General features: G+C 47.4%; 1 protein-coding gene across 5 annotated transcripts; it reads left to right on the forward strand.

Annotated features, from left to right (window-relative positions):
- Window positions 1-7,873: 7,873 nt before the first annotated feature.
- On the forward strand, window positions 7,874-89,029 carry TEAD4 (TEA domain transcription factor 4). Of its 5 annotated transcripts, XM_089770673.1 has the most exons (13): window positions 7,874-8,004; window positions 8,401-8,484; window positions 27,745-27,999; window positions 53,219-53,283; window positions 55,816-55,878; window positions 60,964-61,098; window positions 63,333-63,376; window positions 63,798-63,853; window positions 65,407-65,537; window positions 67,116-67,289; window positions 82,579-82,719; window positions 84,246-84,398; window positions 88,802-89,029. In XM_089770673.1, the coding sequence occupies exons 3-13, from the start codon at window positions 27,993-27,995 to the stop codon at window positions 88,913-88,915; spliced, it is 1,083 nt and encodes a 360-aa protein (XP_089626799.1). In that variant the 5' UTR covers window positions 7,874-8,004; window positions 8,401-8,484; window positions 27,745-27,992; the 3' UTR covers window positions 88,916-89,029. The 5 variants fall into 5 exon arrangements, with proteins under 5 accessions (XP_089626799.1, XP_075756502.1, XP_089626807.1 ...); XM_075900387.2 differs by lacking the exon at window positions 27,745-27,999 and having other exon boundaries at window positions 7,876-8,004; XM_089770681.1 differs by lacking the exon at window positions 8,401-8,484 and having other exon boundaries at window positions 7,914-8,004.
- Window positions 89,030-102,175: the final 13,146 nt, after the last annotated feature.

The following is a 102,175-nucleotide window of genomic DNA, read 5'->3' on the forward strand; positions in this document are numbered from 1 at the left end:
GAGGCAGCGGTGGTGCTAGTAGCAGCCTGGGGTCCGGCGCAGCTTCCTAGTCGCGTGGCGGGGAGCCCGGCACCTGCTCACCGCGGCCCGCAGGAGAGGGGAGCCCCCAGCGTAGCCCCATAGTGCGGCAGGTAGTGGGGTGAAACTTTTGGGGTGGGCGGTGGGGTTGTTGCCCCCTGCAGCACCTGCAGCCCCAGGCACGAACTGGGCCGCCCCACCTACCGTAGGTCCTGTGCTCGCCCCCTCCCGCCCCTCACACGGGGCACCCCGGGCAGGACCCCACCGCCTGTCCCGAGCAACGCTGGGTAACTCCAGCTAGTCATGGGATAAGAGGGAAGGTCCTGTCATGGGCTGATAACTGGTTAAAAGACAGGAAACAAAGGGTAGGAATAAATGGTCAATTTTCAGAATGGAAAGAGGTAACTAGTTTTATATATTGGAGGCTTCAGTGCCCTGCCTCCATTATATTAGTGTTCTTCACTCACTTTGTTGCTGCTCTGAGTGCCCAAGGTCCACCTAGATGACTGAGGGGCTGGCTTTGTGTGCTCCCTGCTGCTTCCAAGCTTGTTTTGCTCTGCAGAAATGTCCAGTGGTTTTTAGTCAAGTATTGTTCTACATGAATTATATTTATAACTTTTGTACTCTAAGAAAAATAAAGTAATTTATAAAAAACAAAACAATCAAAAAACCCACTCAACTCTGAATTGGTCTTGTTCTCTAGGACTTTTGCTGCATATGGTGTTTGTTGTTGGCTCTGATCTCTCTGCTTCTTCTGCTTTGGCTACTGTTCTTTTTTTCCCTGTCTCCCTCCACTCCATCTCTCTTCTTTCTGTATCATTTTCTTCTCATTTGTCTCTTACACTCCTCCTCAGTGTCGCTTTTACATATTTTTAGAAGTGTGACAATTGCCTTGGAGACACAAGTACCACAAGTTTCCCTTCTGCACCACTAGGAACTGCTTGAAGTCTTATTTGTTCATTTTGCTTCCCCTTTATTCTCCTGCTGCTCATACCCCTTCTCTCTCAAGTGTTGTGGCTGCTTTTCCTCGCCTCATGTCTGGGCTGCTGAAGGGGTGTATCTTAAGCACTGGAAATATTTACCCAGCCATGGTCACTTGTTCCAAGCCCCTCCTGCTGTCCAAGTTTCATATGATGCAATTCTGGAACAAGGTTGAAATAGTGTGAGGTAAAGAGGGGCAGTTCAGAGCTAAAGGTGAAAAGAAATGTCTTCCTCACTCAGGGGAAATGTCCATTGATCCATTGGTTTAAAAAACTTGACGTAAGGGAGATCTAACTTTGCAGACCTCTGTTCTGAATGCAGGTTGAACAATCACCCATTTACCTCCAGCTCAGCCAGAAGTGATACAAGATGCAGGGATTTTCTGCTCTCTGTGTTCGTCTCTCAGATCTGCAGCAGGCAGTTTCTATCTCTAAAGCACCGTGATAGAGGCCATGCTCTCACTCCCACATCAAACACACCATCCATAAAACTCCAAGAATAGGCTGAATATAGGAAGCAAATGCTACAATTCAATGTGAATCCTCCAAGATGCTATGAGCTTTTCAGCTTATGTACATCAGAAATGGGGGAATATTAATTTCTTGCTCTTTTTGGCTCAATCCTCCTTGCATTGAAATGTTGATATCAATAGGACTAGGCTCAAAGTCTGTTACTTAAAAGTATAGCTCAGTGATAAAGCACACACCACCCAACAAGCTCTTTTATTTCCTTATATTAATACTTTATGGCTACGTCTAGACTGGCATGATTTTCCGGAAATGCTTTTAATGGAAAAGTTTTCCGTTAAAAGCATTTTCGGAAAAGCGCTTCTAGATTGGCAGGACACTTTTCCGCAAAAGCACTTTTTGGGGAAAAGCGTCCGTGGCCAATCTAGATGCGCTTTTCCGCAAAAAAGCTCCGATCGCCATTTTCGCAATTGGGGCTTTTTTGTGGAAAACAAATCTGTGCTGTCTACACTGGCCCTTTTGCGCAAAAGTTTTGTGCAAAAGGCCTTTTGCCCAAACGGGAGCAGCATAGTATTTCCGCAAGAACACTGACAATCTTACTTGAGATTGTCAGTGCTTTTGCAGAAATTCAAGCAGCCAGTGTAGACAGCTGGCAAGTTTTTCCGGAAAAGCGGCTGATTTTCCAGAAAAACTGGCCAGTCTAGACACAGCCTATGTATATCATAGCTATTGTTACTTAAAAAAATTTCCTTATCCCATTCAAAGAGGTAAGCAACTATTCCTTTATCCCAGTGGTTCCCAAACTTTTTGGCTTCATGCCCCCTTTTTGAAACACACACACACACACACACACACACACACACACACACACTGAGGAAAAAAAGGAACTGATGGGGGGGTTGCCTTGCGCCTCCCCTGGAATTTCTTCATGTCCCCTCCAGGAGGGCATGACCCCCAGTTTGGGAACCCATGCTCTACCCCATCCTTTTCATATATGGGGAGCTGGGAGTTTGCATGAGCTCACTGTATTGAGAAATGGGGATACAGTTTTGTCGAAAAGAGCACACCCAAGAGTCATCCACGCTACTTTTCAGAAGGAATGTGTCAAATCTATGAGCTCTAGTCCTGTCTGTAACCACTACATCCTACTGCCTTCCAGAGCTACAAATAAGAACTGGGCATGGTGAGTGTGAGCTACTGGTGAAGTGTTGTATCCCTTTCTAGTGGCTTGACCACAGAGATGATAATAGCCTTACTATTACTATCAATTTCTTATTTAGCTCAATTAATAAGAGATCAGTTTTACATGAAAGGAGGTGAGGACAGGCTAAATGTCAGAGGTTTCTCAAGAGTTTTTGTCCTTGTATCCTTCAGTCTACAGCCTTGTCTCCCCATTTTGTTCCCTTTCCCATTCTCAGTGGAGTTCTTGTTACCCTGCTGGGGCTCACAAGTCACTTTTCTGTTTCATTTTGGGTAAACCTTTTCACACCTAGATAAGCTCTGTGCCCAGAAAAAGGTCATCCTTTTTATGTCAAGGTAAAAACTATTATCATTGTACATAGATGATTTAGCATTTAATTGTCAGTTGATATATATGAATGAATGTTGTTTCCACTAGACTTGAAGGTAGAATCTGATCTCATTTGCTTTGATAAAAGTAAAGTGATGGTTTAAGAAGAAAGAATCACTGCACTATGCTACAATGAAGCAGTGAGCTTAAAATATAGAAGTGAACAAAGAAAAATCCTTAACTTGAATTGAGATCCCCTTTCCTGGTGAGACACTATGCACACAATAACATAATTGTGACTGGAATTTGGTGAGCAATTCTGTGGATGATTCACAGAAAGGAATAAAATCTAGCTCCCTCTCTGAGCTGTGTATATTAGCCCCAAAGTCAGCAGATCTGACCTCCCAATACACACAAGCAGATGTAATGATTGATAAGATGCCATTTTTACAAAGTCATTTTTCACGGTAGTACTTTTAAACATTCACTTTTAGTCTTCATGTGGTTTAGCAGAGACACACAGAGGCTAAATGGGTTCATTACAGGTACATCATCATGGCTTGGCTTCGCGAACGAAGATCTAGGAAGGAAATCCACGTCTTCTGCAGGCACGCTGGTGGCTGACGAGGCCTATACAGGACAGACAGGTCCTGCCACAACAGCTGCAAATATAGGTCTGATCCGGGATAGGTGCTGAGGGGTCACGGTTCTTCTTCCTTCTCCTTTTGTCCTCCATACAGGCCCTGCGGGTATCTTCGAAGAAGGAGGTGGCCTGGTGGACTGTGTGCCGCCAGGAGTTGCGATCAGCTGCTTGTGTTGCCCACTGACGGTGGGCAATACAGGTACATATTTAAAGGAAAACAGCAACATGTGTGGGTTTACTGTGTATAGAATAACACCATAGATAATTACATGGTTTCTTTTAAATATCCAGTCATATTTTAATGCTCATGTATGTTACTTAAAATTGTATGACTTAAAAATTGATGGGGGCTCTCTACATTCTAGGAGAAAATTAAAACAAAAAATGTAATGGCATTTAACTACAGAGAAAAGTAACATATATATATATATATTGCAACTAGGGACATTTTCAAGTTCTTCTCCGCAAATATGAGATGTAGGAGCTTACTTTGAAAGAAAGAAAGAAAGAAAGAAAGAAAGAAAGAAAGAAAGAAAGAAAGAAAGAAAGAAAGCTGAGCTACTCACATAGTCATGTGACCCCACAAGGTGGACTATCACTGGAATCTGCAATGCTGCTGAGAAATTTTAACCGTCTCAGGCCTTGGTAGTCTGTATTGTTATTCTGATACAGCTGCACTGGCAAAACACTCTATTGTGGATTTAGTTATAATAATATAAAATATGTTGGTTTGAGGAACCTGAGAATTACAACGCTTTAGTTTAACTGAAGTCACCAATCTCTGTGTATGAGTATTTGGGTGAAATATACAGCTTGTGTTATATAGCAGGTAGAGATGTGAAAGCCCCCACGGACAGGGGGCTGCTCCAGTCCCACAGGGTCCACTGCAGACAGGGGTGCTCCAGCCTGGCTGGAGCAGCCCCTGTCCACAGTGAGCCCAGGCACACCACAGGCAGTGGGATCTCAGGTCATGCCCATGGTGGTGGTCCCTGCCTGCTCTCCCTTTAATTGGTTAACCAGTTAAACATTATATTTAACTAGCTAACCAATTAAATGGGATTTTACATCCCTATTAGGAGATCAGACTAGAGGATCCAATGGTGCCTTCTGGCCTTAAATGCTATGCTCTGTGAAACCAGCATATGCAATACCAGTATATACACAGCTACACTGTATAACTGTCTGCAGCAGGACTTTTTACTGGCATGGCTATATTGGTTAAAAAAAATTACCTCCCTAAAGCCATGTCTACACCACAGAGAAGATTGAAGCAGGCTCAGTTGATCTTCCAGAGTTCGAATTAGTGGGTCTAGTGAATACACACTAATTCGAACTGAGAGGGGCACTCCCAGTGGTGTCAGTAGTCCTGCTTCCATGAAGAGAAAGGAAAGTTGAAGGGAGAATGTGCTCCCTTTGACTTCCCGCAGTGTGAATGGTGCCAAAAGTTAAGATACTTTGACTTCAGCTACGCAATTAAACTTCAGACAATTAATGTAGCTGAAGTTGCGTATCTTAATTCGAATTTATCCTGTAGTGTTGACAAGGTCCCAGTGACATAGTAATGGTCGTGAAAGTTTTAAGTGTAGACCAGACTTTAATTTCCCCAGTTGTAAAGGAGAAATGGGTCATCTCAGCACATAAGAATATATATCACTGGTCATAGGTTCAAAGAGTCAGTAAAGTTGTTCTGCCCTGCATTTGCCTTCCTAGTTAAACTCTTAACAATACTGACTAACCTACTTTGTAGGCTTTTTTGAGAGGGTTAGGTAAATATTTGTCAAGTGTGCTGAATGTGAAAATGTGCACAAGGGCTAAGTATTGTAAAATGAGACTGAAAGAATTGGCTGTGCTGCAGAGTGTGGTGTGAGTGACTCACGAAGGCTGTGTCCAGACTCAGGGGTTTTTTCGGGAAAAGTAGCCTTTTCCCGAAAAAACTTCCCCTGCGTCCAGACTCAAGCCGCGTTCTTTCCAAATTATTTCGAAAGAACGCGGCTTTTCTTTCGATGGCGGTAAACCTCGTTTCACGAGGAAGAACGCCTTCTTTCGAAAGTTCCTCTTTCGAAAGAAGGCGTTCTTCAATGTAAATAGGGCTTCCTCGAAAGAGAGCATCCAGACTCGCTGGGTGCTCTCTTTCGAAAAAGCGGATTGCTCTTTCGAAAGATCCGCCTGCAGTCTAGACGCGATCTTTCGAAAGAGGCTCTTTCGAAAGAAGCCTGCAGTCTAGACATAGCCTAAGAGAGGGATTCTTCCTTCTTAGTCCTGAGCCCAATGTCTCCCCTTCTGGCACTACAGGGTGTTATGCTGCAGAGCCTAAGCTTGAGGAGAGGTGCTGCATCCCCGACTCAGTGCCAACCACAGTATTCCAGCATGGGATAGGAGATGCTGGAAGTACCATCTTTGGGGTCACTGAAGTTATTTTAGCCTCTGTCCCGTTGCAAGAGATTGGGCCACTGCTTATGCACCCAAGGGATGGAGAGTTTAGAAAGTATTGAAAAATCAAATGCTTGTGGAAAGGGAATATTTTATTGACCTTTCTTTTTCCACTCTTTCATGGGAATGAGGCCTACTAAAAAGGAGCACGCAGCAGAGATGGATGCCAACCTCCCCCTCAGAGGGAGGTGGGAGCTGCTCCTTCCTGCATTGGAGGTGGTCTTAAAATGGCCTGGGAAGGGGAGGGGGATTATCATAATCCCAGTTGTCATGGACTTGACACTATTTGTAATTTTATGTCGATATTTATTTAGCTCATGCTACTATTTATACCTCCTTCCTGTCACTGTTTTTCAATGAGCAGGGAGTGATACACCAGCATTCCCTGAGACCTGCAAATAGCAGCAATGTTTTAAATGTTAACTCTTTATCCTTTGCTAGTGTAACCCACACACCTACTGGGTGTATTTCACTGTCCCATGTAGTGGCACTTAGACCACTTACAGAGAGAGAATGAGTGTGCTCTACAGCTTGTGCTAAAAGCCAGTTGGCTCTCAGTTTAGGCTGTTGAGGTCACTCATTCTCTCTCTGGTCTAAGTGCCACTACATGGGACAGTGAACCACACCCAGTAGGTGTAGTGACTGTTCCAGGTAACAATCCCCTGACCTTTCCAAAGGTCACCAAGTTTTACAGTGTGCGCCCACCTCTGCATGAGTTACAAATCACCCTGAACCAATGTGCAGGTAGCTCTGCCAGTCTCTGCTACTCTGCCCCCTGTGCACACTGCCCGGTAGGGGTGGCTTGCTTGTGTCCCAGTGTAAGTGAAAGCAGCTGCCACAGAGAGTGGGGACAATCGCATCCTCTTTGCCTCCCAGTGTTGCCACTTTGGATGGAGGCAGGGCAGAACCTCCCCCTTCCACAGGCCCTATCCACTCCTTTCCCCAAGCTCTGCCCCTGCTTTGCTCCATTGCACTCCTTGCCCAAAACACCCTCCCCCAAGCAACAGAGCCAGGGGATTACTGAGGCCCTGGCATGGGACACTCCCCTCTCCCAATTACTGCAGTGGCAGCAACAGAGCATCCTAAGCCACAGCTGGGGTTGGGCCGGTGTAGCGGTGAGGCAGAGTGAAGCGGGCTGGGAGCTGAGTGGCGGGGGTGGAACTGCGTAGCTCCTGGTGCCGGGGTGGGGGTGTGATCCCTGCGTGTGTCCCCCCCCCCAGGTAATCCCCACGCCGCCGTGGGCCCCATGGGCTGGCTGCATTCCTGGAGGTTTCCTCACAGACATACTCTTCGGTTCCAGCAAAATGCAGGGCAATGTAGCACTTTAAAGACTAACAAGATGGTTTATTAGGTGATGAGCTTTCGTGGGCCAGACCCACTTCCTCAGGTCTGGCCCACGAAAGCTCATCATCTAATAAACCATCTTGTTAGTCTTTAAAGTGCTACATTGTCCTGCATTTTGCTTCAGCTACCCCAGACTAACACGGCTACATTTCTATCACTATTCTTCGGTTCCAGGCTACTCTGTGATTCCCGGGGCTGCAGGGCAATCCTGGCGGGAGGCGACTCCTTCGCGGCAGTGATTTCCGCAGCCTTCTCCGCTTGGCCCTGCGGCTCGGCCATGCCCAGCTAACTCCTTCCCCTGCGCCTGCCGGGAGTTTCCTCTCGCCTCCGCCTAGTTGGAGGGCCAATTCCCCCCCCCCCCCCTCAGCCCCCAGTCTCCTCCCCCCGGGCCTGAGGCGAGTCCTGGTCACTCCGGTTCCCAGCTCCGCCTCAGCCCCTCGCACACCCCCGAGGGGCCGGCCAGCCTCCTGCCTCGCTCCCTTCCCGGCCGCGTTCACTTCATACCAGCCCCGCATTCCTCGCATTCCTCCCTCGCTCCCGCCCGCCGCGGCTGGGAGCGCCCCCCGCCCGGTGCCTCCAGCGCCCGCCCGCCCGCCCGCTCCGCTCGCCAGGTGGGTGCCATCCGCGGGGGGGGGGGGTGCAGCCCTTTGGCCCCGGGCTCCGGCCGCTTCCCTCCCTCCCCGCCCGCCAGCTGCATTTCCCGCCCCCCCCCCCCCATCCATCCCAACTTCCTGCGCTTGCTCGGGGAGCTGGGAAAGGAGCCCCCCGAGCGCAGGGCGGAGCCGCTCCCAGGAGCGCGGCGGGGGCCGCCCGTAACTTTCTGCCGGACTCGGCGCGGGCTGCGCTCGCCAGCTCCCCGCCCGGCCGCCCTCTGCGGCGCTAGGACACACGCGCACCCCCCACCCTCCCAGCCCCAACTCCCACCGCCGCGGCCAGGGGGTGGGGAGCAGGAAAGAGCGAGGCTGAGCCGCTCGGCAGGAATGAGCCTGCTCTGTTCCCCTTGGCAGCGAGTCCCGGAGCAGGCGGCGGAAAAGGGGAAGCGGATTGGAAGCCGGTTCCTCTGCGTGTAGGGAACAAGCGCCACTCTCCAGGTCAGGAAACGCTCTTTCACCGCCTGCTTTTCCTCGCGGCGGACGGGTGCGTGGGGCGAGGAGGGGGGAGGAGAACGGCACAAATGTACAAAGAGATCGGGAAACGGATGGAGGCTGCTGGCTGCCTCCCCCTTTCTCTTCCCAAACTGTTGGAACTTGTTGCTGTAGAAGAAACCAACAGCCCCCTGGAGAAGCCCTTGAGAAATCGGTGCAGTGAGCACCTTGTATTGATTTTGTTTGTACTGTTCTTACACCGGGGGTGGGAGTCTCCATTTACATTTAAATTCCACGCCCCCCCCCCCCAGCCCTACAGGAAAGTGATGAGCCCCCGTGGGACTTTTCCCTGCGGCGGAGAACGCGCTCTGGGGGCCTCAGTTATTAAAAAATGGAGCAGGGGGAGGGAGTGTTTCCTGGCCCTTTCTCGTGTGTGGCTGTTCCCCCTCCAAGCCTCTCCTGTGCTTCCCCCGGAGGTTAAGTACCCTGCAGCCAGCAGGGAAGGGGCCCTGTGTATCTTGAAAGTGGGGAAGCCCTGTGGGCTCTTTGGGGGGGGGTGTGTGTGAAAAGGGCAATATATGGTGGGTTGTGGTTTTTGGTTTTTTTTTTACGGAAACTTGACTCGAATGATTGTTAGTTTTTGCAAGCTGAAATCAGTGGGACTCCTCCACAAACACACACCACCAAGTTCTTTTTATGCATAGAGTGGAAGGAGGCTGATTTTGTTCCTGTTGCCTGTCGCCTGGGAAAGATTGCCGAGAGGCTGCCCCCAGACGTGGGCAGTCATGACTGTCCGTGCGCAACATCGCAGGGAACATGTATCCACCTGTCCGTCTGCCTGTCCATCTGTCGGTGTAGATGTCAGAGGCTTCATTGTCTCTGCTCTGGAGGGAAGCAGGCAGCAGGACAGGGCGTTGGGCGATGGGGAGGAGCGAGAGGGCCAGAATAAGGGGTAGAGAAGCAGTACAAGTAGGACTGGACCCGATTGGAAAGGCTGCTGCGCTGCTTGGTGATTTTTCTCACGCTAGAGAAGAGTCTGGACTCGGCTGTAATTAATATAACAGCGGATTCGTTATTGAGGCTGCTGGGCACAGAGAAACTGTAGTTCTCACTGGCTCTGTTGCCTCCTAGACTTACCAAAGGCAGCCTGTTGCTGCACAGTGCCACCTTACAGGGTTTCCCCTAAATCCTGGCCTGGACTGTACAGTCACTCACTGGACTATGCACTGTATGTACTTGTCTAAGACCACTGGACAAAAAGGGACTTTCAGTGGAAATTGCCAGCTGATGGTTTTGTTTTTCAGAAAAATTCAGAGTTCAACCAGAATACAATACATTAAAAAGTGTCAAATTTCCTGTCAATATGATGTGAGAGAAATCTCTTCCACCCCTTTTCACTTTCTTGAATGTGCTTTTCTATTTTGAAGTCCTTCAATTTTTTAAACAGTTAAAGTAATAGTTTAAAATAAAAAAACCTAGTGTAGAACTTTCATAGAAACCCATATCACAGCAGCACTGCAGTCTGTTCTTGTGAGTCACATGACTGAGAAGAGGATCTGGGAGAAACAAGTTTAGAACAAACAATTGTAAGAATATCCTCCGGAATCTCTCTAAGTCACTTGACTTCAGTGTGAAGACTGGGATGGTGTAGATAGAGGACTGGGATGGTTGTTGAATAGTAAAGTAACTAGTGCACAAGACATACTCTGTTCTGAGTGATTGTTACAGTTGTTTTCACAGCTTCTGCCCACAGTTTTGTGTAAATTTTTACATCTAAAATTCAGGTGTGCCATTGATAAGGCTGTCTCTCTGAATTCTTGGTTCAATAGCAACTGAGCTCAGTCAGCCTCTGGGGGAGTTCAGAAAGTTAACTCTGACCAGGCCATTAGGTTATTTCAGAGAGAAGCAGAAATTCATTTTTATTTGTTCGTAGAAATTAAAGACTGATTACATTATCCAACTCATCATGCATCTCTTGGCAGGTGGGATGCAATGCAGAATTTTTCCCTAAATCCCATTTGATAGTGCTTTGTCCAGTCAGGTTTTTTAAATGCCAACTGATAGAACTTCCACCGCTTCTCATGTGAGGCTGTCCCACACCCTGATACAAGTCACTAAGGGTATGTCTACACTACAAAGTTAATTCGAACTAACAGACGTTAGTTCGAATTAACTTTCATAGGCGCTACACATACAAACCGCTAGTTCGAACTTAATTCGAACTAGCGGAGCGCTTAATTCAAACTAGGTAAACCTCATTCCACGAGGACTAACGCCTAGTTCGAATTAAGTAGTTCAAATTAAGGGCTGTGTAGCCACTTAATTCGAACTAGTGGGAGGCTAGCCCTTCCCAGCTTGCCCTGGTGGCCACTCTGGGCACCACCAGGGAAACTCGTCTGCCCCCCTCCCAACCCCGGAGCCCTTAAAGGGGCATGGTCTGGCTACGGTGCCCGTGCCAGGTGCAAGCCTGCCAGCACCCAGCCAGCAGACCCTGCACCTGGCACGACACGAGCCAGCCACCCGCTGACACCCAGCCCTCCGCCTCTTCCTGGGACCAGGCTAGCGGCTCCCAAGAGCCTGCCCGGGGCTGCAAGAGGCAGGCGCCTGCCTGGTCTAGTGTGGACATCGTGGACCTCATCCACGACCTCCGCACTAGGCACAGGAAAGTGGCCGGCTAGGGCAGGATAGCTGCCAGCCTGGCCACCCAGGAGCAGGTGTGCATGAAAATCAAGGTGGTCCAGTGAGACCTCCAACCCTGAGCCCTGAGCTTCGAACATAAAAACATAAGAACGGCCATACTGGGTCAGACCAAAGGTCCATCTAGCCCAGTAGCCTGTCTGCCGACAGCGGCCCATACTAGGTACCCTGGAGGAGATGGACCGAAGACAATGACCAAGCCATTTGTCTCGTGCCATCCATCTTCAGCCTTCCACGAACAGAGGCCAGGGACACCATTTCTACCCCCTGGCTAATAGCACTCCATGGACCCAACCTCCATGACTGTATCTAACTTCTCTTTAAACTCTGTTATAGTTCTAGCCTTCACAGCCTCCTGCAGCAAGGAGTTCCACAGGCTGACTATTTGCTTTGTGAAGAAGAACTTCTGTTATTAGTTTGAAGCCTGCTACCCATTCATTTTATTTGGTGTCCTCTAGTCCTTCTATTATGGGAACTAATGAAGAGCTTTTCTTTATGCACCCTCTCCACACCACTCATGATTTTATAGACCTCTATCATTTCCCCCCCCGTCTCGTCTTTTCTAAGGTCCCTTTAAGCACAGCCCGCTCGGCTAGCCTGAGACAGCAGCTCCACGCTCTAAGTCCTAATCTGATGCCCTGTCGGCACTGCTTCTGGCCATCCTTAACCTCGGTTCAGGGTCCACTCAATGTGGACATGCTAGTTCGAATTAGCAAAATGCTAATTTGAACTAGTTTTTAGGTCTAGATGCACTAGTTCGAATTAGCTTAGTTCGAATTAACTAATTCGAATTAAGTTAGTTAGTGCTGTAGTGTAGACATACCCTAACAGAGAAGTTTTCCCTATATTCAGCTAATTTTACTTTTCTTAACATTTCATTACTTCTGTTTATGCCTCAGTATACCATACTAGGTAATTCATCACTTTCTCTCCAGTACCTTCTAAGTACTTGTGAAGTGTTAGGACCCTCAGCCTTTTCATAATGAGTCTATATTTTCAAACTTTCCTCATAAATTAGTTCTTCTAGACTTCTGATAGTTTGTGCTACTCTCTCTGAACTCTCCAGTTTGTCATCATCCTTATGGAGATGTAGGTTCCAGGATAAGATGCACTATTTCAGGAGAGGACAAACTTGTCTTTGAGTAAAGTGATGTCTGACAAAATGACACTAATAATTTATGCAGTCATAGTGCCTTGTAAATTCATATCCAATTTGTTCTGTATGCCCACTGTAGGGTGTCGTTAAGCCGTGCTGTTTCCAAGGTTTTCCCCTCATGTTGTATATCATGCCGTTTTCCCCTAACTGTACTGGCTTTACATTTTCCACATAGCATCTTATTTTCTAACCTCTCTTGGCCCCAGTAAATCATCTCTGTTCACTGGTGTTTGTAACTCTGATTCCGCATCATCTGCAAAATTCATTAACATGACATTTATTTAGTCTTCCAAATAATTAATTAAGATGTTAAATAAAACTTAACTAACACTGATCTTTGCAACTCCATAACAGACATCCCTGCCTCCTTGATACATTGTTATCTATCTTTCCCCTTTGCTTCGCAACCTTTGTGCTCATTTTCCATCTATGTCAGTGTTGCTATCTGAATCAATTTGAATTACTTTTCCAGGTATGATTTCCTGGAAGAGAAACAAATGCTTTCCTAAATCTCAACTTACTACATCATCGACATTCCTCTCATTTGCTAACTTTGTAACTCTGTCCCCATTCAGAAAGTAATTGAGTTTGTCAAGATTTACAGTGGACTTTAAAAACTCATATTGCTTTGTTCCTGCTTCACTGCCATCGATCTAGGCGTCACTGCTATGCTCATCACCATGGTAAATGAGCACCTACTAGGTTACCCTTGGAGCCCAGCAAAGAGCATTATAAAAGCCCAAGAATTTGCCTGCATGGAACTCCTTGCAGGATCCTGAACAAGATAATTAGCTTGTCTCCCCCTCCTTATTTTTGTTCCCAACACTTATGATCAATCACTCTCCCAGTGTTTTGTTTTGTTTGTTTGTTTGTTCATATGTTTTCAGAAGTAGGCATTTTCCTGCTACGGAAGGGCACTTTTTCTAATTAGAGACACCTCAGATTCAGGCCAGGGACCTGTACTTTTAGTTCCCCTGTTCATATTTCATTTTTGATACTAACACCAGAAGCTTGGTATTGTATTCCATCTGCTGGGCTTCAGTGTACAAGATGGAGCTGAACATGTGTCTTTGGAGCTTCTTCTGGGCTGTTGTCTTAGAGAAAATAAATTAGCTTAGTCCTCACAGTGTTTCCCTTCAAACAGTATGGTAACCATTAATGACAGATGTCCAGTCAAAGTCTAATCCACAGTAACCAATGGCTGCAGGGTAATAACTAAGGGAGGAAAGGTCAGGAGAGCACAGAGAACGTGTAGAGTGTGAAGTGAGTGTGTGAGACAGCACAACTACGGATGGTGCAGAAATAGGGATGATGTGATGGTGAGTGTGTCAGCCTATCCGGGCTGAAAATATCCTGCTTCAGTTTTGCCCTTGGGTAGAAAACACTAATATTATACCTACTGCACTGGTGAACCTAGAACTGGCAGGGCTTAAAGGGGCACCCTCTACTTGGAGTTTGCTTGTTTAAAAAATGAAGCGAAAGTACTTTGAGATCCCTTGCCTATCTCTGAATCCCTCTGCCAATTTTTGTACATTTACAATATCATTTTCCCAATTTTTTGAAAAGATTTTTCTCTCTCCCCCTTATTGCTGTGTGAAGGACCCACACAAACAACAAGGGAAACTGACTATACAGAGGAAACAATGAAAATGGTCAGATCACATCGTTCAAGTAAGCTAACTGGAAAAACAAAGACAAATAACAGTTTGTCTCTAATCTCTCTCAATCACAGATGTTACATATAGCGATAGGTAAAAGAATTTCAGATAAAAATGTAAAGTTGACAGTGTCCCTTTAAGCAACTAGTTTTGCTTAGCAGGGGGCATCTGCAACTTAACCCTGCAGAAGGTATATAACTAGCTGATTTTCCCTGGGAGAGGGGCTGGGAGATTAGAGAGACAAACTAGTGCACCTGCAGGAGATACTGTCCCAGAATATGGGAGGAAAATTTAACCTGGATGTGGCCTTTTTCTTTCTCTTCAATTGGTGCTACATTTGTACCTCTGTGAAAGAGGCACCTGATTTGGGACTGAGCACAGAGTGATGTTTTATTTTTTCTTTCTGTGACAAACCTAATAACCCAACACCCTGGAAAATGGGGAGACAGCAGGGCCAATTTTTATCTCAGTTATCCTGGTATAAATTAGGAGTAGCTCTACTGACACCAGTGGAAAAACACTCATTAAACAGGAATGAGCCCAGAATCAGGGCCAGTATCTGCTTGTTCACATCCTGTTACAAAGGAATTAATCTGATAATATTCCATGAATCCTGGCTCTGTACTGCAATCCAGTTGTTTTCAAGTAACAATCTATAAACATTGAGCTGCTAATGGGGCCCAAATGGGCTATGGGGACATTTTCTGGCTCTTGCAAAGATTCCTGCCAGCCCTAGGTGTTACAGGTAGACTCTGTTATGTGATTTAGCTGTTTCCCAGGCATTCCTTGGCCAGTGGTTCTCAACCAGGGCCCTAGTTTCAGGAGATGCACCAAGCAGGGCCTGTGTTAGATTCACTGGGGCCCAGTACAGAAAGCTGGAACCCCATTGCCACTTGAGTTCTGCCACCAGGGGCTGAAGCCAAACCGGAGCAACTTAGCTTCCTAAGACTCCTGTGATGTGGGGCACCAAGCAGCTGTACTGCTTGCTAACCCCTACCACCGACTCTGGCTTTTATAAGCAGAAAATCCCTTGTTGTGGCACAGGTGTGCAGTGGAGTTTTCATACCACTTTTGGGAAGGCCTCAGAAAGCAAATGATGGAGAACCCCTGCCTTAGGCCTCAGTTCAGCATAGGGTTGCCAGGTGTCCAGTTTTGAACAGGACGGTCCAGTATTTGAGCTTTCTGTTTGGGAAACAAATTGAGAAAATAGAAATGTCTGGTATTTTCTAAATAAGATGTAATGTAGATTGTGATGTAATGTCAAGTATTTTTGTTGAAACCAGCTGGCAACCCTAGTTCAGCAAAGTATTTAATATCTTTCTTTAAGTGTGCTTAATTCCAACTGCAGTCAGGGGGAGTAAAGCACATGCCTAAGTGCTTCACTGAACTGAGGCCTTATTTTAGATGATTGGAGGGGCCAGAAGTAAAAACTTGCTTCTCTCTTAGGACCTCGGATAGGCAGTGACTGTGTTGGTGACAGCTGCAGTGCTAATGTTGAGCAAGGGGGCAGTCAGGTTGTCATCCAAGAAGGCACGCAGATGCTGTTGGATGATGGCCACATAATAAACCATATATACAATGGGAATACTGATGTTTTCACCGCCAATGTTAACTTTTGCTGGGATCTTCAAGAGCTTTAAATTTCAATGGATTTGGGTGTGTCACAGTCCTGTAGCCTCCTTTGTAATTCCCAGCCATCCGGGATAACATGAAGAATAATCTTGAATGACTTCCTGTTTTATTACAGTAGCTTTGCTCTAAAAAGACCGAAACTTTATATTGTGCATTTTAAATAGTGACTAATTCACTATTAGAATTACTAAATAAAATTCTACAACCTTGTTTACACTGGAGTGAACCATTACATTTCAACCTATGTAAATGAATTCGATGGATAATTCTAGTGCGGCTGAGGACATATTTATTTAGCTGACACTTGTTACTGCACTCACTCATTTTACATCACTATGGATCCTTCCACTTCAGGAGTGCCAGTCCTGATTTCCCCTGGCATAAGTGAGAGCTGAAGTAGGCCCTCAGTCTGCGTGTGCCCTTTTGAGTTGTGTGTGCTGTTCTCTCGTCATCACAGATGGCACTAACATTGGATCATGCCAAAGACCACGCATGCAGTCTTATCTCATTGCATCCTGTTTGACTACATAATCAGGGGCTGCACTGATGGAAATTCTCATGCTTTCTTGTTTTGATTTGGATTGCTGCGCTGGACAGTGCATCCTCTCTCTGGTACAGATCAGGCTGAGCTACTGTGATCATTTAAGACAGTTTTGTTTTGCTTTACTCAGGAATTCAGGTGCCATGTGCACAGCAGCTGCTGCAGGGAGAGTCAGTGTACTAAGTAGGGATGATAAAAAGCCCCCCCCCCCTTCCTCCCTCCCCAGTAAATGTGTAACCGCTGAAATTTTCAGTGGTTACACATTTACTCACAGGGGGAGAGGTGGCTCTCCGGGAGCTGATGCTTTCAGGGAGCCTGCATAAAAGCCAGCTCCTTGCAAGCACCGACTCTCGTCTGCTCCCCTTCCTTCCATGCTGCTGCCTCTGGTACACTGGTTAACCACTTAACCATATACGCTATCACATCCCTAGTACCAAGGAAACTGAGCGAGTTAAGCTCTGAGTGGGAACCCAGGCTTGCGAGTGACACAGTCTCAAAGCAGCAGTGCTATGAAGGACTTTTCCTTTACAAAACAGACTTGCCCTGTAGTGAGTCAGACAGCCATTGTGCTGCGTGGTCAGGCAGAGCAAGGACTCTATCCATTGGTCAGACATAGATTACAGAAATCTCTTCTCCTTTCCTCCCTGCCTGCCTTTGTGCTAGTCTGGCCTGTTGCTACGACCCAGTAGAGTCCATGCTTCACCTCTGTTACTTGCATTTGAAGCTTTTTACAAACCCAGATTTTCCCAAATATCATTCAAATGACTCGGCTCTTGAATATCACTCACATTTCAGCAAAGCATTATTACCCTTCCCTGTGCTAAAGCCCATCAAGATGCGTGGCAATGCCCTTTCCACCAAGAATACCAGAGTCAAAAACTCTCTCAGCAGCTGTGCCTGTTGAATGCTGGTAGTGCAGGACAGTGCGGTACAAGACACAGATGCATATCAAGACTGCCCCTGCTTCAAAGAGTTTATAATCCAAGGGAGCCAGATGCAGAATAGATTGCATATCCCTGGGAGTGACAAGGCTGTAATCATACATACTGTTCAGTTCCTGTGGACACTAGGGAAGAAAGGACTCTTCAGGAGGGATTTGCAGGAGGGAAGGAGGCTGCCTGGATTGGAATGGAAAGAGTTGCATGGAAGAGAGCACGGATACGAGAGAAATGGATCAATGGGGCATCATGCCAGGTATGACTGGGAGAGCAGAGTGGTCAGGGAAGAGACTAGGGGTACGTCTAGACTACAGGGTTTTGTCGACAGATACTGTCGACAAAGCTTCTGTCGACAAAGAGCGTCTAGACTACATTCAGTTCTGTCAACAAAGCAAGCTGCTTTGTCGACAAAACCCTGTAGTCTAGACACAACCCTACATGCAATAACACCTTCTGTCGACAGAACTCTGTCGACAGAAGGCGTTATGCCTCGTAAAATGAGGTTTACCAGCGTCGACAAAACTGCTGAGTTCTGTCGACGTTATGTCGACAGAACTCAGCGGTAGTGTAGACACAGGTATAGTTTTGTCGACAAAAGTCGACTTTTGTCGACAAAACTCTGTAGTCTAGACACACCCTAGGTTGGAGATGAAGGCCAACGCAAACTTCTGTAAGGACTCAAGAGCTAAGAAATGAATATAAACTTAGGTTCTGACTCAGCTCCCATTGACGTTAATAGAAAAACCCGCAGTGTGAAATGGAAGTCCATGGAAACACCCCCACTGATTTCAGAAAGTTCCTGCTCCAGAGAGATTGATTCCTATTGATGTTGGCTGTCCTTCTCTTTTCCCCTGCAAGCCTTAACTAACCCCACATACTCTTGTATATCTGACATCTTCTCCATTTCCCGGAGTTTTTTCATTTTAATGTATGTGCATCTCCTCCTGAAGACACATTTATTTATTGCATGAATTCTTCGTTTTCAGAGGAACTGAGCCATAATTAGTGTCCCTTGGGGTTTCCGAGCCTCCTTCCACTCTGGTGAGTTTCAATGCTCTTTCCTCTTGCACCTTAGTAGCTAGATTTCTTAATTCCCCAACATATGCCTTCCTCAGATCAAAAGCGCTGGTACTGCTGCATTGTGTGAATACGTTCCTTGCCATGCTGAATGCAAGGAACTGGTTGTTATTGCTTCCAAGTTCCCTATTATTCTCAGCCAGAGCCTCTCTCGGACTATGAAGCAGCTGTGGCGTGCCGTCTTCTCTGGCTCTGTGGGTTATTGGGAAGTTTTTTGTAGGTTTGGATGGTATTTGTTACCCAACAGACAGTTAGATACTGTAGTTACAATTCTTAGCAAGAATGGTGTTTCATGGCTTAGCATACCCCGAGAGTTCTCCCAAGGGTTTTTCATTATTTGATCAGAGTAACGCCTAGGGGGCCCCAGCCAAGATTAGAGTACCGTTGTCCTGGGCGCACCCTACAGATTCATAGCAAGTAATAGTCCCTGCCCTGGAGAGTCTACAATCCATATATATAGGATAGAGAAAGAGTGAGATGGGAAACAGGGACACGTGGTAAGTCAGTCGCAGAATCAGCACTGGAACCTTTGTCACCTGACTTCCAGTCCAGTGCCCTATCCACTAGCCCACACTGCCTCACGTTCCCATTCTGGTGTCCAAGACACATGTAGTGGGGGGGGGCTGTGCTTAACAAACCGTGCATGATACTGGATCCCTGGCGAGGAGAGTACTTACACAAAGCAGCTCTAAGAAAGCTGAACAACTGTAGCCAGCTGGCTGCAATTCTTCACAACCCCAGGAAAGTCTGATTTTTGTGTTGAGTGGAGCAGCTGTCACAAACACTTCGGAGGAAGCTGCTACCAACAGTAATAACCTGGAGGACGGATATTAGGAAGCAGATGTGTCAGATTATGGATGCCCTCCTTGTCAATGAGGCCTCTGCTGAAGGGCCCTTGGCAGCTGTCTGTCCCTGCAGGAACTCTGAATCTCAATGAGATGCCATGTGTGGGAGGGAAGAGAGCAAGCACTGATCTTACCAGTCCCGGGGAAAACAACTGAACTGAAGCTGCTGGATCTGTAAGGGTTTTGCCCTGTTATTCTCACGTTCCTTTCCCGCTGCCCACAGAGCTGATACATTAAAATGAAGCTGATACATTAAAATGAAGGACAGGCCACAGCAAAGGAAAAACACAGGCACCAAGAATGAAGGGAAAAAAATAGGAATTGAACAGAAGGAATTGTGGCAGCAGTAAAGGTAGTGGTGGTGTGAGGTATCAGCCTGTTCAAGCTCTGAAAATGTGGGTGGGACTCTTAAAACACAAGTAGCTACCTTTCTACAACAAATAAGGAGGGGAAGGGTGGCAGAAGCAAGGGTTAACTTGTGACAGAGAATGATAAAAGGGGGAAAAGGAGTAAAGGTCACTAACTCAGAATGAGGGCACTCCAAGAGGGACACCAAGAAGAGAATCCTGGACAACACCTACTGCTCTGAGAGAATCTAAGTAATCTGTGGACAGTGCCCAAAGGAACTCTACCTGGGTACGTGAGGTCAGAGTGAAAGGAAATAGGTAGAGCTGGGTAGAAAACAGATTTTCCATTGTGCAGGAAAGTCTCACATTTCAAAATTTGGTTTAATTCCACATCGGCAAGTAAACATTTTTCTGCAAAAATAGAAAGTCTAAGAAATATTTGTTTTGGAAATATCAGAATGTTTTGGTTTTGATTTCACCAAAATATCTTGTTTTGTTGTCAAATTGTTTGTTAGGTAATGTCAAAGCATGATAGTATAAAATATTTTGTATTTAATGCATTTCATATGACATATAATGTGATGGGATCCCAGAAGTGCAGCCTGGAACTGTGGGTCTGCCATGTCCCCTTCTGGGAAAATGGTGCGGAGAACCCTGGGTCAGCTGGGGACTCCCCAGCTGATCCTGGGTTCTGCTGAAATGCTGCGGGGAGCCCGGGATCAGTGGGAGAGTCCCCAGCTGACCCTGGCTCCACGTGGCATTTCAAATGGACAGCGCAGCATGGAGCCTGGGGACTCTGAGTCATGACTCTGCACCATGCTGCGCTGCGGCTTTGAAATGCACAAGAGCCCTCAACGGGCTCATTTCAAAGATGAATGCGGAAGTGCCTGTCGAGTAGCTGATGGAAATTCCATCGACTACTTGACTAGTCAATTAACTGCAATTTAACATCCTTACTCCAGGCAAGTCTGGTGGGCATTGCTGAGTCCCCAGGCAAGATTGAGCAGTTCCCCTGGCATGGCCTCATGAAGATGAGTCCTTGAATTCTAGTTCCCTTGCTAGATGGTGACTATTGAATTGATAGTTGTTTGACATCCATCCTGGGCATTGGTTACTCTCCTTGCTGTTGTCTTTTGGGAGCTAATATCTGGCTGATTGTCCAAATTTTAGTGTGTTTTAGTGACAACCACACAACGTGATTTCATAATTTCACAGTTACATTCAGATGAGGAATATGGTGGTTGGAGGGGGCTCCCCTAAGATATAGAGCATCCCATATAATATATGTAACATTTCTAATATATAAATCAAATAATCGTGTAATATAAAAATAGAGATGTATTGAAATTATAAAGTTGAAGTGGAACATTTTTACCTTATCTAAACGAAACATTTTGACTTCCTGCAAAATGTTTTAATTACAGCAAAGTTGCTTTTTCTTGTTCTGTTGAAATTTGTTTGACCAGCTCTAGAGGTAGGCCAGGCTACCAGAGAAGCCTCCATCATCCCGCCCCACACCATAATCCAGCTTTCTCCTCCTGCTGTGAGGAGTGGCTGTTTTGGCCAAGTGTAAAGGGCCAGACTTCGGTTTCCAGGAATGTCAGTCTCTGCTCAGGTGAAAGAGAGCAGGTACAGTGCAGGGAGCAGCAGCTCCGGCTCCTGTATTGCTGTAGCTCAGTCCTGACCTGAATGAATCACCATGAGTCCCTGATTCAGGAAATCCTGTAAGTCCATCGCTGTTTCAGAAGCACTTAAGCAAGCACTTAAAGTAGGGTTGCCAGACGGCTGAAACAAAAATACCGAACACCCCCTAACCCCCCCCCCCAAAAAAAAACACCTGGAAAAAGTTTTGTTGAAGGGGGGAAAAAAGGGGAAAAAAAAAAAAAAACCTCCAGGAACCTGAATCGCTGCTAGGGGTTACCAGGTAGTCATTAAAAAAAACCGAAAAAAAACCCAGACATGCTTCAGGGGGGGAGGGAGGGAGAAGGACCAGCCAGGAAGGGAGCGGTGCTGGCCGGGAAGGGAAGGGGAGGGGCAACGGGGATGGCCAGGGGAGATGGGGGGGCCAATGGGAAGCAGGGCTGGTCGTGGGGGGCAGGGTTAGGCGGAACAGGGCTGGCCGCGGGATATCGGGGGAGGGAGGAGGGCTGGCTGGGAGTAAGGGGGGGTGGGAAGCACAGCTGGGGGGATATCGGTGGCCGCGAGGGTGGCTGGGAGGAAGGGGAGCCGGGAAGCAGAGCTGGCGGGGGAGTGGGGAGGCTGCAGCAGCGCTGGCCTTGGAGATCAGAAACAGAAATGGGCCAGCAGGAAGCAGAGCTGAAGGGGGGTTGAGGGCCGCGGTGCTGGCCGGGAGGAAGGGGGAGTGGGAAGCTCAGCTGGTGGGGGAGGTGCAGCGGCGCTGGCTGGGAGGAAGGGGGGGCAGGAAGCAGAGCTGGGGGGCGTGTAGGGGGGCTGGCCGGGGAAGATCAGGAGAGGAAGTGGGGGAGAACCGGCTGGCCGGGAAGGGGGGGTGAGCAAATCAGCCAGCGGGGAGCGGGACTGACCTGGGCACTTGCTGCCTGTCCTGCGCAGGCTCCTGGCGATGCACAAGCGAGGAGGAGGCTTCCCCTCCTCCTCACACTCAACCGACTGAAGGCTCCCGGTGGCAATCGTGGCCCTGTCTCCCAGCTGGGACTCCCAGCTGCTCCCTCCGCCCCCGCCAGGCTTCCATCCTGTGTGCAGCTGGAAAAATCAGAAAATACCGACATTGCACATGTCCGGTATTTTCTGATGTTTTTTACCGGACAGAGCACACAAACACCAGAGTGTCTGGTACAATACCGGACACCTGGCAACCCTAGCTTAAAGTTAAGTACAGTACTTAGAAAGTCATAAGTCTTCATGGCCTAGTCCAGTGGGACCCAAAACTGTCTGTAAAGTCAACCATCAACTGCATTTTTTTGCAACCTACTTGTGGTCCAAATTTATGTGTGTGCGTGCGGGGGGTGCCATCCATCCACAGCAGCACCCTCCACCCAAGCACAGTAACCCTAATCCCAGCCTCGTGGAAAAAAACCCCTAGTATTGGGATGGGAACAATGGAGAGCCGAGCCCACTCTGCATTTATCCTGCAGCGATGGCAATTCGTCTGTGGAGCTGGACCCCAGAAGTTGCCTGATTTGAGTCTTGCAACCTGGCACATGGGGTCTCAGTACCACTTGGGTCTGGCCCGGCTGCCCCTCTGTCCAGCATGAGGGGCAGCTGAGCCAACCCTGAGCCATGCTGTGACTCTGTGCACCATGTCGATGTCTGGCGTGGAGTCCAGGTCCAGCCCCATAAGATAGTAGCTACTGCTGCAGGGAGAGTGGGGGGCAGGCTCGCTCTCAAACCCTCCCAAGCCTGCAACCCATTTACTACCTTCCTGCCCCCGTGGATTGGTTTAGTTCAAATAGTCTTAAAGGTGTTATCCAGTACCTACTTGGTGGGGTGGGAGGGTTGTAATTGTAGTCCTTCCCACACAGGAAAAACACACACATTTTGATTCATAAAGACCCTGCTTTCGCTAGGCAGTAGCCGCGTCTGTATTACTATAAAAGACATGTTTAACACCTTAGCTGACACAGGTTACAGTGCTAGACAACATGAGGCAAGTTGTAGTTTTAACATTTAAACAGGGTCAATCTTTAGGGCTGAACACGAGTTAAAAATAAAATGTACTTTGTGCCCACTTGGATTTGATCTTGTTAAAAACAGACCTTTTTATCCTAGTGTAGACAGAGTCCAGGCCCCAGGGAGCAAGGCGATTTCTAAGCGTGAGAAAAGAGGTGATAAAGAGGTGATTTGGGTTTTTACTTTTTCTGTTGCTGAATCTCCGCTGAGGAGACGTGACTCATTGCCCAGGAGCAGAATCTCTTGGATGTCTGAATAACCTTCTGCAGAGCACCTGCCAATGGAATAGGCCATTGGTGATTGACATCTGACTATTAGTTGTCCATTTTTCATTCTCTTAAAGGCATGGTGCCTGTTTTGGTTCAGTTCTCATTACAGTTCTGGTGTCATGTTGCTTAGGACTGAGTTTCAGTTATCTCAATGCCTTTATCTTCTTTCACATGTTTTATGTGGGGGTGTGAGCACACGGTTAGTGTCCATTTCCTTGGAGTTCAGTGGAAAACAAAGCAATCCCCCAGAATGGAGTTCTAATAATTATGCAGCCTGGCATCTTTCAGTCTCCATGCAACCACCAGATTAGTCATTTTGTGTATATTGTTATTATTATTTTATTATTACATTATTATACTGTTTTTTGTTTCAAAAGCTTTTGTGTCACCTGCGGTGACTGTTTAGGATTGAAATGGGTGTGGATATTACAAAATCTTCAGGAAACCAGTGTTGTCAACTCTCATAACTTTTTCATGAATCTTGCAATATTTGGGGGTTTATCCCTCTTAAAGCTCCAGCTTCTGGAATCATATGAATTCATGAGACTCTTGGGGAGAAGGGGTTTCCAGTAAAGTTCAAGCCCTCGGGGTGTAGAAGTGCTTGAAAAAACAAATCCAAAAGATTCCAAAACCAAAAAGAAAACGATAAAAGCCTAAAATTAATTATTTTAAGCCAGTCCGATGACATTGGGGGCCTTACTCCTGAATTTTGAATGCTTGGGATTGGCAGAACTGGGAAATCTTCCCAGCACAGGCCTTGCAAACAAAACAGCATCTCCAAGTCTGCGGAGTGTGGTGATTGCTGGTAGGAGCCCTAACCTACTCTTGGTCTCTTTCTCTGCACTTTCTCTTGCTCCTTTAGCCCCTTCAGTTCTGCTTTTCATTTTCATATCTTTCCCCCTCACCTTACCACACATTTTCATCCTTCCTTTTTACTCTGCTTCTTCTCAGTCTTCTTTTCCTTGGTGATCATTTTTCTTCTCTTTCAGTCAGTCTTTCTTCCTTCCTCCCACCCTGACTGATTAGGTTTTGTATTCTAGTGGCACCTACTTGTCCTCTCTGAGACAAGGGCCCTATTGTGCTAGGCCTTTCTATAGACAAGTCCTGGAGCAGAGATAGCTGCTGCCTCAGAGTGTTGGCAGTCTGTGTCAGACAAGACAGAGCATACGTCTCTCTTTTTCTTTTGTTCTCTCTTGTCTGTGTTTGTCTTTTTTCCTGTTCCTTTTCCTTTCCTTCCTCCTTATGTCTGGGTCTCTGTCTCTTTCTCTCGCCTTGCTTCTTCAGCTCTGCCTTCTTGTCTCCATCCTGCTTTTTTCTGGGTTTTCCTCCATCACTTTTCCCTCCTCCCTCTCTGCTTCCAGCTACAGTCTCATTGCTCTGTTTACTCCCTCTTCACTATCACTCTTTCTCTGCTCTGGGTTCTCTCACCCAGTTTGAGCCTCTTCTTTTCGCTGCCCATGGCCATGTCTGTGCTGCCACTTTCCTGCCCTGCAACTTTTTAGCTCAGGGGTGTGAAAAACCTGTGAAGCATGGATATAAATGGACTCCCACCCCTGTGAGCCATGCCCTTGGTTTGGTGATTGCATAGAGCGCTGGGAGAGATGTTCCAGCACTAATGCTGTGATTTACACTTTCATGCTATGGGGGCTTAGGCTTGATGGTTTTTTGCTCCCAGCGGAGATACACCCAGATAAGCACTGATTTTTCCCACCTCTTGGCTCAGGGGAGTGGCAAAGTGGGATTTTTCTGCTCTTTTGTTCTCTTTCACAGCACAGACTAGCTAGCTAGAGCAGCGGTTCCCAACCTTTTCCAGATGGAGACCCATTTTGACAATTCAGGAAGACTTGGTGACCCAAGGCAATTCAAAAATGGGAGGATGCAGGAGGGGGCAGAGCCACCTGGGGAGACACTTGGCGACCCATATTTCCCATAAGTTGGGAAACCCTGAGCTAGAGGCTCACAAACTGTGACTTGAGAATTACCCATCCACCCTAGTGGCTCATAGAGTGAAACATTTGGAGAACTAAGCAGTGAGGGACGGAGGTACTGGAAGGTGAGGTGGGTTTGTAGAAGAGATTTGCTTCTGTGGGCCAGCTGCCAGAGCTCTGGAGTACCTCTAGCTCAGTGGTTCCCAAACTTTTCAGCATCATGCCCGCTTTTTGATTTTTGAGAAACCCTCACGCGCCCCTCACCCCACACCAGCAACATTTTTTGGGGGGGGAGATTGATGGGGGAGAGCTGAGTCGCCTCGCGCCCCCCCCCCCCGAATTTCTTCACACACCCCAATTTGGGAACCCATGCTCTAGCTAGTACTCTGCCCTCCTCATCACATGGATTTATCCAGTATGCATCATTATGCATTATGTGTATCATTGTAGTGCCGTGAACTACACAAACACATAGTGAGAGTCCCTGCCCCAGAACACCTTGCAATCTAAATCGACAAGACAGGAAGGTGAAAAGATTTGCCTGAGGTCACCCCACAGATCTGTGGTAGAGCCAGGAATGGCACTTCAGTCTTGTGATTCGCAGCCCAGTGGCTCACCTACTAGCCTAGTGGTCTCCAACCTTTTTACACCCAAGATCACTTTTTAAATGACAGACCAAGCCAAGATCTACCACCCCGCCCCTTCCTTGAAGCCCCGCCCCTTCCTTGAAGCCCCGCCCCCTCTATTCTCCTCCTCTCCATCACTTGCTATCCCCAATCCTTATACTGCTGCTTATTTTTTTTTAATTCTTCTGTAGGAAGAGGTTTTTCCAACATTTGGCCTGTCTACACTGGACCAAATGTCAGAAAAAAACCCCTTCTTTTGGAAGCCACCTTATTCCTTGTGGAAAGAGGAATATAGGGGTGACCAAAAGAGCCTGTTTGCTCTTCCACTAAAAAAGCGGAAGAACAAACGCAACTCTGGATGCAGAAGAGTTTTTCTGGGATATCTCCAGAATCCTGAAAAACTCCTGCAGTCTAGCTGGACCCTTGCTGTGTTGAGACAGGATGTGTAGGCTCTGGGGTGGGAATGAGGGATTTGGGTGTGGGAAGGGGTGAGGTGTGCGTGCAAGCTCTGGGAGGAAATCTGGATGCAGGAGGAGGTGGAGAAGGGGACACTGGCTCGGGGAGGGGGCTCCAGGCTGGGCAGTGTTGGGATACTAAGCAAGCCACAGGCTTGCGGATGTAAGGGTGCAAGAATCTGGGTTGGGGTATGTGAGGGGCTGAGGGCACGAGGTTCCAGTGTTTGATAGGCTCAGATCTAGGTTCTGGGGAAGGGGGAGTGCAGGAGTGGTTGTGGCCAGATGGGGGCTTGGCCCCAATTGGGGGTTTGTTGGCCAGGATTCATTTTTAAATAGAATACTATGTTAAACACAAAAAGTTTCTGCATTGTCTTTATTTATGAGAATGGCAGGGAACCTGCCTTGAGTCAGGGGTCACTGACCCATAGAAAAGTCATTTGGGAGCAGGGGACACAGTACTGGGGAGGGGTTCTAGTGGGTTCTGGAGCAGGGAACAGGGTGCCAGTGGGGGCAGGGGAGAGGGGGCAGGGTGCCAGGACAGGTTTCTGCAGCAGAGGTCAGGGTGCTGGGGGGGACAGGTTTCTGCAGAGGGGAGCAGGGGGACAGGTTTCTGTAGTAGGAGACAGGGTGCCAGAAGGAACTGGTTTCTGCAGGGGGGGCAGGGTGCCGGGGGACAAGTTTCTGCAGGGGGGGCAGGTTTCTGCAGCGGGGTTGGGGGGGCAAGGGAGAAGGAACAGGGGGCCAGGAGGGCAGGAGACAAGTTGGGGCAGAGGAGAGGGAACAAGGTTGGGGACAGGGAGTTCCCTACACCAGCCACGGAGGGAAGCCTCCGACCCGCACTCCCTCCGGACTGACCGCAGGGCAGCTGGGCTGGAGCGAAGAAAAACGGCTGCCCGGCCAGCTGGCCATGGCGCTCAGCCAGGGTGCCACCAAGCTCCACGTGGGCAGGCACAGTTCCTTAAGCTGGAGGGATGACTAGATAATTCATTGTGGCTTTATTTTGAGGAGTGTCTTTCACATCGACTGAATCCCTGCATGCTTTGGAGAGTTAATACAGAGCTAGTGACCGCAGAGAGAGAGGGACATTAAGAGGCAGAGGCAAAGGCAAAGGGGAGGTGTGTTTTCAGATGAGAACTGATAATAGATGGAGAGTTAAAGACCAAAGAGACACAGGAAGCAGAAGCACCTATAGAGGAGAAGGCTCCCTCTTGAAGCAGTAGTGAGATTGCATGACAGGATCGTGACTGCTAAGACAAGGAAATTTCCTGGGTGTTTCTCCATGGTTTATTGCATTATCAGTAAAGGGTCTTAACAAACTACTCTTGTGAAAGCCAGGGTCCTCCGCTCAGCCAAAGACCAGGAAAGGAAGTGACCCTGAAATGGTTTTTACTTTACTGCGGTCTTCCTGGTGGGAGACATCAGGTACTGAGACTGTATTTGTCATTGAAGGTTCTGTGACTGCTTCTCCAAGTGGCGCTTTGGAGTTTCTAGCTGGCACCATTACCTCCAACGAGTGGAGCTCTCCCACCTCCCCTGAGGGGAGCAACGACTCGGGGGGCAGCGAGGCCTTGGACAAGCCCATCGACAATGATGCCGAGGGTGTGTGGAGTCCGGACATTGAGCAGAGCTTCCAGGAAGCGTTAGCCATCTACCCACCATGCGGGCGGCGGAAAATCATCCTGTCGGACGAGGGCAAGATGTATGGTAAGGAGAATGGAGGGAGCGTCCCACCATCTCAGGAGTGAGATCTGTGCAAACCCATTTATCCTGCCATGTATGATGGTAGGAGTGAAATCTTGCTCTCCTGGAGATGGCCCAGAACATGCAGCAGCTCAGATCCAATACATTTTAACAGATCAGAATTGCAAAAAGAAGTGAGGGAGGCTCAAAATTGGGTTTAAAAGAGGCTTTTTCAAGGAGACCCATTAAGTGCCAACCTGGAACTGGAATGTTGCTGATACAGGTTTTGGATAAGTACAAGCAGGGCTTGACAAAATGCGGCGAGATCTACTCGCCAGCCCCGCACCGCGCATGCGCCAGACTGGCACCGCACATGTGCGCAGCGCCGGTGAACAGGGTGAACGGCTGAAATCTACTCGCCACGGGCAAGTAGATACAGCGATTTGTCGAGCCCTGAGTATAACACAACCTGTGCCTGTCTGCCTTTGGTGGCATCCCCCACAACCATCTGTGGTTTGGTGCTGAAGGTTCCAGGTTCAGTCTTCACTGATGGCCTTGGTGTATGTGTCCAGGGTTTGTTACACTGCCTCGTTGTGTGGCCTTTGAGTGGGGAACTCTTTGAGAACAAGCTGGTATGAATTCTGCTCTCTACACTTCCTGGTGACAAAATTTTGTCTACTTCCAAGCCTGGTATGAATATTTTTCACATGTGGGCTGTTCTCAGGTGCCTTGCACAGTGCTCTTCTTTTCCTCTAAGGTCAGACTGATAGGGACAGTAGCTTCCTATGGTCAGGAATAAAGAGAGGTGTTGGCCTGCAGCAAAAGGGTAAAGTATCTGTGAAGAGCTGGTACAGAGTGTGTGCTGTAGTGGGAGTGGCCCCTCCAGGATTGTCTATACCGGAAAGGTGGTATCTATTTTGAGTTAAGTGGCAATCAGCTAATGCAAGGGCAGGGGGAGACCTTTACTGAAGACAATAGGTGTTAAGAGGAAAAATCCTAGTGCTTCTGTGGTACAACCAAATGAGGTGCTGAGATGGCACAAGCTGTGTTCAAAAGTCTCCGACTGATTGGCTTCTGATGGGCCCATCTAGAGGCCGTGCCTTCAGTTTGGCATGGGTGGAGTTTTTCAAAGCCCTTTTCTACAGAAGGAAGGTTTTACCAGTTACACTTGCATGGTGTTGCACTTACAGGAATGGTTCTCAACTAGGTCCACAGAGTATTTTCTATGGGGGTCCGCAAAATACTTAGATTGAAAACAGACAGAACAGAAGTCAGCTCTGTGTACAGAGAGGAGGTTGCCAAAGGCGTCTACACTTCCATTTAAAAATGTTTAGGGGCCCACCAGTGAAAAAAGTTTTAGAAACCTGACCTAGACGGTATTTCTTCACTGCAGAGTTGGCCTTGGCTCTAACCTATAAAACCCTCCCATAAAACCCTCTGAACTGAGTCTCGTGCTACTCTAAACCCAGACAGCCTGTCCCAGCTGGGACAGTAGGTTGCTAACCCTCCTATTTCACAATGAGGATGCTAAACCACTTGAGTACTCATGGTCCTCCTTTGTCTTCCCATGCCAGGAAGGACAGACAGGTTCTCCAACAATTCCCCAGGGAAGAATCATAGAGGATCACAATCACCTCAGGGAATGTGTGTGGCCTCACCAAGTCCTAGCAGCACACTTGGGCAAGTGTAGCACCAATGAGCAGACAGTAGCGTGGTTAGGACTTTGCAGTGTGGCTGTCGGCAACTGTGTTAGGCTGACCCAGGTCCTCACAAGTGGATGCCAAACCCCTGGTTTAGCTCTGCAGTGAAGACATAGTCATAGTTACCCTGGTATTATTGCTTGTATTAATATTGGAATAAGGGTGTCCACCCAGAGTATAATCTATATATGTATTTTTAGAGGTTCTGTCTATGAGTTCATTTGTTCAGAAACTCCTTCTCAAAGGTAAGTGCTAGGTTCACCAAATTTGTTATGCAGCTTCTTCTTCTCCTGAATTAAAGCATGGTCAGGGTTTGGCTGTACCAGAACAACCAGAAACCCTGGGAAAGGGACAGTTTTCCATAACAACCAAAGGGAGGGTCTGCTGTTTGGTAGGACACAATACTGATACTATCCACTGAGGGCAGCCATATCACCAAGGCTATGTCTAAACTATGAACCTCTTCCACAAAAGGAAATGCAAATAGAGCGCTCATTTGCATAGGTCACACTCTCATTTGCATTTCCTCCTCAGATCCCTTTTGCACAAGAGGTTTTTGCGCAAAAAAGCTGTGTAGACTCAAAAAGGAGCTGTCTATGCAGCACTTTTTGCACGAAAACCTCTTGCGCAAAAGGGATCTGAGAAGGAAATGCAAATGAGAGTGCAACCTATGTAGATGAGCGCTCCATTTGCATTTCGTCTTGTGGAAGAGGCTCGTAGTTTAGACGTAGCTCAAGGGAATGATCAGCAGGCCTGGAGTTCTACCATCTTGCCTGCCAATGCACTGGGTAAGTAGCCCCGCCCCAAACCCTTCACCCCTCTTGGCCCTGGGTTGCAGCGCTGGAGCGGGGAAAAATGGCCTCTGATGGCCGGAGGTGGGACTGGGGGAGAGAAAACACCCCGGCAGCTGGGGGTTGCAGGGGAGGGAGAAAATGCCCCCGGCGACCAGAGGGCTGCTGGGTAGGAGAGAAAACACCCCTGGTGGGTGGGGGGTGGGAGGCTGAGGAGAGAGAAAAGACCTGTGCTGGATGGGGCCTTCAGCCCCACATCACCCTTCCCACCCTCACTCTCCCACTTCCCTCCCACCCCAGCCTCCTGCACTGCCCCCTCCAACATTCACATAGCCCTGCTCTAGTTCTCTCTCTCTCTCTCTCTCTCTCTCTCTCTCTCTCTCTCTCTCACACACACACACACACACACACACACACACACACACACACACACACACACACACACACACACACACACACTTTTCACCAGCTCCCTGCCCCGAAGGACTCAAGCACTGGGTAAATCTTTTTTAAAATCACACCTTTATTTATAACTCAAAGTGTTCCAAGGCCTTATTTTAAAATTGACCTTGCTCATCTTCCTTGATTATGAAATGTAGATTATCAGCACACTTAACACCATCTGTAATTACTTCCATTAACATAAAAACATCCCAGTAAAACCAGGTTGTTTTGTTTGGGTGGGGTTTTTTTGGTTTGGTTTTAAACATTCTGTGCAGTATTTGTAAACAAAACATGGCGGTGATGTGACAGGCTGGGCATGAGACTCAGGAAGTGGAGCTGACAAGATGCAAGAGAATTCACTTAGGAAGAAAACGAGAACAGAAGGGAAACTGACAAGTAAACTAAGGGCCTGATCCAAAGTCTGTTGAAGTTTAATGAAAGGACTCCTGTTAATTTCACTGGGCTTTGGGTCAGGCCTTAGTTGAGCAAAAAGGTCAAAGTCAGTAATGCATCCTCACGGGCAAGGAGTAGACCAGACTTATGGGCGAAGAAGTGTGATTCACTACCCATGCTGGGATGGAACAATGTCCCTGGTTTCCTCGGTGCTCCTCTATCCAATGAGGATGGTGAGTTCAAGGCACCCCTGGCAGGCCCCCAGCCACTGATTTATACCCTTCTTGGCTCACATGTCTCTGGTGTCCATGCCACGGAAGAGGTGTCCAATGCGTGATCTATCGAAAGGTCTGACCACAAAGAGATGTAAATATAGTCCTGATGTCATCTTTGCAGTTTATAAGCTGGTGTGTTGAACAGGACAAACTGTGTGTGCAGCAGGCCCAGCCAGCAAGGGAAAATTATACAGTAAAACTCCGATGGTCTGGCATCTGATGGTCCGGCACCATCAGGAACCCGGAAGTGCTCCGGGCAGCCGGACCATTGGAGCTGCTCTGCCCCCGGCTTCCCCGATTCAGCTGCTGCTAAAACTGACCAGCGGCTGAATCGGGGAAGCTGGGGGGAAAGTAGCTGAAGTGCTGCCGGTAGGTCCCGTAGCGCTGCCCCTCGGGGCTGTGGGACCAACCCAGCAGCACCCCAGCTGTCCCCGATTCAGCCGCTGCTGAAACTGACCAGCGGCTGACTCCAGGAAGCCTGAGGCAGAGCTGCTCTGCCCCGGCTTCCTGGAATCAGCCCCTGATCGGTTTCAGCAGCAGCTGACTTGGGTACACCTGGGTCAGAGCATCTGGGGTGCTGCCTGGTTGGTCTCCGCAGCGCCGAGGTGCGGCGCTGCAGGGGACCAACCCCTCAGTGCCCCAGCTGCTCTGTCCCAGGCGTCCCGATTCAGTTGCTGTTGAGACTGACCAGCGGCTGACTCTAGGAAGCCTGGGGCAGAGCTGCTCTGCCCCGGCTTCCTGGAGTCAGCCGCTGGTCAGTATCAGCAGCGGCTGACTTGTGGACGCCTGGGACAGAGCAGCTGGGTGCTGCCAGAGTTGGTCCAGTAGCGCCGCTCCTCAGTGCTGTGGGACCAACCCGGCAGCCCCCCAGCTGCTCTGCCCCAGGCATCCTGATTCAGCCGCTGCTGAAACTGACCAGCGGCTGACTCCAGGAAGCCCGGGGCAGAGCAGCTCTGCCTGGGGCTTCCTGGAGTCAGCCGCTGATCAGTATCAGCAGCGGCTAACTCGGGGACACCTGGGGCAGAGAAGCTGGGGTGCTGCCGGGTTGGTCTCGCCGCGCCAAGGGTTGGCGCTACCGGACCAACCAGGCAGCACTCCAGCTGCTCTGCTGCAGGCGTCCCCGATTCAGCCGCTGCTGAAACTGACCAGCAGTGGCTGAATCAAGGACGCCTGGGGCAGAGCCGGACTATCGGAAGGGGGGGCTATGAGCGGTCTGGGGTGGCATCTTCCCCACCACACCCGACCCCACCCCAGACTCCTCATATCCCCCCCTTCCGATAGTCCGGCATATCTGATAATCCGGCACCCCCTGGGTCCTAAAGGTGCCGGATTATCGGAAGTTTACTGTACAATGTGTTTGATCTGCAAAGAATTCACTTACCTGGAGGCAGGAGAAGCTACAGAAAGTACATGCCCCTCTCCCAGAACTCTTCCACTGTCTCAAATCAGGAGGTGGCCTACACAGATTGACTTTTTCTGGCATGATAGCCCAGTTCTTTAGGGGTACATCTACACTGCAGGCTAACATCAAACTAAGCTAAGTAGCTTCAGCTATGTTAATTGCGGAGCTGAAGTTGAAGTACTTTAACTCGACTTTTGGCACTGTATACATTGCAGGAAGTCGAAGGGAGAACGCTCTTCCTTTGACTTCCTTTACACCTCGTGGAAGCAGGACTACCGGCATCGACCACAATTTCCCTCTCAGTTTGAATTAGCGTGTCTTCTCTACACCTGCTAATTCAAACCCTGAAAGATTGACAGCGGCAACTTCGATCTTCCTCTGCAGTGGAGATGGACCCTAGGGGTATGTCTAGACTACATGCCTTTGGTGACAGAGGCATGTAGATTAGGCTACCCGGCATAGGAAAATGAAGCGGCGATTTAAATAATTGCCGCTTCATTTAAATTTAAATGGCTGCCGCCCTGTACTGATCAGCTATTTGTCAGCTCAGCGCTCTAGTCTGGACGCTCCACAGTCGACATCAAAGGCATTTGTCGACCTCCCTGGTAAACCTCATCCCACGAGGTGTCCTGCCTTAAGAATGAAATTGCTTTTCACCGTGGTGGATAACACCTAAGCTGTTCAGAACTGGTTACCTTGGTTTAGTTTGTTCTTGTAAATGTATCGACCTAAGCCAGGGACGGTAGATGTGTATTTTCCAATAGTTTAATTGATTTAAAATCGCGCCTTTACTGAAACCGGTGTGCGTTTCAGAAGGAGGGTAAGGGGGGGGAGGTTAGTGTCTATGACATAATGATATTAGGGGTGGTAATTGGGGAAGCAGTCTTTGTAATGGGAAAGGTAGTTAGCATCCTTACAAAGATAGCTCACCCTCCCCCCTCCCGTTCTAAATTCTGATTTGTCAATTTTAGATGTGTTCACTTTTTTTGATTGTATCCCTTTGGTATATATGGTCGTGCCAATTTTCTTCCACAGTTTGATCTGAGGAAGTGGGTCTGGCCCAGGAAAGCTCATCACCTAATAAACCATCTTGTTAGTCTTTAAAGTGCTACATGGTCCTGTATTTTGTTTTTACATCCCTAGTGCTCTGGGGGGACCCTCCAGAGAATATCCGTGTAGGGCGAATTGCTTAGAGACCAAGCTACCATAGCTCAGGACAGAGATTCCTCCGCTATAAGGCACCAAACCTGTCACACAGAGAATTTCCGTTTCACCCCACTAGCTAGTACAAAGTCACACAAGCATTTCTCTCAGGCACTCCTGTTCCCATGTAGCCAGGGCCTTTTACAGCCTGTTTTTCATATCATGGAAAAGCACAGCAACAAGGTGGGGTTTGGAGTCACACGAGCAACTCACGTGTCCCATGCATGAGTCACTACTTTGCAGGTGGACAACATTGCTCCTCATGCTAGTCTGCACCTTCACAGGGAAGCTTATCCGATAAGGATTGGCACCTCCAGCGCCCATTGTCCGTCAGTTACTCCTATTCAACTTGAATGGTCCTGTCACAGCAGGCTGGCCAAATGTCTCACTCAAGGGACTACTCAAGATCAAACACACTGAAATACAAGCACAGAGCCAAATACAAACATGACACATGCGTAGACATAGCATAATCCTAACCAGCAAGTCATCAGCTATTCATAGATACCTCACCTTGGCTCACTGTGTACCAAATGTATTGCAATATGGAACAGTGGTTGCAACAGTGATCTATATCGTCCTGTTTTAATCCGATAATGTCACAGACCTGTATTTCTTACAGTAGTGGTAAGGCAGCTTTCAATAAGAATTGCATTGTAAAAGGTGCTTGTGATTGCCTGCTGCAATATCAGTGAGGGTTAGACAACAAATGGCTGCTGTTTTTCACCTTCTCAGACAATATTGTGCCCTTGGGGCAATGATATAAATGACTATGTGTCTGCTCGGGAAGCCGAGGTTGCCGCCAGGTTAACATCGTCCTTCAGGAGCTGGAAAGGTAGTACACCAGTGCCGTGTCCAGATGACCGTGACTAGAGGGGAATTGTACACACCAGGGAGGACAGAAAAATAACCAACGGGGAGACAGCAAGATTAGAAATAGAGCAAAAAAAAGAAAAAAACCCAGCCAGTGAGATTCAGCAAGAAAGAATGCAGCTCAGTCACCCAAGAGAAAGTCAATCCAAAGTGCAGCCATTCCAAGAGAAGGGGGGCACCAAGGAAGCAGTGATGCCAAGAGAGGGAGCCAAAGCTTGCATGTTCAGCGCGATGGGCTTACAGGTAAAAGGCTCGAGTGATTTTGGGCTGAGTGGTGAAAGTTGGCATGGCACAGAACAGTGCCTCTCACTGAGGTTCGCTTGTGAGTGCCCTTGTGGTGTTCATAAAATCATAGAAGGTTAGGTTGGAAGAGACCTCAAGAGATCAGCTAGTCCAGTGGGTCCCAACCTTTTTGATACCGGAGACCGGCAAACTCATTCACAAACTTTTGGCAGACCAGCAATGTTTTATTTGCATATTTGTGTATTCATTATGCATATATTGAATATGCAAATAAAATGTTGCGGGTCCGCCCAAAGCCCTAGTCCCCAGTGCCAGCCCTAACCCCTAGAGCCCTCCACCCCTCTGCTACCCCCAGCATCAGCCACTGACCCCAGAGTCCCCTGCACCCAACCCCCCCAGTGCCAGTCTCCCACCCCTTAGAGCCCCCACCACTAGACCCCCCCAGTGCTAGCCTTCTGTTTTCAGAGCCCTACTGCACCCAATTCCTTCAGAGCCCCACAGTGCCAGACCCCAATATTAGTCCCATCCCCACAGGCCCCCAGTACCAGTCCCCCACCTCTTAGAGCTCCCAAAGCCCCCAAGCACTAGCGCCACCTCAGAGCCCTCAGTGCCTGCCCCACTCCCCTCACCTAGTCCTGTGCCACTTCTCTGCCTGCATTGCTGTGGCTCTGGGAGCCAGGGCTGGGGAACACGGCCCAGCACCTCTCCTCCTGCTGTGGCTGTTGAGAGAGGCGTATCCTGCCCCACCTCTCAGCCAGACAGTGCCAGGCAGGGATGGGGTCTCCTCCCGGTCATGGAAGAGTGCTTCCTTGTGCGGCGGGAGGCCCACGCGGAGCCTGGCGCAGCAGCGTGTTGGGCTCCACACAGCCCTTTAGCTGCGCGGCAAACCACTCTTCCGCAGCCGGGAAGGGACCCCCACCCCTCCCTGGTGCTGTTTGGCTGAGAAGTGGGGCAGGATACGCCTCTCCCAACAGCCGCGGCCTCCAGCGTTGCCGCAGCCTGCTATCAGTCTGTGGACCAGCGTTGGGAACCACTGATCTAGTCCATCTCCCTGCTCAAAGCAGGTCAACGCCAACTATTGTATTTGTTTCTTGAGGGAGGGAGGTACCTTACCAGACTGGATTGGTATGGTTTTTCCCAGTCCAAAAAAGCCACCTGGGAAAACACTGAAAAACAAACACATCTGTTTTATGAAATGAAACACACAAAACACATCCTGTGTGATTCACTTCATAAGCACACATGTACCCAGGTAGAAGGCTCATATTGCCCAAAGGGAAAGCTTCAGTTGCATTCCCTGTCTACTAAAAAGCTAAACTTCTCACTCTCATATCTGCCCTTTCTAGCTGAGTTGCTGCAGTTTCAGCTAACCCAACAGGAATGTGCCAAAAACACACACTCCGTAATTGATTCTGAGCAAACTGGCCAGCCACTCAGCTTTGCAAACAACTGACAAAATCCGGAACACTGCTGTGTCTCACTGGTTTGTTATTTTGATCCAAAGAGCTTTAGCACAGCCTTCTGCGCGCACACGCACACGCATATATGGGATCCAAATTTGGATCTCTAGTTTTGAGTGCCAGCAGAAAAAGAAGAAAATCGGGTGGCTGTCCTGAAATCATTATCTTCTAGTTTGTCAAGTTCCTCCTTCAGCTGCTTTGCAAGTTCATTGTCTCTCAGTAGAGTTCCTTGTGTGAAAATGCATGTTATGATCAAAGACCAGTCCACCTAAGATGTTTTTTTTTCTGCTTAACTGTTGTTGTTTAAGCAAATGGCAAGACATACATATCATACATTATGTGCATTTTCAGCGATGTGGCACCATGCTCTGGGGGGTATAGACAGGCATAGAACAAAAAGCATCACATAGGGACATGCTTTCCAGAGTATGTGTGATCATAGCCATTATTAGATCTTTCCTCATATTCACAGAATCATAGAACCATAGAGCTGAAAGAGACCTCAGAAGGTCATCATGTCCAGCCCCCTGCCCAAGGCAGGACCAATCCCAACTAAATCAACCCAGCCAGAGCTTTGTCAAGCTGAGACTTAAATACCTCTAGGGATGGAGACTCCACTACTTCCCTAGGTAACCCATTCCAGTGCTTCACCACCCTCCTAGTGAAATAGTTTTTCCTAATATCCAATCTGGACCTCTCCCACCACAACTTGAGACCATTTTCCTGGTTCTGCCATCTGTCACTACTGAGAACAGCCTTTCTCCAGCCTCTTTGGAACCTCCCTTAAGGAAGTTGAAGGCTGCTATCAAATCACCCTCCCTCCCTTCTCTTCTGCAGACTAAATAGATCCAACTCCCTCAGCCTCTCCTCATAGGACATATGCTCCAGCCCCCTAATCATTTTGGGGGCTTTGCCCACGAAAGCTTATGCTCCAATACATCTGTTAGTCAATAAGGAGCCACAGGACTCCTTGTCGCTTTTGCAGATCCAGACTAACACGGCTACCCCTCTGATACTAATCATTTTGGTTGCCCTCTGCTGGACCCTCTCCAATGCATCCACATCCTTCCTGTAATTGGGGGCTCAGAACTGGACACCAAACTCCAGATGTGGCTTCACCAGAGCCGAATAAAGAGGAATAACCACATCTCTGGATCTACTGGCAATGTTCCTCTTAATGCAACCTATTATGCCATTAGCCTGCTTGGCTACAAGGGCACACTGTTGACTCATATCCAGCTCCTCATCCACTATAATCTCCAGGTCCTTTTCTGCAGAACTGATACTTAGCCAGTTGGTCCCCAGCTTGTAACAATGCTTGGGATTCTTCCGTCCCAAGTGCAGGACTCTACACTTGTCCTTGTTGAACCACATCAGATTTCTTGTGGCCCAATCCTCCAATTTGTCTAAGTCACTCTGGACTCTATCTCTGCCCTCCAGCATATCTACCTCTCCCCCTAGCTTAGTGTCATCAACAAACTTGCTGAGGGTGCAATCCATCCCCTCATTCAAGTCATTAATAAAGATGTTGAACAAAACTGGTCCCATAACTGAACCTTGGGGCACTCCGCTAGAAACCGACCGCCATCCTGACATTGAGCCATTGATTACTACCAACTGGGCCCGACCTTCCAGACAGCTTTCTATCCGTCTTACCGTTCATTTATCCAATCCACATTCCCTTAACTTGCTGGCAAGAATATTGTGGGAGACCACATCAAAAGCCTTGGTTAAGTTAAGGTATATCACATCCACTGGCTTTCCCATATCCACAGAGCCAGTTACCTCATCATAGAAGCTAATCAGATTGGTCAGGCACGACTTGCCCTTCATAAATCCATGCTGACTATTCCTGTTCACCTTCCCCTCTTACATGTGCTTCAAAATGGATTCCTTGAGGATCCCCCCCATGATTTTTCCAGGGACTGAGGTAAGACTGACCGGCCTATAGTTCTCTGGATCGTCCATCTTCCCTTTCTTAAAGATGGGCACTATAGTTTCCTTTTTCCAATCTCTCCCGATCTCCACGACTTTTCAAAGAGCATGGCCAAAGGCTCCTCAATGACATGTGCCAACTCCCTCAGTACCCTCAGATGTATTAAGTCCAGACCCATGGATTTATGTACGTTTAGCTTTTTTAAATAGTTCCTAACCTGTTCTTTCCCCACCAAGGGCTGTCCACCTTTGTCCAATATTGCGTCACTTAGTGCATTAGGCTGGGAGCTGACCTTGTCCGTGAATACAGAGGCAAAGAAAGCATTAAGTTCTTCAGCTTTCCCCACATCATCTATCACTAGGTTACCGTCCTCATCCAGTAGGGGCCCCACACCCTGTCTGATCACCTTCTTCTTGCTAATATGCCTATAGAAACCTTTCTTGTTATCCTTCACATCCCTTGCGAGATGCAATTCCAGTTGTGCTTTCGCCTTCCTGATAACTTCCCTACATTCTCGAGCTATACATTTATATCCCTCCCTAGTCATCTGTCCAAGTTTCCACTTTTTGTAAGCTCCCTTTTTGTGCTTAAGTTCACCAAGGATTTCCCCAGTAAGCCAATCCAGTCTCCTACCATATTTGCTTCTCTTGCTATGCATTGGAATGGTTTTTTTCTGTGCCTTCAATAAGGCTTCTTTAAAATACTGCCAGCTCTCCTGGGCTCCTTTCCCCTTCATGTTAGCATCCCAGGGGATTCTGCCCATCAGGTCTCTGAGGGAGTCAAAGTCTGCTTTTCTGAAGTCCAAGGTGTGTATTTTACTACTCTCTTTTCTTCCTTTGGTCAGGATCCTGAAATATACCATCTCATGATCACTGCTTCCCAGGTTGTCACCCACCTCTACTTCCCCTTTTAGTTCATCCTTGTTTGTGAGCAGCAGGTCAACCTGCACACGGCCCCTGGTCGGATTCTTCAGCACCCCAACACGCTCCAAAAACTTCCTGGATTGTCTGTGTACTGCCATATTGGTGTCCCAACAGATGTCAGGGTGATTAAAGTCCCCCGTGAGAACCTGGGCCTGCGATCTGGAAACTTCTTTCATCTATTCATCTAATCATCTTTTATTATTGTAATTGTTGATCCTTTCGGTCTTTCCTTTTCTGCCATTTCTAAACTTGCTGTATTTAGTAGACTGCAAGATGGAATCAGTTTGGCTTGGTTTTATCCAAGCCAAATTCTCAACCTATTTGTCATCACGGGCCACGTAAATTATTCCTGGGAGCATTGGGTGCCAAAAAATTAAACATTATTTGCACAGTATTTTAAAATTCTGCATATTTTATTTGTTAACGTAACACAATATAATCACAGCAGTTTCTGTTATTTTGGTAATTTATTTCAAAATACCCATCACCAAGAAATAATGCAGATACAAAATACCCATCATCTACAATAATGCAAACACAAAAAGATTTGACAAATAGATTCCTAACTAGGCATATTAATACAACATTTTGAGTAATTAATTTAAACTATAGTACAGAAGCGTGTTTCCCACACACTGTGGAAGCAGCGCAAAGGCTTGGGGGAGTCAGAGGTAACGGGAGCTAAGGAAGAGGGAACTTGGAGGATTCTTGGGTATGGGTAAGAGAAGAATGAAACAGGATTTTTGTGGGAAGAGGAGAGAGATTTTTAGGGAATTGAAGAGCCACCCCAATGCAGACCCTGGCTCAGGTTGACCCCACATGAACTTTGATGCTCTCCTTGCGTCCTTTTTAAATGTCTAGAACAATGATAACCTTCATTCATACGTGGAATTTGTTTTATTGAGGAACTTTTTTTCCTTTTCTTATCACTGTTTGTCTATTTAGGAAGCTTTAACAGGTTTAAAAATCTTGCCAAGTAAATATCAGAAACAAAACTAATAAATTACAACCATGAGATTTTTGTTTCAAGAAACAATACACCGGAATATAGACCTCAGATCTATATTTAACAAATTGTTACCCTATTGCAGAGTGAGCATTGTTACATCCATGACATGTCATTTATAGTGATTTTATAAAATTTGCGTGAAGTCTCTGATTTCACTTTTAACAGGCAAAGCATGTCTACCAAGTGTTAATTAAAACAAAGCAAAACAAAACAAAAAAACAGATTGTGTGTGTGTAAAATCATAAAGTCACAAAATCCTCTCTTCAATATAGTACAGGTTGGACCTCCGTGGTCCAGCACCCATGGGACCTGACTGGTCCTGGATTAGGGATTTTTCCAGACCCGGGAGGACATTTCAGGCCCCCACCAATGCCTCCTCTCCACTTCCTGGCTCTCCCCCCAGCCCAGCTGAGCCTCACACCAGCTCCCAGCCCCTCCCCAGCTCAGCTGAGCCAAGTGCCAGCTCCTGGCATTCCCCCACAGCCCAGCTGAGCCACAGACCCGCTTCCTGCCCTCCCCCACCCCCCAGTAGCCCAGCTGAGCCACGCACCGGCTCCCAGGCCTCCACTGCCCTGCAGCACGCCGGGACTCTCTGGTCCTGGAACTTCCGTGGTCATGCCGGACCATGGATGTTGCTGGACCAGAGAATCCCAAAGTTTAGAGGTGCAATCTGTACTAGGAATCTCAGTGTGGTAAAACTACAACTATTCAAAAAAATGATGAGTCCTGTGGCACCTTAAAGACTCACCGATTTATTTGGGCATAAGCTTTCGAGGGCAAAAACTACTTCATTGGATGCATCTGGTTTTTACCTAAAAAAGCTTATGTCCAAATAAATCTGTGAGTCTGTAAGGTGCCACAGGACTTCTCGTCGTTTTTGCAGATACAGACTAACACGGCTACCCTATGAGACTTACTACTATTTAGTAGTTCTAGGCAGTTGCTTGTGAGCCGCTCTGTAACAAGCCCTCTATTGTCTCTGTGAGATGAAGATCTATGGAATGAAACCAGGAAGACTCTGTGCAATTTATGCTCAGACAGATGACCTCCCACGCCTGTTGGTCACTGGCAGAACTAGCTCACCCTCCTAGTCCTGCTGCACCTGCTGCTGAAGGGTGTGCAGCCAGCGGCTGTTCCTTTTTAACTGTCACCTTGAACTTCTGACCTGTTTTCTGGTCTCCTGCAGACCGCACACACTCATCCATGGCACGCACAGTCTCCACAAGGGCTAGGGGACTCTGGAAACTGGTGATAATTGATTGAAACTGATCTACCTGAATGGCTTTTTTTGGCATTCACCATGTATTCCCCTGCAGTCCAAATTATATCACAAGCAATGTTCCCGCTAATCTTTCCCATCCATGTGCTGATTTTTTTCCATCTACATTTGGAATACATTTTATGTGCGCTGAGGCATGTGTGAATGTGCACCACCAGGAGAAACACAAATCTAGCTGTGGGCACTCTGCTGATCAGCTGGGCAGGATTGGAATGTGTCCGGAGGGGCCACACAAGCACACAGCTTACAGGGAGCACTGATCACAACTGCAGTCTCAACATCCCTTCTTTTCTCAGCATCCGATTTGAACCCTTAGACCAGCAGTGGGGAACCCACAGCCCAGGGGCCAGATGCAGCCCCCGGCTTGTCTGAGTCTGGTCCCCATGAGGCTCAGGGCTCCCCCTGAGCCCACGCTGGTGCTCTAGCCTTCCTACTGCCCCCCTGTTGGGTTGAAGCACACAAAATCTATTAGCCTGGGCCCACCTAGGCTCTGGTGTGTGAGGGGAATGTGGCGAGTGTCTTTCTCCTTCTCAGTCAGGGGCCACCTCAGTGATGGGTTTTTGTTGTTGTTGCTTCTCATCTGTATGTGGCCTCCAAATTATTTTTCTGTGGGTCAGTGGCCCCCAACCCAAAAAAGGTTCCCCACCCCTGCTTTAGACTGAAACACAGCAAAGGTGGCGTAACCTTGAGAGAGCCTCCTACCAAACGCAAACGATATTAGTTTGGTTAATTATTAGTGTCATTTACATAGCCCCATTACTGTGCACGGCACTTCATGAAAAGAAAAAAAAAGATTAAAGAACAAGCAAAGTCTGGGCCCGGAAGACCTGCCAGTCTAACAGCACGACCAGCTGCAGTACAGATAACCGAGAAAAGAGCCAGATTGAGTCTACAATTTCAGCCCATTGCCTTATTGATTCTCATATCTCAAGGGAGAGTTTGGCCAAAGAGTATTGCAGATGTGATCTTTTTGGCTTCCCAGGGCATTTGACTTTCTAAAGCAGCTTGAGAGCTACAGCTAAAAAGTGCCATGTAAGTGCTAAGTATTATTTCTGAAGGGAAATGTCGGAACCTCTCTTGAGTGCAGGGGAGGGGAACCTGTGGCCCCTGGCTTATCTGGATCTGGTCCTCCTGAAGCTCGGGGCTCCCCCTGAGCATTGGGGAACCTGTGCTGGTGCTCCAGCCTTCCTAATGCCCCACAGTTGGGTTGGAGCAAACAAAATCTAGCCTAGGCCTGCCTAGGCTCTGGTGTGTGTGAGGGGAACGTAGGACATGTCTTTCTCCTTAGTCAGGGGACATGTCAATGAGGGTTTTTGTTGTTGTTGTTGTTGCTTCTCACTTGTGTGTGGTCTCCAACTGATTTTTATGTGGGTCAGCGGCCCCTGACCCAAAAAAGGTTCCCCACTCCTGCCCTAGTGAGTTGGCAGTGGCCCAGTGTAACTAGAATGTCCTGCCTAATGGATAGCACCTACTCTTCTCTGCCGCGCCAGGGAAGTGAGGAGTGTAGCTCAGAGTCGCAGACTTTGTGTGAGCGAGAGAGGAAAGCACATTTGTAGCACTAATACTGAAGGTGCAGGTGGTCCTGAGCTCTCATCTGCTAAGTTACATGCCCTGCATCAAAACCAATGGGTTTCAAAGAAGTACCTGATCAGCTTGCTGAGGTGACTGTGGGCCTCAAACCATTATTGCTGGAATTGAATGAAGACAGGGAGTCAGTTCTTCTGTCCCAAGAGCAGTGAGCCCTTCTTGAGGAGGGTTAGAGATCAGTAGAGACATGCGAAGGAGCAGCCCAGAAGGGAATGATCCCAGAGATGGAATTCTGTCCTCATACCCACATATACAATTACCTGATAGTCTAGAACTTGTGTTTATATCAAAGGGGCTTACTCCAATTAGTTAGTGCTGTTCTGGTGGCATTCTTTGATGCCCCGCAGGGATCAGAGAGAGGTTTCTGGGATAGACTTGGGCAGGGGCCATGTATTTACAGTGAGATACAATCAAATGCAACATGTTTCCCATGGTGTGTCTCATACACAGTGATCCCAGGATGTGGACCATAATGGTGACTGAATTCATAAGTATGGACAGTGGGCTTGGCAGTGTAGATGGCACACAATAAAATAGTCTTTTCCTCTGCAGAACTCAATTTAATAGCAATTTACTGCAGTTTTCTTGACTTGCAGTATGGAAACCTATGCAGTATATACAAATGTTGTGAGAGTTCAGTAAATCGGGTCCCAGGCTACTGGGATTACCTTGGATTAACCATTAAGGCTTGAGATTTGTGTACAGAACCAGCAGATCTATTGAATGCACGTCATAGGCAGCCACATAACACTGACTACATTCCTAATTTGTGTCCCACTATGTACTGGGCTCAGTGTGAGACCATAGATGCATTCCTGGGGGTCAGACTTCCAAAAGCCTCGTTACAGAGGGGTCTCCCTGGGACACCACACACGCCTGCATAGCATGGAGTAGCCATGGAGGACATTGGGGTTCTTAAGCCCAGTTTCAAGGCTGAGGACTGAGGCTAGGAAAAGTGGGCTGCTAAGGCAGTGGTGTTTAATTCTTTTGTCAGTGAGAGGATTAGGTCAGGGAGGTAAGACTCACAGGAAGCTGGGGAACCAGCTTGACACAAAGAGACAGAGAAGCCTTTACAATGGCAGCTCTGAGCATCTATGAAGCTGACCCCCTCTTGTGGTTGGAAGAGAGAAGACGGGTATATATGGACAGGCAGCCAAGTCATGTGGAGTCTGAGGGCCAGGGCACCTACAGGAAAGGAAACCCCAAGCTCTACTGAGGCGAAGACATACCGTAGCTATGTAATTACGTTTCATCGTCTCCTCCTAAGTGTGTGCCTGGCTGTGGATTCAGCACTGACCGCGCGATGAGAAGAGAGGAACAATGCAGATTTTTGTGAGGTCTGAAACAAGTTGGATGTGTGTGAATTTCGGCCTTGTTAATGTCGTGTTTAGAGACTCAGACACTGCTGGTGAGAAGCCAGGTAAGGGAGTGTCCTCACTGCAGCGAGACACCTGCAACTGGCCCGTGCCATCTGACTAGGGCTTACGGGATTGTTAATGACAATATAGACATTTAGGCTCAGGCTGCAGTACAGTGTGTGAGAGCCCAAACAGTCGGTTAGTTGGAGCCCTGTGTGCCCGAGGCAGCCATGGGTGTCTAATGGCAGTGTAGACGTGCCTTGAGCGTGGCGGAACGTGAGAGCTGAATCACGGTCACCGTACCAGTGCTTTGGAACAAGGGCTTGTGGGAGAATTGTCATGGAGTCTGAGGGTGCTGAGTGACTGGACACTAGTGGTGCATGCATTGAGCCGAGGGAGGTTCTGTAAAAAGGAGGAGCTAATGAGATGAAACAGGCAGAAACGCTGATTTAGTGACTGGGTGAGAGAGCCATCTGTATAGGAAAGTGATAAGCAAGGTTAAATTTGGAAAGGAGATAGGCCAATGGGGAATAGTTAGAGGACAGGAGAGATGAGGCCAAGGGCTAAAACCTTAGTGGAGAAGTTCCTACCAAACAAAGGGGAGTTAGGAAAACAATAGAGCAGGGATTGGGAATGTTAAATTTTGATTAATCAACTAATTGAGTAGTCAATGGAATTTCCATCGACTACTCGATTAGTCAATGGGGTCATTCGCTAGCCCGCTGCACCTCTCCTTTGAAATGTACAAGAGCTGCCCGTGGCTCTTGTAGATTTCAAAGAGAGAGGTACAGCAGTAGGGACTCTGCCTCCTCTACCCCCCCCCCCCATGGAGACGGTGCTGGGGGGAACCGGCTTAAAAGAGGCAGCAAGTGGGGAGGGAGGGGCGACTAGTCGAGAGACCACTTAACTATCCGATAAGCTTCTGCTTATTGGGAAGTCGACTAGGGTATGTCTACACTACCCCGCTAGTTCGAACTAGCGGGGGTAATGTAGTCATCCGCACTTGCAAATGAAGCCCGCGATTTGAATTTCCGGGGCTTCATTTGCATAAAGCCGGCCGGCGCCATTTTTAAATGCCGGCTAGTTCGAGAGTAGCTAGTTCGGATTAGGCTTCTAATCCAAACTAGCCGTACTCCTCGTGGAATGAGGAGTACAGCTAGTTCGGATTAGGAAGCCTAATCCGAACTAGCTACTCCGTGCCGCGTGTAGCAGCGCGGCACGGGGTTCGTACTAGCCGGCATTTAAAAATGGCGCCGGCCGGCTTTATGCAAATGAAGCCCGGGAAATTCAAATCCCGGGCTTCATTTGCAATTGCGGATGACTACATTACCCCCGCTAGTTCGAACTAGCGGGGTAGTGTAGACATACCCCTAGTCACTTACATCCCTAGTAAGGATATGCTGGGTCATCAACAGAGAGGCCTCATGGGGAGGTAATATCAGACATTCAGGAGGGAGGGAGCTGGGGCCAGATGAGAGACCAAGATCATTGATTACTCAGAAAAGGCAGTTTCAGTGGTCTGAAAGGAGAAGAAGCAGGACTGGAAGCAGTAAAGGAGACTATGCTGGGAGATAGGAGGAGGAGAAAACTTTTCCCAGGACTTTGGTGGGAAATGGAAGGTGGAACCATAGCCAACAAACTTGAAAGAGGCTAACCATTACGGCAGTGAACTAAGTAGCAGGGAAGCTATCAGTGAGTGATTAATTGTTGCAGTTATCTTGCGGGAGAGGAAGGATCATACAGTAGAACAGGGCTCCTCAACACGTGTCCCCGTGGGCCGCATGCGGCCCATAGCCTGTTTGTTTGTGGCCAGCGGTGCGGTTTGGGTTTATGTGGGGCTCAACATGTGACCCATGGGTGGGATCCTTTGAACATGGCCTCCACTGGGAACATGCTCCACAACGGCATGGTGAGCACTGAAAGACACAAGCGAACAGGCTGGCTGGAACAGATGGGTACAGGGTATCGGCATTTCTAGCCGCCAGGGTAGAAGTGCCAGGAGCACTGGAGCATTGTGGGAAGTGCTGGCTGCTTAGCCTTGTGGGCAGAGCCTGAGAGGTGCTGACTGGCTCACACTGGCCACATTTGGGTCCAGCGCTTCAGCTTAAGGCTTAATCTTTGTATTCATGCCCCTCAATGTGAAAGAAGCTATTTGCATATATATTCAACTACACTTAGGCTGCAGCCCTCATCATGTGCTGTAAGTATCATTGTGGCTCCTGGGGCTTCCAAAGTTGAGTAGCCCTACAGTAGATAGACTAGGTGAGTGGATCTAGGAGTGTCATAAGAGGCACTGTTTTTAAAAAGATGTTGTCCAAGAAGCATCTACTGTGTCTGGAAGGAAAGAGGAAAGGAATGAAGGGGTTAGTTTTGACAGTGGCGATTTAGCTAAGTTTTTCTTCCCTTAGGATTTTGTTAAAGCCATGTCCCAATGAACCCAGAGCTACCTTCCTATTTAGTTGCATTTCATGTTTATAGTTCATTGAAAGGTGCAGACGTGCGGTATATCATTAACTTCCTAGTGGCATCATTTTATTTGTGTGTGTCTGTTTCTGGTGCGGGCAATTCTTGGAGGAGATGTTTTATAATCAACAGTTAAGTAAATAAATATAAAGTCCAGAAAAAAGTGACATTGCATTTGCCATCCATTAAAGTCATACCACCACATTGAAAAGATGGGTTGGATGATTTCCCTGTGTCTGATTTTACTTAACACTTTTTGTGAAACTGTTTGGTCACCCCTGTCAGAGATTGCTTACCCATGCTGCTCATCAAAGTGCTGCCCAATGCAAATGTTCTTTTCTTTGTCTTTGGAACAGGCCAGATTGGGAGCAGGAGCAGGTATTTCCACAGCATTTCCAAATGGAGGGTATCTTTAGAGACTGCTCTCACCAAGCACAGACTAGAATCTCCTGTTCCCCACTCCCTCCTTTGTGTGTGCATGTGCTTTCTGATACAGAGCGTTTATCCCAGGCTAGTGGGGGAAATTTCTTTGGGAATGCCTTGTGCAGGCAATATTTTGTCACTGGAAGGCAGCAAAGAATAGCTGAGAAATTGGATTGGGAGGGGAGACATTTCTCATGGCTTAGGAACCTGCTTTGACTTCTTCAGGTATCTGCAATGATGAACAGCACACAGTACAGAATGGGGAATTACAGATGCTTTGTGCTTCTTTTAGGAAAACCATGTTGGGATTTACTGAATTCAAGTAGCTGCATTCTGGAGTGAGGTGGGATGAAAGCCAAATCTAATGCTGGTAGGGATAGATACCTAATAGGAGTGAGAGATACAAAAATAGGAGGTGAACTTGCTTTAGATGCACAGGGCTATTAAGAGAACAAGAAGCAGAGAAAGAACCTGAGAGAGGCTCTTTCTTGCACACACTGTTTTTTCATCCCATGCCTCCAAGGGGAAGGCTTCAGGGAGGATAAAGGGCTTTCTGGCTGTAGGCTACAGTTGGTATGTTGGCTAGAGCTCCATGAAATCCAATGCGCAGTTCAGACAGAGGAGACACAACTGTTGGCAGGTTCCTGTGACTCTGGCAGGCTTCAGTGGGAGTTATTCTAAGAACACAACATGCGGTCGGATTACTGAGCTCTAAAAAATGATCCATCTGACAGTGTGCAACAGCTCCCAGCCCATTCCAGCCAAGCGAAGACAGGGCACTAGGCTTTGAATATCCTGCAACCAGGTTTGTGATGGAAACAAACTGCCCTCTGTAGTCTGTGAACCTACACACTCCCAGAAATCCATCACAAGCGCACCTCGGGCTTTAAATAGGGAGAACAACAGATCTTTAGAACTGGCAGCTTCTTGTGGGGTTATGACCTTGTGTTTTTTTAATTTGTTCCTATTAGTGATGTTCTCGGGTTTAGCACACTCCATAATTCTGTCTCTGGGTTCCTAATATCTGTGTTTGTTGTGGAGCCGTTAGCAAATAATATACCCTGCTGCCTTTCTGTCTCCTGGCTTGGTACAGAAAGTGGCCCTTCAGAGAGCAGAAGGTGAAACAGGGATACTGAGAGATGGGAAATAGAAAGCAAAACATAGAAGCTGGAAGTGACTAGGTGACTGTAAATTCTGCACCAGCTTCTTGTACGTGCGACTTGACAGATTGTAATGGAATCACATAGGCTATGTCTAGACTATATCCCTCTTTCGAAAGAGGGATATAAATTAGATAGATCGAAATTGCAAATGAAGCCGGGATTTGAATTTCCCACGCTTCATTTGCTGGCCGTGCATTCTTTCGAAAAAGGGCTTTTCAAAAGTGAAGCTGCCGTCTAAATGCGGTTCTTTCAACCCCCCTCCCCTTTTTCGAAAGATCCTGTAAACCTCATTTTTTGAGGAGTACAGGATCTTTTGAAAAAGGGTTTGTTTGTTTTTTCAAAAAAAGTCATCTAGACGGCGGTTTCACTTTCTAAAAGCCCTTTTTCGAAAGCGTGCAGCCACCATTATGCAAATGAAGTGTGGGAAATTCAGATCCCGGCTTCATTTGCAATTTCAATCTGTCTAATTTACATCCCTCTTTTGAAAGAGGGATGTAGTTTAGACATGCCCATAGTGTCTATATTGGAGCAGAATTTGGCCTGCTTTGTCAGAGATGGTCTTGGTGATATTTGTGAGGGGATTGGGCTCGCTTTGTATAAACTCACAGATTTGAATGGTGTTGCACCACAGATGAATCTTCCCATAAGCCATATTTTTGCTGGTTTATGAAAGTCTACAATTCTTCTTGTAAAATTCTTTCTGGGTCAGTTTTTCTTTCTTTCTTTCTTTCTTTCTTTCTTTCTTTCTTTCTTTCTTTCTTTCTTTCTTTCTTTCTTTCTTTCTTTCTTTCTTTCTTTCTTTCTTTCTTTCTTTCTTTCTTTCTTTCTTTCTTTCTTTCTTTCTTTCTTTCTTTCTTTCTTTCTTTCTTTCTTTCCCAATTCCTCCTCCTCTGCAGACCATCCTCCTCTGTAGACATACACATTCCCTCACATTTCAGTAGAGGCAAACAGGTTTTGAGGAGTTCACTTTGTTCTGCTGAATTTCCATTGTCTTTTTCCAGCTCTGGGCCAAGCCAGCATTTTGGAAGTAGTACCCTTTGCTCCATAAATGCAAGTCTGGGAGGCTACTGGCTTGAGTCAGCCAGATGAAGGCTTTGAAAAGCTATAAATATTATTCTTGGCAGTAGATTAAGTCTGGACTTCCCATGTTTCTACTGGAAGTCTCCATGGAGGACTCAGCGAGTTAGAGTGGAAAGTTTCTCAACCCTTCATTAAAGGATCTGGGCAGGGCTGGCCTTAGTCTGATTAGCCCTATTCCCCTGAATGGGGCCCCGCACCCTGAACCCGGAAGTGTGCCGGGAGCTATAGGTGGTGAGTTAATATTCAGAGCCAGGGCCCTGCTCCAGCAGTATGTGGAGCTGGGTCTCTCCCCCAGCTCTGCCTGGAACAGGAGCAGGCCCCGGCCCCCCTCCCCGCCAACCCCCTGCGCGTCCTCCCACCCCGCCCCCAGAGTGTCCCCCCCCCCAGCCCCGGACTGTCCCTGCTGTGCGCGGCTCTCAGTGTGGCTCCCCGTCGCTGGCGCATGCTGCTGCTTCCATGTGCAGTATTTGAAGGTGAGTGGGGAGGACGCCCGGGCATAACATGACGTCACGGCCCGGGACTTTAAAACTCCACGGAGGCACATTGCATCGCGTGGCCTGGCTCTGGGTTCGGAGCCCAGGGCCCAAGCGCAGACTCTGGCCACGCAAAGTGGAAGGCAGAAGGTAGGGGAGGGGGAAAACTAGGGGAAAGGGGCTTGTGCGGGGCGGGAGGGGGGAGGGGAAGGGGCTTGTGCGGAGGGGGAGGGTGGAAGAGGAAGGGGCTTGTGCAGAGAGGGGAGGGGAAGGAGCTAGTGCAGAGGGGAGAGGGGGAGGGGAAGGGGCTTGTGCGGACGGAGAGGGGGAAGAAAGGGGAAGACACCAAGAGAGGGTGGAGGGGAGACAAATGCCAGGGGGCCAAGTGCAGACAATGAGCAAAAGGGCAGGAGGGGAGGTGTCAGTGGGAGCTTGTAGTGGAGAGGGACATTGGAGGCTAAAGGGGGAGGTGCTGAGTGAAGGTTTGAAAGAAGGGGTGGACATGAGAAAGGTGGGGATGGAGCAAGTCATGTGTGAGGGCACAGAGGGGCAGGAGGGGAATGGGGCAGAGAGTGGTGAGGGGGTGGGCATCAGGGAAAAAGAGGGCAAAGGGGGCGGGGGGCACCAGAAGGGTGCAGGGCTAAGGGAAGGTGCAGGTGCTAGGGGATTCTGGGGTGAAGCAGAAGGGCAGACCCCTGCAGGGGAGGGACCAGCACCAGAGGAGAGAGGCAGGGCAGGTATGTAGAGGGAGGTGTTAAAAGAGGGGATGAGGAGGGGTAGCTCACATGATCAGAGCGGGGCTACTGGAGGAGTGGGCACAGGGGGGAGAGAAGGGCTGGTGGGGGGCAGGTCACAGGAGGGCTGAGGGCAGTGAGAAAGGCAGGAGTCAAGACAGCAGAGGAGGGTGAGGAGTTGGGGGGCAGCAGGCACCAGGGGAAATGATGGAGCAGGGGGAGGAGACATAGCAGCAGAGAGAAAAGGTAAAGGTTTATAAAATATTTATTAATAACTTGGGTGCCACAGTGGCACATCCAAACAAGCCACGTGAACTCAGTACAGGTGTACAACACAAAATCCATTCTGCTCATGGGAGGAAACTCTTAAGCTATGTCTACACTGGCAGCTTCTTGTGCAAGAACATCTTGCACAAGAACACGTCCACATTGCCACGTGCAAGTTGTGCTTTTGCGCAAGTGCGTGCATGGCAGTGTGGACGCTCTCTTGAGCAAGAAAGCTCCGATGGTCATTTTAGCCATAGGGGTTTCTTGCGCAAGAAATCCCTGCCAAGCGTCCACACTGCCCTCTTGAGCAAGAGAACTTACACCTGTTAGAAAAGAGCGTAGCTCTTGCGCAAGACACCCTCTCTTACCACTCCATACTGTAAATTTCCTTGCACAAGAGCAGGCTGGCAGTTTGGCTGCTCTGTGGGTTCTTGCACAAGAACGGCTGTACGTGCGTAAGAAGCCGCGAGTGTAGACATAGCCTTGGAGGGAACACTTCCCCCAACTCTCTGCCCCCGAGTTAATGTCACACACATTGGGTTAATGCAACTGCAGGATAGCTGCATGCGGGGGGGGGGGGTGTTTGGTGGGGGCCAAACGAATCCCTGTTGGTAGGAGGATGGTGGGAAAAGTCCTTCAAGAGGGGTGACATGACACCTTTTACTTCTGGTCATCTGTCCATCTTGCCCCGTGCGTGTTACTTCCGGAGGCCTGGTTAATGAGGGTCAGGGAGTGTGGCTAATGGGGCACCACCAAAAATTATACAAATCTGCCAGCCCTGGAGGAGGAGTGCGTTGGCTGCCTGCGCCACAGGAGGTGTGAGTTTAGCACAGGGTTTTCCTGTGCCGCAGGATGGTATGTGTGTGTGTGTGTTGGTGTGGGATTTTTTTGTGCTGTGGTTTTTTTTTTTTCTCAACCTAAATTGCTGTGGGGCTCCGTCGAAATTGTTTGAATTGGGCCCCACACTTCCTAAAGCCAGCCCTGGATCTAGGCATTGAATCTTTAACAGAGAGCTTTACTTCCAATTGTTTATCCACATTTTTTAGTTAAATAAGTGTTTCCAAAAAACTTCTAAACCAATACTCTGTCTCCCCAGAGAGTTTTTAACCATCCAAATACAACATCCCTTTTTAATTATCATAGTTTTGATATTTGTGATTGTCTAATCCTCCTAGTTTTTCACACATGCATGTAGCCTTCCATGGAAAACAAGACAGAAAAGACCTGAATGTTTAAGGTTCAATAAAGAAAGCAAGAAGAAAAGCCTTCCATACTTTATTGATCACAAAATCTTCAGAGGGTAGCCATGTTAGTCTGTAACTGGGAAAACTTAAAAAACAACCAATAGTCTAGCAGCACCTGAAAGACTAACAAAACATGTAGATGGTATCATGAGCTTTCATGGGGTCATACGAAGAACTGGTTTGTGCCCACGAAAGCTCATGATGCCATCTACATGTTTTGTTAGTCTCTAGGCTACTCGTTTTATTGATCACAGTTAGCCTGATCTGTTTTCTTTTCCTTGTATAGATCCTTTTAAATTCTATCCAGACAATATAGGGAACAGAATTTTCAGTCCAGACTTCTGCTCTTTAAACACTGGCCTCTGCCACATGAACTAAATTAGAACATTCCTGAGTTAGGGGATAGTATTAGGGCTTATCACCTCTCTGCAGGCCACTATAGATAGAAATGTCTAGGCTGCATCTTCTTTCTGAGATCATATCTCTCTAAACTTTGGTTTGCATTATTTCCTTGTTCCAGGCCGAAACGAGCTCATTGCCCGCTATATTAAACTGAGAACAGGGAAAACGCGTACAAGGAAACAGGTAGGTGTGAAGTTGACTGTGTTACACTGGCTGCTTTGTTTTTGTCCTGTAGGATGGAAGGGCTTGTGTGAATAATTGCCTGTCTGCTGGTTGCAGTTAATCTCTGCCTCTCGGAAAGAGATCATCGCAGCTGGGTAATGAGAGTTGTGATCTCAGTCGATCTGAGTGTCTTCCAATAGGAATGTAGCACTGCAACACAGGGAGATGTCCTTACATTCAGTGAGATAGTAAATATCATATTTTTGGGTTACTGAGAGAGGCCATTAACTGGCTTAGGCCTATGGTACCTTTCTCCCCTTCCTTCTCAATGACTGGAAGTTGTTACCATCTAATGGGTGACACATGAATGGCAGTCTCAATTCTGTCGGTTAGACAAGAGTCCCATCGTCATAGCTGGTCCCCTGTTAGGCCATCCCATTTGAAAGGCCAAAGAATGAGTAGCCCTAGGAACAGAACTCCCTACACCTCAGGGGTTAGAACACAGTGGGTGGTTCGGGCTATTGAGAATAGCCTGGCATTGCTGGATTTCAGGTCTCAAGACCTTTCAGTTAAGAAGCTTTCAGGCACATACAAATTCAGGGTTAGCTTTACTCCTCTCTTAACTCACCCGCTTTATAGAGGAGTTGGGCAGAGGCTCAGGCCTTATTTGTCCCCTTTTTTATGATGGTCGTATGCTAGTTGTTGGGATTTTACTCACTTTTCCCCAAACCAGTTTTGGGATTTCAAAAAAGCCATATGCCGGTTTTCACCCAAACGTTGGCTGTCTGGAAACCTGGGGCTTATTTGAGGGGAAGCAGACAGGGACAGGCTGAAGGGCTAGGGTCAGCAGAAGGCTCTCCCTGGCAGAGGAGATGGGTACTCATGGGTTGCAGCCTTCCGCTTCTCTCCTGACCCCAGCCTGTTAGTGCAGCCCCAATGCACAGAGCTGCCCCTCCTACATAGAGCTCCCTGCTGATCCCAGCCCATCAGTCCTGTCAGCTTCTCTGCACAGTGGGGCAGCAAGACAGGCAGGGGGTCCCAGATAGAACTGCCTGGATGCTGCAGGGAATGGACGGCTTTCTCAGCTATTGCCTCCTCAGTCTCTGACCCCCATCCCCTGTGAGCGCCAAGCACTCCTTCAGTCCTCTGCCTACTGCCCATTGCTTATGTTTTTTACTGATTTTTAAAAATAAAGCCCAATGAATTCCCAGGGGGATTAACAATGGCAAATGAAGGCCTTAGGCATAGCCTGTGGAGGAAAAGTCATGGGAGTCAGAGGAATTTATAAAGGCAAGGGTGGTGAGATGTAGGTATGAAATCCCTTTGGGGAGCATCCCTTCTCTCTGGACGAGGCTGCAACGTGGTACTATAAGCAGAGCAGCAGCTTCTGCCTTCATTCTCTTCAGGGCCTAAGGAGTCTGCTTACATGCCACAAGTCTGTGCTTTCAAGAGCCGTTGAGTCAGCAGAGGCCTCTAATTTGACACCTGTTCTGAGTCCCTGCGTCATAATCACAGTAGGTTTGTTTACATTTGAGTTACCTCAGAAATTCCCACTGGAGACCACCCAGAGTTACACTAGTATGGATTTATTGATTGAGGAATTAATCCTCTACTATAAGCACTATATAGTTAAATTAAAGAGGATATAGCTGTCACTAAATGTTTAAATTAAGCTATCTCTCTCTCTCACACACATTCCTGCCCGCAGGCTCTCACACACTTACACAGGCACATGGGTTGCAGAAGAAGCCAAGACATGTAGATTCTGGAGGGTCTGTCTGCTGATCATGGCTGGGGGAGCTGGGCAGGAGAGAAACTGGCTGCAGGAAGAGGAGCTTCTCAGAAAGAGAGCTACTGTCACATGCTCTCTCCTTTTCTTGCCTCTGTACAACTCCTGTGACTCATCACCAGGGAGCATGCCCAGACTTCCCTTGATCCAGTAGAGCAGCAGTATCTCCTTGATTGGTCTGATCACTCATCACCTGGCTCCAGGTGCTCAGCCTTGCAGTTTCTAATCCCAAACACACATTAGTCTCCATGCACACACACATTCATATTTTAGGGGAGAATGCAGTTTACAGCAATTTACAAGCAGTGTGGATGAAAGTTACAAAAAATTGGAAGGTTTTACAAAGATTACGACCAGTTGCCGAGTTTAAAAGACAATGCAGCTGAAACAATTACAAAGTTTCAGAGACGCATTTACAAATAATCAGTAATGAAGTGATTTAGAAGACAACTGTCCTCCTCCCCCCAACAATGCAGTCACCAGGAGGTTTTTGTCAGTCTCTAAGTCATGTGTTGGCAGGACCTCACAGTTAGTGTATTTCCAGAAAATCCATGTGTAAAATCAAGTAATAGCTCAGGCAGAGGCTTTTATGCAACAGTTTGGAAGAAAGTCTTACTACAACCTCTCTTTAAAAAAAAAAAAAAAAAGAAACTGAAAGGATTGCAAATTCCCCAATGCACAGACGTCATGGGCTTCTGTTCAGTATTGCAGGCAACACCCAAGTTGTCCCCTTGAATGAGGATGGTACTTGTTTTCCCATGCAGGTGTCCAGTCACATCCAGGTGCTGGCGCGTCGGAAAGCCCGGGAGATCCAAGCCAAGCTAAAGGTATGCTGGGCATCCTTACCCATAACACAAACCCCAGCCTGTCCCTTATAATAGCCCTGTTAGAAGGGAGATCAGCAGTTAAACTGCCGTAAGCCGGGGAGGAAGAGGCACTTCCCAGGAAGTGCTGAGCTAACACTTGTATTGTTATGGCTCTGTGGTGCTGGAGGCAATTTCTATTTAAAGAATGAAGAAACAATGACTTTCATTTCTATGGGGCTGATTTACCTCTGGTGTATGCTGCCTTAGTCTGCATCACAGGGCTCACAGTGGCAGAACATACCTGGGGGTGGAGGAGAGTTTGTGGTGGCATAAAATGGCCACAACCTCCATTTCTTGCACTGCGAGAGCTTGTGAAAGGGTCAAGATGAGACATGGGGATGAGCTGACTCCTGGTGGAAATCCAATGGAGCTTCCAGGACAACCTAAAGCTACCTCAGCTAGCATAACCCCAAGGGCACGGCTGTGGTGGCAACAAGTACCTCCTCAGGAGATGGGTCTGTGTTGGGGAGGAACAGGCCTCGCAAGTTGTGACTTCCTATGCCAGCTGAGGTGACCTTGACCACGTGTCTAACACATGTCTGGGTGAGAAATATAATTTAGGACTGAGCTGCTTCGAAGCTGTAAGTGATCTCTGGGGTGTATTAACAGAATTGTTGTATGTAAGACACAGAAGGTTATCATCCCACTGTACTCCATACTGGTAAGGCCTCAGCTGGAGTGCTGTGTCCTGTTTTGGTGCCACTCTATAGGAAAGATGTGGACAAGGGTTAGAAAACATGACCAATAGGCAGGCTTGGAAGGAGGAAATTTTTATCATTAAATGTTGGTAAACATCAGTTTCACCATACACACGCAACCTGAAAAAACCCATTTCTAGCAGCAATAACGGAAAGTTACAGCTAGGCAAACAAGAGAAATGCTGCTTGAGAAGGTATCAGAGTTTGATTTAAGGATATTTACTGTGTATATTTTGACGTGTGATATTGACAGTTTGTGTTTTAATGGTTATAAACCTTTAATTTTTTCAAGTTCAGTGTCTATTGTCATTAAATAATTGCCTCCCCCACCTCATTATTTCCCACAATGTTAAAAATTTAACTAGATAAAAATAAAAAGCCCTTAAAAAGCCATAATTTTTGCAACTGTGAAAATTTAAATAGACAAAATAACTTTAAAAAAAAAAACATCTGCCAAAATTATTTAAAAAGATTAAATTCTAGCAGGCTCACCTAAAGAAAGGTTTTAAAAACCCAGGGTATGTTTAGTCTTGTGAAAAGAAAACTGAGGGGGGGGATGTGATAAAACTTTTCAGATATGCTAAGGGATAAAGAGAATGGGAATCAGTTGTTCTCCATGTCCACTGAAGGCAGGACAAGAAGTAATGGGCTAAATTTGCAGCCAGGGAGAGATAATAGGAAATGCTTTCTAATTGTAAGGGCATTAAACATTAGGCGGTTGTGGAATCCCTGTTGCAGGAGGTTTTTAATAACAGGTTAGACACACACTCGACAGAAATGGTCTAGGTTTACTTGGACCTGTGTCATTGGAGCAGGCTGGAATTGATGACCTCTCAGGGCCCCTTTCAGCCCTACATTTCTATGACCCCTCAGTGTTCATGATCAGGAGCTGACCCTCTTTAAATAACCCAGCAGGACTCAGGCCCGATCAGTGTTGAATTGCATGCATGTGCATTTTGAGCCCTGGCCACTACTACACTTTCTACCCCACTCTCAGTTTCACTGTAGAGCTCTGTTCTAGTTCTGTGATCTGTGAATCATGTCCCCAGCTGCTTTGGAAAGAGAAAGAAGTTACAAATTACAGCTGCACAGTTTCTAAGATGCTAGGTCTGGCTCTCTGGTCTGAAAGCCTGGGTGCCAGTCAGTGATCTATTCAGGTGGAAACTGGCATGAGAGACAAAGTGTGAGTAGGAAAGAACAGCCCACCATGTGCCAGGAGTTACTGGATTTGTATCTGTCACTTTGATACCCATCCTGGAGCACCACAGCCCTGAGATTTGGCATGATGGGAAAGTGAGCCAGCTGAGCCTGCTTTCACTTAACACCTAGGGGCAAAGAGCCTTCATTCACAGGGAACGAAATTGTCTTGGGGAGCTCCATTTCTAGCATCCTTTTATATTTCCTTGGGCCTTGCTGTGAGCTCTGCTCAGATGCCTGCAGTGAACCATTTCCCCGCACAAAGCAGTTCCTTTCTGACCTGCACAGACAAGTCTGCTTCACTGATTTAACTTACTTACTTCACTCCCCCCACTCATGCTTGTAAAGCAAGTAGATACAATCAGAGTGGCGACTGCCCTTCTTCCTGCTGACATCTGTGTGCTCTCCTGCTGCTGGTTCCCCTGCCATATCAAATACATATTTCGTGTTTATACCCTGGAGATCAGACCTGCCATGTTCTGATTTATTTGGCAGTTAGCAGAGGGTTATTTCCACAGCTCAAACAATAGTGTATTCTGCAGCAGTCCACAGTACCTGTAACAGGCTTGTGCTCCATGTTTATGATGAATTTAACAAAGATAGGGTAAAGCTTGAAGAAGACTTCCCCAGAAGAAAGCAATTTTCTATGGCCCAGTTGGCTAAAGTATCTGTCACCTGAGCTACAGCCAAACTGAAAAATGATCTGCTAAGAAAAGAAGTGGGGGAGAAGTTGTCCTCATTTCTTTCTTTACAAAGCATAAGAAGGGCTGGAAGGGGCAGTGGGCAGGAGGGGAATGGAAGGACATTTTTGTTTTTATGACTTCAGCGACACGAGGAATGTGAAGTCTGCTCCTAAGTTCCCTGTAAGTTGTGCCGCCTGCACCCCAAACTTCTAGTCCAGCCCTGAACCTATCGTTCCCACCCCCGAGCCTGCTCCCCAACAGGAGCGTTACACTCACCCCACCCCTCCATCCCAAAGCCTGAGACGCTCATCTCTGATCCCATCCCAAAGTCTGCACCCCACAGCAAAAACCCTCACAGCTTTGCACCTCTGCCCTCTGGCCGAGCCTCCTCATACACTGTAAACCCCTTGGCCTCACCCTACCATATGAATTTTATTATGTGCACCAATATAAATGTGATGTGTCACACATCACCGTGTCACACATCACCTCCACATTGGTGCACATAAGAAAATCAATTCCACTCAGGGGTAGGAAAAATTAGAGGGAACACTGGTCTGCTCTTCCCTATTTTTGCTGGATGTCCAGAGAAATTGATTGAATTTCTCATCCCTTAGATGCAGGGGAAGGGATCAGTGATGAATTTTTAACAAAGACAAGTTTGCTTCCACCTCTTTGTCAGAGATTTGAATTAACAAAATTCAAAACGTAGAAAAAATTTTTAAATGGTCCAATTGAAGATCCCTTCTACTCTCAGTTGCCCAGTTTTCATTTCTCAGTGACAGTGTGTTGTTACTCTACAGGTTGTCTGTCATTTCTTATGTCTTCCACATAAAACAGAGTAGACTACATTTGAATTTCAAATGGAAAAGCAAATTTAAAAAACCCTTTTTTCAGTGGTGGCAATTAGAAAAATCTTTTTATATGATCAAGAAACAAAAATGGATATAATCTTTTTTTTAAATTAGCAGGTCATCTCGAAAATATTTTCCTAACACCTTATTTAAATAGGTCTCTGCAGAGACATTCGCAGGCTTTTGAATATTTGTAGGCATTGTCAGCAGTTAAAAATATTTCCCTCCACATAGTGAGTGCTACCAGCTGGTTCTGTCAAGGCCCCATGGAAAGCACTATAGCTGGAGACCATTTCGTCTGTAGAGATTCAGTTATTTTCAGGGTGTTTTTTTTTTACTTCTGCTGGTTTTTTTTTTTTTTTAATTATTAAGCATTCAGGGATTTTTGAGGGAAGAGAATATATTTTAGGTACTAAAGTTAGCTGCAAGGGAAGAAGGTACTACTTTTCTTCACTTGTAAGAGGTTTCCTATTCTCAGTTGTTTATGAAGGCCATCATCCCACCTGTGACATCACTGTTACAATTATGATGTCACAGACAGAGGAGAGTCTAAATTAGGAACTGGGTAGGGAACAGGGGAGTGGGAGGGAGAGTTGTCCTACCTGCTGCAGATGTTCCCTAGCTGGGAAGAAGAGAACTGCCTGTAGAAAGAGCCTTGATATTCCTGTTGTACATATGAAACGTGCTAGTGACTACATAGTGTCATTGCCCACCAGCATAAATGCCCAGCTCCATAGCATAACTAAGGCTTTGTCTGCACTTGTGGTGGCATGTAGGGTATGTGTAGCTACATGCCGCAGTGAGAAGCTCTGGTAGAGGAGATTCAGCGGGACACTACACTGCCAAAAATAGCAGTGTAGATCAGCTTGGCTGTACAGTGCATATACCCTAGGGTTCAGGCATATAGGGCGCTCTGCTCCTCTAAACTCTGCTTTGCCATCTACACTGCTACTGATAGCTCTGCTAGCTGGGCATACAGTGTCCATACACTACACAGCACTGCATGTATTGCTTTCCTCTACAGTGAAAGCTGGGCTTTCCCGCCATGCATGCCCAAGGGCAATTTTATAGTTGCTTACAATTTGTTTTCTCCCTGAAAGTACGGATTATAATAAAGTAACCGATCCTCACTTAGAGTAGCCCACATGCCAGGTTGGAGGGGATTGTCTGGTGGTGAGCTGTTTTTGTGTTACCAGTGAGTCACAGTCTAGATTTTTATTCATGGAAAAGTATCTGTCCCGCTCCAGCCCCTTGCCAGTCATTCAGAAATGGCTGGCTGGATATGACTCTCATGCCCCATAACACAACCTCTCAGCCTTGGAGCTGAGACTAAGTGTGAAAAGGTTCAGCCCCAAAGGAGAAATGTTGGGAAAGTGCTAAGTGAACAATCACCGGATTTTATAGTGGAAGTTGCAGCCTTAACTCTGGTGAAGGACAGAGCTATGTGTGTTGAAACATCACTTGTGGTCTTGCTGAATGACTTTACTGGCCTGATTTTTCCGAGGTGCTGAGCACCCATTTGTCTGAAGGAGAGTCGTGGATACCTAGCACTACAGCAGGCCATATATTTATTATTATAATCACCGTGTCTGTTCTCCCTCCTCTCCCCGCTAGGATCAGGCAGCTAAAGATAAAGCCATGCAGAGTATGGCTACAATGTCATCTGCCCAGATCATCTCTGCAACCGCCTTCCACAGTAAAATGGCATTGCCGGGCCTCCCACGACCAGCCTACCCTGCTGTTTCCGGGGTGAGTGAAGTGTCTCAGTGGAAACGGGGCAGGAGAGTCAGCTAGAGATAAGGATTAGAAACTGTGACACACACCCCATAAACACACCATCTGGGACAGGTTCAGAGTGCACCTCATTAACATGAAGGGCAAATTTGCCATGTAATAGCAACATTTAAGCTGGTGTAAATCCGAAATAACTCCAGTGAAGTCAGTGGAGACGCACTTTGCCGATGTAAAACCAATGTAGACAAGAGGGGCGTGTGCTGTTGTAAGATGTCTGTGCTGTCTTTTTTGGCACATGGTTCCTTTGTATTGGGCAAATCCATCCTTGCCGTCCCTTCCTAGCCCCCATACAGTCATGAGGGCTTGTTTACCATGGTGACGGGTGACCTCATCTGGAACTCAAGAGAGGTGAGACCTGATCGAAAGGCCCATGGGTGTCAATGGAAAGACTCCCCTTGACAGCAGTGGGCTTTGACCTGGGCCATAGAACTTTAAAATTCTCTGTGCCCTGCCGGAGGAATCCTACTGAGATCCCGAGGGGAGGGATACTCCTTCTGTCAGGGCAGGGGGAATGTTGAGCCTCTGGGACTATATAATTCAGAGGCTGTGCTAAGGGGATGATGGAGGGTCAGATACATAATGCAGTCTGCGTCTTGCTTTAAAGCCGGGGTGGGGACCCTTTTTAGGTTGGGGACCGCTAGCCCGCAGAAAAATCAGTCGGGAGCCACACGTAAGTCAGAAGCAAAACCAAAACAAAACACCTGGCCCCCAAGTGAGGAGAAAAAAGCCCTCACTGACAAGGCCACTAACTGAGAAGCAGAAAAAAAACCCCACTCTCCTCACTCGCTTCACTCATGCAACTCAGGGCGCCAGGATTCCCCTTACGCTCCTCTTACGAGAGGGGGAGGGGGAGTTGAGGCTCAGGGCTTTCCCCCAAGACTGGGTGAACTCCTCTGGAAGTCCAGGGCTAGTAGATTTTGTAGAAGCCCCAGAGATCTGGTGTGGGGACTAAAATGAGGGGTTCAGTGTGTGGGAGGGGACTGCCAGAGGGGGTGGGCTTCCTCCCCCTGCCAGGCAGAGATAGCCCTGCAGGGGCTTTAGTGCTAGCTTCCTGCCACTTCCCTACACAGCGGGGGGTTAGCACTCACACTCCAGCCATGCGAGGGTGGGATGGGTGCTGAGGCTCAGAAATTCACCACGGAGCCGTAGTGCCAGCACTATCTTGCCCTGTGGGGGAAGCCCCAAGTCTCGTGGGCTGGGGTCAAAGCAAACCGGAGCCCTGATCCAGTCCATGGGCTGTAGGTTCCTCATCGCTGCTCTAAAGTCACTAGATCAGTCACCTGAATGCCCCAGCTCCAGTAATGGGAGAACCTTCTCTCTCTCTCCCTCTCTCTCTCTCTCTCTCTCTCTTCCTCTCTCTCCTCTTTTTTTGTTTGTTTGGTTTTGGTGCTGCCAGTTGTAATGCACTGCAATGTAATGTAGCAATCGGGATGTAACCTGATAAATAAGGAGACAATGACGTCTGACTGCCCGCTAACCAAAATGCTAGGCCCAGCTGTGTTCCTCCCTCATTCCTCCAGCTACTGTCGCCTCCATGTTCCCCTTGGACATTGTTACTGCATGACATATCAGCACCCAGACTGCCTTTCTCTCTCTCACTGTTTCTCCCTCTACCCTCTCCACTCTGTGAGAGGTCAGGAGAATAATGGTTTGGAATGGAGTCAGTATTCCTGGTTTTGAAGTTGGACTGATCGGGTGTACCCAGTATTCTTTGAGCCATGGAGCAAAAAACCTTAGAGCAGGCATGGGTTTGCAAGGCTTCCCCGAACCTGCTTTCAAGATTCACATAGCCAATGCAGAATGCCTGTGTGCAGCACAAAATAACGTTTTTCCTGCTCCATCTCTGAAGAGAGGTCTATTTCCTGGTACTAGCCTATCCTGAAGTAGCCTCCCAGCTCATCTCAGTGTGAGATGCTGGGTTAATTACACGCAGCCAAGGTGTCACAGTGACTATGGACTTTGAAATTGGATATCCCAAAATGGAGCCACTCTTACCCAGTGACTACCTCTGGAAACATTGGCCTTGCCTACCACATCCTTTCAAGACCCCTCGGTGGCACTGCAGGGGGATAGGGACTAACTTAGCCCTTCTCACTGTTGTACTGTGCCATAACCAGCCTCTGACAGGAGGAAGATCTGGCTTTCTGTAGCCGCAGGATGGTGACCGTGTCTGTACTTTGGTTTTGCAGTTTTGGCAAGGAGCTTTGCCAGGCCAAGCTGGATCCTCTCATGAGTGAGTACTCCCACACCTAAGCATACAAAGCATGGCCAAAAGACAGTATAAATGCATGGGGATTAATGTCTAGGTGGGCAGGCCACATAGGGAATCAAGTCAGAAGCTCTGCAGGTAAGGAGATTGCAATCTTTGAGATGAGCTTGAAGGACTCCCTGGAGTGAGTCTATGCTATGGGAGGTGTAGGTAAGAATGCTGCGTGCTGTTTGGGTCCCTCTTTATTGTGTTGTGCATTGGGTGCTCCACTGAAGTTAGGTTCTTAGAGTATTGACTATTTGGCCCCCTTTCTGGGTCCTTCTTGGGTCACGTGGAGTTACATCTCCCCACCTCCCTCAGAATAAGCCCTTCACCTAATTTGTCCAAAGAACTGAACAAAATGCTTTGATTTTTCATTAATTAACTCTCATGTGTATTCCTGCAGCGTGAAACCTTTTTCTCAACAAACCTATGCTGTTCAACCTCCACTCCCGTTACCAGGTAGGTAGGGGAACACCATTTCTTGTGTAGCACATACACATCATATTGCCATGTGAGAAAATCATAGTTCTTTAGTTGTAACTATAAAAGAGACTTCCGCACTTCCTGCCTCTGAGGGGGAAATGGGAAATTCAGACATGTCACAAGGAACCACAAAAATGAGAACAGCCTACATCTAGTCCCAGACTTAGTCTATCCAGCTACAGATTTACCTAACACGACCAACCAATGCTTGTTCCATCCAGCTCCACTCACTTAATCTAACCGTAACCATAACTGATCCAGCCTTCTACACCTGTCCTTTTCAATTTCTCTCATCCCCATGTACAAAAAGCAACATTTACTTTCAGTCTGAATGACTCCACTTTTAATTAAGGGAAGCCACAAACATAAAAGAACAGTATAGCTTCTGAGAGAGCACAGTGTGTGTGTGTCTCCTCTACAACAGGCCGCAGCAACTCCAAAACCAAAATGACGGCTTTCTCTGCACGCAGGCAGAGTTATTAGACAAATAGGATGAGACTCTGAAAGCTGCCTCAGGATTTAGATGCCACGATCCCATTAGTGGAAGCGGAGCAAGACTAAAAGGCTTGCTGGAGATTATGTAATAAATCAATTGCAGAGGCAGGATTAGAACTCATGGGCTACGTCTACACTGGCCCCTTTTCCAGAAGGGGCATGTAAATTTCATGAGTCGTAGTAGGGAAATGCGCGGGGGATTTAAATATCCCCCGCGGCATTTAAAAGTACTACTTTTAAAAAAGCCGGAAAAGAGCGTCTACACTGGCCCCGATCCTCCGGAAAAAGTGCCCTTTTCCGGAGGATTTTATTCCTACTTCAAAGTACTACTTTGAAGTAGGAATAAGATCCTCCGGAAAAGGGCACTTTTTCCGGAGGATCGGGGCCAGTGTAGACGCTCTTTTCCGGCTTTTTTAAAAGCCGGAAAAAAGCGGCGGATATTTTTATTTAAATGCCGCGGGGGATATTTAAATCCCCCGCGCATTTCCCTACTACGACTCATGAAATTTACATGCCCCTTCCGGAAAAGGGGCCAGTGTAGACGTAGCCATGAGGTTCCAGCACCCTGCTTCATCCATTAGATCGCTGTTTTCACCACAGTAAGGGGTTGCATTTCCAATGTGATGATCTCCACAGATGCCTTGCTCTAGAAGAGCAGAAGGTGTTTTTTCCAACCCAATCTCAGCATTTCCTCCTTCACAGATTTTCCTGTGAGGTAGCCAAGCAGCTTGTCTTGCTATTCATGTGAGGCCCAAGCCAGCTCCTATGGAAGTTGGTGGGACCCTTTCCTTTCACTTCAGTAGCAGTTAGATTAATCTATTACTTAGTAGCATGCGCAGGGACACTTGCTCAGAGAAGAACAATTGAGGAGCTGGTCAGAGGAGGGACAGCGTGCTGGGTCTGTGGCAAGTGTTTTTACATGCGGGTTTAAGTCCAAAAAGATTTTCACTGGGCTGTGACATTAGATGAAGAAAATGACAGTTGTTATCGACTTGGCTCTTTTTCATTTCATTGTATTATCCCCTTGCATTAAGGGTTTGATTCTCCCGCGGGCCTCTCACCTTCCCCATCGGCTCCACCTTGGCAGGGGCGAAGGGTTGCCAGCTCCAAACTTTGGATGTTAGAATTCTCTGCGTTCTTGGAACAACAACAAGACCAAGACACGGTAAGATACAAACCTCACTCCCATTTGCCATATATTTTTCTTCTCTGGATAGTTGTAATTTACACTGTTCAGCCTGGCTGTCTACACTGCAGCATTATTTCGGAATGACATTAGTTATTCCGAAATAACATTGTCCACATCTACACAACAAGCAGTTATTTCGTCATAATGTCAAATAATGTTGAGCTGGAGGACTGCTTGCTCCGACTCCTGTAACCCTCATTGTACAAGGAGTAGGGGAAGTTGGGGGAAGAGTGCTTTATCTCGAAATAACTGCTGTGTAGACTAGGGATGCAATAGTGTAATCAATTAACCAATAAGCAAAAGTTTATCGGTTAATGCTATAGACTACACGCATCTCTTCCCTCCACCCCCTCCCCCAACCACTAAATTTTTTAGCAGGCTGGCCAGCAGCCCAGCTCAGTCCCAGCTTGCACTAGGTCGGGGACCTACCACTGCTACGGCTCTGCATTTGAAGTGTATTAGGAGCCAGGCGGGCAGGCAGCCTGGTTCGGTTCTGACTCATGCCAGTCTGGGAGCTCAGATCCCCCCCGCACAGGGGCTGCTGCCACTCCATGCTGTTGCCTCTATAAGAGGCAGCAGCACAGGGCAACAGGTAACTGGTCCGTGATGGGGACGGGTTTTTAAACAGGCTCCCCTTGTGGACCAGCTCCTACCTGGCACCCTGCGCTTCTGCCTCTGATACACATGCAGCAGCACGGAGTGGGGCTGGAGTACACTGGCTGTCGGCCTCACCCCCAGGGGCTACAGAATAGTCAAGTACCCGATAGGAATTCATGAGGTTAATCCGCTATTCAGTTAACTGATAGTCGACATCCCATGTGTCAACAGCGCCAAAAGATAAAATAAGCTATTTTGATTTAAGCGACGCAATTAGCGTAGCTCAGATTGCATAGCTTATTTCAAGTTTAGCCCTGCTGTGTACGTGTCCCTTGTGTCTGGTTATTTCACTGTGTTTTGAAACATTCCATCCACTGAACTGCTCTGCACTGGTAGGACAAATTTAGAAGCCAGGCTTGGGAAATTTAGAATCTGGTACAAACAGATTCTCTGCCTCCATCAAAATGCCTCAAGGCCCAAGAGACAGAATAACATGAAGCCAATGTAGCCAGTTCCATGCCATTGACTTTTGGTTCCCCTCCTAGTGTAGTGGGGATTCAGGATACGTGCCGGGGTAGGAGGATGTGGCCAGAGCGAACAGCACATGGTGATCATGAGCCAATGGAAGAACCCCCAAAGAGTCATTTATGTGGGCCAGTACAGAGACTGCTCTAAGTTGGCTGGGGCACTTCCTGCAGCATTTCCTGTAGTGTTTTCTTAAGGGTCCCACTCCCACATGATGTTCATGCCAGTTGTGATGTCACTGCTTCTTGGAACTTAGGGTCCAAAGGGGCTCCCTTTTCTGTCGCCGTCCAAAAGCTCCCTTGTGCTTAATGGTCAGATGGGTCCAGCTAGTCCACTCTGCTCCCATCTTTTCTGCTGTGAAGCGCATTGGGGCATTGGGTGATAAATGTGAACCGAGGCCCATCCTAATGTCTCGCACCTGTCTCCCTGCAGTACAACAAGCACCTGTTTGTGCACATTGGCCAGTCAAGCCCCAGTTACAGTGACCCCTACCTCGAGGCGGTGGACATCCGGCAGATCTATGACAAGTTCCCTGAGAAGAAAGGGGGCCTGAAGGAGCTCTTTGAAAAGGGGCCGCCCAACGCCTTCTTCCTTGTCAAGTTCTGGGTAAGAGAAGCAAGCTCCCAGCCAGCCCAGCTGCTCCTGCTCCTTTTGCTGTTTTGTGGGAAGTACCGGATGCCAACTTTGCAGTGTTGAGTATGCAACTAATTCACCCACTGCTGGCATCTGGGACTCCCCCCGAAGAGCAAAAGACCTTGTTATGACATTCTGGCTGGGGCGAGGCAAACATTTGGTGTTGCCTTCTGCAAAGCTGTAACTGACTAAACTCTTGGGAGTTTATTTAGTAGCAATTAAGACCAGTGGTTTAATGATTGATGTGTAAGGGAAATCCTTCTCCTCTGCAACCATGAAGCGATCTGTTCCCTGACTCTAGGACGGTATCCAACAACTTTCCACCTGGGTGCTCTATTTTCCCCATCCTGCCCTATCTTACTTTTTCTGTGGGTTTGTATTATCTATGCACAAGTGACTTCTACTATATACACACACTGAGCACAAGTCCAACCACACGATAGAAAACATGCACCAAGGAAAGTGGTTTATATAGAAAATGTGTTCTTGAATCAGCCTAGCAAAATTCTATCCTCTCAATTGCCTGGATAGAATTTTTGAGGGTCAAGCTGAGATTTTGAAAGAGCTGTAGCATCGTGCCACTGCATCTTGTTTGTGCTGCAGGGCACAGAGAAGATAATTTGGAGACGAACGTTGTTGTATTATAAGATTACAAATAATAGCAGCTTGGGGTCATGGGAGCGCTGGATGGCCAGGGGATCTCTAATGAGAGATGGAACATTTCACTTTAAGATTACCACTTGCAATTCAATGCTGGATAAGTAACGAGACAAGGAGAAACAAGCTGATGGTTTTAGTCCCATTCGTAGTGGATGCGCATCCTTCTCTCACATTATGTTAATGGCACTAACTGAGCACCTGATTGGTAGGCTCAGCAGAGACAGCATAGAGTTCACCAAGCAGGGTGCATGGCTTCTTTGCAAACACCTTGGCTGTGTTTTGGACTTGTGTACGCACCTGTGTGTTTTTATCCCACGTGGCTAAACAAATAGTAGATGCCACTGAAGTTTGAATTCAGCCTTAGTTTGAAGGATGTCAGTGGCACAGGATGAATTTCACCCAAAGGGACTACATGTCATCTCTGTGCTGGGAATGGGTGGGGCATCTCCTGATCACAGGACATGGACTGACAGCTCCTGGTGTTTGGGGCATTCCAAATCCTGGTCTTCAGTGGGAGGGAGGCGGGGGGGGAGGGGGGGGATGGGAGTGCTGTAGAATTTGGAATGCATCAGAGAGTGCAGGCAGTGATACCCTCCAGCATACTGGTTGTGATGCCATGTGGGCACCATGTGTCGGTGAATCATGGAGTATATATGTGTATTTTATCTGGTGGTGACCTTCCTGCGCGCCTGAAAGCAGATGTGTAACCATTATCCTGTGACCCTGTTGCTGCTTATCATAAGTTAAGCAAAGTTGGACAGGGTCAGTAACTGGACTGGAAACCTCCAAGGAATATCTACTCTCTGCCAAGAGCAGTATTTGATTCACCGCATGCCAGTTTGGAACCACTTTCTCAGCATAACGCTAGAGAGTGCAGGGCCACCAGGGAAGCTTTCTTTTGGCAGATACGGAAAACAGAGGTCTTGAGCACTTGAGATCATTCATGATTCAATGGCATTTTTCACAAGAGCAATGGTGCTAAGCTGGTAGAGTTTCAGGGTGGTGCATTGATGAGAGTGTCATTTCTAAAGTGCACTAATATGTTGTGCATGATTTGGTGGTGCACTTGACCGTCGCGTGGTTTGAAGCAGTGCTGGGTTAATGTGAACTAGGGAACCTTTAGTACACGCCAGTAAGTTCGACACAGACCACTTAAAGAACAGCACTCTGGTGTGTTTTAGAAATCACACCCATATAAAGCATATTATCCCACCATGTAGACAAGCCCAATCCCACTGACAGTGGGGCAAAGGGGGAAAACTGTCCCAGGGCACAGTGATTCTAAAGGGCCCAGGGCTTCTGATTGCTGCTGCTCTTGGGCCCTTTCAATTGCTTGTGGCTCTAAAGCAGAGCTGGGCAAAATATGATCTGCAGGCCAGATCTGGCCTGCGAGAGCCTCATCCGGCTCCCTGCCTGCCCCGTCCCCACTCAGCACTCAGTGAAGCCAGCTGCCATGGGGCCATGTGCTTCTGTGAATGCTGGGAGCCTGGAGGAGGGGGCAGAGGCTTCTCACACTGCTCTCACCCCTGTAGCTCCGATTGGCCAGTTTCTTGCCAATAGCAGCTGCCTGTTTGCAGTGTCTGGGAAAGTGTCAGTGCATGTCCGCCCTTTCCAGGGATGCAGTGTCTGGGAAGACATATGGGGGCTGGACCAGGGGTGCAGAATGTTTGGGTTTCATGGAGTAGGAGTGCAGGAGGGGGGCAGAGGGTTGGGGAAGAGAGGGACTGGGGTGCCAGAAGCAGGCTCTGGCTGCGAAACCTTACCTAGGTGGCTCCCAGCCAGCAGCCCAGCAGGTTCCTTAACCAAGGTCCCTGCCTTCCACACCCATGTATTGCTCACAGCAGCTACAGGGGCCATGTGAGCCCAGAGGTTAAGAGGGGAAGGCCTGGTGTGACTGTCAGCTTCCCAGGACAAGCCGTTGGCTTCTCCATGGCTGAATACTGGAGCTGGTTGGGCAAATGATGAGGAGGGAAGAGGTTTCTGCAGGAAATGTAGACTTTCTAGGGAAAATCTAAAAACAGAATTTGCAGCCAACAACATTCAATTGGAAATTCTGCCACAGTGTCTCATGGCAGTTGTAGTTCAATGTGCTCTGTGGACTCGGCTCTCTGGCCAGAATACACCTCCCATGGTGCCATTGGGTCTTTTCTTTAGTTGAGCAACCATAGTCTATCATAGGTGATGCAGTTTGACTGGGACCCAGCCCATGGGGGCATAAGGGAGTAGAAGTACAGGTTGGACCTCCCTGGTCTGGCACCCTCAGTCCCCTCTGCTGCTGGCCTCCAGGCTCTCACAGGGGCAGCCAGCCTCCTGCTAGGCTCCCCTCCTGACTGCCAAGCCCCCTGCCCCAGGACCGGCCTCCCTGCCCCCCAGTCGCTAGCCCAGCTCCACTGCTGGCCTGGCTGCTGGACTCCCAGACGTCCCCCACTCCCAGCTGCTGGTTTTCTCTGGTCCAGAAGGATCATGGATGTTGCCGGACCAGAGAGTCCTGAACCAGAGAGGTTCAACCTGTACAACTTTCATGAGGTACTGTGTCCACTGTTTGTAATAATGTTTTTGGCAGAAAACTGAACGTTTTGGATGCTCTCTCTCTCTTTTTTTTGTTTGTTTGCAAAAAGTCAAAATGTTCTCCAGAAACCAGACCCCTCATATTAAAAAAAAAAAAAAAAAAACCACCCCAAAACAAAATCATACTTTTTTTTGTTATATAAAAACAAGGTACCAGAATTTTCAAACGTAGGGGCCTAAAAGTAGATATTAAAGCCATATGTAGATTAATATGTTAATTTAAATGGCAGTTGCATGTGAGCAGTGCCTCTCAAAGTCAAGCTACTGATTTATTACATTGTTGTGTATTCACTGAATTCTGTTGCTGTGGCACCTCGGAGCCTCGGCAATAGATCAGGGCCCTGTTGAACTAGGTGCTGTCCAAACACAGAAGAAAACACCAGACAAGGTTGCTAAATGTCCCAACTGGATGGACCTAATGCCATTGCTGTCAATGGTGTCCAGACAGCAAAGCTGGCAACCCTGCCCCAGTCCCTGTTCCAAAGAGTTTGCAAGGATTCAATGCCTGCCTTAAACCCCCAAGTTTGGGAATTTTGGCCATGATCAGCAATGGCTGTTTCTGTGATACGGCCGTGTGCCCATATTCATTCATTAGTATTTTAGCTTACCGATACCAAACATACAATTTGTTTAAAACTTGAATAATTCCAGCAAACCCCCTGTGATGAATTCGGCCTTTGGAGTCAGAGGGACAATGAACTGAGCCCTGGGCTTGGATCGGTGGCTTGTGAAGAGCGACTCCATGACATTTCCCCATGCTCTGAGCACATTCCAGCACATGACAATGAGGAATATGAGACACTAGCCTCCCAACACATGGGCAGTGGCAGCCCTGCTCTTTTCCAGGGTAACTCTATCTCTTGCACCTGTTACTTGGCTCTTCCCCTGAACCTCCTGCTACACGCATGCTTATTAATAGCACAGGACGAGGGGTGCTTATGGCTTCGCACGCCACTGGAATGGAGCACTCACAGTGTACAACTTTCAGGGGATGGTATGCTGGTCAAGAGGCCACCAGGGAGGGGGGGGGAGATGGAATGAAAATGAGAGACCAGGAGTTCAGTGTGAGTAAGTGGAGTCTAGTGCTGTTCAAAGCAGCTGTCTGCAGAGAAATCACCTGCTGCCACTCAAGGGTTAATGGAAAGTGCACAGAGCAGTCTGATTCAGAGCTCGGTGCAGCTGAGGAATTGCCCACAGGGCTGATTGGAGACTTTTCCTAAGTGGATGATAAATAAGTACAATAATCGTCTCCCCTTGGCAATGGGAAAGCCAAGAAACCAGTCAGATTGTTTGGTTCTTTCTTTCCATGAAGAGAATTCAATACTCATAAGAGGAGCTGGAGGGGAGGGCTAGAGACTGAAATTGTCTGCTTTCCCACAGAATAAATACAGCACCAGCAGCCGCACTGCCTGCTTCCCCACACATACTGCCCTGCCTGCCTGTGCAACTTGAGTCAGTTTCTAAGTCCATTCCCTCCTTGGCCATTCTAATTGCCATTGCAACTAGCACACTAGGCAGCAATTAGTAATGAAGATTTTGATGGTGTTGCCCCTTTTGCTGAGAAGGGACTGATGACCCCAATTAATTTCACGTGAGCTCAGGAATCAGAGTAAGACTGCACAGACTTTTAGCAGCTGTTCTGTTCTCACAAGAGACTGTACAAATGCTCCTTTTCCAGCCAGTGTGCTTGCCATGTGCACTCAGAAGCACAGGAATTGTTTGTTGGCAGAGGGAACCGTGTCGAGGAGCAGGGCATCTGTCCTCCAGTTGTCAAAGTGGCACAGAGTCATACAGCCTGGTTGAACTTGTCTTTGCTCCTGGGTTCGCAGATACCGCTAGTGGCTGGAAAGGCCTTCTATCATCTTTGGCTAGCCCCAGATCCTCCCCCTTTCCTCTCGGACATGGATCTACCCATCAAGGCCCCCCAGGGACCCTACCCTGGTGACCATCTGGAAGAAGCGGTGGGCAACCTGCAGCCCATTGGGGTTCTACGAGCGGTCCATGAGACATCTTGTTTACCATTGCGCCCACATGCAGGGTTGCCAGATTCCGCTGGTTTTCGTCCGCGTAGTCTCATCCTGCCTGTATTGCTAACATGACACGCAGGTAAAGCAAGGGCAGGTGCAGTGAGGGGTGTGCTGACTGCACACAGAATTGACTGTGAGAGCCACATGCTCCCTCTGCATCCAGTCAAAGCGCTGCGAGGGTTCAGTCAGCACACCCGGCAAGTGCTAGGTACACAAACGCAATTGGCCAAAACTACCCTATCCTGGGAGACTATCCTGACTACAATCTTGCTGCCCACTGAGATGAAGGAGGGCCACTCACTAGCCTAGGTTGATCTGGAAGCTGCAGCTGATGCAGTGTCTTATAGACCTGCCTTGTAAATGGGAAATACCTAATGAGCAAGGCCCTATCAAATGCATGGTCCATTTTTTTGGTCAATTTCATAGTCACAGGAGTTTTTAAAATAGCCAAATAGAGCTGGGCTCTGAAGGCAGCATCTGCAGAGCTTCCTGCAGCTGGGGGAGGTACCTGAGAAGAAGACGACTTGTCCCTCCCCAGCCCTGCTGGGACTAGCAGCTGGAGTCCCGTGCATGCGTGGTACGAGCCACCAGCCCTGCCTGTCCCCCTTCCTTACAATTGCTAGATTTCATGGGGGAGATCTGATTGCACAGGTTTTGATTCATTTTTCACAACCATGAATTTGGTAGGGCCCTACTAATAAGAGCCTATCATACTAGGGCACCACATTCTGCATTAGCGGTCAGCTAAATTCTGGGTCCTGTCACTTCTTTTAAAGTCCTAAAGGAGAAGAGGCCTGTTTTGGAGACCACAGTTTCTTGAGTGGCTATTAGCAGTAATGCTCTGGTTGGCGCCAGTGTGACTAGGGCTAGCGTCATATCAGTGGACGGCGCTCAGCTGTAAATCGCTCTCCCATTGCAGATCAAACTGAGCCTGAATCCTGGCACCCTTAGAGCACAGTACAAGACGTGGCTTTCTGAGCAGGCCTTTTCTGCCTGGGGTTGCTGCGGTTGAGTGACATGCTCCAGCTTTCACGAGCAGTTTGCAGCCCTGTCGCCAAGAAGTCCCAGATCTCCGCTGTGGATGATCCATTTGTACCCACTATGCTGTGGTGCCTCTCAAACAAGTTGCTTCAAACCTACATATGTAATTATGCCGCTAATGGGGCTCATGAAACTTGGCCACCTTTGTAAAGCCCTAGAAGACAGGCCTGCTGAGAGGGATAAGGAGGAACAACAGGAGGCAATTGCCTAGGGGCCCGGGTGATTTAAAAGGATCCAGAGACCCCTGAATGTTGCTGGCTGCACAGCAGGGGCTAGGCTTCTATCTGCCCTCACTGCATGCCGCTCCTGGAAGCAGCTGGTCCGTCCCTGCAGCCCCTGAGAGGGGAGGGTTATGTATCTCTCATGCTGTCCCCATCCCGAGCACTGGCTCTGCAGAGTATTGTGGCCAGGGTGTGCTGCAGAAGTGGTGCCACTGGGCAGTGACGTGGCGAGAGCTCTCAGCACCGCGCCTAGGCGCTGCTGCCCAGGGGATGTGCCACTTGCTTTCGAGAGCCACACGAGGTAAATGCTGACCCTCCCCCCCAACCACCTCCTGCAACCCAACCCCCTGTTTCATCCTATAGCTCAAACCTCTCATCCAAACTCGCTCCCAGAGCCTGCCCCCCACATTCCCTCTCACACCCCAGCCTGCAGCCTAAGGTAGGGTTGCCAGGTGGTTTAACCAAAAATACCAAACACCTCCCCCCCTCCCCCCCCCAAAAAAAACACACAGAGGAAAAAGTTCTGTTGAGAAAAAAAAAGGGGGGGAGACCAAAGTTGTTGAACCAAAAAAAAAGGGGGGGGGGCCTGAGAGTTATTAAGCTAAAAAGATATTAAAAAACCAGCATGAGAAATGCTTTTGAGGCGTTTTGAGGCAGCCATCTTGTTTTCCTGCTCCAAGACAGAAGACAGCTCCTCTGCAGAACCAGGAGGCGAAATACCGGACTGTCTGGATCAATAGCGGACACCTAGGGAAAGGAAGGGAGGGTGAGGGACAGCGAGGGAGAAAGGGAGGGGAAGGTGGAGTGGGCGGGACATCAGAGAAGGGGCAGGACAGGAACATGGTCTCGCGGAAGGGGCAGGCAGGGGTCTTAGGGTTTGCGTGATTAGACAGTTGTCAGCCCTGCTGGACGGGCATGTGCATGCCCTGGCTGGCAGCTCAGTAGGTACCAGGCAGGCTGTATCCACTCACATGCAGCTTATACATGTTTGGGGCCTTTTGCCCTGCCACGGGGACCGGAATTGCTGTTGTGGGGCCTGCCTGAAGATCAGCAGGTGATAATACAATGTAAGATGCACAAAGCAACAGTATGACACTTTTCCAAGTAGGGTGACAAAGGCACAGTGAGGTTAACTCACTTGCCCATTAGGCTCCAGGCTTTTGTGGTAGGAGAAGGGTCTCGTCCCCAATGGGTCTGACACTTATTTGCAGTGAGATCTTAAATAAGTCTCTTAGCCGTGGTAAAATGAGGGCATTCATACCTGTCCACTGAGCTGTGAAAATAAATTAGTTCAATTTAAATAACAATTAGCATCTCTCTCCTGCTTGGAGGATGAGAGAACCCTGCCTAGGGTCAGGCTGACATCTCTGTACTAGGCCTGGCCCAGAGCCCGGGACAGGAGGAGTCGCATGAGCAGGAAGGAATAGGAGGGCCTGGGGCTGCGGGGCACTAATCTTCCCTTAGAAAAAGAAACTGCTCTCACATGGAGAGGAGAGAGGAGGCACCTAGCATAGCAGAGCAGCATTCAGCTCTGCTGGAGGGGACGCTGGAGAGGCTGGACCTGGGATACAAGAGGGGTCTGGACATTGGACTTGAGAGCTTTACCATTCCTGGGACTAGTTCAAGCCCTGTGGGGTTGGCTCTGGGCATTGTCCTCAGGGCATACACAGTGTGAGTCCCTGGATCTTCGCTGTTATTTCATAGATTCCAAGACCCAAAGGGACCAGTGTGATCCTCTGATCTGATTTCCTGCATAGCGCTGCCCACGGAATCTTACCCAGTGCTGTCTGCAACAAGCCTGCATCTTCTCTGGGAGCTAGAGCAGCGGTGCTCAAATTGTGGGTCGGGACCCCATTTTATTAGGTCGCCAGCTTGCTGGAGCCCAGGGCCGAAGCCGAAACCCAAGCCCCACCACCCAGGGCTGAAGCCAAAGCCTGAGGGCTTCAGCCCTGAGCAGCAGGGCTCAGGTTACAGGACCCCTGGCTTGGGGTGAAGCCCTCAAGCTTCAGCTTCGGTCCCCTACCCCCGCCCAGGGCAGTGGGGCTCAGAATTGGACTCTGTGTCCTCCTGCACAAGGGGCGATGGAGCTCAGGTTTCAGTCCCCCCTCCTGGGGCATGTTGTAAGAAAGCCTCAGTACAATAAAGTTTGAGAACCCCTGAGTTAAAGCATCTCTTTTAGGGTATGTCTACACTACAATGTTAGTTCGAACTAACGGACGTTAGTTCGAACTAACATTCATAGGCGCTACACTAGCGCTCCGCTAGTTTGAATTTAAATCGAACTAGCGGAGCGCTTAGTTCGAACTAGGAAAACCTCATTTTACGAGGATTAAGCCTAGTTCGAACTTACTAGTTCGAATTAAGGGGTGTGTAGCCCCTTAATTCGAACTAGTGGGAGGCTAGCCCTCCCCAGGTTTCCCTGGTGGCCACTCTGGCCAACACCAGGGAAACTCTATTGCCCCCCTCCCGGCCCTGGCCCCCTTAAAGGGGCACGGGCTGGCTACGGTGCCTGTGCCAGGTGCAAACCTGCCAGCACCCAGCCAGCAGACCCTGCACCTGGCACGGCACAGAGCCACCCACCCGATGTCCCCCAGCCCACCCCCTCTTCCCGGGACCAGGCTGGCGGTTCCCGGGAGCTTGCCCGGGACCGCAAGAGGCGGGCACCTTCCTGGGCTAGTGCAGACATCATGGACCTTGTCCACGATCTCCGCACTAGGCACAGGAAAGTGGCTGTCTAGGGCAGGAGAGCTGCCAGCCTGGCCACCCAGGAGCAGGTGTGCATGAAAATCAAGGGGGTCCACTGAGACCCCCGACCCTGAGCCCTGAGCTTACAATGGCCGTCCTGGGTCAGACCAAAGGTCCATCTTGCCCAGTAGCCTGTCTGCCGACAGCGGCCAACCCTAGGGACCCTGGAGGGGATGGACCGAAGACAGTGACCAAGCCATTTGTCTCATGCCATCCCTCTCCAGCCTTCCACAAACTTTGGGCAGGGACAGCACTCCTACCCCCTGGCTAAGACTACTCCATGGACCTAACCTCCATGACTTGATCTCACTTCCCTTTAAACTCTGTTCTAGTTGTAGCCGTCACAGCCTCCTGCAGCAAGGAGTTCCACAGGTTAACTATTTGCTTTGTCAAGAACAACAACTTTCTCTTACTAGTTTGAAGCCTGCTACCCATTCCTTTCCTTTGGTGTCCTCTAGTCCTTCTTTTGGGAACTCATGAAGAACTTTTCTGAATGCACCCTCTCCACCCAACCCCTGCTTTTAGAGACCTCTATCCTGTCCCCCCTCCGTCTCCTCTTTTCTAAGCTGAACAGTCCCAGTCTCTTTAGCCTCTCTTCATCTGGGACCTGTTCCCAACCCCTGATCATGTTAGTTGACCTCCCTTCTCCCAGCCTTTCTCTTCCCCTCTCCCACCTCCTTTTCCCAGTCTCCCCCAGTTTTGTTCAATAAAGACAGAGTCAATGTTGGAAGAAATGTTATCTTTATTTCGTACATCAGGAAGGGGGGCTAGAGAAGGGTAAGTGGAAGGAGGTGAGGGAGGAATGGGGTACGAGCCCCCGATGGGGAGGACTGGGCTGGCTCTGCGGGCTTCTGGGGGTGGAAGCTCTCCTGCAGCCCCCCAATTGCCCCCTCTCCCCAGATGGCAGCCTGCGGCAAGTGCAGCCGGGCTGATGGCCGAGTGCTGTGATGTGCCCAGTGTGGGCACTCAGGGCACTACAAGCCAGGACTGGTTTTCAAGCGGGGCACCCCTGAGAACTGTCTGTCCGGGGTGGGGGTCGGATCCCTTTAATCGCAGCCGTCGGCTAGCCTGAGACAGAATCTCCACGCTCTAAGTCCTCCTCTGATGCCCTGCCGGCACTGCTTCCGGCCATCCTTAAGCCCTGTTCAGGGTCCACTCAATGTGGACATGCTAGTTCGAATTAGCAAAACGCTAATTCGAACTAGTTTTTAGTTCTAGACGCGTTAGTTCGAATTAGCTTAGTTTGAATTAACTAATTCGAACTAAGTTAGTTCGAACTAACTCTGTAGTGTAGACATACCCTTAGAGAGTATTTTCAGACTGTACCTTAAAAACTAAAGCTCGGTGGGACATTAAAGAGCCCAATTTGCAATAGGGTTTTCTTCTGGAGTCATCCTCAAGAATTTCCACTTCCCACATTATTGGGCAGCTGCCTTTGTTCCCAGAGGATTCGGAAAGTCCTGTCTTCTGGCGCATGGGTTGGGATGTTCAAAGGTGACTAAAGAAGATAAGTGTTCAACTCCTATTGATTTTCTGCCTAAGCCTTTTTGAAAATCCCAGCTGTAACATGCAAAGTGCTTGGAATGGAAAGTTGTTGTATGAACATAACATATCATTGAACTATAGGCTGTTACTTCATTGTGACATGGCACATCAGGATGTTAGGAAGCTGGTGTGGCTTAGGCCTGGTCTGGATTTAAAATATAGATTAACATATATTTATGGTGCTCAGAGGTGTGAAAAACCTACAGCTATGCCAGCCAAACCCTGGTGCAGACATATTGAGATGAGTTGCCCTTAGAGAGGTGGTGTTTCCAGGGCAATGGAAAAAAAACCTCTTCTGTCGCTGTAGACTTCATCATATGCTGGCATCGCTACGGCACTCTAGATATATTTTGCTAGCAGCCTAAGCATCGCCTTAACTGAAGTTACTGACTGGTAATGATGCCTGGTTAACTGGAACAGTCTTAACAACATAAATTTACCTAGCGCTAAATAGTTTAATGTTGATTAACTAGGTGAGAAATTCTAAGCCCTGACCTTTTAATAGGTGAGTTGCCAAATTATGGTGGCATCTGTAATGACTTCTTAGTTAAGGCTGTGTTGATCTTTTCACTTAAAGTGGGACTGCAGGCCTTCTGTTTCACCTCTTTAATGATTAAATTTGTGTTCCAAATTCTACCACAGTTACTGGTCAAGTGATCATCCAGTTTTCTCTGATGTTTTCTGAATAAAACGCTTGCTAATTTTTCTAGGGAAAACATTTTAAAATCTGTTTTTTAGACTGTAACCCTCATCTTTTTGATCACCCCTGCTACATAGTCACAATGTCCAAAATGCATAGAGTTAAGGGGTCTGCAACTCTATTTGAAAAAAATATTAGAGGTCTGTCAATGGAAAGGTTGAGAACCACTGTCCTAGGGCAGGGTTGAAAAGACTGGGCCTACTGAGGTCCCAAAACACAGTGCACTTGTTCTGAGCTGAGATTGTGATGAACTTGTAACCACAAAGAAGTGCCTGGGATGGAGGTTTGAAGGACTTCTCCCACCTAAATCCATGTGAAGAGTTGGGGTGAACTCTGGTAAGGTCATTAGCTTTTATTGTTTCTAATATGTTTTCTTAATATGCTTTTTACCTTAAGAATAAAGTAGGGTTGTTTAAGAGGTTCTGGTGGGTATAGGTCCAGCCCACAACATTTTGGCCCCTGAGGCAGGGAGCTCAAATGATGCCCCTATGCCCCTTTTCTCCTGCCTGCCTGCCTGTTATGTCTCTTGTGCCCTCCTTCCTCCAGCACAGCACTCCACCATCTCTATGCATCTAGAGCAGAGAGAATACATATGCATCAGCAGCAGACACAATTTTCTACACTCTGGGTCCTAGTGGCGCCCCCCTGTCTGGCACCTGAGGCAACCGCCTCAGTTCGCCTCATGGTTAGGCCAGCCCTGGGTGGGTGGTACCTAATAACTGTAGCAACTACACCTGTAAACTGTCTCTGAGGAGAAAGTGAGCAGGTGTCCTTGAGCAGCCTGTCTGGGCTGGAAATCACACAGTGCAGTCAGGGAGCTGTGCAGCCTGGACATATTCCGTCAGCAGGGAGAGGGACATGAGTCTCTAGAAAGGCAATAGCTGGGGAGCTGGAAGCCTGAGTGTAGGTGCCTTTGCTGGGCACTGAGGGGACACACGGGGGCAGTTGCCCTGAATTGTGAGGTGTGCTCTGGGAAGACGGGTGAATTGGATTTCAACGGCCTGTTTCTCAGCTTTCAGTGGCATCATGTATCTAGCAGAGCCCTGCAGTTTCCCTGAAGGCAGAAGTATCCCTGTGTGCGTTGCGTACTGCACACTGCCTGTGCAGATGTAGACGGAGGCAACAGGGATGGAGCAATGGAGCTGACATGCTAAGTGGGAAATGGAATTGGACTTTGTGAAATAGATGGGGGGGGGGGGCGGTTTATTGCATTTCCTCTTTCTCTTTGCCTTCCATGTGCCTGAAGCAATACCTTAACAGGCGGGGGAATTAGATTGGATTGAAATGCTGTATTCTTGCTTCCTGCTAATGCTGTTAGTGTCACCACTGGCAAAGTGATGAATTCTGCTGTAGCATCGGCTCCTGTATTATGGAGTGGGGGACCAGGGGCTGCTGGTTATTTCTGTAGTGCAGGGTCTTTATCTGCCCCAGCCAACTTGTGGGGCCAGGTTCCTGATTCTGGAGCTAAAACTTAAACTTCTCGGAAATGGTAATAAAGTGGCACCACCAGCTCCTGTGGGAGGCCTCAGAGAAAGAGTCATATGAGAGGGCACGTGGCTGTGACGAACAGGACAAGGATTCCTTATTGTGGATGCCAGATGCGCAGACAGCCCAAGTTCATGGCTTTCTAACTCCTAGCCTGACTAAAACAGCCAGCGCTCCTAATATCACCAAGCAGAATCTCCCTATATCTAGGCCCAGCCAGAGCAGTCATGGGAGAACCTGCTGACTGTTGAAATACGAAGGCTCTTTCTATACTGCAGTCCCACCTTAGCTCTAGCACTGTTTAAGTGTGGTGGAAAGAGGATGGCGATCAGTCGTTCTCCGGGTCCACCATTGTTGAGGGTAGGACAAGGAATAATCAGCTCACTTTGCAACAAAAGAGAGTTAGGTTGGATGTTAGGAATAACTTTCCAACTGCAAGGCTAGCTAAACTCTGGAATGTGACCTGGAAAGCTTGCAGGATCCCAAACCCTGAATATCAAGAAGAGGTACTGTTAGACAAATGCCTCTTAAGGATGGTCTAGGTATCTTAATCTTACCTCAGCATGGGGAGATGCACTAGCTGATCTCTTGAGATCCTTTCCAGCCCTACATTTCTGTTATTTTATAGATTTCTTAGCAGGATTCTACCAGGTTTCTGTGACCAGTGTGAAGATGGAGTTTTTTCCTTAGCATCACACTGGATGTGCTTGTACAGTGGGCTCTCCCAAGGTTTATTCCCTGTGGTTCCATAACCAGGTTCTTTGATAAAAATCTCTGCTGACATTGGTCAGGAAAACCACACTGGAATGGTGTGCTGGTTCTAGTCACACTGTCAACAAAGCCATAGAGCCCACTGTGCTAGGAGCAGATTTACTTTTCCATTTCCCTTAACCCCGCAGGGTGTAGTGCAGATTGAAGAATTGGAAGAAAGGTAATATAGTCAATTAGCACATGGTCTCATCAGACATTGAAGAATTTGAGACCCTCTGTTCTCTTGTTTTAGTATGATGAAAAAACGAAGTGCCTTTTTCTGTTGCTTTATTTTTTTAAAGGCATATGTAAACTTTTTCTTTTCCTTGTTCAGGATAGAATATAAGCCTGGCATGACCCCTGGTGGTAGATGCACAGCACTACATCTTCAAGCTTGGGGCCCAAATGATAGCTTGTGCACCTAACTTGAGCCCATATGCCTATTTCAAGAACCTAAATAGGGATTCATGCACCAAAATTAGAATTTGGGTGTCTACATTTCAGCAGCCAGATTTGAAAAGGTGTTGCAGGCCCTCAGTGGGGATGGGTTATGGCTAAACTGAGCTAGATCCACCAGCAGTTTGTGCCCCTTAAAATGGTGTTTTCTGTCTCTTTATCTAGGTTCTTTATACTGTGCTAATCACCGTGGCTGCGTCTAGATTGGCATGATTTTCAGGAAATGCTTTTAACGGAAAAGTTTTCCATTAAAAGCATTTTCAGAACAGAGTGTCTAGATTGGCACGGACGCTTTTCTGCAAAAGCACTTTTGCACAAAAAAAAGCTTTGCGCAAAAGGGACTTTTGCCTGAACGGGAGCAGAATAGTATTTCCGCAAGAAGCACTAATTTCTTACAGTAGGAAGTCAGTGCTTTTGCGGAAATTCAAGCGGCCAGTGTAGACAGCTGGCAAGTTTTTTCCGGAAAAGCGGCTGATTTTCTGGAAAAACTGGCCAGTCTAGACACAGCCCTCAGGTAGCTAACCACCTTCCCCCTCCTGAAAACAAATTCCTTCTCCTAGTCCTGGCCACCACCATATCCTCCCTGCTTATCCACTTTCCTCCAATTTCTAAATCCATGGTCTTCCTTTTAGCTCAGGTAGCTCTGCCCACCTGAGAGAACAGCTGTGTACTTCACTGTCAGTAACAACAATGTCTTCTGGTTCACCAGGCCAGACCACCACATCTGCCCCCTGTACAGACAACAGTAAGCCACTGCATGGTCCAGTTAAAATAGCTGTTGTCTGTTGCTCACATCCCTTCTCCAAACAGCCCGCATCACAGACATGACTGCTGTTCTTAGGTGTATGCTAAACTTTAACAACGTATCTCTGAATTTCCTCCGCCAGTTCTGCGGAACATGTGTTGATCTGCTTTGCAATGTGATTTCCCTTTTCCATGGCCCCTACAAACATAAGCCTGGTGCCATTGGAGAACCGTTTCCTTGGGTGAGATGTGATGTTGGTAACCCAAACCTACTGAACTACTTGGGACTATCCTGCTGTCCTTGTCTTTTTTCCCCGCAGGCTGATTTGAACACTAACATTGAAGATGAATCCAGATCTTTCTATGGTGTTTCCAGCCAATACGAAAGCCCAGAAAACATGATCATTACCTGTTCCACGAAAGTGTGCTCCTTTGGAAAGCAGGTGGTGGAGAAAGTGGAGGTAGGAATGGGATGCAGTGGAGACCTGAGTTCAGAGCTCTTTGGGTACAACACAAACCCATCCTATGTATCTGAGGGCAGACAGCACCCCCTTGCTAAGGAGATGCCTTGGGAAAGGGTTGAAAAACAGGCAGCATCAGTCTAGTGCAGTGTATCAGACCCACAGCGATGGGCCTGGTCCTTGCTCCTAGTTTTGCCCTCTTGCACCATTTTACTGCATGTCTTTGCAGTATTTGGCATTTCCCCTACTCACCAGCTCCTGGAGTGAGTGACGGAGAAATCGCAGCATTCATTGTTTTAAACAATTATCTTTCCAGCCCTCGTAGTTGGGGAGGAAAACTTGAAAACATGACCTCTCAGGGTCATAAGCCAGAAGGCAAGTAAGATAATCCCCACGTGTATTATTATTTTGATACTCACCATTTTTAAGCTAGTCTTTTGTGACGTTATGGGACTCAAGTCAGGATTTTTAAACCTCTGGCTTTAGCCAGCTCAGTGTGCTCAAGCGGCCTGCAGGATGATGCTAAATGACAGATAGAATATATAGACAAAGGAAGTTTCCATCCCTTATGTCTACAAAGATAAACTTTCCCAGTGTTTGCTGACAGCTAATGCCACCCGCCTACGGCGAGTGTCTAGACTAGTCCCTTCTGCTCCCCATATAACAGCAAGCTCTGACAGGAATAAGAGCTACGCCTTTCTTAAAGTGCAACAAGAACTGCTCTTTGCCTTGTCAGCTGAAATCAAAAGCAAATCTGTGGCTGGGGGCCATTCCATTATTCAGAGACCAGGAGCCTCATTACAATCTCAAAGGAAGGGGCAAGATGCAACACCTCCTCCGCCCCTGATTTAGTGTTGTGTTGGGGGTGCTGGCCCGTGAACGGGGAGATAGGATTCTAATGGGAAAACAAAGTGAAGGCGTATGGGAAATGCAGAAGATTGCTAGGAAGTGATAAACTCCCCTGTCATTTCAGTTTGGGGGACGTTTACATGTTCTGGAGTTACAATGTGACAAGTAATGAAAGAGCTCCACAAATATGTAAACTACATTTGTTAATCTGGGGCAGTGTAATCTGGCAGGTAGAGAATTGGACTGAGATTCAGGACATATATTCCTAGATAAACCATTGCTTTGCTCTGTGATCTCAGGCAAGTCACAATTCCTGGGTGCCTCACTTTCTCCATCTGTGAAATGGGAATAATGCTTCTGATCTATCTCCTGGAAACATTGGGAAACTTAATTCTGTTGATTGCAGCAAAGCACCCTGAGGTCCTTGGTTGAAAGGTGCAACAACAGTACAATCCATGGTAGATATGTTCATTTGGTTCTCTTTTAAACTATCAAAGCAGAGAAATTTGAGGACTCAAGGAAAGCTACATCAGAATGGATGATTGTAAAGAATGACGAATGAGCTAATGTTAGTAAAGTGATGCGAAAATGCAAATGGTAATTCTTATTTGTAACTGTTAGTAACATTAATGAAGGCAGTAGTGACCCTGTGTGTACCTTTCTCTTTTACACTATAGACGGAGTATGCTCACTATGAAAATGGACATTATTCCTATCGCATCCACCGCTCCCCTCTGTGTGAATACATGATTAATTTCATTCATAAACTCAAACATCTCCCAGAGAAATACATGATGAACAGTGTGCTGGAGAACTTTACTATATTACAGGTGAGGATGCTGAATTGTTTTTTATTGTCACCTTGCGCTATTCAAGGTGTATCCAAAAGTGCCCAGCTGTGACTCAAGGAAGATTTCCACAGAGAGCTCAGTAGTTAATCTGTGCCACTTGCATCTCAGCCCCCTTTACAGAGCTATGCAGAGTGGAGTTAGTCACATAAACAGGAGCAGAGAGGCATGGGCAATGAAGAGAGAGGAGAGATGAAGGATTGAAAAGGGAGATTTGATGTGGCCGGAAAGCTGTGCCAGATGTGAAGGCAGAAGTTGTTTTTCAGCGGAGAGTCCCTCTAGAATTGGGGCTGGACTGCACTAAAGTAGACTCTTGTACCAACAATAGCTGGAGGATGAAATTGTCCCTGCTCTGGCCCCTTTACACCATGTAAGAGAGCCAGAGCATCATAAAAAAGTGCTGAAAGCCCTGGTGGTGACTGGAGGAAGATGACTCCAGTGCAGGCACTGCAGAAGACAGCCATAAAGCTGCCTTCCCGGGCCTCATCCCAAATCCTGGCAGAAAGGGCGTGTTGCTGCAGAGATTCCGCGGCACATAGGGCAACCCTGGGTTGGGAGGCTGCCATAACTTAAGCTTCCAGGGTTGTCCAAATTACTTGTTGGGGCCTTTTCAGCCCCTGGTGCAGCCAAGAATGAGAAGGGTACCAGGGTCATTCAAAGCCACCCTGGACTGTTGAGTTTTGTGCTGTGCCTCTTTATGGCACACCACGGATCCTCACTTGCTAGCTCTGTGGGGGATGGCCTTCTGGCTAATGCCCAAGATTGGGAATGTGAAGGCCTGAGGTTCCTGGCTTTCCCTAGAAGTCCTGTGCCCTTGGTCAAGTCACATCCCCTTTCAGTGACTTAATTCCTTTATCGGTAGGACTGGGTTAATGCCATTTCTCTGCCACAGGGGGCCTTGAGAAACTTTAGTCCCTTGTGTTTGCATCAAGCTTTTAGGTCCTTGGAGGAAAGCTGAGCCCACAAGTGTAGTTCCAGGCGAGCAGAGGAAGAGGGTGTGGTAGTATGTGTGCCGAAACTCATGCTGCCGAGCACTTGCAAATGCTTTACCATCTGCCTCGTTCCACAGCCATGCCCAGTGCCCCTGTCAGTCTACCATTGAACTTGTCCTACTGTTGCACTTGCTGATCTCCTTTCCTTCCACAGGGCTTTACAGTCTGAACAATGGTAGGTACCCCCCCACACACTCCTCCCATCACAGACAGCTGTATCTCACATAGGCCAACAAAGCCTTACACTGCCCACACTGGTAATCCTACAGTCTTGGTGCTGGGTCTGAGAATTTTCCACCTTCCCCACCTTCTTCCACTTTGGGATGAGGGGGTCTCTTTTGGTACCAGGTGGATTTTTAGCCCTTTGACTCCCGGGGCCAAATCCAGAGGAAGTCTCAATAAATTCTTCCGGCCCTCTCCTCTGTTTTTCAGTGGAGAGTCCCTCTAGAATTGAGGCTGGACTGCACTACTGCGGGAGATTGATCTAATTTGCGCAACTCTCAATAAGAGCCGAAGTTGACGTACTCGGATCTACTTACTGCAGTATCGTCACTGCGGTGTGTCGACTGTAGGTGCTCTCCCGTGGACTCCCCATGTGCTTCCCATTGAAGCAGAGTGCTGGAGTCAACAGGAGAGCGCTCGGCAGTCGATGTATCACATCTGTACTGGATGTGATAAATCAACCCCTGCTGGATTGATCGCTGCCCCCATTGATCTAGCCCATAGTGAAGACATGTCCATAGTCTCATATGTACCATTATGAATTGTATGCCCGGCCTTATGCAGCACGTCTGCATTCGGCCCTCTGAGGCTATGAGAGTCTATTTGGCTGCTACCTCTGTATAGCACTTGGAAGAGGTCAGTGGAATGTTCCCCTCCCAGACTTGGCCCTGGCCAGTTCCCGTCTCTGAATCCCAGACGCAGGGCAATGATTAGTTCAGCCACAGAGGTAAGCACAAAGCAGGAAAAGAAAACAACACAACAAAATCAGCTACAAATTCACAAATCATCAATGACCTTAAAACGAGTTCCTGGGGCATTGCTTCCGTGGGTGGCCATGCACCTCATAACGCACAGGCCCACGGTTCATCTGTTCAGTGTGTGGTTGGTGACCATGGACTATGACAGCTGCCAGTGTGAGCATTTAGCTTCTGATCTCCTGGCTCCTCTCGCAGGGCAGAACAGGGCACAGGTAGGCTGTCAGACATAGCCTCTATCAGAGGTGTGCTGGGTACAACCATCACTGCCAGCAGCAATCAATCACACCAGCTGTAAGAGTGACCCTCTAGCATGACCCTCTAGCTTCGCTGAGATTATTGAAGGGCTGGGCAGGGTGTGAGGGCGATTGATATAATAAGAAAAATAACTTGCAGGAGCCTGTAGGAATGTGTAAATTCAAGTAGGCAACTCCCAGGCACCTTCTGCTTACACACTTCTTGATGTGTCAGTTAAATCTATTCAGTCACTTAGGACATAGCTACACAGCAGGGCTGAAGTTGAATTAAGCTACGCAGCTTCAGCTCTATCCATTGCGTAGCTTATGTCGAAATAGCTTAACTCAGCTTTTGGCGCTGGCTACACAGCAGGAAGTGGAAAGAAGAGCCCTCTTCCTCCGACTTCCCTTACTCCTCGTGACATGAGGGTTACAGGAGTTGGAGTAAGAAGACCTCCAGAGCTGCCTTTCACTGGCATTAGGAGACCTTTCCATTCAGCACCCTCTCAGTGCTGTTGGAAGTGGGCAGGCGTAAGCGAAAGGACCCTCCCCCAGCCTTTAGGAAAGATCCACAAGGCCCAGGAACTCAAATATTTACCAGGGACAACCAAAAATATTACAGGGGTAGGTGTGAGGGTCAAAGGGTCAAAAAAAAAAGAACCTTAACGGGACACTGAGCAAAGAACCCCAGTCAGTGCCCACGGCTCTTCAAAAACATGAAGGGAGCCAGTGGAGGCACCTAGAGGAACTCTGTTCAAGTAAGTGAGCAAAGGGAGGATTGTAAATAGTCCCCTGAGTAGTGGGAGACACTCCCCATCCCCTCAGCTAACCTCCTCTCCCTGGTCTTATAGGGTACATGTACACAGCAGGGCTAAACTCAAAATAAGCTACGCAACTTGAGCTATGCTAATAGCTTAAGTCAAAATAGCTTATTTCGAATTTGGGCGCATCTACACAGCACTTATTTTGAAATAGAGCACTTTTCCTCCGACGTCCCTTACTCCTCGAACAATAAGGTTGACAGAAGTCAGAGTTAGAAGCCCATTATTTTGAATTTATTTTGAAATAACGGGCTTGCTGTGTAGACCTGCAATACATTATTTCGGATTAACGTCCATTATTCTGAAATAACGCTGCTGGGTAGACGTAGCCATAGGTGGCCACTTAGCCCAGAACTAGGAGGCGGTTGACAAGGAGCACCCACAACTTTGGAGGCTACAGTTAGGGAGTGCATATCTGAAAAGGTGTCGGGAAAAGTGCAGCCAGAAACACTAAAAGATATCCAGGAAGAACTGGAATAGGGTCTGCAACCTGGTGCACTGCAGGCATATGTGCGCCAGGGTGTCGCTCATGCTGCAAAAGGGCCAGGCATTGGGACTGGGAGTGAACCATGCCAAGTACATGCCCCCATGCTCACAGCTGAGGAATTCTGTGCATTTGGACTGCCAGGCTACGTCTACACAGCAGCGCTATTTCGGGATACCGGAGTATCCCGAAATAGCTGTTCTGCTTCTTCACAGCAAGCATGTTATTTTGAAATATAATGGGCTCACTGTTCCAACCTCTGTAAACCTCATTCCGTGAGGAGTAAGGGACGTTTCGGAAGAGTAGGTTTTTCAACATTTGGTGCTGTGTAGACCGCTCCAAAGTACAATATAAGCTATTTTGAAATAAGATTGACATAAGCTACACCATTTGCGTAGCTCAAATGCCGTATCTTATTTCGAGCTCCAGTGCAGTGTAGACGCAGCCTCAGTGTAACACACCCATGCCTCAAACTTGGGAACAGTGACATCTGCTGGTTCCACGGACACATGGCTGCTCACTGCTCTCAGACCTGACAAGACTTTTTCCCTTTGCTTGATGAATGCTTATTATACACTGGGCACATATTTCCATTCTCTGTGGTCCTGAGGATGTTTCTCCTCCTGGATTTTCATTGACTCTCAGTCCCCACATTGTGAGAAAGCAGTCCCTGTTAGTACAAGGCAGATGCCTTCATTATGGGTGTTTGGAGCCAGCCCCAGGTTGGGGCGTCATTACTAATCTACGTCACCTTCCTGTTTCTCATTCGGTAGATTATGTTTAACAGTGGATATGTTTAAAGATGTTAGAATATTTGCAAGTTGAGATGGAAAAAATAGTACTTGCTTTCTTGCCTTCCTTTCTCATTTGTCTAGGTTGTGACAAACAGGGATACTCAAGAGACCTTGCTGTGCATAGCGTATGTTTTTGAGGTGTCAGCTAGTGAACATGGTGCCCAGCATCACATCTATCGGCTGGTGAAGGACTAGAAATTCTCTGCCCAAGAACTGCCTCCGTGAATGTATATCTGAGGGAAACGCCCGTGCCTAATCCCCGATACCAAACTGAAAAATAAACTGCAGACATGTATTTTCAGAAAAGAACCTTTGAGCTAGTTTGTGATTGAAAGAGTAAAATAGTTCAGCCTCCTGGACTTGTTTAAATGGCGAAAAGGCTTGAAAGCAAAGAAATTGAAAAACAAGTACACAATATCACACCACATTACCCGTCTATTAACTGCTGCCTCTGGATTCCATGTTATTCGGGGCAACAAGGCCTCAGAGCAGCTCAAGAACAATAGGATGCAAATGTACTTTCATACGCACAGATGTACGGTGAGATATGCAGATGTATGCATGCATGCAGCCTCAGGCTTGGTCATAAGCACAGGTTGGGTCATGTGTATGCACCCACTTGGATATGTACCAAGTCATAGTCATGTGTGTATTCACAGGTTCATTTGGACACTCCTGGCCAGCACACATTTGCACTGTTAGATGCATGCAGGCATACAGATGTGTACAACAGACATGCACAGAAGAAACACACAGCGATGCACGCATGCAAGCAGAGACATACATACAGAATCACATATGCAAGTGTGCCTGTTTGCACATCCGGTCACACGCTGCTTCCATTTAAACTCTCCTGAGCACCAAGATTTTTCAGGTCTTGTACACAGCACTCAGGGAAGTAACGCTTCCCACTGTGTGGGGGGAGGGTGTGATTGACACTTTTACCGTTCTGAAGTGCAGTTCTCCTCAAAAGAGCAAACACATAAAATCCTGTCTTCATACTCAGCAGATTTCCTCCCCCTGCGTACTGAGAATCACCTCTGCTGACTGAACTGACATAAGCCCTTCTTTTCACTCCTGTTTGCCCAGCACAACTCTAAGAGTTGGAGTCTAACCCTTCTTGTGTTCCAGCAAAACAATGATTTACTAGGATCCTATCAGTTACTGCTGTTCATTGCAGACCATGGGAGGGTTGCACATGTGTCACTGAGGGCACAATTTGTCCAGCTGGCTCTTTATCATTGGTGATGATGTTTGAGAAGAATTAAAATCCAGCTGAGCTGCCAAAGGCCCCACTGAGTCTGAGGGGCATGCAGCTGGGGAAATCTCTTCTGTTGTAAACTGCCTTACGCTCTGGCAGCAATGAGTGATGATAAACATGGAACTCGATGATACCATTGCTGTAGAGTCCCTTGCCAGAGAAGAACCAGCCGGACAGGCAGCTGCGAGGGAGTTGGAGTGGCATTGGCCCTGCTGGTGGGAGGTGGGGGAGCTGATGAAGTATCAGTTGTCCAGTCTCAGTGTCTCAAAACACATTTTCCGGGTGCTTTTAACATCAACTCCTGAAAAATAATCATAGAATCGTAGAATACTAGAAGTGGAAGGGCTCTCGAGAGGTCATTGAATTTAGTCCCCTGCCCTCACAGCAGGGCCAAGCACCAACTACATCCCTGATAGATGTCTGTCCAACCTGCTCTTAAATATCTCCAGTGATGGAGATTCCACAGCCTTCCTAGGCAACATATTCCAGTGTTTAACCATCCTGACAGGAAGTTTTTCCTAATGTCCTCCCTAAATCTCCCTTGCGGCAGTTTAAGCCCATTGCTTCTTGTCCTGTCCTCAGAGGCGCAGGAGAACAATTCTCCCTCACCCCCACTTTACTATCTCACATGTTTGTTTCAGGCACATCCATCCATCAAGATGCTTGGCATATGCAAAACCACTGTTCTAGACAACAGGAGCACATGGGAAATCACAGTGCCCTGACCCAGTATCCACACTGCATGGCTGTGTCTAGACTGGCCAGTTTTTCCAGAAAATCAGCCGTTTTTCCGGAAAAACTTGCCAGCTGTCTACACTGGCCGCTTGAATTTCCGCAAAAGCACTGACTTCCTACTATAAGAAATCAGTGCTTTTTGCGGAAATACTATGCTGCTCCCGTTCGGGCAAAAGTCCCTTTTGCGCAAAACTTTTGCGCAAAAGGGCCAATGTAGGCAGCTGAGATTTGTTTTGCGCAAAAAAGCCCCGATCGCGAAAATGGCAATCGGGGCTTTTTTGCGCAAAAGCGCGTCTAGATTGGCCACAGATGCTTTTCCGCAAAAAGTGCTTTTGCGGAAAAGTGTCCGTGCCAATCTAGACGCGCTTTTCCGAAAATGCTTTTAACGGAAAACTTTTCCGTTAAAAGCATTTCCGGAAAATCATGCCAGTCTAGACGTAGCCCATCAGTGTTGCTGGGAAAGTACCTGCTGAGCAGAATAGTGATAAAATACTCCCCTGGCTATAAGCCAAGCACCATATTTGCACACAGGCTTGTGAGGGGCAGGACTGTGTGAAGAAGCTCAAGAGAAAGGACAGTGCAGTTTGCTTTGAAGACAAAGCTGGTTGAGCTGCTAAGCCAGGCCAGAGTTACTGAAACTTTCTGATCACTACTAATTTGTATTACAGCTGCTCTATTGGCCCCAGCTGAGACTTGCTACAGCATTTCTAGCTGGGGTTTTAAGGGAATTGCACCACGTTCTGGAATGTTGCAAAATCCAGCCTATTCCACTCAGGCCCCCTGACACACACAAACATTCCTTTCCGGAGTTCCTTTCACTATTGCCTGTTGATACTGTTTGTGGGTGAATGAGCTCAACTGAAGAACAACAGTGAATGGCACTGTGAGCATACACAGCAGCCATCTCCTTCATTTGAGTCATTCTGCGGAGCTATGAACACTGAACACCTGCATTGCTGAATGGAACAAGAGGCAGCTGACACTCCAGCACACAGTCCTTAAGGTTGTGTCTGCACTAACACTAGCCTCAAAGTATCCCGTTGGTGCAGCAGCAATAGCAGAATGTTCATTGGTGTTTTTGCCATCAAGTCATCCAAGCCTGCTTCACACAGGTCCCTGCTAAATGATGAATGACAAGGTGCACACCCTCACTCCCTGTTGTGGGCACCAGCAGGACTGAATGTGTGCTAGGAACATTAGAAAATCTTCAGGAAGAGGCTGGCTGGCATAGACAAGTCGGTATTTGCACACAGGCTTGTGAGGGGCAGGACTGTGTGAAGATGCTCAGGAGAAAGGACAGTGCAGTTGGCTTTGAAAAAGAAGCTGGTAAGCCAGGCCAGGATTACTGACACTTTATGATCACTACTAATTTGTGTTACAGCAGCTCTATTGGCCCCCGCTGAGACTGGAACCCCACTGCATTGCATGTTGTACAAACCCCTAAGAGCTTGCAGTTTTAGCAGACAAGACAGACAAAAAGCAGGAGGGGAAACAGCAGCACTAAGGGGTCAAGCCTTAAAATGTAAGAAGGGCATAGAGGAGTTGTCATCAAACTCTTCTGAGTTACTGGGGTGGGCCTGTGCTACTAGAAAGCTCTCTCAGTGTTTCACAAGCAGTAATCAGCTAAATCTAGGTAGGTAAATATTTAATTCCCATGATACAGATGAAGAAACTGAAGCCTACCCAGTCTGCACATAGACTTGTAGTTGTTCAAGTAAAGATGTGTTTGAAAGCCATTTAATTACATTGGCACAAGTTTGTGTGTAGAGGCTCTCATTTAAGAAAAATGCGCTAAACTTAGAAGAGTGTCTGCCCTCAAACTTGAACCACTTTAAATTAGTTTAAAAACACCACTTTAATTAAACTGCAGTAAGCTTGTGTTGCATGCCTCATCTACCTGCAAATAGCTTAAGGGACTTTCCACGGATCCCACAGCAAGTCAGCAGCAAAGATGGGAAAACCTAAGGCAGATCTTAAACACTTAGTCTGTGTCTATACTGCACCCCTTTTCCGGAAAAGGGATGCAGATGAGACAAGTCGGAATTGCAAATGAAGCGGGGGATTTAAATATCCCCCGCTTCATTTGTATAAACATGGCTGCTGCTTTTTTCCGGCTCGGGGCTTTGCCGGAGAAAAGCGCCAGTCTAGATGGGATCTTTTGGAAAATAAAGACTTTTCCGAAAGGTCCCTTATTCCTGATTTTAAGAGGAATAAGGGACCTTTCGGAAAAGGCTTTATTTTCCGTAAGATCCCGTCTAGACTGGCGCTTTTCTCCGGCAAAGCCCCGAGCTGGAAAAGAGCGGCAGCCATGTTTATACAAATGAAGCGGGGGATATTTAAATCCCCCGCTTCATTTGCAATTCCAACTTGTCTCATCTGCATCCCTTTTCCGGAAAAGGGGTGCAGTATAGACACAGCCTTATAGAAACACAGTAACATGAGTGAAAATTTAAAAGCATACAATTGTTGCAAACATGGCCAGCTTCCACCATGAAAAACTTTGGGTTGTTTCCCACTCTATCCTTAGAAAAATAGGGATTAAAATAGTTTCTGAATAGCTACTACTTTTTCAACAGTATGCTTGATTACTGGTGACCTGTCTACCATGGTTTTGTGCTCTCCTCTCCCAGCAAGCTACTCTGGGAAACAGATCTTTAAATCTGTGGGGGACAAGCAGCTGCAGTCCTGATGTGGCCATTTGAGCAATTGTATGCTTCTCCCCCTGCAACTAACAGATATTTTTAGCTGCTATTTTGTTTATCTTTGATTTGCCTTTCCTCTTATTCTTAAGGAAATTGCTTCAAGCCCCAGTACACATCACAGGGAGGAGGTCTTGAAATAGCCAAAGAGCAAACAACGATGAGAAATAAGCAGCAAGAATTAAATGCACAAATCAAATCAGTCAAAGCTGATGAGATTGTTTTGGTTTTTTTTTTTAAACCAAATTACTCAAATAGTGGTCAAAAGGAATGTAATAGCTGTAATGTACTTGGAGTGTTTTAAAATTTCTATGCCAGACCTCACTGAATTCCATGTGAAATTCTAGCAATTCAAATTTGCTTGGATGTTAAAAGTTACATGAAAAACTTGTTGAAGTAAGGAGCATGATAAATGGTGCTATATTAACCAAGGGAAGGGTAGGTGCTGAAGAGATCAGTGTTATGTCTACTGTCATTTAACAACTTAATTGATGAGCGGGAGCAAACAGCATGGTAATTAAATCTGAAGCTGGTACTAAAGGAGGTATCCCCAACAGAGCAGATATAGGGATGCCAATGCTTTTGAGCTATGAATCGTTTTAACCCCATTGAAACACTTGACTGGAACCTGGAGAATAGATTGAAAGGTTAGAACTGAAATATAATTTTAAAATGTCCTTAAAAACTAAGGACAGATGGCAGCTGAACAGTAAATTAGCAGTTAGCAATTAGATGACATATACTGTAATGCTAAAGACTGTATTGAGGAAGGAGGTATTTTCCATATGTTTCAGGGATGCTAGAAATAAAAAAAAAAACCCTATTAGAAGCAAATGCTCTCACTCGCTTGCACTTTCTCCCTCAAAATGATTATTCTGCAGATCCCGCTAGATCCCAAAAGACATGCAGTAGGGCAACAGAAGAGTACGTTTATACACTTTGCAGTGTAACCAGCTCAATGGAGACTAGCTGTGTTGTACTGTTGATGAAGATCTCACCCTCTACAAATGGCCACAAACCAGACGGTAAAAATGGCATTTCATTGGAGCAAGTGTGGTGCTGATCTGAGGGATTCCCATCTTTTTTGGGCCCTCCTACCTAGGACTGTATTGTGGCTAATTCCTGCATGGGATGCAAAAGGCCCTCGTCCTTCTCTTCTGCTCACTGTTGCAGGTACTGCTCACAGTCCCAATTCAGGAGCTCAGGTAAGCACAGGGTTTATACAGGACTGGTGCTGCCAGCCACCTTTGCAGTGGGCAGAACTGGATGGCTGTGGAGTGGAGCACAATTTGCTCCTCGTAAGGAGAGTAACTGTGGCAATGCTCCCCTTGCATGGCCTGGGAGCTCCTGGAGAGGATGTCTTCCTCTGGGGCTGGATAGCCGAGTTTGCACCATCCACAACTCCCACCAGGGCCTTTAATAGCTGACTTACAAAGAGGAACGATGTCCGCATGTAATTATAGTAATAGATTTACCTTGTATTCAAGCAGCAACAACTTGTGTTTTTGAAACCAAAAGTTTCGAGTTTCCTCCCCCATGCTGCTTATGTGCAAACACTGTGATTAGGGGCAACCTTTAAAAAAGATAGCTAGAGCTAGTGAGACGGACAGCCAGTGATGATGACAGCTGTCATCCCCTGTACTCTGTAAGGCCAAGCAAAAGACAAAACTAGTTAGCACTTATTTGGCAGCAAGCTTACTAGGTTAGAATGCCTACAGTTTCAGCATAGATATGCAATGTTCTTCTACAGCTTCATTATTGCCCATTAGGTGTCAGTGCCACCAAGTCTAATTTCAAATGCAATTTTTTGAGGGGGAAAAGCAGTTTTCAGTAAATCTTAATTGTAACACTTTTGTGGACAATAACTGAATTGTCTGCAGAGGAGCCTGCCTACTTTTAACTCTAGATGATGCTAAACCCTCACCTATAAACTATAGCATGTAGCAAGGCAACTGTGCTCAGATAAAGAGTAAACCTGGGAAGCGGGTTTTTTTTCTGTGCAGTGAAGTTATGTCTTTTGTTGGAGGCAAAAAGATGCCTGGTTGACATCCCTAGGGATGGTTTGAGTGTTTTCTGGGCACAGCAAAAGCAGAGCACAGAGAGCAGCAGGGCAAGGTTCCCTCTCTGCCATATACCTCAGCACGCTTCTGTTAGGTGCCCCTGCACTGGATGGTTGCACTGTTGTAGCTCAGCAGATAGGAATCCCTACACAATTTAACAGTTCACATTGCAAAACACCAAACAGCAGCATAAAATGTACCCAAACGGGTGGTCATGGTGCAATCGGAAGACTTACTACAATCCAGGCATGTGCATGTTTACCAGACATCAAGCCATAACCTCATATGGAGGGTGCCATCCATGCCAATGGCTCATTCCCACAATGGGGTCCATAAGCTATTTTTGTGGCACCCTTCCCTTATCTTCTTCCATAGACTGCCATATCCTTGGGGGTCAACCATTCAAGGAAGACATGAATTACCACTATCTGCAAATCCAGTGAAAAGCCAACAGCAAGTCCATGCTCCCTGAGGCTGCTCTAATTCTTCCATTTCACAATTCTGGGGAAATTTACCCTTAAGGAAGGGCTCCATGGGCAGTGATTATAACAGCTGTGCTGTTGGGGAGTCGGGAAATGGCGTGGGGGAGGGGCGGGAGAGGGCAGTAGGCTGGCATAGAAGAACTGAGCTCTCTCGAAGAGATAGCAAGATCCATACAGAACCACTTTGCGTGCTGGCACTCCTGCTGGGGTGGAATGATCTCAGCTCCTATAGTCTCTTCTCACAGGTATTTCCCACTGAGGGAGCTAGCCAGCCTAGCATAATTAAGGCAGAGCACACTCCCATCCCACTTACTGCACAACAAAATCCTCCACAAAATAATCACTGAGGCTTCAGGGGGCTTGCAAACTGGTAAAGGTATGGAGGAAAAACAAAGCATCTTTGCTGGAAGTGGTTTATTACACTTACTTGAATTACAATACTCTTAGGCCGTGTCCAGACTCAGGGGCTTTTTCGGGAAAAGTAGCCTTTTCCCGAAAAAACTTCCCCTGCGTCCAGACTCAAGCCGCGTTCTTTCGAAATTATTTCGAAAGAACGCGGCTTTTCTTTCGATGGCGGTAAACCTCGTTTCACGAGGAAGAACGCCTTCTTTCGAAAGTTCCTCTTTCGAAAGAAGGCGTTCTTCAATGTAAATAGGGCTTCTTCAAAAGAGAGCATCCAGACTCGCTGGGTGCTCTCTTTCGAAAAAGCGGATTGCTCTTTCGAAAGATCCGCCTGCAGTCTAGACGCGATCTTTCGAAAGAGGCTCTTTCGAAAGATGCTTTCGAAAGAGCCTCTTTCGAAAGAAGCCTGCAGTCTAGACATAGCCTTAGAGGCGCCAGTTGCGATTAAGGCCCCGTGTGGCTGCCAGGTGTTGTATTTACATGTAGCAAGAGGCAGTTTCTACCTTGAAGATCTTGCTGCATAAATAGAGAAAGACAAGAGGGCAGGAGAAAGATGAGGAGTATGAGTCCATTTCACAGATGTGACACCGAAGCAAGCAGAGAATAAGTGATTTGCTTCCCAGTTACAAAAGGAGGCTATGGCAGAGCTGGGAACTGAATGTACGTCTCCTTAGTCCCAGTCCAATACCTTAATTGTAGATCACCCTTCCCTTGAAATGGAGTTGGGTAAAGGCAGACAAAGGAGAGGTAAAGGCGGTAGAGAAGCAGATTTTGTTAATGCTATAGTCAATGGGCATGAGATACTATAAAGGGGCTGTTACCTATATATCAGGACAAAAAAGAAATATGAGAGAATCACTATACAACAATCTGTAAGCACCTAGTGGATAATGTCTCCATTAGCAATAATCAGAAGGGAGTAATAAAGGAGAAATCGTTCCAAACAATACTTGATCGTGAATAGTGCCCGATAAATTCTCAGTGAATTGCAGAATTAATTACTGGCTGAAAGGAATAGATGTTCTTTATTGACTTTAGTGCACATTTGATAGTGTCTCAGGAAATTAATTCAACTTGCATTCAGTATGAGTTCTATCATCAAGGGCTGAAACACAACCTGGAAGGACAGTGAGCAAAAGGTCACTGTAAGCAGGGAACTATGCAGAGGGAGTAGGAGAGGGAGTGGGTCCAACCATGCAAATCCATGATCTTGACCTTGTCTACATCCCTGAGATCTGGCTGGGTGACACTGCAAGTTTCTGCTAGCCCACATCGTCCCCCCAAGATGTGTCATACTTCACTGACCCAGGCTGGACCAGGAAGCAGACAGTACTGTCTTCATCTTCCTCAAACATCAAATCTGAAAGATGTTTCTCAGGTAAGATAAATTAATTAAAATTCACTCAGCTGACAGTAGAATCCAGAGCCAAGAGAAACAGATTTTATGCTCATTACTAGAACACCACTGATGGCAGGATTCATAATGGAGCTCGCTAACGCTTGACTGGCAATGGTCGTGGAATCATGCTGAACTACAAGGAAGACAGAGCAACCCCCCTCCAAACTCATCAGCTTACTAGCCTCCCTAAGGTTTTCCCAGGTCATCACTGGTCCAACCCACAGACCCAGTTACATCCTGAACCCGGCTTAGATGTGAATGTAGCAGACAATACAATCCAGCCACAGTCTTGGGTAGACCATCCTCCCATGAAGGGAATGGTCAGAGCCCTTCCAGTGCCCAGGCAAAAAGGAAGCACCATGATTCTGATTTGACCACAAAGACTCATGGACACGGCATGACCGATTTCCAATCCATGTGTTGCAGGTTTGCCTGGACCAGTGGCATACCTCACAAAGCAAGCTCCATCTAATTTGTGCTGCAGCCAAATGATAGTCCGTTCAAATGGATCACCCAGGCTGTAGTTATATGAAGTAATACTTCTTTTTGTTTTAAGCCTGCTACCTGTTAATTTAATTCGGTGACCACTTGTTCTTGTGTTATGTAAATAACACTTCCTTATTCGCTCTCCCCACACCATGCATGATTTTATAGCCCTCAATCGTATTCCTTCTTCTTTGTCTCTTTTCCAAGCTGAACAATCCCAGTCTTTTAAAACTCTCATCAGATGGAATCTGTTCCATATCCCTTGTCATTTTTCTTTTTCTTCTCGCTACCTTTTCTAAATCTATCTTTTTCAGAGTAGAACTGCACCCAATAGTCAAGATGTGGACATACCATTAGGTGCCAGGCTTTTAGACTAAGACAGGGAAATCCTTCCTCATCTCTCCCCACTTCACTCAGGATTGCTCATTTGGAGGAGGTAGATAGCTCTTTTCAGCTTGTGGTTGCTGGAGCGACTGATGTTGTTCTTCCAGGTGGAGTGATCTGGGGTGGCCTCTTTAGGTAATGCTTGGAGGCACAAACACTTTGCTCTTTTTTCTCCCAAGTGGACACTTGCTTGGGATGGGGTACACTAAAGTGAATCTGGCAGAGACACCGAATATCTGGTTTGCTCTTTCCAGCCTGCTACAAGACAGCAGTATGCTACCCAAAGTGTGGAGCATATTATGGCACACTGGACATGACTCTTGACATTACTCTCCTTCAAACAGCCCCTGTCTCCCATCATCCACACAGATTCCTAGGAACATGAGAATGGCCATCCTGGATCAGACAAAAAGTCCATCTAGCCCAGTATCCTGTCTTCTGACAGTGGCCAATGCCAAGTGCTCCAAAAGGAATGAATAGAACAGATAATCATCAAGTGATCCTGTCGCTTATTCTCAGCTTCTAACAAACAGGGTAAGGAGACCTTCCCTGCCCATCCTGACTAATAGTCATTGAAGGACCATGAATTTATCTAGCTCTTTTTTAAACCCTGTTATAATCTTGGCTTTCACAACAATCTCTGGCAAGGAGTTCCACAGGTTGACTTGTGTGTTCTGTGGAAAAAAATTCCTTTTATTTGTTTTAAAACTGCTGCCTATTAATTTCATTTGACGGGGGAGGGATAGCTCAGTGGTTTGAGCACTAGCCTGCTAAACCAAGGGTTGTGAGTTCAATGCAACTCACAATGCTTGCAGAGGCCATTTGGGGCAAAAAATGTGTCAGGGATGGTACTTGGTCCTGCTGTGGAGGCAGGGGACTGGACTCAATGACCTTTCAAGGTCCCTTCCAGTTCTAGGAGAGAGGCAATCTCCATTAAATTTAAAAATTTAATTTAAATAGCACTTCCTGATCTATTTTCTCTACACCAGTCATGATTTTGTAGACTTCAATCATATCTCCCTTAGTCATCACTTTTCCAATAAGTTCCGTACCCCTAATAATTTTTGTTGCTCTTTTCTGAATCTTTTGCAACTTCAATATATTTTTTTCAGATGGGGTGACCCACAACTTCATGCAGAATTCAAAATATGCATGGATTTATATAAAGACAATATGATATTTTCTGTCCTATTAGCTATCCCTTTCTTAATGCTTCCCAACATTCCATTTGCTTTTTTGATTGCTGCTGCACACTGAGTGGATGTTTTCAGAAAACTAGTTACAGTGACTCAAAGATCTCTCTTTTGAGAGGTAACAGTGAATTTAGACCCCATCATTTTATATGTACAGTTGGGATTATGTTTCCTACATATATTACTTTGCATTTATCACCATCGTCGGCCATTTTGTTTCATAATCATCCAGCTTTGAGTTCTTTTCAGTCTGCCTAAGACTTAGCTATCTTGAGTAGTTTTGTATCTGACATCCTGCACCAGAAGAAGAGAGGGAGTGGAAACATAACACATTCCTCCACGCCTGTGCGGAGGCTGTATTACAACCGAAGAGAACCTTACCTTTTAGCTTCCACTGAAGTTGCCAAATCCCATTCAAGGATCTTATAACTGATTCTTAATTGTGAATGACTACAGCTTGCATCAGAACAAAGTAGCAAGGGCTGCAAAAACTCATCCTACTTGGCTGAAAAATATCAACATATTCAGGAAGGTTTCCCAAACAGCCTGGATCCACCCCACCAACCAGCTTGCATCCCCACAGCAAGAAGTTCTGGTTACCCTGAAGCACTCTTACCCCAAGGCTTGTGATTCCAATCCAAGCTTTTCCTGCCTTGTGAAAGAAAGTATGAGTAACTGGTGTCACTCATGATGGAAACAGCTAGTTCACCACACAGGGAAGGAACCCTCATAAGAACGGCCATACTGGACTAGCCATACTGGGCTAGCCAAATGGTACATCTAGCCCAGTATTCTGCATTCTGATAGTGGCCAATGCCTGAGCCATCAGAGGGAATGAACAGAACAGGTCAGTTATTGAACGATCCATCCCCTGATGTCCTGTTCCAGCATCTGGCAGCCAGAGGCTTAGCCTTGATGGATCTATCCTACTTGAACTTATCCATTTTTTTAACCTTTTTTGAATAATATTGGCCTTCACAACTGTCTCTGGTAACAATTTCTATAGGTGGATTGTATGTTGCATAACATTCTCTTTGTTTTAAACTTGCTGCTTGTTAATTTCATCAAGCGACCCACAGGTCTTGTGTTACGTGAAGAGGTAAGTAGCAGCTCCTTATTCACTTTCCACTCACCATTCATGATTTTATAGACCACTATCATATCCCCCCCTTAGCTGACTCTTTTCTAAGCTGAACAGTCCGTGTCTTTTTACATTTTCCTCAGATGGAAGCTGCTCCAAATCAATAGTAATTTTTGTTCTCCTGTGTCCTGCTTGGTATCTTTTCCAATTCTTTGTTTTTTCCTGAGATGGGGTGATTAGCATTGCACAGTTAGGTGTGGCTGTACCACGGGTATATAGTAGCATTGTATCTACTGTTTTATTATCTATCCCTTTCCTAATGGGTCTTAGCATTCTGTTAGCTTTTTTGACTGCTGCTGCACCATGAATGGATGTTTTCAGAGAACAACTCCACAATCTCTTTACTGAATGGTAACAGTTAATACAGACCCATCATTTTGTATATGTTGTCGGGATTATGTTTTCTAATGTGCATACTTTGCATTTATCAACATCAAACAAATCACTCTGCTGCATACGTTTTTCTCCCTGAGGGAAGAATGAGAGAACAAGCATGTGACACTCATTAGTCATGTTGCTTAATGCACTAATGGAAAGTGCTCAGATGCTATGGTGATGAGCATGGCATAAGAATCTGAATAGAAGGAGGATACATTGATGGGAATCAGGCCCAGCTTCACATATCAGTCTTTATTACTGAAGATCTGGAAGAGGTGATAAAAAGCACGTTCATTGTGTAGATGTTCCTGACTGGGAGTAGCAAAGGCCACAGGGATAGAGGAAACACACAGGGAGCTACCTTTCTGAAAGAGGAAATAATCACATCCTCTCGCAGAAATACAGAGGGTGAGACTTGGGAGGGAGGAGAATTCTGCCATTTCTCTTACACATTAGCTACGTCTACACTGGCACCCTTTTCCGGAAATGCTTAAAACGGAACACTTTTCCGTTATAAGTATTTCTGGAAAAAGCGCGTCTACATTGGCAGGATGCTTTTCCGGAAATTTCGTCATATTCACGATAGGGGCTTTTTTGCGGAAAAGACTACTGTGCTGTCTACACTGGCCCTTTTCCGGAACAGTTTTTCTGGAAAAGGACTTTTGCCCGAACAGGAGCAGCATAGTTTTTCTGGAAAAACAGTGACAATTTTACAGTAGATCGTCATTGCTTTTCCGGAAAAGCAAGTGGCCAGTTTAGACAGCTGGCAAGTTATTCCGGAAAAGCAGCTGCTTTTCTGGAATAAGTGGCCCAGTGTAGACACAGCCATTGTGAT

This window comes from Pelodiscus sinensis, chromosome 1 (assembly GCF_052426305.1).
Source record: "Pelodiscus sinensis isolate ZL-2025 chromosome 1, ASM5242630v1, whole genome shotgun sequence".
Classification (NCBI taxonomy): Eukaryota; Metazoa; Chordata; order Testudines; family Trionychidae; genus Pelodiscus; species Pelodiscus sinensis.

What these genes read in the sequence shown, in the direction of transcription:
- TEAD4 (XM_089770673.1), top strand. An exon ending in AGATCCAAGCCAAGCTAAAG is followed by an intron (nt 55,879 to 60,963) that starts GTATGCTGGGCA and finishes TCTCCCCGCTAG; the next exon opens with GATCAGGCAGCTAAAGATAA. An exon ending in AACAACAAGACCAAGACACG is followed by an intron (nt 65,538 to 67,115) that starts GTAAGATACAAA and finishes GTCTCCCTGCAG; the next exon opens with TACAACAAGCACCTGTTTGT.